The sequence below is a fragment of the Myotis myotis genome, unplaced genomic scaffold (assembly GCF_014108235.1).
Source record: "Myotis myotis isolate mMyoMyo1 unplaced genomic scaffold, mMyoMyo1.p scaffold_m19_p_14, whole genome shotgun sequence".
Taxonomy (NCBI): domain Eukaryota; kingdom Metazoa; phylum Chordata; class Mammalia; order Chiroptera; family Vespertilionidae; genus Myotis; species Myotis myotis.
In genome coordinates, this window is record NW_023416318.1 from 13,368,377 (window position 1) to 13,510,002 (window position 141,626).

Genomic DNA, 141,626 nt, shown 5'->3' on the forward strand with positions numbered 1-141,626 from the left:
TCAGAACCCAGACATGTGCCCTGACCGGATTGGGAATGGAACCGGCAACCTCTTGGTTCCTGGCTTGATGCTCAACCGCTCAGCCACACCAGCCCGACAGGCTAAAGAGTTTCAACAAACAGATCCATGAGACTCCAGCCCTCTCTGTGCCTGTGCCTTTGCCCGTGTGACTTTGCTGTTCCTTCCATCAGGAAGCAGAGTACACCTTCCAACCCCTTGATTCTCAGTATTTTAGAATCTGATTTGTTTTAGCCGATGGGATAAGAATGGATGTGATGCAAGAGGAGGCTTGACAATCTGGGCTTGCTCTGTTGTGCTTCTGCCATCACAACGAGGATGGGACCAGCTAGCCCACTGTCCCAGGAGGAGGAGGAGGGTCACCTAGAGAGAGCCCAGTCACCCGGCCAGCCCAGCCTAAACCAGCTGCCTCAAAGCCTAATCCCCAGGCATATGAGGAAGCCCAGTCAAGACCACATGTTGGCCAACCTAGCCGAAGCCTTCAGGCACCTGAGAAATAAATGTGCAGTGTTGTGTACCACACAGCAATTTTGTGACACTAGCCAACTGCCACAGTTCAGTAAAAATTTTTGAAGAAAAGAGTGAATTTGGCTTCTTGGAAAATGTTAATTCTCCTAGATATTAAGAGAGTTAGTTATTTATTGAACCGATAAATAATGGAAAGCTGCCTTACCCCCAATATATAAGCTACATATCCACTGGGACTCATTTTTTAACATGATAAAAGTGATATTGATGAAACGGAGTACTCCTAAAATGAATGAGAATCCTTCTTCACTACAGTGCTGCGTATCTGTTTGAAAGTATACATTTGTGCAACAAGGGGCAGGCAGAGAATAATTAGCCATCTGGCAGTGCTTCATCTGTGGGTTCCACACTGCATCAAAACCAGTCTTGCTTTTTTCATTTATTTAACTTGTAGCTCAAAGGACCAATATGCATATTACACACAGTTCCAGAGATGATACAGACATCAAACTTACTCACCTCTTTATCCACCGATCCTAATCACATATTCTTTCGCGTATTTTCAGGAAGCCTCGCTAACCATCTATTGTAGTTATCTAAGCATAGTTAGAAGCATGAATTGTGTAAAAAATGGTCTGATTGGTTCTCCAGTGTGAAAAGTGACAGAAAATAATAGGATTAACATTTTATTGTATCATATATTAACATAAGTCTGATTATAACTGCAGCACACTAATTCTTAGAATAAATCCGAACAGAATCAAATTTTGGTTGGGATTTTTGTTAACTATATTTTCTGACATAAAAGTCACAATTACAGTGTGGTATCCTAACTTGGATCCAGGAACATCAAAGTGCATTATAACAAAAAGTTGGTGAAATCTGAATAAAATTTGCAGCTTAGTTAATAATAATATGCAGACGTCTTAGTTTTAAAAAATGTTCCATGCTAATGGAACATTAGGGAAAACTGGTGAGGGGTAGAAAAGAATTCTCTGTCTTATAGTTGGAATGTTTCTATAAATCTAGCATTATTATACATATGTATGTGTATATATATATATGAATATATATATGTGTGTGTGTGTATATATATATATATATATACACTTACATACATATATATATGGATGAGTGACTAGAACAATGGGGGGAAGAAGCAAACTACAAGGCCATATTTTTATTTATTTTTCCATAGTAAGAATTTATTGTTAAGAAGACTTGAAGCAGCACGTGGGAAGCAGGGTGGCTCCGGGATGTCAGGTGTGTGGTGACCTGACATGGATGTATGTGGACATGTCCTTTTCTTGAGGAAGCTCCGCCACATTGACTTCAAACCGACCCTGAACCTCATTGAGGATCTTGGCATCATTGTGATGAGACACAAAAGTGATAGCCAGGCCTTTGGTGCCAAAGCGGCCGGCTCGGGCCACCCGGTGGAGGTAGGTGTCCGAGTCCCCAGGCATGTCGTAATTGAAGACGACGTTGACTCGCTCAATGTCCATGCCTCGGCCAAACAGATCGGTGGCCACCAGGATCCGCCGCCGAAAGTCCTTGAACTGCTGGTAGCGTGCGAGGCGCTCCTCCTGCGCCATGGCCCTGTGGATGGCGACGGCTGGGAAGTTCTGTTGCACGAGTAGCTGGGCCAGGGCCATGCAGCGCTGCACCGACCTCACGAAGATCACCACCTGGTTAAAGTCTAGCACGTCCAGGAGGTCGACGAGTTTACGGTTCTTTTCTCTCTCTTTGAGCTTGACATAGTACTGCTGCAGCCCATGCAGCGTGAGCTTGGTGTCGTCGTCCACCGTGAGCTCCATGGGATCTTGCAGGAACTTCCGGCAGACGGGCCGGATCTCCTTGCTCAGCGTGGCACTGAACATCATGCACTGCTTCTCGCGTGGCGTCCGGCGAAAGATCTCCTGTACGTCCCGCCGCATGTCCAGCTGCTCCAGCATCTGGTCACACTCGTCCAGCACGAAGTGCTTCACGTTTCTCAGGCTGAGGCTGCTGTTCCGCACGAGTGCCAAGATGCGGCCTGGAGTGCCCACCACGACGTGGGGACAGCTCTTCTTCAGCACCTCTTCGTCCTTCTTGATGGAGAGACCCCCGAAGAACACGGACACCTTGACACTGGGCATGTACTTGGAGAAGCGCTCATACTCCTTCCTGATCTGAAAGGCCAGCTCCCGAGTGTGGCACATGACCAGGACGGCCACCTGTCCGTTGACGGGCTCGATCTGCTGTAGGGTGGCCAGCACGAAGACTGCAGTCTTGCCCATTCCAGACTGGGCCTGGCACAGGACATCCATGCCCAGGATGGCTTGGGGAATACACTGGTGCTGAACCTCAGATGGATGTTCAAAGCCACAGTCCCCTACGGCCCTCAGGAGCTCAGGCTTCAGCAGAAAGTCCCGGAAGCCAGAGCTGTGGATGGAAACGTAGGACCCCTTGACATTTTTCTTGGGGGGTGCTGGGGTGCTCTCTGTAGGAGCCTGGGGCTCTTCATCTTCCTCATAATCCAGAAGCTCGTTTTCCACATCCTGTTCCGCCATCATACTGGTTCCCCTTTCGCCTCCGCGCGCTCCGAGAGTCCACACGGGCTAGAGCGCCTCCTGCCTCCTAGCCGAAGCCCTCAGGCACCTGAGAAACAAACCTGCAGTGTTGTCTGCCACGCAGCAATTCTGTGACACCAGCCAACTGCCCTCTTCCAATTGCAGACTTCTGACCTCTTGTATTCTCAGCTGGGGAATGTGGCAGAAAGCTCGCTCAGGCCTCCTTTATAAGGACACAAATCTCATCATGAGGGCTCCGCCCCCGGACCTAATCCAATCCCAAAGCTCCAGCTCCTAATCCCATTAGCTGGGCCAATAGGATTTCAATTTATGAATTTGGGGGATGGTGGGGAGGAGTCACAAGCATTCAGACCATAGCACTCATCTTCACTTCACTGTGCTATATTGTCCTAAATGATTTACATTTGTTAGAAAAATGGGCTCTAGCCAGTTTGGCTCAGTGGATAGAGCATCAGCCTTCGGACCAAAGCATCCCGAGTTTGATTCCGGTCAAGGGCGTGTACTTTGGTTGCAGGCCCAGGCCTGGTCACCGCTCCTGCAGAAGGCAACCAATCCATGTGTTTCTCACACATCGATGTTTCTCTCTGTATTTTCCTCTCTCTTCCACTCTTTATGAAAGTCAATGGAAAAATATCCTTGGTGAGGATTAACCAAAAAAAAAAATTTAAAAAATGGAATAAAGATAGAATTTGAAAACTTTCCTAGAATTAGCCATTTGGAAAAAAAAATAATTGTGATAAAGCAATGGTTACTTAAGAAATTAAATCCTGTCATATTCCTTTCAAATCCCCTAAAACCTTGCCACCTAATAATTTCCCACCCCCGAAAGATCAATGTTTATAGGCGTAATTAAAATACATTTATTTATTACTCAGAATAAAACCTTCCTATGAACTGCATGTAGCTCTGTGCTGTGACTTTAAAACTGCTTCCCGCCATTCCCAAGAATCACCTGAGTTTCCTGGGCTAATGCTCAAGGTGGAAAGGGAAGAGACGTTGGTCCGAGACTCAGAGATGAGTCCACATCAAAGGAATGGACGTATATGAGTCAGTTCAGTGCACTGAACCTTTCCTGTAGAATCTGTAAAATTATGATTCCCAGACTATTAATTATTTTTCTAAATCTAATGATAGAAATCGGGGGTTACAATTTGCATTTTAAGGCTTTGAGATTGTTCCTATATGTAATCCTTAAAAGGCCAGGCCCTACTGAATTTTCAGCACTGTCAGACAGGCTGCTGTTATGAGAAGGCTAAATCGTTTGGGGGTTGTTGTTTGTATGTTTTTTAATATGCTTTTATTGATTTTTAGAGAGAGAGGAAGGGAGAGGGCTAGAGAGATAGAAACATGGAAAAGAGAGGAATAACCTCTCTGCCCACTGCCTCTTGCATGCCCCCTACTGGGGATCTTCAGAACCCAGACATGTGCCCTGACCGGATTGGGAATGGAACCGGCAACCTCTTGGTTCCTGGCTTGATGCTCAACCGCTCAGCCACACCAGCCCGACAGGCTAAAGAGTTTCAACAAACAGATCCATGAGACTCCAGCCCTCTCTGTGCCTGTGCCTTTGCCCGTGTGACTTTGCTGTTCCTTCCATCAGGAAGCAGAGTACACCTTCCAACCCCTTGATTCTCAGTATTTTAGAATCTGATTTGTTTTAGCCGATGGGATAAGAATGGATGTGATGCAAGAGGAGGCTTGACAATCTGGGCTTGCTCTGTTGTGCTTCTGCCGTCACAACGAGGATGGGACCAGCTAGCCCACTGTCCCAGGAGGAGGAGGAGGGTCACCCAGAGCAGAGCCCAGTCACCCGGCCAGCCCAGCCTAAACCAGCGGCCTCAAAGCCTAATCCCCAGGCATATGAGGAAGCCCAGTCAAGACCACATGTTGGCCAACCTAGCCGAAGCCTTCAGGCACCTGAGAAATAAATGTGCAGTGTTGTGTGCCACACAGCAATTTTGTGACACTAGCCAACTGCCACAGTTCAGTAAAAATTTTTGAAGAAAAGAGTGAATTTGGCTTCTTGGAAAATGTTAATTCTCCTAGATATTAAGAGAGTTATTTATTGAACCGATAAATAATGGAAAGGTGCCTTACCCCAAATGTATAAGCTACATATCCACTGGGGCTCATTTTTTAACATGATAAAAGTGATATTGGTGAAACGGAATACTCCTAAAATGAATGAAAATCTTTCTTCACTACAGTGCTGCGTATCTGTTTGAAAGTATACATTTGTGCAACAAGGGGCAGGCAGAGAATAATTAGCATCTGGCAGTGCTTCATCTGTGGGTTCCACACTGCATCAAAACCAGTCTTGCTTTTTTCATTTATTTAACTTGTAGCTCAAAGGACCAATATGCATATTACACACAGTTCCAGTGATGATACAGACATCAAACTTACTCACCTCTTTATCCACCGATCCTAATCACATATTCTTTCGCGTATTTTCAGGAAGCCTCGCTAACCATCTATTGTAGTTATCTAAGCATAGTTAGAAGCATAAATTGTGTAAGAAATGGTCTGATTGGTTCTCCAGTGTGAAAAGTGACAGAAAATAATAGGATTAACATTTTATTGTATCATATATTAACATAAGTCTGATTATAACTGCAGCACACTAATTCTTAGAATAAATCCGAACAGAATCAAATTTTGGTTGGGATTTTTGTTAACTATATTTTCTGACATAAAAGTCACAATTACAGTGTGGTATCCTAACTTGGATCCAGGAACATCAAAGTGCATTATAACAAAAAGTTGGTGAAATCTGAATAAAATTTGCAGCTTAGTTAATAATAATATGCAGACGTCTTAGTTTTAACAAATGTTCCATGCTAATGGAACATTAGGGAAAACTGGTGAGGGGTAGAAAAGAATTCTCTGTCTTATAGTTGGAATGTTTCTATAAATCTAGCATTATTATATATATATGTATGTGTATATATATATATATGAATATATATATGTGTGTGTGTGTATATATATATGTATATATACATACATATATATATGGATGAGTGACTTGAACAATGGGGGGAAGAAGCAAACTACAAGGCCATATTTTTATTTATTTTTCCATAGTAAGAATTTATTGTTAAGAAGACTTGAAGCAGCACGTGGGAAGCAGGGTGGCTCCGGGATGTCAGGTGTGTGGTGACCTGACATGGATGTATGTGGACATGTCCTTTTCTTGAGGAAGCTCCGCCACATTGACTTCAAACCGACCCTGAACCTCATTGAGGATCTTGGCATCATTGTGATGAGACACAAAAGTGATAGCCAGGCCTTTGGTGCCAAAGCGACCGGCTCGGGCCACCCGGTGGAGGTAGGTGTCCGAGTCCCCAGGCGTGTCATAATTGAAGACGACGTTGACTCGCTCAATGTCCATGCCTCGGCCAAACAGATCGGTGGCCACCAGGATCCGCCGCCGAAAGTCCTTGAACTGCTGGTAGCGTGCGAGGCGCTCCTCCTGCGCCATGGCCCTGTGGATGGCGACGGCTGGGAAGTTCTGTTGCACGAGTAGCTGGGCCAGGGCCATGCAGCGCTGCACCGACCTCACGAAGATCACCACCTGGTTAAAGTCTAGCACGTCCAGGAGGTCGACGAGTTTACGGTTCTTTTCTCTCTCTTTGAGCTTGACGTAGTACTGCTGCAGCCCATGCAGCGTGAGCTTGGTGTCGTCGTCCACCGTCAGCTCCACGGGGTCTTGCAGGAACTTCCGGCAGACGGGCCGGATCTCCTTGCTCAGCGTGGCACTGAACATCATGCACTGCTTCTCGCGTGGCGTCCGGCGAAAGATCTCCTGTACGTCCCGCCGCATGTCCAGCTGCCCCAGCATCTGGTCACACTCGTCCAGCACAAAGTGCTTCACGTTTCTCAGGCTGAGGCTGCTGTTCCGCACGAGTGCCAAGATGCGGCCTGGAGTGCCCACCACGACGTGGGGACAGCTCTTCTTCAGCACCTCTTCGTCCTTCTTGATGGAGAGACCCCCGAAGAACACGGACACCTTGACACTGGGCATGTACTTGGAGAAGCGCTCATACTCCTTCCTGATCTGAAAGGCCAGCTCCCGAGTGTGGCACATGACCAGGACGGCCACCTGTCCATTGACGGGCTCGATCTGCTGTAGGGTGGCCAGCACGAAGACTGCAGTCTTGCCCATTCCAGACTGGGCCTGGCACAGGACATCCATGCCCAGGACGGCTTGGGGAAGACACTGGTGCTGAACCTCAGATGGATGCTCAAAGCCACAGTCCCCTATGGCCCTCAGGAGCTCAGGCTTCAGCAGAAAGTCCCGGAAGCCAGAGCTGTGGATGGAAACGTGGGCCCCCTTGACATCTTTCTGGCGGGGTCCTGGGGTGCTCTCTGTAGGAGCCTGGGGCTCTTCATCTTCCTCATAATCCAGAAGCTCGTTTTCCATGTCCTGTTCCGCCATCATACTGGCTCCCCCTTCGCCTCCAGGCGCTCCGAGAGTCGACAAGGGCTAGAGCGCCTCCTGCCTCCTAGCCGAAGCCCTCAGGCACCTGAGAAACAAACCTGCAGTGTTGGGTGCCACGCAGCAATTTTGTGACACCAGCCAACTGCCCTCTTCCAATTGCAGACTTCTGACCTCTTGTATTCTCAGCTGGGGAATGTGGCAGGCAGCTCGCTCAGGCCTCCTTTATAAGGACACAAATCTCATCGTTAGGGCTCCACCCCCGGACCTAATCCAATCCCAAAGCTCCAGCTCCTAATCCCATTAGCTGGGCCAATAGGATTTCAATTTATGAATTTGGGGGATGGTGGGGAGGAGTCACAAGCATTCAGACCATAGCACTCATCTTCACTTCACTGTGCTATACTGTCCTAAATGATTTACATTTGTTAGAAAAATGGGCTCTAGCCAGTTTGGCTCAGTGGATAGAGCATCAGCCTTCGGACCAAAGCGTCCCGAGTTTGATTCCGGTCAAGGGCGTGTACCTTGGTTGCAGGCCCAGACCTGGTCACCGCTCCTGCAGAAGGGAACCAATCCATGTGTTTCTCACACATCGATGTTTCTCTCTGTATTTTCCTCTCTCTTCCACTCTTTATGAAAGTCAATGGAAAAATATCCTTGGTGAGGATTAACCAAAAAAAAACAAAAAAACAAAAAAAATGGAATAAAGATAGAATTTGAAAACTTTCCTAGAATTAGCCATTTGGAAAAAAAATAATTGTGATAAAGCAGTGCTTATTTAAGAAATTAAATCCTGTCATATTCCTTTCAAATCCCCTAAAACCTTGCCACCTAATAATTTCCCACCCCCGAAAGATCAATGTTTATAGGCCTAATTAAAATAAATACATTTATTTATTACTCAGAATAAAACCTTCCTATGAACTGCATGTAGCTCTGTGCTGTGACTTTAAAACTGCTTCCCGCCATTCCCAAGAATCACCTGAGTTTCCTGGGCTAATGCTCAAGGTGGAAAGGGAAGAGACGTTGGTCCGAGACTCAGAGATGAGTCCTCATCAAAGGAATGGTCGTATGTGAGTCAGTTCAGTGCACTGAACCTTTCCTGTAGAATCTGTAAAATTATGATTCCCAGACTATTAATTATTTTTCTAAATCTAATGATAGAAATCGGGCGTTACAATTTGCATTTTAAGGCTTTGAGATTGTTCCTATATGTAATCCTTAAAAGGCCAGGCCCTGCTGAATTTTCAGCACTGTCAGACAGGCTGCTGTTATGAGAAGGCTAAATCGTTTGGGGGTTGTTGTTTGTATGTTTTTTAATATGCTTTTAGTGATTTTTAGAGAGAGAGGAAGGGAGAGGGCTAGAGAGATAGAAACATGGGAAAGAGAGGAACATCCTCTCTCGGCCCACTGCCTCTCGCATGGCCCCTACTGGGGATCTTCAGAATCCAGACACGTGCCCTGACCGGGCCGGCAATGGAACCGGCAACCTCTTGGTTCCTGGCTTGATGCTCAACCGCTCAGCCACACCAGCCCGACAGGCTAAAGAGTTTCAACAAACAGATCCATGAGACTCCAGCCCTCTCTGTGCCTGTGCCTTTGCCCGTGTGACTTTGCTGTTCCTTCCATCAGGAAGCAGAGTACACCTTCCAACCCCTTGATTCTCAGTAATTTACAATCTGATTTGTTTTAGCCGATGGGATAAGAATGGATGTGATGCAAGAGGAGGCTTGACAATCTGGGCTTGCTCTGTTGTGCTTCTGCCATCACAAGGAGGATGGGACCAGCTAGCCCACTGTCCCAGGAGGAGGAGGAGGGTCACCCAGAGAGAGCCCAGTCACCCAGCCAGCCCAGCCTAAACCAGCTGCCTCAAAGCCTAATCCCCAGGCATATGAGGAAGCCCAGTCAAGACCACATGTTGGCCAACCTAGCCGAAGCCTTCAGGCACCTGAGAAATAAATGTTCAGTGTTGTGTGCCACACAGCAATTTTGTGACACTAGCCAACTGCCACAGTTCAATAATAATTTCTGAAGAACTGACATCCTGGGCTGAGGAAGCCCTGTCCCGGGCCTCCTCCTCCTCCCCGGTATCATCCATATCGGCCGACGCAGAGCGCACAGCTGACTCCTCCCCGGACACCAACACCGCCATCAAGCATGGCCCTGATGGACCCTTTGACGCAGCCCTTCAACTCGCTGACGCTCCGGGAAGCCCATCGCCAATGACGCCGCCCGCTAGCCAGATCAACAAGGACAACCAGGCCTGCCTCCCTCGTGGCCGACCCGCCGACATGGCGCACTACAACTTCAAGAAGATCACGGTGGTGCCGTCCGCCAAGGACTTTATTGGCCTGACATTATCGAAGACGCAACGGAAGACTCCAACGGTCATTCATAAACATTACCAAATTCTTCGCATTAGACATTTTTACATGAGAAAAGTCAAATTTACTCAACAGAATTACCATGACAGACTGTCACAGATTTTAATGGACTTCCCCAAATTGGATGATATCCATCCATTTTATGCTGATTTGATGAACATTCTCTATGATAAAGATCATTACAAGTTGGCTCTGGGACAAATAAATATTGCCAAGAATTTAGTGGACAATGTTGCTAAAGATTATGTGCGGCTTATGAAATATGGAGACTCCCTCTACCGTTGCGAGCAGCTGAAGCGTGCCGCCCTGGGGCGAATGTGCACTATTATCAAAAGACAGAAACAGAGTTTGCAGTATTTGGAACAAGTGCGTCAGCACCTGTCTCGTCTGCCAACTATTGATCCGAACACGAGGACCCTGCTTCTATGTGGGTACCCGAATGTCGGCAAGTCCAGCTTCATCAATAAGGTGACAAGAGCAGATGTGGATGCCAGCCTTACGCATTTACCACCAAATCTCTGTTTGTTGGACACATGGATTATAAGTATCTGCGCTGGCAGGTTGTAGATACCCCGGGGATTTTGGACCACCCTTTGGAGGATCGGAACACAATTGAAATGCAGGCCATCACGGCCCTGGCCCATCTGCGTGCTGCGGTGCTGTATGTGATAGACTTGTCTGAGCAGTGTGGGCACGGGCTGCAGGCGCAGCTGGAGCTCTTCCAGAACACCAGACCTCTCTTTGTCAACAAGCCTCTTATAGTTGTAGCAAACAAATGTGATGTGAAGGGAATCGCTGAGCTTCCAGAAGAGGACCAGAAAATATTGACAGATTGGCAGGCTGAAGGATTTCCTGTGACAGAGACCAGCACCCTGACGGAGGAAGGGGTTATCAAAGTGAAAACAGAGGCTTGTGACAGGCTCTTGGCTCATCGAGTTGAAACCAAAATGAAAGGAAATAAAGTCAATGAGGTGCTGAACAGATTGCATTTGGCTATGCCAAACGAAAGAGAGGATAAGGAGAGACCCCCTTCATCCCAGAAGGAGTGGTGGCACGCCGGAAGAGAATGGAGATTGGGGAGGCTCAAAGGAAGAGGGAACGAGATATTGAACTGGAACTGGGAGATGATTATATTTTGGATCTTCAAAAGTATTGGGACATAATGAATTCATCTGAAAAGTATGAGAAGATACCTGAGATCTGGGAAGGCCATAATGTAGCTGATTACATTGATCCTGACATCATGCAGAAATTGGAAGAATTAGAAAAAGAAGAAGAGCTAAGAACAGCTGCTGGAGAGTACGACAGTGAATCAGAAAGTGAAGATGAAGAAATGGTGGAAATCCGACAGCTGGCAAAAGAAATCAGAGAAAAAAGGAAGTTGAAAATTCTGCAATCCAAAGAGAAGGACATACAGGGACCCAGAATGCCACGAACTGCTAAGAAGATTCAGCGGAAAGTCTTGGAGAATGAGATGCGCAGTCTTGGTGTTGACATGGATGATAATGACAACGCCCATTATGCAGCCCAAGCCAGAAGGTCTCAGAGTGTCACTAGGAAAAGGAAGCGGGAAGACTGTCCCGCCCACATCTCTTGCCCGGAGTCGCAGTTGCTCTCAAACTCCACATGATGTGTCTGGTCTTCGGGATGTCAAGATGGTGAAGAAAGCCAAGACTATGATGAAGAATGCTCAGAAGAAGATGGATCGCTTGGGGAAGAAAGGGGAGGCAGACAGGCATGTGTTTGATATGAAGCCCAAGCACTTACTCTCTTGAAAGAGGAAAGCTGGTAAAAAGGACAGGAGACAGTGTCCTTCTCAGCTGAGCCGTTTGGCGGGACTGTTGTTTGTTTCTGGTTTGATACGGTATGGTCTCACAGAATTGGAGTCATGATCTGTAAACTGGAAATAACAATGAAATAACTAAAGCACCTGTTTTCCTCAAAATTATGGTTAACCCTTAACAATACAGGTGTGAGAAACTTTTATCACTGCCTAATATTGCGAATACTTTGAGTAGACTGGTCTCTGCTTTTAATGGACTTTTGATTGCATCAGATTTGCAGAACTGGGAAGATTTATTGGTGTGACTGTTGTTTTTGATGAAGAAAAGTCTTATTCTCTTCAGCAAGATGGAACTTTGGTTTGGCTCCCTGCATATAAATAGTCCTTCCTTGCTAAGGAAACCTCTCCACTTGTGGCAATGGGCAGAAGGCTGCCAGTCCTGCTTTGCAGATACAGGTTGAGGGTTTGTCAGATGCCAGCACTAAATTATTTTCTAGTCTTTTTGTACAATGTACCATTGTAATCTGTCTTCATTATTTTATCCAAAATAAACTTTTTAGTTTTGAAAAAAAAAAAACAAGGACAACCAAACCCCCAACTTGAGGACAGCTGAAACCCCTTGACTGAAGAGGCCAGCAACCTTCTACAGGAACAAAGCTCCTTGTGCACTCCATCCACTATGTTTATAGCCATGGTCACTATCATTGCTTGTCAGTCTTCTTCCAAGTCTTAAACAACCCAATCCGAGAGGTGGCCACTGATTTACATGCGCTACATTTAAAAAATGAAAAGGGGGAAATTTGCCAGAAGCTGGTCCATCCTTGCTGCTTGACACAGTCACTGCAGGGAAGAAACATCTGCACAGCATATGTTTCAAGGGACCTGGCGTATATGGCATACTGTTCTTAATATGTTTGCTCACCTTCTTGGCGCTATGTGTTTTAACCAAGGTCAACTCTCTGAGAAAGGTTGTTTCCCCAAGTAGGGATTTTTCCCTGAAGTTAGGGAGGGAATAAAACCCCTTAACTAAATGCCAGGCGGGTAGTTAATCACTTTAACTACGAACAATCACGCTTAAGCTACATAATCTTTACTCCCTGGAATGGAGATAAGAAACGCCCTAACCTTTGGAATAGAGATTGACAGGATTAAAATCAACTGGTATAAATACAGATGTAACAAGACAATAAAACTCAGAACCTGGCTAGAGATCCTGGCTAGGCTGCTGATCAACTGAACGCTGTCTCTGTGTCATTCCTTCTTCACTGACTCCATCCACACCTATGGGAACCCCTGGACCTGCTGGGGCTAGACGCCAACAGATGGCACCCAAACAGGGACCCTTAGATGAAGTCATACGGAAGCGCCTCCTAATTGATGGAAATGATGCTGGAGATGATCGCAGAATTAATCTACTAGTGAAAAGTTTCATTAAATGGTGCAACTCTGGATCCCAGGAAGAGGGTTACAGCCAGTACCAACGTATGCTGAGTACACTGTCCCAGTGTGAATTTTCCATGGGAAAAACTTTGCTGATATATGATATGAATCTAAGAGAAATGGAAAATTATGAAAAAATTTACAAAGAAATAGAATGTAGCATTGCTGGAGCACATGAAAAAATTGCTGAGTGCAAAAAGCAGATTCTTCAAGCAAAACGAATACAAAAAAATCACGAAGAATATGGTGTTTTGGCAAAAGTGATTCAGCATCATCCAGACAGGCATGAGACATTAAAGAAACTAGACGCTATGGGCAAAGAATTGGAGCATCTTTCACATATTAAAGAAAGTGTTGAATATAAGCTGGAATTGAGACAGAAACAGTTTCATGTTCTTCTTAGTACCATCCACGAACTTCAGCAAATACTGGAAAATGATAAGAAGCTCTCAGAGTTGGAGGAGGCTCAGGAAACAAGCATGGACACAGATCCTAAGCCATAGGCCAGCGCTCGCCACTCCCCAGCTATTGAAGTAGCAACACGATCTTAGCATGTTTAGCATTTGCAGTGCTCTTGAGACATTTAAAGTTTTGACAGTGAACTAATTTGCTTTTAAATGTTTATGTACAGTTCATTCATATTTCTTCACACAAAGGAAAAAAAATATTTAAAAAAATTTAATAAAATAAAATAAAAAATTTTTTGAAGAAAAGAGTGAATTTGGCTTCTTGGAAAATGTTAATTCTCCTAGATATTAAGAGAGTTATTTATTGAACCAATAAATAATGGAAAGCTGCCTTACCCCCAATATAGAAGCTACATATCCATGGGGGCTCATTTTTTAACATGATAAAAGTGATATTGGTGAAATGGAATACTCCTAAAATGAATGAAAATCTTTTTTCACTACAGTGCTGCGTATCTGTTTGAAAGTATACATTTGTGCAACAAGAGGCAGGCAGAGAATAATTAGCATCTGGCAGTGCTTCATCTGTGGGTTCCACACTGCATCAAAATAGTCTTGCTTTATTCATTTATTTAACTCATAGCTTAAAGGACCAATATGCATATTACACACCGTTCCACTGATTATAGAGCCATCAAATTTACTTACTTTTTTAATCCACAGATACTAATCACATCTTCTTTTGCTTATTTTAAGGGAAGCCTCACTAACCATCTATTGTAGTTATCTAAGCATAGTTAGAAGCATAAAAAAAACAAACTGGTTAAATTACTACAAATGGGAAGTAAATTTGGTAGTAAATTGTGTAAGAAATGGTCTGATTGGTTCTCCAGTTTGAAACTTGAAAGAAAGTAATAGGATTAAAATTTTACTTTATCAAAATTAACATAATTCTGATTATAACTGCAGCACACTAATTCTTAGAATGAATCCGAACAGAATCCAGTTTTGGTTGGGATTTTTGTTGAACTATATTTTCTGACAAAATTCCTAGATGTTAAATGCAGTGTGGTATCCTAAATTGGATCCAGGAACATCAAAGTGCGTTATAACAAAAAATTGGTGAAATCTGAATAAAATTTGCAGCTTAGTTAATAATAATACGCAGACGTCTTAGTTTTAACAAATGTTCCATGTTAATGGAACATTAGGGAAAACTGGCGAGGGGTAGACCAGAATTCTCGGTATAATAGTTGGAATGTTTCTATAAATCTAGTATTATATACTATATATATATATATATATATATATATATATATATATATATATATATATATAATGAGCAGCTGTGACCAGGGAGTTTTACCAGCACTTAGGGCTAGAGAGAGCCTGTGCTTGAAGGAAGCAGCTTTCTTTCTTTACCTATTTTTTCAATCAATTTGCATTCCATGTTGTTTTGTATTAGTCTTAGGTGTACAGCATGGTGGTTAGTGTTCCCCTGATATATCCAGTGCCCACCTGTCACCATACATAGTTCTTAGAATATTATTGACTATATTGTCTACGCTGTACTTTATGACCCTATGACTACTAGTATTTTGAAACTGGCAATCTGTACTTCTCAATCCCTTTACCTTTTTCAACCAGTCTCCCAACCCCCACCCCCTGGAAACCATCAATCTGTTCTCTTGTATCTATGAGTCGTTTTCTGTTTCCTTTGTTCATTTATATTATTCGTTAGACTTCACAAATGAGTGAAATTATATGATATGTGTCTTTCTCTGACTGATTTATTTCACTTACCATAATACCCTCTAGGTCCGTGGTCCGCAAACTGTGGATCTCGAGCCACAGGCGGCTTTTTGGCCCCTTGAGTGTGGACACTCTTCCTAAGCCTTAGAAGTACCCTAATTAAGTTAATAACAATGTACCTACATATATAGTTTAAGTTTAAAAAAATTGGCTCTCAAGAAATTTCATCATTGTACTGTTGATATTTGGCTCTGTTGACTAATGAGTTTGCCGACCACCTCCTAGAGCAGGGGTGGGCAAACTTTTTGACTCGAGGGCCACAATGGGTTCTTAAACTGGACCGGAGGGCCGGAACAAAAGCATGGATGGAGTGTTTGTGTGAACTAATATAAATTCAAAGTAAACATCATTACATAAAAGGGTACGGTCTTTTTTTTTGTTTGTTTTATTCATTTCAAATGGGCTGGATCCGGCCCGCGGACCGTAGTTTGCCCACGGCTGTCCTAGAGTCTACCTAGGTCTACCCAGAAAGCAGCTTTCTTTTTTTTTCTTTTTTTAATATGGAATGCTTCACGAATTTGCGTGTCATCCTTGCACAGGGGCCATGCTAATCTTCTCTGTATCGTTCCAATTTTAGTATATGTGCTGCCGAAGCGAGCACTGGAAAGCAGCTTTCTTGAAAGGACATAGGTTGACCCAAGCCTCCCCCTACCCTCACACCAGAGTTCTCCTGCCATCTAGCGCCCAATGGCAGCAAATGCCTAAATTCCAATGTCAGGGCCCCTTTCCTTGTGTCCCCCCACTCATCAGTTTCCTTTTCTACTCCAGGATCCAAGACAGCAGAATCACTTGGTGTCCCCAAAGCTTCAAGCTATTTCACATTCTGTGTTGTTCACAGCAGTCCCCTGTGCCTGGCATGGCATTCTCTTCACCTCTTGTGTGCCAGGCAAACAGCTCTAAGAAAACTTTCCTGAGGCATCTGAACCCCTCACCTCCTTCTTGCCAGCCTGGACCATCCCCTAGAGCACATCTCTTCCATTGCCTTTGTCTGCCGCCTTCGCCTTCACTGATGCTCCCCTGTGGACCCTTACCCCTACCTAGCACGGTGCCTGGCATCTAGCAAGGACCCAATATGTGTTGAATAAGTGAATGCATAGGAAGGGAAGTTGGAGGTGGAAGGTGGGGCATTCCAGATAGAACTGTTCCAGGAGCTCAGAAACGGCTTGCTGTTGCTGGCATGTAAATGTTCCATCATCAATTGAATATCTGTAGCCTCTGCATTGGCTTTGAAGCTAATATAGATTCTATATACATAAAAGGCTAATATGCTAAGTGTCCCTCCTACCATCCAACCAGTCGCTATGACGCACACTGACCACCAGGAGCTGCTGAGCTGCAGTGACTTGGCAGCAGCAATTCTCGCATGACGCACCCCGAAACCAGAGAGGAGGGAGCCCGATTCCTTGCGAGGCCACGCAATTCCACCTTGGGCCGTGGGTTATGTTGTTGCTGGGGCACTGTCCACCCCAAATCTGGTTTACTGCACACTTGCATTTCACACCCTGTACAACAGCAACTTTGCAGAGTGCCCTCTCGTACTCTGGGACCCCTCGGGGGATGTCAGAGAGCCAGTTTCGGCCAATCCCCACGGGCCTGGTGGAGGGACCCTGCTCAATCCACAGGCACCAAGGAGGGACTGTGGGAGGATGGCTCCAGGGTGTGTCGGGCCCTTCTCGCCCAGTCCCACCCCACCGGCACCTTCTAATTAATTTCCTTTCAATGTGCACGAATCCGTGCACCGAGTCACTAGTGGTTTTTTTTTTTAATTTCTTTATTGGTTAAGGTATTACAAATGTGTCCTCATCCCCCCATTAACCCCCAACCTCCCCCCCCTCGTGCTCTCATCCCCCACTAGTATTTTATAAATGCATAAACATACATCTACCAACAATCTAACAAATCCACTTCCAGATATTTACCCAACAGTAATAGAAATCTATGTCTACAAAAGACTTACTCAAGAATGTTCAGTCACCGCTTTATTCATAACAGCTAATAACTGGAAACGACCCAAATGTCAACAGGGGAATGAAAAAATAAATTGTGCTATGTCTGTTTAATGGGCTACCATTTGGCAAGGAACAGGAGTCAATGCCAGCGCTGGATCTCAAAAGCTTATGCTAGGTGAAGAAGTCAGACAGAAAAAAGAGTAATATGGGGTAGGCAAAAGTAGGATTACAGTTATGAGAGTTTATTCTTATATTATGTATTCACTATTGTGTTATTTTCCATACCAAACAACTATAATCCTACTCTTGCCCACCCTATATATATAAAATTTCAGAAAGGGAAAATGTAACCTTGTAGCGACGGAAAGCAGATCAATTGTTACCTGGGGTAAGGGAGTGAGGGAATAGGGGAGAAAGGGCAGAGACTGGGAAAGAGCAGGTTTGTTAAAATTCATCAAGCTGTACACCTAAGATCTGAGCATATTTCTGTACGTTAATTGTACGTATTGAATGAACATGTGTTAAGAGTTGGAAGAGAAGGGAGGAAGAGGAGAAGGGAAGGGAGTAAGGCAGTTGCGGTGCCCGGTGCAGGATCAAGCGAATAAGCCGTCGGTTCCCGGAGGCGGCTAGGGCGGGGTGTCCACGCCGAGAGCCGGCGGGGAAGGAGGGAGAGGGCGGGGCAGGAGGGAGCGGGCGGGGCAGGAGGGAGCGCGCGGGGGCGGGGGAGTGCGCGGTAAAGAAGGAGCGGGCGGGGCAGGAGGGAGCGCGCGGGGGCGGGGGAGCGCGCGCGGCGTGCAGTTGCTCCTCTCGGCCGCCAGGCGGCGGCGTGGGCAGGGAAGGACGGCCGCGGTGACCCGGGAAGCGGCGGCGAGGGGGCGGGTCCGGGCGCGGAGTCCATGTGGGCGCCGTCGCGGCGCGGTGCAGCGCGGGGTCGCCATGGCGGACGTGCAGCAGCTTCGGGTGCAGGAGGCGGTGGACACCATGGTGAAGAGTCTGGAGAGAGAGAATATCCGGAAGATGCAGGTAGCGGGCGGGAGCCGATTCGAGGGAAACCCGGCGGTGCGGTCCGGCATGCCCGGCCCCTTCCCGCGACTCCCGGCCCCTTCCCGCAGCCGCCCCCTCCCCGCAGAGCCCAGTCGGGGCCCCTGGGGTCGCTGTGGCGCCCCCGGAAGCAGGCCTGGCCCTCCGGCAGAAACTCTAGCGCTTCGGCCGAGCCGATGAAATGTGTGCGTCCTCGCCAGGCTCAAGGCCGTTTATCGCCCCGACCAGCACGGGGGTGAAGGGGGCCGGACCCGGGTTAGCGAGCCCCGCGGTGAGGTGTTGCCCCCGCCACCTTCCCCTCTGGCCCGGCCCCTGTGCACGGGCGCTGCCCGCGGGGAAAGCCCAGCCCAGGTGAGAGACGGGAAGGCGAGAGCGCTCCGCCCCTCAGTGGCCAGGTCATGCCCAGGTCTCGGGGCACCGAGCGCTGGTTTATGTGTTGTTCCGCCTTGATCCCCTGATGTTTTGTGGTGTTGGTCCTGCCTTCCTGAAAGGATTGTGAGTTTCCCTTGCCATTAATTAATGGATGGGTTGCCCCCTGGTGCAACTTAGATTACTAGGTTGCTGGCCTCTGAACTCTGTGGTTTGGGCACCTGGTTCTCAGAATTTGGCTTCCTCTGACCCACCGCCACCTCCGTGTCCACCCAGCCCTGGAGGCAACAGTTGCCACTGAGATAGAAGCAAGAAGGCTATGAAACACTCTGCCAGGCACTGAGGATAGTTTTCCCGTTTGTGGTCTTAACGTCCCGATGGCTGGTCTGAGGAGAGGTGCAAATATATAGACCTTCCCCCAACCCCTGTTGCACTTCATTGGTCATCTCTGTCCCTACCTGACCGCTCTCTGCCCTCCCTTCCCAGGGCCTCATGTTCCGGTGCAGCGCTGACTGTTGTGAGGACAGCCAGGCGTCCATGCAGCAGGTGCACCAGTGCATTGAGCGCTGCCACGCACCTCTGGCTCAAGCCCAGGCCCTGGTTACCAGCGAGTTGGAGAAGTTCCAGGTGAGCAATATCCCAGTGCTATGGTCAACCAGTCTTCACAGAGTTTGAAATTTTGGACACAATACTGGAGATCGAGCGCTATATTTTCCATAGAAACAATGAGTTACGGAGGGAGTTCATAACCAACCAAGAGCCCTATGCTTTTTTTTTTTTTCTGTAGTTGCCAAATATAATATGTATGTGTACTGTATAGTACAGATCTTTCTAAAACATATATTCATTCATTCATATAATAGCACAATCCCCAGGAAAGTGGAATAGACTAGTCTTAAAGCGTACAGATTAGAGGAAGATCCTACCATCATCTTATGGATTTACACACTCTGGGTGTAGCCCCTACTTGCTACACACAGAAGGTAGACCCATGTCACTAAAGAGCAGTCATTTATATGAGGTGTTATTATTGTTGACTCCCTGCCTCACAAGCCCCTCTGAGGTCACTAGGAGTCCCCCAAATCCCTGTCTAGAGCAAAGGGTAGCCACAACTTCATTTTACTCCCCTCCTCTGAGTATATTTTTCTGGAACTTGGGGGAAGCAGGGCCCATTTTTATTCAGTTCTTCATAGTCTGGGATTCTGTTCACATGGATATATCTAATGTGATACATTTTTATCTTCTGCTACATAAATTATTTAAAATTGCTGATAAGAATAATGTCTCTAGCCAAAGCCGGTTTGGCTCAGCGGATAGAGCGTCGGCCTGCGGACTGAGGGGTCCCGGGTTCGATTCCGGTCAAGGGCATGTACCTAGGTTGCGGGCACTTCCCCAGTGGGGGATGTGCAGGAGGCAGCTGATCGATGTTTCTCTCTCATCGATGTTTCTAACTCTCTATCTCTCTCCCTTCCTCTCTGTAAAAAATCAATAAAATATATTAAAAAAAAAAAAAGAATAATGTCTCCAAAATCATGAAACCCCAAAAGATTTTTGTGTTTATTTTGACACCTCATTTTATAAATAGGGTCTTTGAAATTTTGACTCCAGAACTGCTGTATAACATTTCAGCCCTCTCCACTCAGACTTACTCTTCTCCTGTGCCAGAACTGCTCTTGCCACTCCTCTCCATTGAGCTAAATCCAGTGGTCATTTCTCATTCCTCATCTCACTCACCCTATCTGCGTCATTTACACAGTGCATCACTTTTGCCCTCCTTGAAACGCTTTAGTTGGCTACCAGGACACCTCACTTTCCTGGTTTTCTGCCTCTCTCCTTAGCCATACTTTTACGACCTCCTTTGCCGGCTTTTCCCCTTTCCAGCCTCTGAACATGGGAATCCCCAGGGCTGTTCTTGAACCTTTTTTCTATCTAGTTCTCTGGTCTCATGGTTATAATTATCATTTATTTGCTGACAACTACATGTCTTTAGACCAACTCTACTCCTGATCTCCAAATTCATATATCCAGCGGTTTCCTCAACATCTCCCCTTATTTATTTTGTTGGTCTATCTACCCTTAGTGGAATATAAGTTCTATAAGGGCAAGGACTTTATCTGTTTTATTCATTGCTGTATCCCCCATTAGGAGAGTACCTGACACATAGAAGATAGTCAATAAGTAACTGTTGAGTGTTTTTCTATAGCAAGGACAGACATTAAATAATCAAGATGTGTATAAGTCTTTCTGTAATTGAGTAACTGGTCTCTAGTTACTTCTCACTTCCTGGAAAGGGCTTCTGTACAATTTATTCTGTCATTTACCTGCTTTCTAGTAATGCTTTGTCTGGGCCCTTCTGGTGCCACCCTCTGTTTCAGTCAGGATAATCCTGGTTAATTTCACCATAGGGTCTCTTTAATTCATCAGGATAATACATGTCAAGCCAACACACAGCAGGTCTTCAAACAACATCATTTGTTATAACATGGATAAGAAACCAGAGGAACTTGACTCCTGTATACAAATTAGCCTATGGTAAACTTGGTATCGTTATACATCGTTTCACCGCAGTTCCATGACAACGTTAAGTGAAGACTTACCTGTATGTAGCACAAGGCCTGGCACGTGATAAGCACTCGGTAAATAGAGGCCAACTTTTCAGCCTTCTCTGTTCTCTTCCTTCTTGCCGCAGGACCGCCTGGCCCGGTGCACCATGCATTGCAACGACAAAGCCAAAGACTCCATAGATGCAGGGAGTAAAGAGCGTCAGGTGAAGCGGCAACTGGAGAGTTGTGTGACCAAGTGCGTGGATGACCATATGAACCTCATTCCCACCATGACCAAGAAGATGAAGGAGTCTCTCTCATCCATTCAGAAATAGCAGTCTTTGCCATTGGCCATGGAGGCTGAGGGCAGGAACCTGTTTAAAATGAAGAGCGCGAATGTTGGTCTTTTAAGCAGTGTAGGGATGAAGAAATTAAGGATGGCAGCAAGTTTAAGGCATGTGTCACTTGCCTCTGGACAGGGTTCTTTTATGTTTATTCCTAGAAAGTGAAATGGGGGGAAAAAACTGGTGCTAAAGTTTGGGTCAGAGAGTTTTTGAGGGCCTAAATTTTATGTGGCAAATGCTTATCCTGGCAGCAAGCATTTCCCTCAAATGAAGCCAGAGCCCTCTGAGGTACCGACAAGCTGGCTGATAATGTCCTCTAACCTGCCAGTGGTCTGGTGGGAGGGGAGGAGAGGTGTTTCTGTTTGTTGCCATCCTCCTGTTTACCAGAAGCATTACCACACCATTGTCCATAAGCTGTGAAACAAAACCCATGAGGTTACTAATTGAGAAGCGGAAAAACGGTTTCTGAGTATTTGTTTGGTTTGGTTTGGTTTTAGGTACAAGGGCATAAAGTTCATTTAAGATGTGGAGTTGAGGGAGGTAGTTTGGATAAGAACTTGAAAAGGTTCCTTTGGATAGATATCGTTTCTGTCCCAGATGCGGACATGCATTTAAATGCTCACACATTACACCTTTCAGCTCGGAAACCCTACAGAAACATGAGAGGCAATGTCACCCTGGACATGGAAGCAGACCTTCCTTCTCACTGGCTGCCATGATGGGTCCTAAGCCTGTCTACAGCAGAGTGACGGGACCATCTTGCCGTGGTACTCCACCTTGAAGGGCAAGAGGGTTTTGATTGTGCTGTATACCAATATCCAGGAATAAACAGTGAGAGAGGAACTGTTGCTGCTTCATGAAGAGTTACGAAGTACTGGATTTGGGAAAAAAACCTGGTTTTCAGGAATGAAACCTGAATCCAGTATCGCTTACGTAGCCCCCTCAAATAACAGAGCCCTACTGAGACAATCTTTTGGCAATAGGAAGATCAAGGGAGAAAAAAGAGGGGCAGCCCCCCATTACCAAATACCACTTTTGCCGGGCCCTTTGCAACATAGAGTGTTCCTACCCCAGCTCTGGCACCTTACTGTTTTGATAAGGAGCTGCTGTCTTTTGACCAACTTATTACTTGAAATGATAAAATAGCTTGTCTGTTTGCTGTTTCAAGACTGTGATATATTTTCCTAATGGTCTGGTTTTAAAAAATAAATAAGGTTTAATTTTCCTCTACTATTGTGTTTTTTATATCTGGGCAGTGAATATATAACTTTCTAAGAATGCTTTTCATTGTAATGTGTGAAATAAGTTTCTCATGACGTCCAGAAGAGTGAAAATTATGTGTTACGGTTTGGATGCAGGACCTGGTTGTTGTAAATGGGAAAAATTTCAAGGGCAGACTAGGGCACTTTTACTTGAAGTTCATTAATGTACTAGTAAAAAGATAGAAACTATAAAACTAAAAAAAAAGATTCATTATCTACTAATATATCAGGTTTCTAAACACTAACAGCAGGAGGTAGAAAAGATACTGTTATGACCCCTGGAGAGAAGATGCAGTGTCTAGGATTTTGAGTACCAAGAGAATACAAAATATATTCGTTTAACTAAGTCTTTACTATCATTGGCATTTCAATACAGGGGTGGGAAAAAGTAGGTTTACAGTTCATATGGAAAATACAATAATTAATTAATAATATAAGAATAAAGACTGTGTTTCGTGTACTAACAACTATAAATCTATTTTTGCCCACCCCTGTGGAGCCATTCCTGAATATTAGGAATGAATTCAATTTTAAGAGAACCAGCCGGTACTTAGAATCACCAAGGCTTTTCTATTTTGGTCCAAGTCTTCTCTAATCCCTGTTGTATTTCATTCATTAATGTGGATTCCCCTATTTTGGGTAACTTAACTGAGAACAAGTCAGAGACTACTTTTTACACTTAACACTTTTGACTTGAAAATCAATACCTCGGAGAGTTTGTGTGCTGTGCTTCATGTTTTATGTATGGGATCAAGGTACATTTCACATTTAAGTAGGGATCCGTAGGCAGTGTTGCAAGAATAGCAAGACCATCCCATGGGGAATCTACTTCCAGGCTCTGGATTCAAATTATTGGGAACTGAGGCATGTCACCCTATCCTGGTGCAGAGGCCACTAATTGCGATGTTAAACCCTAAGCTTAGCAAGCAACATGCTGTGGGAATACATTCCAAAAACTTATCAGGGGCCCACCTATCTAGAGCTTATTTTCATTTGCTAGATGTTAATAAAATAAACGACGCAATCCACTAAAATTAGGGATTAACGAGTGTTATTTAAGAGTCGGGACCTGCCCTAGCCGGTTTGTCTCAGTGGATAGAGCATCGGCCTGCTGACTGAAGGGTCTCGGGTTCGATTCTGGTCAGGGGCATGTGCCTTGGTTGCGGGCACATCCCCAGTGGGGGGTGTGCAGGAGGCAGCTGGTCGCTGTTTCTCTCTCATCGATGTTTCTAACTCTCTGTCCCTCTCCCTTCCTCTCTGTAAAAAATCAATAAAATATATTAAAAAAAAAAAAGAGTCGGGACCTGTATCTCAATCTTACAGAAGAGAAAACGAAATCAAGGACTTCGCGAGGCCACACCCCTCTGCCCTGGCCAATCGCTGGCGACGCAACCGGAAGCTCGGGACTTGTCTACACGCTCAGGCTTCCCCTTAGTATCGCGAGGTGAAATGTGAAAGTTGCCGGCAACCGATTGGCTAACGGATAGGTGACGTCAGACGCAAAACGCCGGGCCTACCGCGGGAGCGCCAGAGCGGCCCGAATTCCGTTTGGAAGTATCTTTGAGCTCGCTTGGCCACCATGAGCAAAGCTCACCCTCCCGAGTTAAAAAAGTAAGTATCTGCGGGGGCCGCGGGTGATTGGCGGCTTCTTTGTATGCCCCTCCATTTCCCGTCAGTGCGCCTGGCGTGCGCATTCGGGTCCTCGGCCGCGCGGGTCCCAGCCAGGGTCCCACGCTTCCGGGCCTGAACCCGCGCAGAAATCGCGTTTTTGCTGGGTCGGCATGGTTACCCAAGGCAGCTTAGGCCCCTGGCTTTCCCCGATTTGGCCTAGGCCCTAGCCGAGGTCCCGGCCCCATGTCCCCCCACGCTCTCCCCCGTGACTTGAAGATCTCGAACCCTTTGTTAACCATCCTGTACTAGATCCGGTATAGTACTCTGCTAAGATGGGATTTTCTTGTTTAAATTGTTTAAATCTTCAAAATATGCAATTATCTTGCTAAGCTATCATTATGTATTGAAGAATAAAACCTTAATATTAAATAAAACACCACTTATTGTCTCAAATATAGCTATTGAATTGGATGTGGTTTGATTACAACTTCTAATTTCTTCAAAATTTTGTTTGGTTTTCGAAATAACCAAAGTAAAATATTTGTTATTCTATTATGGCTATAAAATCCAGCCATAGGAAATTAGGTCAGTATTGAACAACGAGAATGTTTTTGTAATTCACGTCAGTATAAAGACTCAATTTAATGTACATTAATTTATTATAAACCTATTCCATTTTATTTATCTTGCTTCTTCCCAAAATACATTGCTTTGTATAAGTACTAAATTTCGTTATTCCTCTTGTGTAAATATAGTTTTGGCAGTTATATAATCTTTATCTCTTTGCTGTTTCAGATTTATGGACAAGAAGTTGTCGTGTAAGTTTTCTTTTTTGTTTTTAATTATTCAGTTGCTCTTTACAAATGTCTTGGCAGTATACAGTGTTTGGAGCAACTTTATAAAGATTCAAAGCACACAGAGCCTCTGATGAATGAAGCAGGACTAGCAAAATTCTAACTAGACAATTTTATTTGCCTAATTTTTGCAATTTAATAAATTGCACAGAACTTCAGACTTTTCAAAAGTTTATATAAGCCCTCCCTCACTGTCACAAAATTAACAGGATTTTTCTATTTTGTGATATTTGAAATTTTACCTTTTTTTTAAAAAACAAAGGACATAGACAAGAACTAAAAATCTGACCTGCATAGTATTTGAAGTTTATAAGGGTTAGGATCATGGCTTTAGAGATAGGTAAGCAACTTTCCGTTTGAATCCAAGCCCTACCACACAATAGCTGTATAACCTTGAATCAGTTACTTTTAAAAGCCTTATACTACAGTTCCCTCGTAAAAAGTTGGGATAATTCTACAGGATTCTTGTAAGTTTAAATGTGGAAGTAAATGTAAAATGTTTAGCCCAGTGCTTAGCATATAGTAAGGATAGTGGATTGCACATCTCATGTACGTGGGTTTTACTCCACCTAATTTTTTTTTTTTTTTTTTAGGAGAGGGAGAGAGATAGAAACATTAATGATGAGAGAGAATTATTGGTCTGCTGCCTCCTGCACAGTGGGGAGCAAGCCGGAAACTGGGCACACACCCTGACCCGGAATCAAACCGGGACCTCCTGGTTCATTGGCGGACGCTCAGTCATTGCGCCACATCTGCTGGGCTCCACCTAATTTTTAATGAATACTTGATAGTTAATGGACAGTTTTATTAAAACTTCATTTTCCTTTTTTTATAGTGAAATTAAATGGTGGCAGACATGTCCAAGGAATATTACGGGGATTTGATCCCTTTATGAATCTTGTGATAGATGAATGTGTGGAGATGGCAACTGGTGGGCAACAGAACAATATTGGGATGGTGGTAAGTAAAGATGTGACATTTCTCTTAAGAGACTTATTTTTCATTTGGAATAAGCATCAATTTCCCTCTATCAAAGTCTTGAACTAAACTGAAGTTAGGCAAATTACAGGCAACATTAGACTTTCCATCTTCCTTTGAGTTTAACACTTGGCAGTCATTCAACTGTGGTTAATATCCCAGTTACCTTTAAGTTAGATCTGCACTTAACTGGCAAGTTAGATTTGCATCTTACATAGAACCCTCAGAGGTCCGTGGACTTGAAATTGCTGTTGGAAGTCTTTTTTTTTTTTTTTTTTAGCTTTATTCTATAATAGAAGCCCATAGTCAATCTTTATTAGAGAGCAGTAGGTCTGCATCTTAATTGCATCTTAGAATCATATTAGTTTGAGATGTAGCTTAGAGGGGTTTGTTTTTTGTTTGTTTGTTTTTTAAGTTCCGCAGATGATTGGAATGTAAAGTGAAGATTAGCCACTGGTACAGAGCATTTACAATCACCTGAGTTTTCCCAAAAAAACAAAAACTAGATTCTACCCCAAAACAATTGAAGCTATCCCTAGTGGTGCTTTTTGTTTTTTGTTTTGTTTTGTTTTATTAAAATAGTAATGTGTAGTAAAGGTTAAGAACATGCTTATGGCCTGGCCTGCGTGTTTCAGTGGTTGAGCATCGATCAAGGAACCAAAGATCACCATTTGGATTCCTGGTTAGGGTACATGCCTGGGTTGCAGGCTTTATCCCCAGTAGGGAGCATGCAGGAGGCAGCCGATTGATGATTTTTCTCCCTGATTGGTGTTCTATCTCTATGCCTCTCCCTTCCTCTCTCTAAAAAATAAATAAATATAGAAATAAAATATCTAAAAAAAAATCTTTATGAATTCTCAGATAATCTTGTAAAAATACAGATCCTAACTCATAAGATGGGAGGGTGGAACCTGAGATTTTACATTTTTAACAAGTGCCCATTTGATGCATATCTGCCAGTCCGCAGATCACAATTTTATTTTTAATTGTGTATATAATTAACCTGGATTTCTAGTTTATCACACCCAAATTTTAAAATAGTCAAGGTAAGCCCTGGCTGGGTAGCTCAGTTAGAGTATCGACCCAATATGTCAAGGTTGTGGGTTCAATTTTTGATGTTTCTCAGCAAGACCCAGACTTTGAATCCCTCTCTTTGCCCAGCACAGGACAATATACCCACTAAGTGGTAAGTCCAAGTTTCTTGGGAAAGTTGAATCAAAAAGGACAATTTAGCTTTAGCAAATCATAGAGCGTAGAGACCTCTATGAGGTGATAAGAGTTTCTAGTTGTTAGACTTGATTTTTTTCCCCTTACCCCCTTTTTTAGTTTGAGCAATCGAGGGGTGTAATTTTTTTTTAATGACTTGTTCCAATATTTGTTACCGTTTGTTTCAAATATATTTTCATTACTGCATTTTGAAAAGTCCATCATCAGGGCTGGAAAAACAGCTTAGAGTCTCTAGGTATAAGACTTTCCCCCAGCCCTAACCGGTTTGGCTCAGTGGATAGAGCGTCGGCCTGCGGACTGAAAGGTCCCAGGTTCGATTCCAGTCAAGGGCATGTACCTTGGTTGCAGGCACATCCCCAGTGGGAGTTGTGCAGGAGGCAGCTGATCGATGTTTCTCTCTGATAAATGTTTCTAGTTCTCTATTCCTCTCCCTTCCTCTCTGTGAAAAATCAATAAAATATATTTAAAAAAAGACTTTCCCCCAAGTTTCCTGTAAATCGACCTTTTCGGGTACATTCTCCTTGAGCTTCTATTTGACCTGATCTGGGTGTGACCTGATCTAGGTTATACAAGAATAAACTCTGTTTTGCGTGCTCACAACTGTAAACCTACTTTTGCCAAACTATTCACAGAAGCCTTGCCCTGGAGTTTGACTTATTTTTCTATCGCTCTTGAACTCAGTTACTAGCCATTTCATCTGAGCTCTCGTAAGTGTCTGGCTATGTCAGGCACTATGCTAGTCCTAGGGCCTTTTCTGTATAATTTCTCTTCTTGCCTCTAAACTCTCTCCCATTCTCTTATACAGTTAACACTTGAACAACATGGGTTTAAACTATGCAGGCCCACCTATACGCTGATTTTTTTCAGTAGCTACAGTGTCCCTGGGTTTCACATCCACTGATTCAACCAACTATGGATTGAAAATACTGTTTTCGTGGTTGGGAATCCATGGATGTGGAGAGCCTTCTGTATGCTTTATTATATAAGGGACTTGAGCATCTGTCGATTTTGGTATCTGCAGAGGGTCCTGGAAACAATCCCCTTCGAAGTACGACTGGGGAGTCAAAAGCTGTACACAGATTTTCAACTGTGAGAGCATTTGGCCCCCTAAGTCCAATGGTGTTCAAAGGTTGTCTTGTCTATGCTGTTGCCAGAACTGGTCATTCCAACTGTGAAATTTTCAGTAGCACATTGTTGGTTTCTTGGTCCCCTCCAAACACTTTTAAGATTGGCGTTTGAGGCCTTCTAAGATTGGGTGCAAACTACCTTTGTTTCCACTTCCCTTCATAATCTTTTACTGCCATTTAGATTCTTTCCTTATCCCCCAGATAAGATACAGAATTTCCTATTTTCTTATAAAAAATCTACCCAATTTTCAAAACTCAGCTAAAATGTCATTTCTTAGAGAGTCTGCTTTGCACAACTTTCATTCTGGTTTGTTTCCTAATTGATCTTCACCCAAAACTAATAACATGCATATTCTATTGCACTTATTTTCCCATTAATTTATGGATCCCTTAGGGCAGTGGTCAACAAACCGCAGCTCGAGAGCCACATGCAGCTCTTTGGCCCCTTGAGTGTGGCTCTTCCACAAAATACCACGTGCGGGCGCACACGTACAGTGCGATTGAAACTTCGTGGCCCATGCACAGAAGTCGATTTTCAGCCTGGGCGAGTCTTTTGAAAAAGTGGCATTAGAAGAAGTGGGGGGTGTCGGTCGGTCAGGCGACGGGATACACAGCGGGGGGGAGGTATATTGTTTTGAGGTACTTTCGCTGAGGTCGACTCCTTCCAACTCTCCCATCCACACTCGTCTATCTGAAACAAGTATACAAGACGAATGTGGATGGGAAAATTGGAAGGGGTCAACCTCAGCGAATGTACCTCAATCAGATTGAGGACGTTTTTAGCAAAGGCCAGCTTAGGAGTACCCTAGTTAACAATGTACCTACCTATATAGTTTAAGTTTAAAAAATATGGCTCTCAAAAGAAATTTCAATCGTTGTACTGTTGATACTTGGCTCTGTTGACTAATGAGTTTGCCGACCACTGCCTTAGGGGCAGTGATGGGTATATTATTTGCATCCTGCTTATTTGTTAACTGTTTATTTCAAATGTATTTTCATTACTGCATTTTGAAAAGCAAATCCATCAGGAGGTGAAATGAGTCACTGGAGACTTGATATCTCAAAGGGGTAGTTGTTAGCCTTTGATCTAGATAACGTGCATCTCATTAAAAAGAGCTTATATGACTTCACGAGTGATTAAAAGACAAGTTATTTGGTATTCCTGTGGCTTGAAAAAAGCCTCAAACTGATATTTAATACTGCAAAACCATTAATGATTTGGTGAAAATTCTTTAATCATGGTATGTCTGTTAAATGACTTGTGGTCTTTTTAAATTTACTTTTCTCTTAGGTAATACGAGGAAATAGTATCATCATGTTAGAAGCCTTGGAACGAGTATGAAGAATGGCTATAGTTACCAGAGAAATCAACTGCTCCCACATGTCCCCTCTCCGTAGCACCTGTTTTACTACAATATAAAAATAGAGTCCAGCCCATTTTCACATTGAACTTTTGTTAAATAAACTTTTGTATTGGTCAAAGAATGCTTTCTCAGATGTTCTGAACTTAATAATTAGATTAGCTCTTTCTTATATGAACTATACCTAGTTAACACTGATGTTTTTTTCCCAAAGGTTTTTATGCATTAATATAAAAGGATGCCTTTTTCCCATCTTTTAACATTGACTAGAGATAAAAGAACCTGCAAACTGAGTAGGTTTCTTCTAAAACATTAATTGTAATTTTCAAAATTCTTGTAGTAACTTTTTCCAAGCACATCTACATTCCGAGTAGAGGACAATAGAAAACAGGAAGTAATTATGTTGCTGTTTATTTTGGACATAAATGGGAAAATATTTTGAATATAAGAGCTGAAATAGAACCCAGAGAAAAATATTCCAGTGTATTGTTCTTTGTGGAATAGTGATAATACTGCCCATAATACATTCATCTAGTTCAAGTAGAGAGTGCACAAACCGATGAAGGCTATATTACACATAGCTGTATGTCATAAACCTAACCTTAAGAAGCCAAATAAATGCTTAGGCCTGCTCTTTTTGTGATTTGGTAAAAAGCCTACAAATCTTGAGTCACTTTAAAACTGTAGAAAATGGAGTACATACAAGTGAGTACATAAGGTATTTGGAAAACAACAGTGGATGGCTTATATGTATCTAAAATGGTATTCCTACTTATAGGAAATGTGTTTTGCCAAAAAACAGCTAGAGGGATCAAACCAACTTAAGAGTTGGTGTGATGTCCAATTTTTTCCATTTTTATTCCAATACATTTTAAATCTTCACTGAAGTTGATAGGTTTGATTTTTTACAACCACATAGAGCTGAATTTTAGAATGGGTTTTCAATGGGGTTCCTAGACCAGCAACATCACCTTGTAACTTAGAAATGCAAATTTTTATATGCCACTCCAAACCTATTGAAAAATTCAGGTGAGTCCGATGCGTACTCAAGTTGCAGAACTGTCTCTTCCTGCCTCTGCATCATTTTTACCAGTCTCTTCCGTAAAAAGATGAGTAAATGAGCTGATATTTTTCAACCAATTAAAAAATTCTTTAATGCTGTAACTATTAAAACTAATATGCTTGATATACAGATAACCTGTTTTGCTCTTTGAGGAAGCAATTTCCAACAGATTTCCTGTTGGAAAAAATTATAAGTAAAAATATATCCCATTGCAAAATAAGTCTACAGATGATAAATTAGTATGTACCAGTGTAGCATATACATTCTCTACATATTGTCTTCATTAAAACAATGTGGAAAAAAATTAACATTTTAAAAATAAAATTAGAAAACTGACCCTTTGACAAACTAAATATTTTTTTAACAGTATATGTTAACTTTTTTGCAGTTTCTTGAATTCACAAGCTTTTACTTGTTCTATCTCTACCTTGACAGTCATTCATGATCTTTGTATTATACAGTAGATGTAGAACTGGTTCTCAAGTTTGGCTGCATGTTAGAATCCCTTGGGAAGCTTTCAAGTCCTACAGGTGATTTCAAAGTGCAGTCAAGGTTGAGACTACCATCTTAAGGTTTCAGCAACCAGTTTCTCAAAATGGTACAGTAGCTTAAGAAGTTGAAACATAAGCTGGATTTGATCAAGTATGGTGTCATTCTGAATGTCCTACTCTTGTCAATTGCTCTAGAATAATTAATCTCGGTTGTCTGCTGTTAAACTGTCAATGCTTTCTCATTGAGAACTCATTCTTCACAAAATGAATCTGCTTTGATTATGGATTGAATTTCTTGTGACAATTTTAAGGCACTACAAACCCTTTGGAGACATTTCAGTTGCCCAAATCAGTGATTCTCAACACAGGTTGCACATTAGAAACTTTAAAAAGCTACAATGGTGAGGTCCTATCCTCAATCTATTAAATTAGAATCTCTAATTGGGCGGGGGGAGGGGGGATCTATCTGTATTTTTTTTAAGTTCCATAGGTGAGCCCTGGCCTGTATGGCTCAGTTCATTGAGTGTTGTCCCTGCACCAGGTCACTGCTTTGATTCCTGGTCAGGGCATGTGGCCCAGTTGAGTCCAATCCCCAGTAGGAAGCATGCTGGAGGCAGCCAATCAACGTTACTCTTTCACATCAATATTTCTCCCCCTCTCCCTCCCTCTCTATAAAATCAATAAAACATATTTTTAAAAGGTAAAATATATAAAAGCTCCATTGGTGAGGTTTTGATAATAGAATGCCAATTTGTTCACATCAATAGCCTATATTTGCTTTTCATTTTACTGGAGTTTTTGTATGACATCTTAAAGTTATACTACTCAGACTTACAAATTTCATTCCTAAAAAAAAAAAAAAAGGCAGAAGCAATCAAGCATCATTCTAAAAGTCAAGGCTTCAGTAATGGGCACATTCACTTTGAAAAAGGTATAAATTACTAAAACCAGGCATAAGATACCAGCTCCCATAGCAGATTTCACTATGTGACTAAACATCACACCAGCTGTAAGCACAAATGAACTAGTCCCCAACTAAAAGATACGTCTTTAAGTTCTTCCTCAAGTGTTCAGCTTAAAATGCTCTGAAGTTTTGTTCAAAATCCGAGGCCTCACCTCTAGACCTATGGAATCAGACTCTCCAGAGGAACTAGGGAATTCCATATGTTCAACAAATTCCAGATGATTCTTATGATCAGACAAGTTTGGAAAACACTGTTGTTGTTTTTGTTTTGTTTTGTTTTGTTTTCCCCCACTACCACAAATTATGCAGTCGAGTTTCCCACATTTGGGAAATCACAGGGGTCAGCACATCCGGAGTGCAATGGATAAGCCTCGCCCTGGGAAAACCACCTTCGTGATCATGGTATCTCCCCTGCCAGGTAAGTATGGAAAACACTGTTGATAGACCTTAAGAGTTACAAAATTTTGGAGCAGGCTCTCTCTGGAACACGCCCATGCCTTTTTTTCCGTCTCAGGCGTGCGTCTTTACTTTTCCCTCCTAAACTCTAAGGGTCCCCACAAGACTTGCAACCAGGGGAGCAATGGGCAGCAGCAGTTCATCCAGGACTAACACCCTGAACCCGTCTCCCAGGCCCTTTTTCTGACTTTTCGATTAGCTAATAGCAGCTCTGCCTTGGCTCACTTCTATAACATTTCTAGGGAACCAAAGCAGAGTGCAGCTAGGCTCTCTCCTTTTGCTTCTTCTACCCTAAGTCCTTCCTTTGTTTCACAGTAGCCAGCTTTAATAAATGTACTCTGAAAATCACACACACATTTTGGAGATGGCATAAATACAATAGTTACACCTGCACACTTAGACCTTTGTATTTCCCATGACTCACTGGGATTACTCTTGTTAAACAATGATAATGGCAAAATATCTGATTCAAAATCATCTCTGCTCAGATTGTGTTCTTTTTTGCCAGTGATATTCCATTTGGAACCGGGGGGGCGGGGGGATGAAAGTGTTATCTCATAGTTCAGTTTTCAGTTTCTCATACAAATCCTCTTGGTCAATCATATCTGTGTGCCCATTCCAGCGATGATAGGCAAGGAGGGCGGCATTGTGGGCTGCAATGGCACTCATTTCCATGGCACTTGCTGCACACTCTATGCCATTGAGGTAATAAAGTCGGTCATGGAGTATGATGGGGGGGCATTTATCTGGAGGCTTATAGTAAGGATATGCATGCCACTGCTGCTTCACAGCATATTCATAGGACAAAAAGAGCTTTAGAAGTTGCTCGTTAGTGAGCGTTTCCGGGGAAAAGGTCTTCCAAACAAAAGCTCCATCTGTAGATGGTTGAGGATTATTATTTTCTTTTACAGAGGACACAATCCCAATGCTATTAATAAACAAATGTGAATTATCAGTGGTTAAGATTGTACTGAGACCAAATTCATCTAAGGCTCTGGAGCTAAAAGAAGTTGAATTCAACTTCCCCTTAATAAAAGTTGCCACTATTTGTTTGTAGTATTGATGGAATTCTTCAATTGGAGGATCAAAGTTGAGAAAAGTTATATTGGACATTTTTCGATTCAATGGAGTGGCCACCAAAACGATGTCATAAAAGCCTGAACGGGTCTCAGATCCAGTTTGGTAGACCACTTCATACATCTTTGTGGGGTTTCCTAGAAGAAATAAGGAAGCATACATTTCTTTAGTGTTTCTAACATACTATACTTTATGCCTCCTAAAAATAATTCTATAAAAAAAAATTCTATATCTTCTTAATCATTTATAGTCCTAAGGAATTAAAAACTTTATCCAATGAATGCATAAATAAGAACAACAAATTGATGTTTCTATCTCTCTCTCTCTCTAAAAAAAAAAAAAAAGACTTTACCTATTAGGATAACTGTCCCAAACTGAGGCCAATTTCCTACTCAGAATAAAAATAATACAAGTACAAAATAAGGAAAATTTACTTTTGAGAATAAAATTTTTTAAATCCAAGGAATCATGCCACTATACTTGAGTACATTTAAGAATATTTCCACATGGCACAACACTTACAATTTAAAATTCCATCATTTGGAACTGAGTGAGAAATGGAGGAAGAGAGTTTTTTCTCCCTGAACAATTATTTTCTACAGGGGAAATCAGGAACAATAAAATAGAAATTCAAGCTCACCTGTCTGCTTGGTTCTTGTTTTCTCCTCTATGTACATTACTGAGCCAGATATAAGGTTGCTTTTGGAAGCCTGAAGGAGCTTTGAACAAACAAGTTTATTGCCACCTTCTACTGCCCAAAGGCCAGAATCAGCACCAGCTAGTGACACTGCCCCTGTCAGCAGTAGGAAAAAAAAGTGTTTTAATTCTAGCTCAGTAAGGAGCCCTCCACCCACTCTCCCTTCCCAATTAGGTGAGTTCTACTCCCAATGTCTCCACACATTGCCAAATGGCCCCTGGGGGCAAAATCTCCTCCAGTTGAGAACCATTCAACTAATGAAAACTAAGGACACTCTCCCCATAAAAATGCACATCTACATTTACACAATTTTGCCAATAATGTCTGAGGTTTCACAGAGAAAGGTAGTCTTCTCCAACTCACTGCTTAGGTCAGAAGTAACCATAACATCAGGTATGCCCTTCTGTGAACCAATTCTATAACCTTTCCAAGCCTTGGCTTACCTACAAAGCCATTGATGTCCATGCTTTGGCCGTAATTGAGCCTGTTGACAGGAGCAATCATTTCATCAAGGAATTTCTTAGAGAAACCTGCTTTCTGTAAGGTTTCAAGAAATGTCCGGTTAAGCATTCCAAGGAAGTCGTCCCCTCCTAGAGAATGTAGTAAGTTTTCTACACTACTGAAGGCATAGTCATGAGACTGGTAGCGGTAGATCCTTTAAAAAGAGAGAGAGAAATGGCCATTAAACATCAAACAAGATGTGCATAAATAAGGGAAATAGCACCATAAGAATCACTGACTTCCATGTTTCTCTTTGATGGGTTCCTACTTATCATGTGAGACGCACCTCAGCCACCATCTTCTCCAGGTATCCCAGAAGCTCTCAGCCCTCCCTCTCCCTCTGCCTCCTCTGAAAGTCCACTGTCCTTTGTATAGACTCTTCTGCATTAATATAGTCACCGGGAGCACCTTTAAAGAAGTGGGTACGGGCCCTAACTGGTTTGGCTCAGTGGATAGAGCGTCGGCCTGCGGACTGAAGGGTCCCAGGTTCGATTCTGGTCAAGGACACGTACCTTGGTTGCAGGCTCCTGGCCTTGGTCAGGGGCATGTGGGAGGCAGCCAATCGATGTGTCTCTCTCACATCAGTATTTCTATCTCTCACTCTCCCTAAAAATCAATGGAAAAATATCCTCGGGTGAGGATTTAAAAATAAAAATAAAAAAGTGGGTACATCTTATTCTCATTCATCATTGTATCCTCCAGTAAGATTTAGACATGTCTAAAATTATAATTTATAAAATTATAATTTATCTTTCCACCAGGCTTAATCCTCTCCACCCAATCCCTACCCCAAACAAAAATAACAGGACACACCTAACATCCTACATGTCATCCTCAGTTCATTCAGTTTCAAACTTAAACATTTTTACTTCTCCCTTCTGCTTCTCCCACCCAAGAAGGAAACCTTATCAATCTCATTTTCCTGTTCTTGAGTCAGGATTTATACTCAAACTACTAAAATTAGTAACTGATCTACCTGCTTCTAGTTTCTTCCAATAATCTCTCAGAAGCCCTAAAATACCTCTTTTATTTTATAATCCACCCACTTAAATTCAAAAAACATCTTGCTTAATGCTGCTTACTAACTAAAAGTCCTGACTTTTTTTCTTAAATCACAAATTTTTTTTAAAAATATATTTTATTGATTTTTTACAGAGAGGAAGGGAGAGAGATAGTTAGAAACATCGATGAGAGAGAAACATCGATCAGCTGCCTTCTGCACATCACCTACTGGGGATGTGCCCACAACCCAGGTACATGCCCTTGACCGGAATCGAACCTGGGACCTTTCAGTCCACAGGCCGACGCTCTATCCACTGAGCCAAACCGGTTTTGGCTAAATCACAGATTTTAAAGCCAAACTCAAGCAAGTCTAATTCCTTTGCTCTAATTACAGGTAAAGAAACAAAGAAATTTTAAAAGAACTTGTTGAGCCCTGGCCAGTATGGTCAGTTGGTTGGGCGTCTTCCTGTGCACTGAAAGGTTGCCGGTTCGATTTCCAGTCAGGGCACTTGCCTGGGTTGTGGGCTCGATCCCCAGTAGGGGGCTTGCAGGAGGCATCCAATAGATGTTTTGCTCTCACATCAATGTTTTTCTCTCCCCCTCTCCCTTCTTCTCTCTCTAAAAGTCAATTTAAAAAAAAATTTTTAAATAAAATAAAAAACCACACGTCAAGTAGAAGGCTCAAGCACAACTTGCCCCCTTTGCCCTCAACCCCCCCACATATACACACATATTCATCCCCTCAACTTGAGCACACCTGACCCATTCACCAGTCTCTAAATATCTATATATATAAAAACCTAATATGCAAATAGACTGAACAGCGGAACAACCAAACAACTGGTCGCTATGACGTGCACTGACCACCAGGGGGCGCACGCGGAACATGGCAGGTGTCGGCCTCAGCAGGATGGTGTAGCTGGTGAGCGGGGACGCCAGACTAAGGCAGGGCGCTAGTTGCTGTCATCGGGGCAAGCCTCTGGTGGTCACTGAAAATTCTTTGCTCCCGTGCACCGCGGTCCCACCCAGTGCTCACACCTGTTGCTGGCGCCGGCGCCGGCACCGGCCCTGCTTGCACCCGCTGCCAGTGCCAGAACCACTGCTCACACCCACTGCCAGCACCGGCCCCGATTGCTCGGTGCCGTCAGTAGGTGCAAGCGGCAGCTGCCAGCCCCGATCACTCCTCAGGGTTTCTCCACCACCCCCTGCTCCTGAGGGGTGATCAGGGCTGGCAGCTGCCTTTCGCAACTGCTGCCGGCGTTCACACCTGCTGCCGGCGCCAGAGCCACCGCTGGCACTTGCTGCCAGTACCCAGCGCTGGTCCTGATTGCTTGGCACCATCAGCAAGTGGCAGCTGCCAGCCCTGATCGCCTCTGAGGGTTTCTCCACCTCCCCCTGCTCCTGAGGGGTGATCAGGGCAGCAGCCGCCACTTGCACTGCTGACAGCGCCGGCCCTGCTCACACCCACTGCTGGCGCTGGCCCCAATCACTCCGCACCATCAGCAGGTGCGAGCGGGGCCAGCGCAGTCAGTGCATGGGAGTGGCAGCAGGAGCAAGGGCTGCCAGCAGAGAGTGGACCAGGGGCCGCAGTGGGAGGGGCCGGGCGGGGGTGCAGAGGATGGGCCAAGACCTGCCCCTGTGCCCACTGCAGCCTCGCAGCCCATAGTTCCTTTCAAGGTGCATGATTTCGTGCACTGGGACCCTAGTGCTCTACATATTACTCCCTAATATTGTACTACCTCTTTCCTCCAATTGGAATACAGTTCCCAATCCTAAACAGAGAACAGCTACACTTCCTTCAGAGCTTGAATCACACCTCCTCTGCAAAGTCTTGCCCAACCTCTCAGTCCACAGTGATATCATCTCCCCAAATCCCATAAAATTTAGCCAAAAGTGGTAAGGAATTATAAATTTATTAGGTCATCTGGAAAACCAGATGGGCTGAGCCCCAAAATGACACCAGCACCCAAGGATGAGGAGTCAGAGGTTTTTAAGGGACTCTAGGCGGGCTTTTTCGGCAGGGAACTCTCTGGGCAGGTCTGGATCCTGGGAAAGATAATGGTCTTAGCAAGTGGAATGTGATCTAAGTGAAAGGGAAGGTCAGTTGTGAAGTGATCTGAAGGTCAGTTCCCAGGGGAGGGGGTATCAGTTCAATTATCTGATCAGTCCTAACAGCACCCCGGCCACTATGCCTCTCATTCAGCACTTCGACACTACATTGTATGATTTAATATTTAGAAAATACCACCTGACATATCTCTGTACTTTATGGACTTAAAAGAATGTCCATATAAATTAGTTCATACAGTAATTCAATACATAATTTTTCAGATTCCCAGTGATACAAAAATGAGAAAGACATGGTTCCTTTCCCTCAAGGAGCTTACAGTTAGAAACAGGTAATAAGGTATGCACAAATATATGAAAAAAAGGGAAGAAATAAGTGCCAAAGAAATATCTTTATCAGTGATCAAGAGAAGAGTTTTACATCAACTTTCTTCTCCAAAATAAACTGTATATTTTTAGAGAGCAGGGGACAATGTCATACCCATTTTAATATTACCTACTGTCTACCAGTGTACTGAAAAAAATGTTGAATACATTTTTGTGGGGAAAAATAATATAAGTGCCAAAACTGAGCACCTAAATAACTCCTTCCCGACGTATCATTTGGCCTCTAGGTCCTAGGAACTTGGAAAAAGTAGGATGAACTGAGTTCTTTTAGAAAAATAATAGAATGAATATCTCATAAAATGAAGAGTGGCTAATGTAAAGTGACCAGTGGCTAATGGTCAGCATAACAAAAATAACATATAATGTTATAAAAAATTATTCCCCACCCGGTGGCATGGCTAAGTGGTTGAGCACTGACCTATGAACCAGGAGGTCACAGTTTGATTCCGGGTCAGGACACATGCCCAGGTTGCAGGCTCAATCCCCAGTGTGGGACATGCAAGGAGGCAGCCGATGAGTGATTCTCTCTCGTCACTGATCTTTCTATCTCTCTGTCCCTCTCCCTTCTTCTCTCTCTAAAAATCAATAAAAACATATTTTTTAAAAAGTTAGACATGTAACTGGCAGTTTCTGCTAATCAGATTGCTTACACAGCTCTTTTCAAACTACATTTGTATAACTCTTAACATTTATTCATTCATTTATTCACTCAACTATTTATGGAGCATCAACTTTGATTCAGGCAATGTTCTAGGTGTCAAAGATGCAGAGGTCAGTCAACACGACAGAGAAAGAAAAAAAGAAACCTGCCCTAATTGGACCTTGTGTTCTAGTTAGGGAAACAGGTAATAAAAACATAAATAAATGTGAGGAAATTACATAATTTAGAAGCTGATAAATATTGAGGAAAGTAAATAAAAAAGAAAACTTAGGCCCTTGGCCAATGTGGCTCAGTTCACTGGGCACTGTCCCGTGCACCAAAGGTTGCCAGTTCGATTCCCAGTCAGGGAATCAACCAATGAATAATACATAAATGAACTGAACAATGCAATGTATGTATCTATCTACCTATCTTCTCTCTCTCTCCCTCTCTCTCTCTCATCAATAAATAAAAATTTTTTAAAAAATCAACTAGTGAGCCCTAGCTGGTTCGGCTCAGCGGATACAACGTCAACCTGCGGACTGAAGGGTCCCAGTTTCGATTCCAGTCAAGGGCACATGCCCTGGTTTCGGGCTCAATCCCAGGGGGCATGCAGGAGGCAGCCAATCAATGATTCTCTCTCATCATTGATGTTTCTATATCTCTCTTGCCATCTCCCTTCCTCTCTGAAATCAATAAAAATGTATTTTTTTTTTAAATCAACTAGTGAATGCATGAATGGGTGAAGCAACAAATCAATGTTTTTTTTTTCTCTCCCACCCTTCCTCTCGTCTCTAAAATCAATAAATTTTAAAAAGAAAAGAATTAGCCGAAACCGGTTTGGCTCGGTGGATAGAGCGTCGGCCTGCGGACTGAAGGGTCCCGGGTTCGATTCTGGTCAAGGGCATGTACCTGGGTTGCACGCATATCCCCAGTGGGAGATGTGCAGGAGGCAGCTGATCGATGTTTCTAACTCTCTATCTCTCTCCCTTCCTCTCGGTAAAAAAATCAATAAAATATATTTAAGAAAAAAAAAAAAAAGAAAAGAAAAGAATTATACATACAGGTGGCACCGCATCTGATGACATTGGAACTGGATTTTCCTGCTGAGTGTGTAGCACCATGCCACCTACCTTCTTTAAAGAGTGACTGCCTATCTCTACACAAATTCTACTTATTTTCTTTCTTTTTAAGTATTAGAAATTTTATTAAAGTTAACACTCCACAAGGTCATACAAATCAAACTGAAAAAAATTCCAGGCATGCAAACTATCATCTCTGTTAATGTGCCATCTTTTCATCTTCAAATGTCAAAAATGAACTTGTTTTAATGATACAAAAAGTCTTTAGAAAGTCAAATCCACTGTCCATTTGTGTTGGGTAAGAAACCTATTGTCTTCATTCATTTCATAAAATCCATGTTAAAAGAACCCTGTCTTGTATATTATCACAGCACTCTTGTATTTCCCACTGTGGACTGCCAAGTTGAGTTCTCAGTGGTAGGATCCATTTGGAACGCTTCAATCTGCCTAGATGTAAATGCTTCCACCAATATCTATCCCTTATACTGGCCTTTTAGAGATTTCATCTCAGGATTCACATTTTAGCTATATAAATTACAGACTTTCCCAAAGATTTACTATATCCTCAAAGATAGAACTCCAGTCTCAGTCTTCAACATGGTTTGTCTCAAATAAAAAAGCTGCATTTGTTCAGAACTAAATTTAATTTTAAGCTCATAAGTTACCGGGTCTGAACACGACTGATGGGACCTTGAGGTCACCCAGAGGATTCCCCGGTTGAGCAGCAGGCCTGGCAGCTCATGGTGCCTCTGCCACGGGACCCAGGCCCTCCCAGCACAGCTTTCCACTGGTGGCCCTGCAACCAACTGCAGCGAAATGCTCATCCCCTACTCTACCCTCCCTCCTTCCCCTTGACCACCCCAAGCCCCAGGTCCCCATGCCTCTATATATCTTCTTAGTTATGGATTTATTGCTTGTCGCTCTACTAAAATGTATATTCTTTGAGGGCAGGGACATGTTCTAGGTTATACATCCTGGGGACCTAGAATAGTGCAGGCACTTAGCAGGCACATATGACATGTAATTTTTACCTTTTTAATAATTATTTTATTATATTTGAATAGCCATAGTAATCAAATGTTAATAGCATTTATAAGTTCAATATCTCTAGCATCTAGTAAACCAACCCGGGGTGGGAGGTGGGGGTGGGCTAGAAGGGGTCAATGGGGGGGAAGAGGACATATGTAATACTTTCAACAATAAAGATTTAATAAATAAATAAATAAATAAATAAAATAAAAATAGTAAACCAGCCCTGGCGGTTAACTCAGTTGGTTAGAGCATCATTCCCATTGCCAAGGTTGTGGTTCCATCCCTGGTTAGGGCATATGCAAGAGTCAACCAATGAATGTATTAATAAGTGCAACAACAAACTGATCTTTCTTGCTCTCTCTCTCAAATCAGTAAGTAAATAAAAATTTTAAGTAAACCAGCATAAAAATTAGCACATGCCAACAGCCTTAAAAGAAATGTTACATTTTTCAAAATTACACTGGTTATTTTATGTTATTTTTTCTCAATTACCAAAGGATGTGCGTTCATACACACAGACAATTCTGAAAATACAGAATATTAAAAAAAAAGAAAAGAAAAAAGAGGCACTCCCAGGACAGTGCTGGAATTTATTATCTTAATTTAAATTCTTAGGGCACAGCCCTAACTGGTTTGGCTCAGAGGATAGAGCGTCAGCCTGTGGACTCAAGGGTCCCAGGTTCGATTCCGGTCAAGGGCATGTACCTTGGTTGCGGGCACGTCCCCAGTAGGGAGTGTGCAGGAGGCAGCTGATCGATGTTTCTAACTCTCTATCCCTTTCCCTTCCTCTCTGTAAAAAATCAATAAAATATATTTTAAAAAAATAAAAATAAAAATAAATAAATAAATTCTTAGGGCACAGAACTGATACCCTACCTCAGGTTGCTGGCTCACTAAAACATCATGTCACAATTAAAGTCCACTTTTCTGATCCTTTCTACAAGCTCTTGCACATATGACCGCATTCATCCGATACGTAACACCAGCACAGTGAAGTGAACAAGAGTGAGGACTAGAGTCAGCCTGCCCGGGTAGAATCTCTGGCTCTACCACTCACAGGGGGGTATACTTGCACACTTGAAACTTCTCCATGCTCCACCTTCCATAGCTGCAAAAAGAAGCTAATAAATAGTACCTACCTCGAGAGCTGTTATGAGAATTCAGGTTAACATTTGTAGAGCGTTTAAGAGTGTCTAGCAATAATAAACAAGCATTTGCAAAGTACATGTTCAGAAGCAAAAATAAGCTGCCCTTTTAATTTCCAAGTGGATCGTAGTTTATACAAAACATTTTGCCTAACAAATAAGCCTTCCAGTTAGGTAGAGAACTGTTCCAAGAAACCATAATTCCTAATGATCATCTAACCAAAAGGTCTTAGGGTTAAATGGAAAGGGAAAACATTACCTCATAAACTTGTCTAATACATCCTCTACCCACATGTGCATTCGAAGGGGCTGAAATCCATACTGCCAAATTAGCTTAATTATGTTAATTATAAACCAGCTGCTCTCCTCAAACACCAGAGTGTCTCCGTTAGAGACCCCTATGAGGCCACCAGAACTCTGAATAGTAGAAAGACCTGCAAAAACAGAGAAAGGGTAGCCAAGTCAGTAGTGTCTATGCTGATCACATGAAAGGTAATCTGAACTTACTGGGGACACTCTGAAGTGAATTCCGGGTTTCCCCTTGTTCTCAGGAGATATACCAAAGGAGCACTATCTTTAGAATAAGTGATATGATACACTCACTACACTGTCCAAAAGCAAATTCTCTTAAAGATGGGTCATGCAGATATATCAAAATTAGGCTGGCTATCTTTAGTCTGAAGAGACTAAAAAGTGAAAGGAAAAAGGTAGAGTAGCAACCGAATTCAACTTAAAAACAGAAATAGCAGGCATGAATCTTTGCAGCATAAATTGCTCCTGGCATAAATTTCTCCAAATCGCCCTCATGGAGAAAAGAGGCTCAGGAAGCATCCACAGGAGATACGGAAGGCAGCTAAGGGAAAGGAGGAACCCTAGAACTGTGAAAATAGTGCTTTGCATAACTGGCTATTTCAGATAACTGGGAGGAGGCCGGTATTACCCAATATTCCTTAAGAAAAGAGCCTGCAGAGGCTTGCCAGATTTCCCTCACAACCTGTCCAGCTTCTATGCTGGTAGGAAAGTAGTCAAATTTCTGGTTTCTAAGCGCATGTCTGTACCCATAGCTGTGTGAGTGACGTTAAGCCAGACACAAGCCTCTGAGTCTAATTTCCCACTATGAGCTCACTAGGTTTCTGCTAACCCAAACCATTCTTTGATTCAACAGAAACCTGCAGGTTGAAGAACTGACAACAGCAACCATCCCCATCCCCGCCAACACCATGGCTGTAATTCCAGATAACTTAAGATACTGATAGCTAGCATCCCATTACAGGGGAGTGCCTCCTAACCAAGGCAGTACCAACTGCTAGGAGGAAAGTGAGGGAATAGTTTCACCAACTTGTCTGTAAAAGACAATGAACAAGGTGGAAAAGTTTCAGTTCCCTATCTGATCAAAATATCCGTGGATGGTCACACAGAAAACTCTAAGACCAAATTACATACCCAGGTCCTTGACAAAACGCTTCATGTGCAGATTTAGAGGATGGATGACAGAACCTCCTGCTTCATATTCTTGCCCCTGTAAAGTAATGGTGGCCAGGCGGCCCCCCACCTCTCCTCTTTCAAACAGGTCAATCTTCACATCTTTCCCAAATTTCTGCCGCAGATAATAGGCTGCTGAGGTGCCACCAATTCCGGCTCCAATGACGGCTATGGAGGGAAAAAAGGAACAGTGTATTTCACTCTTACCAGCTTTGTGGGTTTTGTTGTTTTTGAAAGACCATTAAGCAATAACAGATGTTACTTAAGGCTATTATGAACAATTTAGGGAAGCCTGGATAGGGGAAGGCCAGTACGAGTTGCAGTGAAGATAGAATTCTGAATCTGGACACAAACACTGACCTCCGACAACAGTGGCAGTAAATTAACTTGCCAGCTGACATTCATTTGCCAGATGCCCAAAGATTCTCACAGTTCTTTGTGGAGGCACCAATGGGCCTGCACAACCTTTTTTGTGCCCAACTCATGGGAACAGAGGAGATGGGTCTGTCCAGCATACATTTTTAAATAAAGGGGCAGCCATTTTTGCCTAGATTTGTTGTTTCCTTAGTGTAGACAGGACAATGATCCCAAAGAGCAGTTTTAAAGGGAGTAAGAAACAAAGCAAAGCAAAACGAACAGGAAGCAAACGCACATAAAGCCTGAAAGTAGAGAGAGTGCAATATTTCAGCTGTGCAGCAACCCTCGGCAGGGAAATTGTGCAAGCCAGGGGCCTGAGCGCAGGCCTACTGCAACAAAGCGGAGCGGGGACGGGGGTTTCGCCCCCGTGAGGGAAACAGACGGGGTCAGCTAGTTCACGGCTCCATGTGCTGAGTCGGCGGGCGCCTGTCATCTGCAGAGCGAAAGCGGCCTGTGGCTCTAAGACAAACCAGGGGACCGGCCCCCCAAAGGAGCAGCAGGGAAGGCGGCGGGAGGGCGGGAGGGCTCCTCTACCACCAGGCTTCCGAGACAGGGGCTGCAGGGACGCTTGGAAGGTGCTTGCCCGCGCGCGTGGGTCCATTCCTCGGCCCATTCCTCAAGTGGGCCCATCTCCGGGGCACCGAAAGCGACACTGAGACGCGAACCGGCCAGATCACAACAAGCGCAGAGGGCTCGGCCCGCGCGACCCAGTGCGGGGCCTGGTGCACCGGGCAGCCGCCGCCCGGCGCAGGGCGCACTCCCGCACCGCCTTCCGCGCCCCCCACGGTCGCCTACCGATCTTGTCCGGCGGGGCCTGCAGCTCGGTGCTCCCGGGACACACCCAGCTGCACAGCAGCAGCCACAGCCCCAGAAGAGAAGGGACGAGTTCCCCCGCTGCACGATTCATGTCTCCCGGATCGCTGCACTCGGGAGACCCGGAGCGCCACACTGAGCTTCAGCTCGCCGCTGCGCGGCTGCGTACTCCGCCCGCCCCGCCCTCCCCCCGCCGGCCCCGCCCCCCGCCGGCTCCCCGCCCAGGTTCCCCCCGCTTTGCCAGCACCCTGACACCTCCGTTCCACCCATCCCTCCAGGAGCTCCAAAAAGTCTACCCTACTTCAAGGAGACACCAAAGGCGCCGGAGGAAGCTCGCCCAGCTCTCCTTCCTTCCCATCTGTTTGGATGAAACACCTTATTTCTTCACTAAGGTCCTCTTTTGTCCCTTTAATCACTCCCTCTCAAACAATGCACACGGCTAATCCCTGTCTAAAACAGACCAGTGAAGCTCCAAATACTTATTGAGTGATCGCTACTAGGCTGTTCCGGGGATTGTTGGGTAAGAGATGAATGGGTACATGATGTTATGTGAAAGGGAAAATGAGGGCGACCTGGGATGGGCTCCAAGGTGAAGGAAGTGAAAAGAGTGTGCCCATATATATGGTGGAACATTATGCAAAGCATTAAAAAGAATGTAGGACCTGTAACTATTGTCCTGGTATTGTTAGGTGAGAAAATTGGTGGCTGAGTGAAGGGTACTATACGATCCCATTTCCGTAATTAAAATACCCCACCCATCCAGCCCCCCAAAAAGAAAATAAAAATCAGTATATGAATATGAAGAACAGTACAGGTAGAAGGAAAACAAGTATAAAAGAAAGGTTGGAGCTTTTTCGCAATGGGTTGGCCACCAGAACACAGATGTGGTGAAAACCATCACTAAATCCAAGCCAAAATGGGAAAGGAAAAGACTCATTTCAACTTCGTCATGAGTGAACAGGTAGATTCTGGTAAGTCTACCGCTACTGGCCGTCTGATCTACAAATGTGGTGGGAATGACAAAAGAACGATTGAAAATTTTGAGAAGGAGATGGTTGAGATAGAAAGGGGCTCCTTCAAGTATGCCTGGGTCTTGGATAAATTGAAAACTGAACATGAGGGTGGTATCACCATTGATATCTCCCTGTGGAAATTTGAGACCAGCAACTATTATATGACCATCATGGATGCCCCAGGACACAGAGACTTCATCAAAAACATGATTATCAGCACATCTCAGATTGACTGTGCTGTCCTGATTGTTGCTATTGGTGTTGGTGAATTTGAAGCAGGTATCTCCAAGAATGGGCAGACCGGTGAGCATGCCCTTCTGACTTACACACTGGGTACGAAACAACTGATTGTTGCTGTTAGCAAAATGGATTCCACTGAGCTGCCCTACAGCCTGAAAGATATGAGGAAATTGTTAAAGAAGTCAGCATCTACATTAAGAAAATTGGCTACCACCCTGACACAGTCGCATTTGTGCCAATTTCTAGTTGGAATGTTGACAACATGCTGGAGCCAAGTGCTAATGTTGAAGGGATGAAAAATCACCCGTAAACATGGCAATGCCAGTGAAACCACAATGCTGGAAGCTGTGGATCGCATCCTACCACCAGCTCATCCAACTGACAAGCCCCTGTGCATGTCCCCCTAGGATGTCTATAAAATCGGTGGCATTGGTACTGTCCCTGCGGGCCTATTGGAGAATGGTGTTCTTAAATCCAGCATAGTGGTCATCTTTGCTCCAGTCAACGTTACACTGAAATAAAGCCTGTTGAAATGCACCATGAAACTTTTAGTGAAGCTCTTTTTGGGGACAATGTGGGCTTCAATGTCAAGAACGTGTCTATCAAAGAACTTGGTTGTGGCACTCACCATTGGAAGCCGCTGGCTGCTCAGTTCAGGTGATTATCCTGAACCATCCAGGCCAGATTAGTGCTGGATATGCGCCTGTGCTGGATTGTCACAGCTCACATTGCTTGCAGATTTGCTGAGCTGAAGGAGATCAACTGTCATTCTGGAAAAGAGCTGGAGTATGTCCCAACATTTTTTAAATCTGGTGATGCTGCCATCACCGATATGGTTCCTAGCAAGCCCAGAGGGCTTCTCTATCTTTCTCTGGGCCGTTTTGCTGTGGGTGTCATCAAAGCAGTGGATGAGAAGGCAACTGGAGGTGGCAAAGACAGCAAGTCTCCCCAGAAAGCTCAGAAGGCTAAATGAGTATTATCCCTAATATCTGCCACCCCAGTCTTAGTGGTGGAAGAGCGGTCTCAGAACGGTTTATCTCAATTGGCCATTTAAGTGTAATAGTAAAAGACTGGTTAATGATTATAATGCATCATAAAACCTTCAGAAGGAAAGGAGAATGTTTTGTGGACCATTTGGGGTGTGTATGGGGGGGCAGTTTTAAAGTTATTAGTTTTGTTTTTTTTAATATATTTTATTGATTTTTTACAGAGAGGAAGGGAGAGAGATAGAGAGTTAGAAACATCGAAGAGAGAGAAACATCGATCAGCTGCCTCCCGCACATCCCCCACTGGGGAAGTGCCTGCAACCCAGTTACATGACCCTGACCGGAATCGAACCTGGGACCCTTCAATCCACAGGCCGACGCTCTATCCACTGAGCCAAACCGGCCTTGGCAAGTTATTAGTTTTTTTAATTAGTACTTTTTAATGGAAACAACTTGAGTAAAAATCTGTTGCAGATTTTTTTTGAGAGAGAGAGAGAGAGAGAGAAGCATCAATGTGAGAGCGAAACACCTGATTGGCTGCCTCCTTCTGCTTGGCCCCTACCGGGGATGGAACCCACAACTGGGGTATGTGCCTTGCCCAGGAATCCAACAGGCCAATTTTCTGTGCACAGGATGATGCTCAACCAACTGAGCCAGCACACGGGCCAGGTCTGTCACAGAATTTTGAGACCCATTAAGACAATGAGAAACGTGTATGTGTATGTGTGTGTGTGTGTGTGTGTGTGTGTGTGTGTGTGTGTTTGTGTATGTGTGTATTTAATTTATTGATTTGAGAGTGAGAGAGAAAGGGAGAAAACATTGATTGGTTGTTCCACTTATTTATGCATTCATTGGTTGATCAAACCCACAATGTTGAAACTGGGTGGGATTTTTTTTTTTTTTTTGGTCAACACTGTAACTTTCTATGTACTACTTAAGTAAAAGACTTAAGAGTTGCCCATAATCTATTTCTGATGTTATATCTGCTGATACTTTAGAATTGGATAATTCTGTTAATGTTTTTTTTCTGTTAATGTTTTTTCTGGGTGGGAACTTTGCTTCTTTTCCACTTTGTCTTAAGGGGCGGAATCTGGTTACATAGCAAAAGTTATAGAAGGGGTTCTGTTGGTGCAACACTAAATAAGGTTAGGACAAATAAGCAAAAAGTAACTAGTTTATAAAGGTCAAATTCTGTTATATTAAAGTCCACAGGTTGCATATAAAATGTTGTAGTTACATCAATATTGAATAAATTTGTTGGTATGTCAAATTTTAGTTAATTGTGAATTCGTATTTACAAATACTGAGGTAGTTTAAAGAACCTAAAATGAGGTTTAAATAGTATTGAGCGCTGTCTTGCTACAGTTAATTGTATCCAGATTCTAAGGAAAATCAATTATACTGAAAAAAAAGAAAGAAAAGTTGAACTTGGAGAAAGGAAGTAGAAAATTCAGTTCAAATAAACACTCATTTACTGGACAAATATTTATTGAGCTCCTTCTAAGTGGCAGGAAATATTCTAGGTGAATGAGAAAAATCAATGAATAAAACCGATTTTAAAAAATATTTATTCTAATGAAGCTGACATTCTAGTGAAGGGAGACAGATGATAATTAGAGTATATAAGTAAATTATGTAATATATAGAATGGGGTATGAGGAATGGGAATGGGTTGCAATTTTAAATATGATGATCAGGGTAGTAGGCCTTATTAAGTCAGATGCCATTTGAACAAAGCTTAGATCAAGTGAGGGGAGTGGAGCAGGCAAATATCTGGGGAAAGAACTTTCCAGGCAAGAAGAACATCTGGTGTGTTTAAGGAACAACAAGGAGGCCAGTGGAGCAGAGTAAGGAAAAGAAAGTGGAAGTGTTAATGGAACAAGATGCAAGTCATACAAGAAAGAAACACTTCTACTTAAGAACATGAACATACAAAGATGAAGTCCTCTTTTGCACTACATCTAGAATTATAAAGAAAGAACTATGTGTGTCTTTTACTTTCCTATTTTCAAATTACATTATGTCCACAACATCTCAATGCATTAAGCCTACTAGGCCCTCAATTTCTGTTGGTTGATTAGAATTAGCCATGTAAATCACCTTAACAAGTATTATATTTGGAAAATTTCATTTCTGCTACTGAAACCTTGGAAAAGAATTTACTGAAAGGACACAGTGAAGAAATAATGTAAAAGACTTGCAAAGTGACAAAAAGGCTGTTGTATTCTGCACTCCTGGCCTTTTAAAATAATACTGCCGCCATAACCAGTTTGGCTCAGTGGATAGAGCATCAGCCTGCGGACTGAAGGGTCCCGGGTTCGATTCCGGTCAAGGGCATGTACTTTGGTTGCGGGCACATCCCCAGTGGGAGGTGTGCAGGAGGCAGCTGGTCAATGTTTCTGACTCTCTATCTCTCTCCCTTCCTCTCTGTAAAAAATCAATAAAATATATTTTAAAATAAATAAATAAAATAAAATAATACTGCCACTGAAATTCAAAAAGATGTTTTTATACGTATTTATTTATTTATTTTTATTGTTTAAAGTATTACATATGTCTCCTTTTTAAAAAGATTTTTTTTAATCATGGGGAAAATATTACCTCATATCTGACGGGTAATAATCAGGTCATATAACAAACATTTATTTAAGAGCGTTGCTTAAAAAAGCAGTCTCCCTAAGGAAGCAAAACACTGAGATTCTCTCCCTCAGCAAACTCTAGCCCAGCTTCTCTCCGAGTCCTCCTCTTGACTAGGCCTCAACTTTGGCCTATAAAGATGAAAAAAACACTGACAGTTTCTAACAGCTCAAAGCGGCCTCCTTGGGATAACCTTAGCACCCCTTAAAGTGCCTGTCTGAGAAAACTCAAGGTTCCCCAAATTATTGACTTTTTGTCCCACCTGACACATGAAGATAGAGCCCTGTGCTACAATCCCCAACACCCCACCCCCATCCCTTCTTGATGTTTGTGATCTTTCACTTCCCTGACTTTACTGGCCCCTGCTCATCCCCCGCCCTATTTCTTCATTCTCCCTTTAAAGGGCCCAGTCACTTCTGTGCAAATCAAAGTTTAGTTCACACTGTGCGTACTCTTTTCCCCATTGTAAGAGTGGCTTATGATTAAAATTTAAATTTTCGTGTCTGGCTTTGTTTATCTTGGACAACACTCAAATCTATAATTCTGTCTCTGCTCCGTGTCTGTTTTCTTCTTTGAAACTGCCTTGAAGAAATTCATTTTTATAGCGTCTTACTTCTTCACATCTCATTTCTTTCGTATTCTAAGTAGTCTACGTATTAATTCTGTCTTAGACAAGACAGGAAATTCAAAAGTGATATAAGAAAATGTAAACATATTTGACTACATAAAAAACATTTTAAGATGGCTAAAGAGAGAATTTTAATTATACAGAAATAGAATAATCAGTTATAAAAATATACATACCAGCCCTAACTGGTTTGGCTCCGTGCAGAGAGCATCAGCCTGCGGATTGAAGGGTCCTGGGTTCGATTCTGGTCAGGGGCACATGCCCGGGTTGTGGACTTGACCCCTTGGGGGGTACGCAGAAGGCAGCAGATCAGTGATTCTCTCTCATCATTGATGTTTCTATCTCTCTCTCCCTCTCTCCTCCTTTCTGAAATCAATAAAAATAAAAAATTAAAAAATATATATATACGTACCAGAATGATTATTGCAACATTGTTTGTAGTATAAAAAAAAGGAATAACCTGAATGTTCATCAATACTATTTATGATTATTTACACAATTTAGCATTGAATAAACTGTGGCACATTCATTCTATGGAATATTTTGCAATTATTTAAAAATTAATTAGATCTGTATAAGTTGAATTGAAAACATCTATAATGTACGTTTAAGTTAAAAAAGAAACTTGCAAAGTAATATCCATAGCATAACCACATTCTTTTAAATAACAAAAAATAAACAAGTACTTATATACATGTGCATCTAAAGTAAGATGCATATAAAGTAAGATGCAGAAGCTTATAGACTAATCTGTTAACATTAATGACCTCAAGAGAGGGAAAATGAGGAAATTATTAACCTTTTCTTGTTTTCTTATTTTGTTTCACTTGTCACAGTGAGCATGCATTACTTTGGCAACTTTAAAACTTTAATCAAGTTTTCAGCCCTGACCGGTTTGGCTCAGTGGATAGAGCAACGGCCTTCGGACTGAAAGGTCCTAGGTTTGATTCCGGTCAAGGGCATGTACCTTGGTTGCGGGCACATCCCCAGTGGGGGTGTGCAGGAGGCAGCTGATTGATGTTTCTCTCTCATTGATGTTTCTAACTCTCTGTCCCTCTCCCTTCCTCTCTGTAAAAAATCAATAAAATATATTTAAAAAAAATAAAACTTTAATCAAATTTTCAACAAAACTTTATTAATAAATATAATATCCTATATAATAAAAGGCTAATATGCAATTGACCAAACGGTGGAATGACCAGTCACTATGATGTACACTGACCACGACGGGACAGACGATCAATGCAGGAGCTGCCACCTGGTGGTCAGTGCGTTCCCACAGGGGGAGTGCTGCTCAGCTAGAAGCTGGGCTTGCCAGTGGGCTCACAGCTGGTGAGCACAGCAGCGGTGGCAGGAGCCTCTCCCACTCCGCTACGGGCAAACGGTAAGGAGCAAGGGCTCCCTGCCTGCAAGAGCCTCGGACTGGGAAAGGGATGTCTGACTGCCAGCTCAGGCCCGATCCCCTGGGGGAATCCGGTCTGAGACTGCAGATGGACATCACCCCAGGAGTCCCGACTGCAAGAGGGCGCAGGCCGGGCGAGGGACCCCCCCCTCCCACCCCTGCACGAATTTCATGCATCAGGCCTCTAGTATAATAAATAAAACAATATTTAACAGAGTTTTTAAAGCTCTATTAAATACTTTTGCTATATCCATACAATGGAATTTTATTTTACTTGGCTAAAAAAAAGGAATGAAGTATTGATGCATGCTCCAACATGGATGAACAAAAAAGCATAATGCTAAGTTAAAGAAACCAGTACCAAGAAACCAAGTAACAAATGACTACATACATTACTGTATGATTCCATTTACTTGAAATGTCTAAAATAGGCAAATCTATACAGTCAGAAGATTAGTGGGCTGGAGAGTGGGGTGGGATGGGGAATAGGGAGTGACTGCTAATTGATAAAGGTTTCCTGTTTGGGGTGATGAAAATATTCTAAAATTGATTATAATGATGGTTGCAAATCTCTGTGAATACACTAAAACCACTAAACTGTACTTTAAATGGACAAATTGTAAATTATGTGAATTGCTGTTAGCTTGGCTGGTGTGGCTCAGTGGGTGAGCGAGACCCATGAACGAGGATGTCCCGGTTGGATTCCCAGTCAGGGCACAAGCCCAGGGTAGCAGGCTCAATCCTTACTAGAGTCGTGCAGGAGGCAGCCAATCAACGATTCTCTCTCATCATTGATGTTTCTATCCCTCTCTCCCTTTCCCTTCCTATCTTTGAAATCAATAAAAACATATATATTTTTAAAAAGCTGTTAGAAAATATTATCCACCATTAACATTTGTTTTATTCATCCTCAAAAAACTATTTTGCCGAAACCGGTTTGGCTCAGTGGATAGAGCGTCGGCCTGCGGACTGAAAGGTCCCGGGTTCGATTGCGGTCAAGGGCATGTACCTGGGTTGCAGGCACATCCCCAGTAGGGGCTGTGCAGGAGGCAGCTGATCGATGTTTCCCTCTCATCGATGTTTCTAGCTCTCTATCTCTCTCCCTTCCTCTCTGTAAAAAATCAATAAAATATATTAAAAAAAAATAATAAATAAAATAATATCTTAAAAAAAAACTATTTTATATCTTTAAATAAAATCCAAATGATGTGCCACAGATTCCAAAGACAAATTCAAAAATGGAAATCCAAAAGTATCATAGTCTAAAGGAACTACTTCAAAGAAGACATCACATTTTTGGATGTGCACAATTGCCTATGTTTAATAAATATTTCACATAACTTATTAAATGCAATACAAAAATGCCTAATTAGTCACTAAACCACATTTCAGAGCCCTTATTTTTCTGCCTCCCCTCAAAAAGGACTGAAATTTATGTATCCTCTGACTCATTTGGTTTTAGAGTTCTTATGATCAATTTGCATTAAATAATTATTGGAAAATATTTTCCAATGTACATTGAGTATGCCACAAAAATGCAAATAAAAAGAAAAATTCAGCAATGATCTACAAATATTTTCCTGACTCTCAAAAATCTAGTTAACACAAGACAAATTTTTCTAATGAAATTCTTTTTAAAAAATAGGTATACATTATAGCTTTTTATTTTTTTTTAATTAAAATTATTGGAGTGACACTGGTTAGTAAAATTGTGTCCACCACCCAAAGTCAAATATTCTCTCACCATATATTTGACCCCCTTTACTCTTCACCTCCTCCCCCTTCCCTTTGGTAACCACCATACTATTGTCTATGAGTTTTTGTTTGGAAACTCTTACTTTTTTATTTATTTATTTTTAAAATATATTTTTATTGATTTTTTTACAGAGAAGAAGGGAGAGGGATAGAGAGTTAGAAACATCAATGAGCCGAAACCGGTTTGGCTCAGTGGACAGAGCGTCGGCCTGCGGACTGAGAGGTCCCAGGTTCGATTCCGGTCAAGGGCATGTACCTGGGTTGCAGGCATATCCCCAGTGGGAGATGTGCAGGAGGCGGCTGATCGGTGATTCTCTCTCATCGATGTTTCTAACTATCTCTCTCCCTTCCTCTCTGTAAAAAATCAATAAAATATATTTTAAAAAAAAAAAAAAGAAACATCAATGAGAGAGAATCATCAGCTGCCTCCTGCACAACCAAGGTACATGCCCTTGACCGGAATCGAACCTGGGACCTTTCAGTCCTCAGGCCGACGCTCTATCCAATGAGCTAAACCGGTTAGGGCACTCTTACTTTTTTAAATAAAAAAATATTTTTAATTGAATCTGTAATACTATTAACAATAAAAAAAATACTTAAAAATATGAGACTTTTCTATACAGAAAAAAATAGAAACAGCCATTCAATTGTACTTGGGAAGATAAGTTTCTTATATCAACGAAAAATAGCAGGTTATAAACTCTTAGACTTTTGTTTTTAAATAAATAAATCATCCTCTGGGATCGACTGTTTGCTTTCATTTAGTCCTAAGACATTTCAGCAAGCTTAGCTTCCAGTGGCGCCGCTGGTGTAGTGGTATCATGCAAGATTCCCATTCTTGCGACCCGGGTTCGATTCCCGGGCGGCGCAGCCCTTTTTACTCTCGCTATGAGATAACTTGAGTTTATTAAACCTTTCTTTTTCCCGAAATATTTTTAATTTCTAGAAAAATGCTTATGTCATAATTCACTGTTGAAACATTCGAAACTGGAGAGGGAAGACAAAAAAGTTTCAAAAGGCAAAAAGCAAGTCCTGAAATAGTTAAGCCTTACGCCTGCGCAGTCGCAGAAACTCCTAATACCGGGTGGAGGAGCGTCTGCGCAACAAGTGAACCTATGGGTTGAGGTGCCGCTGGCGGCCGGAAGGTTGAAAGTGCAAGATTGTTCTGCGCATGCGCGGTCCGGGTCACTTCGCTGGCTGCTCTGAGGCTCCCGGCTCGCCGCCATCTTGTATTGGGGCTTCATTGTTCGTGCTGGGCCGGGCGGTTTAGTGTAATTGCCGCCGGAGAAGGAGGCAGGATAACCTCCGGTCCGCCGAGAAATCCCGCTATTCTGCAGCCAGAGCCACTCAAACGTTTTGGGAGGTAGTAAAGGGTAGGGAGCTGGACCCAGAGGCGCCGCCGCGACAGCAGCAGCCATGGAGGACGAGATGCCCAAGACTCTGTGAGTCTGAGGCAACCATGAGGGGGGGCGGGATGGTGGTCGCCCCGGAGGGAGGCCTCGGTCCTTCGCTGCTCCCTCGCCTATGGTCCTCGGTGTCCGCCGCGATCCCACGCCTCCCTCCCCTTAGCGCACACCTGAAGGCTTAGGGACCGACGCCCGGGCTGTGAGAGGACGAGGCAGAGGCAGCGGGAGGGTCGACCCTCGGCACGAAGCCCTTCCCTGGACGCCGCAGGGTGGCCTTTGGCCTCGGCGCGCTCGGGCCCGCAGACTGGAGTTTTCATTCAAACCTCGGTAGTCTCGGCGAGCCTGCCTTTTGTCCCAGGCCTGCCTCCTCCTCTTTCCCGCCCCCGCCGCTTCAGTAACCCGTTTTGATCTTTCACAGCCAACTCCCCTTCATTTGACTTTGATTTCCTCCTGAAACTCTTCCATTCCCCCCCACCCCCATTAATTTTCTCGAGGCTGCTTGTACTCGTTTTCAGCGAGTTAAACTTTATTCTCGCAGTTGCCTACGGGGGGCAGGGGGCGGGGGGGAAGAAAAGCCAAATGCTTTTTCTTTGACCTCTCTTTGGATTCGCTTCGATAACACTTCCTCCCCCAACCAAAGAGCCGAAACCCGGACACCCTAAGGATTCGGAAACTGCTTTTGAAACTTGGAAATCTCACCCGGAGGTGTATGCCGACCGAGGGGAAGTGGATCTGATGCGTTTTTGATCATCGTTTGCTGCTGTTAGGATTGACATGTTGCAGAAGGAGCAGGCAGCCCTTTATGAAACAACGGTTGATAAATACCTTTAGCATTTATTCAGCCCCCTCACAGTCCCCTCAGAATTTTTACAGCTCGTGTTCAGTGATCTCAGCGTGGGTATTTTCTTTGTTGTGTGGTTCCCGCCCCCCACAGCATCCTCCTATGTGTTTCAAAGTATGTTGGGAGAGTTGGTTCTGTCATTGTTACTTCTCTGGAAAAGAAGAAAAAGTCTTGAGTACTTTTTTACAGACCTTTTTGTTTGAATTCTTGAAATACCGACAGTTTGAGAACTCTAAGCGTTAAAGACACAATTTTAGGTTTCTTTCTGCAACTCTGTAGACATTGGAGTTGTTATGAAGTACAAGGCAGTTATTGTTTTCGCCACCAAAAGTTTCTGTTTTGTTATCTGTATGAGAAATAATAGTCACACTTGTTTTAATAGATTAAACTTTTTCATAGTTTACCTGGTAATGTTAGTTACCTTAAGAATCTTTTTAATAGGTTGCAGCAATTATTGCATGACCTTTGTTTCTTGTTTTTTTTTGTTTGTTTGTTTTTTTGAAAGATTGTATCTGTAGGTGAATACTCCCTAGAAAACTATTGGCCCATAGAGTTTATGGAAATCTTTTTTTCCTCTGGCCTCTTTGCCAGAAGTTTGATATAGCCAACAGCACACACAATGCTCATCTTTTATAATGTCTTCAAATTTAAGATTCTTAAATTATTTCAGATTTTTTAATTTCAGAAACTGCCAGAAATATCTGGGATCTTAACCTTTTTAGCATGTTGATTTGGGAATGTCAAATAATGAAGACAACTTCACCTTTTTCAGGCCATTCTACAAAAGCAGTGCAGGAAACCAACCATTGCAGGAGGAATAATGAAGGAAGCTTTATTCAAACAAATACTTAGAGTGCTTATGATTTGCTAGGTTCTGTGTAAAGTGTTTTACCTGTTTGCTTAACCCCCATCAGAACTCTGCAGTAAATGGGTCCATTTTGCAGCTGGGGAAAAGCTAAAGTCACCCAAGGTCATAAACTTTTTGTTCATTTTTCTGCAACTCTTACATCTTCAGCTCTTTTTTTAAAAAAATATATTGTATTGATTTTCCACAGAGAGGAAGGGAGAGGGACAGAGAGCCAGAAACATCGATGAGAGAGAAATACCGATCAGCATTACCTTAAGTTAGAAATTGCCAATATTCAATTTCTTGTCAGCAATACTTTGGAAATATATTGTGAGAAGTGGGTGGATTCTGGAGATAGTTTGAAAGTAGAGCAACAGCAATTACCAGTGGTTTGGATGTGGGATGTGAGAATGAAGTCAACAATAAGTAGATTTACCAATGTGTAATTACAGTCATTTAAAATGATAGCTTGTTGCAAAATATAAGTAAAAATGAGAACAGTTTTGAGATGAATATCTAGGATGTCTTCAGGCATAGTATTAGATACATTTGTTCAAGCTGGTTTATATATAGTCTCATCTCCAAGTGAAGGTGGTCATAGCTGATAACATAAAAGGGTTTCAGCTATCATACAGACGATCCTTTGTGAAGAGTAGACAGTTGTTTAATAGTAAAGTTAGGATGCTGGTGTAGAATGTGTGTGTGTGTGTGTGTGTGTGTAGGCAAAGGTAGGTTTACAATCCATGTGGGAATAATACAATAATTAATAAGTATTAGCATACTCACAACTGTACACCTACTTTTGCCTATATAAATGCTTATATATAGATATAAGCATTTACTCTTCTACGTAATTTCATAATTAGTAAAAGATGCACCTTTTCCCCCAAACTAAAGTAATTCAGGCAAAATGGGATAATTTCCTAGCAAACTGCAAATATCCAAAAGTAATTCTGTGAGTACAGTTATCTCTTTAAAGATATTTATAGAGCATTAACAGTGTTCCAGGAAGGGTTCTAGACTGTAGATTATAGTATAAATAAAAATTTCTTTATCAGATTTATCATTAGCTAAAAACCTATTTATGTTTCTTATTAAAATTTTCACAGAGGCTTCGTATCGAATTCTGCACTTCTTAATAAATTTATCTTTATTGTTTAAAGTGTTACAGATGTCCCCTTATTTTCCCCCATTGACCTTTTCCACCTACATTTTTATCCAATAACTAGAGGTCTGATGCATGAAATTTGTGCAAGAGTTAGGCCTTCCTTCCCCCGGCTGCCAGCACTGGCTTCCCTCTGGCACCCGGGACCCGGGCTTCCTTTGCAGCCCCAGCTTCGTCCAGAAGGTCGTCTGGAAGGACGTCCGGTCTAATTAGTATATGACGCTTTTATTATTATAGATTGTGGCTCAGAACAGCCCATCACAGCTTTCTGTTTTGTAAATGTTTTCTTCAGGTTAAATTTTCTAGAGCTGTAGTAATATAAATTAATATATGTTTTAGAATCCAGTTTTATAACTCTCTGAACTTAGTTATCAGCTTCAAAAATATATGTTAAATTGATATAAAATTCTATCCCTGGCAGAATGGCAAGTTTTCATTAATAACTTTTTTTTTAAAATATATTTTATTGATTTTTTATAGAGAGGAAGGGAGAGAGATAGAGAGTTAGAAACATCGATGAGAGAGAAACATCGATCAGCTGCCTCCTGCACATCTCCCACTGGGGATGTGCCCGCAACCCAGGTACATGTCCTTGACCGAAATCGAACCCGGGACCCTTGAGTCCGCAGGCCGACGCTCTATCCACTGAGCCAAACCGGTTTCGGCAACTTTTTATTCTGAAAAATTTAAAACAGAAAAGTAACAAAAAATAGTACATTGAAGAGTTAAGTAATTTTTGTGTGGATTTATCCATTGCTAATAGCCAAATATTCAAAAGTAGTTATGTGAGAATGCAGTTACCTTTTTTTCTGAACCACTTGAGAAAACATCATTACACTTTAGGCCTACTTTACCATATACTTTCTAAGAACAAGGGCATTCTCTTACATAGCCATGATATAATTTTCATATTAAGATGACTACATTGATAGAAATTTTCTTGTTAATCCTCACCTGAGGATATTTTTTCCATTGAATTTTTTTGGGGGGTTTTATTTGTTTGTTTTTTGTTGTTTTTTAGAGAGTAGAAGGGAGGGAGAGAGGGAAGTATTGATGTGAGAGAGACACATCTACTGGTTGCCTCCTGCAAGCACCTAGACCTGGGGCTGAGGATTGAACCTGCAACCCAGGTATGTTTCCTTGACCCTGGAATCCAACTTGAGGCCCTTTGGTGCTGATGCTCCAACCACTGAGCCACAGGGGCCACGGTGATACAATATTTTTAACTGATATACAGTTCATATTCATTTATCCAGTTGTCCAAGGAAGACATTTTTTATTTTATCTTTAAAATTTTTATTTATTGATTTTAGAGAGAGGGAGAAAAAGAAACATCAATTTGTCACTCATTCACACATTCATTGGTTGATTCCTGTATGTGCTCTGACCAGGGATCTAATCTGAAACCTTAACCTGTCTGAGATGACGCTCTAACCAACTAAGCTATCCAGCCAGGGAGGAAGGCATTTCTTAGTTCATTGAAGTCTATATGCCTTAAATTTAATTCTCTTCTTGTCTTTACTTTCCATTCTGCACAAGGTTAGTATATGATCTCAGAGGTGATATAATGTGGGATACTTCAATCCATGCTGCTAACAAGAATTCCACATAACAGCTAAAAAGGGACATTTTAATGTTATTCCCCAAAAAATATTTTGAAAAATAAACACTAATAAATGTAAGAAAATTACAATTTTGTTTAGTAGACCAGTAGACATAATAGGGAACCTTGGTTTGCAACTGCTTTGAGTATGTTTGTATCAGTCAGGATTTTCTTAAATGCAAGCAGCAAAAAATTTTAACCATAAAAGGAATTAAAAAGATAAAGGACACCCCCTGGCCAGTGTTTCTCAGTGGTTTGAGTGTCAGCTGAAGACCAATTTCTGGCTAAGGGCACATACCTGGGTTGCATGTTCAACCCCCAGTCCCAGTGTGAAAGAGGCAACTAGTCAATGTTTCTCTCACTTTGATGTTTCTCTTTCTCTCTCTTTTCCCACCACCTCCCCCACCCTGCCTCCCACTCTCTAAAATTCAGTGGAAAAAATATCCTTGGGTGAAGATTAGCAAAACAAAAACAAAGATAAAGGACACTACCAAAATTTGTAGGAAGGTTATGGAACCTGTCTTGGAAAATGTTCAGGAAAGGAAACTGTCAGGCCATAGTCCTAATCAAGCCACAGGCCATCCCAGAAAAGATACTAGTACTGAATCCACTGAGGATCAAATTCACTGACATGGGACTCCATTGCTATTTGCCACCAAAATGGATTCTCTTCATGCTCTGCTTCTTTAAGCCCTATAGGTTGAGGACTGGTATCTCTAATTGACTTAGTCTAGATCAAATACAAAAAAAGATTATAAAACCATATCTAGGCTTTTCAGCTTCTATAGAGAAGTCAGGCTCTGCCTTAGGATGAGGATTTTTCTAAAAATAGGAAGATGTTTGGTGGTCAAAAAATGAATCCTCTAAACATGTTAACTTAAATTCATACTGTTTATGGGAAATCTTTTGGTAAGTTGTTTAGTATGAAACAACTAAATATTTATATATGAAATTGAGAATTGCCGGGCCAGAGTGCCTCAGTGGTTGAGCATCGACCAACCTATATACCAGGAAGTCAGGGTTTGATTCCCAGGCAGGGCACATGCCCAAGTTATGGGCTTGATCCCCAGTAAAGGGGGATGCAGGAGGCAGTAGAACAATGATTCTCTCTTATCATTGATGTTTCTATCTCTCTTCCTTCTCTGAAATCAATAAAAATATATTTAAAAATAAATAAAATTGAGAATTAACTTTGTAAAATATAGAGCATTCTACAAACTAAAAAACTTGTGTATTTTCTGTTGAAAGTATCCTATATAATAAAAGGCTAATATGCAAATCGACCAAACGGCAGAACGACCAGTTGCTATGACATGCACTGACCACCAGGGGGCAGACGCTTAACGCAGGAGCTGCTCCTTAGTGGTCAGTGCGCTCCCACGGAAGCTGGGTTCACTGCTGGTGAGTGCAGCGGCGGTGTTAGGAGCCTCTCCCGCCTCCAAAGCAGCACTAAGGGCACTAAGGATGTCTGACTGACAGCTTAGGCCCGCTCCCTAAGCCATCAGTTGGACATCCCCTGAGGACTCCTGGACTGCAAGAGAGCACAGGCCTGGCTGAGGGACACACACACACACACACACACACACACACTCACACTCACACACACACACACTCACACACACTCATGCACTGGGTCTCTAGTTTTGTCTATAAAAAGGTTCTGCAGATTTCAGATTTGGGCTTTCTGTCTCAAACTCCTATTTAGCAAATAGACATAGAAAGTTATAACATCATTAAGTTTTTAAAATTTTGAGGTAGGTATTAGTGATTAACTTATTTGTAAAAAGAAAAAAGTAATGTAATGCAGTATTTTTATTAGTACAAGAAAAACAGATTTTGTCCTTTGATGTCTTTGATATGAAAATGTTATATATGTTACTTGTACTTTATTGTAATGGTGCCTAAGGCTGAGAGCAAGTTGTTTCTGTAACTTCCTCCTAAGAGCATTTCTCTAAACGGCTGTGTGTAGAGTTAATTCATAGAGGCTCCTGGAACTTACATCAAATAAACAAATGAAAGGCAATACAAACCACAGTGATTGATTGATTGATTGATTATCAGTTTGTTGTTTCACTTATTTATTGGTTGACTTTTGTATGTGCCCTGACTGGGATTCGAACCAGAAACCTTGGCATATCGGGGTGACACTCTAACCAACTGATATACCCAGGCAAGGCCCCCCTAGTGCTTTTTTTTTTCTTCATATCTTCAGATTAGTTAATGTCACTCAGAAAATGTTTCTCAGATGTTAAAATCCAGGTTCCCTAAATATTATGCACTTCTCACTAGGTTATCTAGCTTTTTAAAAATACGTAGATGTGCCTTAACCGGTTTGGCTCAGTGGATAGAGCGTTGGCCTGCAGACTGAAGGGTCCCAGGTTCGATTCTGGTCAAGGGCATGTACCTTGGTTGCGGGCACATCCCCAGCAGGAGGTGTGCAGGAGGCAGCTGATCGATGTTTCTCATCGATGTTTCTAACTCTCTATCTCTCTCCCTTCCTCTCTGTAAAAAATCAATAAAATATATTTTTTAAAAAAATACGTAGATGTTAGAATTAAATTTTCAGAAGAGCCATTTTTAAAATATATATATATTTTTATTGTTGACAGCATTACAGATGTTCCCGTTCCCCACACACACTTTACCCCCCTCCACCTATCTCCCACCACACCCTGGAAGAACCTTTTTTTTTTTTTTTTCATTTAGTCATTGCAATCCTGAGAATTTCTTATGGGTACAAGAGTCAAGTGAGACACAGAAGAGTTACAGAGAAAGTACAGTTCTCATATAATCTTCACCCATAACTCCCTTAATGTTAACAACTTACATAACCATGGTATACTTATCAAAACTAAGAAATTAGCATGGTACAATGCAAGGTTTATTCTAGTTTCCCCAGTTTTTCCACTAATGTCTTTTTTCTATTCCAGGATCCATTCCAAGATACCACTGTATTTAGTTTTGTCTCTTTATTCTCCTTTAATATGAGAAGATAACTTTAATGATCATGGCACTTTTGAAGGGTACTGTTTCTTCACTGTACAGTGACTACTTTTCTCAGTATACTCTGTTAATTCGAATTGAGTCACTAAGACTAACCCAGACTGAAGGAGAGAGAAAATAAGCTCCACTTCATAGAGGAAGGCATATCAAAGAATTTGTGAATATACGTTAAAACAATCATTTCATTGGTTGAAACCAGTAATTAATAAGTATTTTATGGGAGATAATTTAAGGCTCTACACACCCTATTTCTCCTTAAAATTATATCAACTATAAAATATCCATGGGTGGATTTTGCCATTCGCAGTTACTGTGGTTTTTTAATGATCATTTTCCTCATTCCTTCTACATTTATTAGAGTTCTGCAAGAAAAAGATATCTCCTCCCCCATCCAGGATTCAGTCAAGTATTACTTATTATATTTAGTTGTAGGTGTCTTTTTAAGTCATTTAAATGAAGAACAGTCCTTCCCCCCTTTTTTAAATATATTATTGATTTCAGAGAGGAAGGGAGAGGGAGAGAGAGAGAGACATCAATAATGAGAATCATTTATCGGCTGCCTCCTGCATGGCCCACACTAGGGATCAAGCCCACAACCCAGGCATGTTCCCTGACTGGGAATTGAACCGTGACCTCCTGGTTCATATGTCCATGCTCAACCTTTGAGCCACGCTAGCCGGGCTTCCCTTTTATTACTTTGTTTTAGAACAATAATATTTTGAAGAGATCAAGTAAGTTGCCTTATACAGTATCCCATATCTAAATATATGTAATTGTTTTTATATGTCCAATATTTGGTAAGCTTTAGTCTAAATTTAAGCTTGACTAGATTCAAGTTAGACCTTTTTGAGTTGACTACTTCACAGGTGATGTATAATTCATATTGAACACACAATGTCTCATCTATAAAGCGATTTGAAGTTTGATCACTGGGTCAAAATGGTAAAACAGCCAAAGCTCTCACTTTTTTTTTTTTTCAATCCTCACTTGAGGATATTTTTCCATTGATTTTTAGAGAGAATGGAAGAGAGAAGGAGAGACAGAAAGAAACATCGATGTGAGAGAAACACATCAGTTGATTGCCTCCTGTAGGAGCCCTGACCAGGGCCCCAAGCCAGGGAAGAGCCTGCAACCTAGGTACATGCCCTTGACTGGAATCGAACTTGGACCCTTTGGTCCGCAGGCTGATGGTCTATCCACTGAGCCAAACTGGCTAGGGATCTCACTTTTTTTTTTTTTTTTTTTAATATTTTTATTGAGTTGAGAGAGGAATGAAAAATATACCCTTGGGTGAGGATTAATAACAAAAAAAGATACGGACTCTTTTCCCAGAAAAATAAACATTTATACATTTCAGAAACATGGATTCATTTCCTTCCTTCCATTTACCCATTCAGCAAACATATTGAGTGGTGAAGGCACTGGAATAGGTTAAAATTGTAAAGGGAGAAGTACTGAATCTATCAGATAGAATAATGATACTCAAAAAAGCAAAGCCAACATCTACCCAATAACAGTTTTTCCAGGATCAAAGGTTAGTATTATACCAAGTCCTTGTTCTGAAACTCAGTAATTAGAGGGAAAGAAGCATTATCTCCTATAAGCATTTACCTTGCCTTTTGATTAGAAACTCCAGTGTAGTATAATCTAATAGCTCTAGTTGATGAGGGAAAAGTTCTTTACAGAAAAATGCTAATCAATAAATTTAGGCAGACCACATTAAATTAACTATGTGTAAGTCCTATGGGTATTATACCATGAGTATTTTCAGGCTGCCAAAGTTATCACATAGATCACTTAACAACTGGGAAGGGAAAACCCTATTTTAAAAGTGAGAACTTTGGTCCCAGCCGGTGTTGCTCAGTGGTTGAGCATTGACCTATGAGCCAGGAGTTGATGGTTCTATTCCCAGCGAGGGCACATGCACGGGCTGCGGGCTTGATCCCTAGTAGGGCATGTGCAGGAGGCAGCCTCTCTCACATTGATACTTCTCTCTTTCTCACTTTAAACAAAATCTTTTTTTTTTTATTGATTTCAGAGAGGAGAGGGAGAGAGGTAGAAACATCAATGATGAGAGAGAATCATCAATTGGCTGCCTCCTACACACCCTGAAATGGAGGTCGAGCCCACAACCAGGGCATATGCCCTGACCTGGAATCAAACCCCGATTTCCTGATTCATAGGTTGATACTAACCCACTGAGCAACACTGGCCAGGCTCCATTGATTTTTAGAGAGTGGAAGGGAGGGAAGGGGGAAGAGAGAGAGAGAGAGAGAGAGAGAGAGAGAGAGAGAGAGAGAGAGAAACATCGATTGGTTGCCTCCTGGATCAAGCCTGAAACCCTCTAACCACTGAGCCAAACCAATCAGGGCAAGTCTGGATCTTTCAACCTGTTTCTAAAGGATTCTTGGCAGAAGAATAAGAAACACAGTTGTTGAGAGTCTACATTCTCTATTTCAGAAGTGATAACCCTCTAACTCTAACATGTCCAGAGGTAATCTGGTTTCAAAGTCCTATTTTGAAAATTTACTTATAAACTCTTTTTTTTTTTTTTTTTTAAATATATTTTATTGATTTTTTACAGAGAGGAAGGGAGAGAGACAGAGAGTTAGAAACATCGATGAGAGAGAATCATCGATCAGCTGCCTCCTGCACATCTCCCACCGGGGATATGCCCGCAACCCAGGTACATGCCCTTGACCGGAATCGAACCCGGGACCTCTCAGTCCGCAGGCCGACGCTCTATCCACTGAGCCAAACCGGTTTCGGCTACTTATAAACTCTTTAAATAAAGATTATCCCAGTCATGTGGTCTTCTAATACACTATACTAGCTAAGTTTGCTAGTCACAAAAGCATATTATCTGTCCATATCCACTGATCAGTGATACCCACTGGAAGGTTTTTCCATCCCTTTGTGAGCATTTACAACACCTGATAAATTATTTACCTGTGATTTTTCAAAAAATACGTTTATTGTGTAAACCAAAGTAAACCTAAATTGGAAAGTATTAGGAGAATTGTGAATTAAAAATTGAGGAAATTTTATTGTTCTTAGGAATACTGTAGTAGAAAGAATTGCAAAGGTTTCCACTATTGTTTGTATAAAATGTTCTGTATATCTAATGATTCATTTGAGAGATTTTTTAAAGCAATATCTTTCTAAGGTAAGCCTAGGAACTTGGAAATAACAGGTTTAATTTGCAACACCTTGACTAAAAACACACATTAGCTTTCCCTCTACTAGCAGTGTCTAATATACTTGCAGGTTGCACATATTACATCCATTTTGAAAAAGATTTTAAAGTTTCAGCAAACTTTTATAAGCTATTCCCAAATAGTGTAGTTTAGGGTAAAGATCTACCTACTCCTAAACTCATTTTTCAATAAGCAACTGTAGAAACTGATCAAAAGAAGCAAATTTAAATGGTAAATATTTTTCTTTGTGTTTCAGATATGTCGGTAACCTTTCCAGAGATGTGACAGAAGCTCTAATTCTTCAGCTCTTTAGCCAGATTGGACCTTGTAAAAACTGCAAAATGATTATGGATGTAAGGGTATTTTACTTTAGTTAACTTTTTTCTTTTTTATGTATATTATTTAAATCCATTATTTCCAGGAACTCTCATATTAGTTTATATAGTCTGAATGCATAGGGATTTTAGTCAACTTGTAGTGAATTAGTTTTGGACACTGAGTTTAATTTGTTTTATTAAATAAAGGAAGAGCAGAACTAATCATTTCTAGAGTAGATGAGAAATATACACCTTTTTAAGGTGCATTGACATATCAGAATTATTTTATATGTGGTATTAGTTGATAGCCTAATTAAGAAATTCAGTTATTACAATTAGATTAGGACATTGGGTCAAAAAATAGACATGTGATACTGGGAAATGTTTGTAACTTTATTTTTAAAGGCTGTGATTCAAGTTTTTCTTGCATTATGGCAATCACCATCCCTCAGACCTTAATGTATAGAAAAAATTAATTCATCTAATTGGTGTTAACCCTGAATCATAACATGCATAAAAATACATTTAAAAATTTTTTGATGGGAAAGACAGTGCTAATGAGAATCCATTTATCCACAGTCTTTCCTTTTAGTTTTCTTTTCTCCAGGAAAAAAAATCATATACCAGTATGTGTATCTGCTACTTTTTTTTTCTATTGTTTTCCAGTTTATCTCTCTTTTTACTTCGTATTTAGAAAGTAGTTGTTTAGCCTGACAGGTATGGTTCAGTTGGTTGGGCATCATCCAGTGCATTTAAAGTTTGCCTGTTTGATTCCAAGTCAGGGCACATGCCTGGATTTCAGGCTCAGTCCCCAGTAGGGAGCGTGCGGGATGCAGCTGATCAGTGTTTCCCACTCTCTCAAAAAATGAATAAAAATATATTTTTAAAAGTAATTGTTTAGCCAATTGGCCTTTTTTTTTGTTGTCTAAGATTTTAAAAGGTCAAACCTTCTAAGTAGCAGGGTCTTCTGCATTTAATATAGATGGCTTCAATTAATGTTTTTGTTCTTTATTTTCTTAAGTGTTTTCTTTATATTTAATATCTATATGCCCTTGGATAAAGAAGAAAAGATCCCTGTATCCATAAAGAAAGATAAAGTAGAGACTGTAAAATGATGGAAAACTTAAAACCAATTTTCCTTGATGTGGGTCTACTTCCTTGTCCCAGTAATAGCATTTTTTAAATGCTTACCTGTTATTTTAACCCTGATGCATATCACAAATGTTAAACAGAAACTTTGTAAAGGACATTATTCCCATTTAATATATGCAGAATTAAGGCAAAGCATCCCTGGCTGGTGGGCTCAGTGCTTAGTGGTTAGAGTTCACAGAATGGTCTCAGGTTCAATTCCCATTCAAGAGCATGTATCTGGGTTGCAGTTTGATCCCCTGCTCCAGTCAAGAGTGTGTGGGAGGCAACCAATCGATGTGTCTCTTTCACATCAATATTTCTCTACCCTCCCCCCACCCTTCCACACTCTCTCTCTCAAAAAAAAAAAAAAATGGGAAAAAATATCCTCGATGAGGATTTACAACAACCCCCCCCCCCAAAAAAATACACAAAACAACCAAACAAAAAAAAACAGAAATAAGGCAAAGCAAGCATGTATATTCAGATTGAACTATCTGAATATAAAGCCTCTTCATTGGTTTATAAGCTGCCATTCTCTCCTTGTCTGGTTCATTCTTGATATTTGTCTGGTAAAGATCACTAGGCAAAATATTAATGACTGCTTGACGTTCAGAAAGACTAGCTGTGTTAGCCTTTGCCACTTTGTATAAATTTTGGTTTTTTATCACTCAAAGGCTTAGATTAACATTTTGTTTTTATTATTATTAAAGTCTGTATTTCAGTCTCTTCATATTGTAGGACTGGTGTTCATATTTCTGCATTTTACACTTCCTGGAGTATTGAGACTGATAATGTGTATGCTTACATTCTTCTTATTTAAAAATAGTTTTTTGGGGGTACAAATCAATTAACTAAAGTGATACTCTTTTTCAGTTTATTGCTCTACTCTTAAATATATTACTTTTTCTATGCCTCTCAACATTGATCTTTGTAGTAGAATTCTCATTAAGTGTAGTGTTAGTTTGAGTTATACAATTTTTAAAACATTTTTATATTCCCTAATGTTTTTTAAATAAAATAATGGGTAATGTCAATATCAATTTGTGATTACCTCTAAAATTCTTTTTTTTCAATCTGCATCCGAGGATATTTTTTCCATTGATTTTTAGAGAGACTGGAAGGGAAGGAGGGAGAGGGAAAGAGAGACATTGATTGGTTGCCTCTCGCACGAACTCTGACTGGGGCTAGGAATCAAACCTATAACCTTCTGTGCATGGGCCAACACTCTAACCACCGGGCAGCACTGGCCAGAGCCTCTAAATTTCTTAAAGATCATTACCAATGAATTTTTTAAACTATTGTGCTTGAAACAAAATGCTACTTTTATTTTGGTATCATTCTAGTCTTTTTTTAAAATATATTTTTATTTTAAAGAGAGGAAGGAGGAGGGAGAGACATCATCATCAGCTGCCTTCTGCACACCCCTACGTAGGATCTAGCCAGCAACCCAGGCATGTGCCCTGACTGAGAATCAAACCAGACACCTCTTGGTGCATGGGACATGCTCAGTCCACTAAGCGACACTGGCCGGGCTCATTCTAGTCGTTTACTTATTTTAGGAGAGTATAGAAAGAATTTTTAAATACTCTATGAAGTCATTTGATATTTTGCACTGATAGGTATAAGATATTGGGTATTTTTTCTGCCTTAATTTACAATAAAACATCCATGCTTCACATATTATCAAATGTCAACTACCTGGAACACCAGCAAAAAAGAGAATTTTTAAAAGACTACTAAGCAGCTGAAAAATGATGTCAGAAAGTCCAAATTCTAAAACCTACTCTAAAACTTTACTTAGCAAAGGACCTCTTCAGTTTTCAGAGCCTATTTATATTTTATAAACAAGCTTGAGATAGTTGGTTGATATTTTCTGCTACTCACTAAGTTAGAGGTAGCAAGTCTTTATGTACATTTATGTACATAAAAGGTAACATCACAGGGAAGAAGCAGAAAAACCAATACCAACACTTGAGAATATAGGATTCTAGTCAGACTTAACCTCTGTAGCTTAAAAAAAGATTGTATTGTATGATGATGGGGAGAATGTAGCTATATATTCATCTGTCCATAATTAGGACATTTAATTATTAATAAAAGATTAAATTATATATAGTAGAATAGTATAACTTGTTAATAAAGATAGCTTTCTATAAAAATAGGTCAGTTTTAAAAAATAATATATTTTTATTGATTTCAGGGAGGAAGGAGAGGGAGAGAGAGAGAGAGAAACATCAATGATGAGAGAGAATCATTAACTGGCTGCCTTTTGTATGCTCCACACTGGGAATTGAGCCCACAACACGGGCCCCTATCGGGAATCAAACCACCGGGAATCGAATCGTGACCTCTTGGTTTATAGGTCAGTGCTCAACCACTGAGTGACACCGTCCTGGCAAAAATAGCTCATTTTTAACTGTTTATTTCCTTATCTAAAGATTTACTTGTGGAATGGACCCTCTATTTTCCATTGGCCTGGTAAATGAGATGTTATAATTTTAAGGTAATGGGAGTATACAACTTAAAATTGGCTATTGTGTTTTTTTCTTCAACAGACAGCTGGAAATGATCCATATTGTTTTGTGGAGTTTTATGAGCATCGTCATGCAGCTGCAGCACTGGCTGCTATGAATGGGCGGAAGATAATGGGTAAGGTAAGCTGTCATAATTAAAGGTGACTTGAACTAGAAATTTATTGTTGTTGTTGTTGTTGTTAATCCTCAACTTGAGGATATTTTTGTTCATTGATTTTTTTTTTAGAGAGAGTGGAAGGGAGGGAGGCGGGAGGGAGGGACGGAGGGAGAGAGACACACACACCACATATATGTGAGACACATCAATTGGTTGCCTCCCGCCTGCACCCTAACTGGGGTGGGGGTCAAATCTGAAACTGGTCACTTAGCTACACTGGCCAGGCCAAACTAGAAATTTCAGTTGCACAGCTTTGTTTACTTTTTAGAAACATTATATTTACTTTATCGCAAAAAATCACATTATTAAAAAGGTGGGCTAAAGCTTTTAGAGGACATGTTTATATTGCACATGATAAATACTAAAATATTTATTGAATTACTCAAGCTTGGATGAAACATCTAGGAACATTGGATACTAATGGGAAAGACTAGAAGGCAAAAGTTTATTGGTACTTTAGATAAAAAAGGTTGATTCAACATTAACAGATAAGTATATAAGATTAGGATTTGACAACATTATTTGCATAGGTGTAGGTTTAATGATAAGAAACTTTGACCAAAACTGATACCTATTTCATCTCAAAGATATACATTCCTATGTGTATACAGATGCAAATCTTATAATATCTGATTTTGAGCTTTATTATTATGGAATATAAATGTAGAAAAAAATTTTTTTAGGAAGTCAAAGTGAATTGGGCAACAACCCCCAGCAGTCAAAAGAAAGATACAAGCAGTAAGTATATATTATACTCTTTGAACATTTGTTTTTATTGTACACAGTAGTTTTATTGTAAAGCATAAAAACATCATACGTGTTTGCAGTAATGTTTTGATCTTTATCCTAAGATATGATTGAATGTGTTTGTGTTAATAAATTTAAGAACAAATCTAATCTTTGTCATCAGGTAGTACCGTTGTCAGCACACAGCGTTCACAAGGTAATTGTATCTTCTTAAACATAAAATGAAATCTCTTGAAAGGGTATTCACTAACCACCTGAAGTTGTTTTTTTTTGTTTGTTTGTTTGATATTGGGGGGAGTGGGGAGGGAGGTGGTTGTATTTCTATTTGTCTCTGGCAATATTTTTCCCCCTTCTTCCCAGTGTTGACCAAGTGTGGCTTGTCCACTACTTTGGTGCTATTTCAAGCTCTCTGACCCTCTTGGAGGCAGCTGATGCCTTAGAAATACTTTCACCAACTAAAGGGCAAGATACCCTGCTTCCTTGAGGTCACGATCTGTGCTCCATATCCAGATCTTCTGATTGCTTGAGTTGCTCCTGAAACTGTTTCCCAAATGGCAACACAATATGTTGCTTAAGGCCTGCCAAGTAGGGGTAACTTTTCTTTCCAAATATATTTTGTCAAAATTAATATATATGTCTATTTAAAAATGTTGATACAACTATTTTGTATTTTTTAAGTGTTTCTTTTCTTGAGCATTGTCTTTTTTTTTTTAAACTTCACATGAGATCGTTATTTCTCTCCAATGCTTTTTTAATGGCTCTAATATAAAATGAAGGGATTACTGTTTTCATTTTGTTGCCTTCAGTCTTAGTTCACATGCACATGGATTCACATAAACTGAATGGTGTAATGTCTGGGCAACCAAAACTGTTGGCTTTTGAGAAAACTGTCAAATACTTTAACATCAAACTGTTGCAATGCAAGGTATTTCTTTGCTTGTTCTTCACAAAATATGGTTAAACCACGTATATCATGTCTAGCTTCAGTGAATTGTCTTAACTGAGGCAAATATAGTCTACATAACTCACAATACCACTATTTTATTTTAAATTGTAAAGCTTTATTATAGTGGTAAACTGATTAAATGTAAATAATTGCTATTAAAACAGTAATGAAGTCATTAATTTTTTTATGCAAAACTTATATATTATTAGTTTATTTTCTTAGGCCAGAATAACAATTGGCTGTAAGCAGAATATCTGTCAGATATATCAGTCTTTAGGAGGTATTGTCACCTTGATTCATTATGTTTAAAATTGATAGAATTTGTATAGATATAGAGTAGTGTTTTATTTGTATGTTACTATAATCCATAAATTATTTTAAGAATAATTTATTGAATAAATTTCAGTATTTTTAAATTCTAAAATTTTATTTTTCTTTTCACTTCCCCTTACCTTCCCCTTATAAGATCATTTCCATGTCTTTGTTGGTGATCTCAGTCCAGAAATAACAACTGAAGATATAAAAGCTGCATTTGCGCCATTTGGAAGAATATCGTAAGTAACAGAAGATACTTTTAATTAGAAACAATCTTATTTAGAAGTACTTTGAAAATATACTGTGAATTTTGTTTATTAATTTTCACACTTGAATATAAGGGATTACATTGTTTAGAGGCTATTTAAGCAGTTAAGAGCCAAAGATTTTTTTTCCATTAAATAAATCTTTGGTCTTCAATTACCTTAAAGTCTTTTTTTCAATTAGCATTAGCTTTTGAGACAAATTTACTATTCTACATATTTCTTCATGTATAAGTGTCTTGCTAGCTTGGTCATAGTCTTTAGTAAACTTGTGCTGTGACTAAGGAATTTAGACCTTTTGGGCACTTCTATGATACCATGCATTTTGTGTTAAAATATATTTTAACAAAAAGAAACCTCATTTTAACTCCCAAAATAGTTACTAAGTGTTAATTTCAAGGCAACCAAACCTTTTGTTGTTGTTACTAACAACAGTAATAATGCCTTTTAGTTTTTTGTGAAGCTCTGTCCTGCTCGCATTTGTTATTAAATATACAGTTTAAGCTCTTTGTAAATAACTCACTCAAGGTAGTATTCATCAGAAAAAAATTCTAATATTTTGAAAAACATGCCATAATAGAGTAAGAATAATAATTTGATAATAGTACTTTTTTGCATGTAATCACTGAATTTAGAAAACAGAATTTTTTTAGGGTTTCTGGTTACTTTATTGTTGTTCCAGCTAGAAGAGTAGTACATTATCTTAACTGAAGCACAAAGGAAACACTAGCTTTGGTTTGGTTTCATGAGCAGACCAACAGCAAAGATGAGGTGAGGAGAAAGTTAAGTGCCAATAGAATAGGTGATGAATTTTGGGAGTTTTCGTTTGAAGGGTTGTAGTTCATTGGTAGGATGATGAACATGCATAGTTAGAGGCAATTGCAAAATTATGGTTTACAAACAGACTCTTTTGTTAGGTGACATTTTCCTTTATGAGAACTGATTGGGAAAATAAGTTCTAATTTATTGTTCCCTTTAATCTGTCATAGGGTTTTGATGATGGTTAACTTGCTTTCAAGTATACTGGAAGGTATTAACCCTTGGCCTCTCAAAGGCTCTATAAGTCTCTGTATGCAAAAGTGTTGTGTTTGTTTTCCTTTTGGTGTGGAGTATCTTTTGTAAGTTTTATTCTATTTTCAGAGTAGTCATAGGACCATAAAAGGATTAAAGAAGGATTAAAGAACCCTGGTCTAGATATTTGTTGCTTCTTCCTTAGAGAATCCTTTCAGAAATAAGTAAGAATTAAATGTATTTCAAGGCTAACATTTCCTGAAACTTAACTCTAGAAAGAAAATTTTCTAACATTTTAACAGGTTATATAACTATTTTATTAAATGCTTTAATTTTGATTGAAGTAAATTCTGAAAACATGGGAATTTTAGTTTGGGATTAGATAAAGATTATTTAACAGTGAGCTCAAGTTAAATGATATTCAAATTTTAGTAATTTCATGACTTTTTAATCATGGATCAATAATTTCTTTTTGTTAAATATGTTGGTATCATAATTATAGTCTAGATTTTATTAAGGCCAACCATGGTTAATATATATATATATATTAGTTTTTCTTGGGTAAGGCCGTCCCTTAAATTTTATAATTTTCAGTTGAGGTAATATATAAATAATATTTAAACTTTATGCTACTCAAGCAGTGTGTTCCTAAATTCAAAAGAACCATTTTCAGTAGGGTAGCATCATTTTCTGATTTTTTTTTTGTTAAAGGAGATAAGTTGATAACTATATATATTGAAAGGTTCTTATGATAGTCTGAGTAGAGACCCTACAACAGTGAGTTATAGAAGACATGCAGTAAATGGTGACCTATTAAAATATTAGTATAAAAAATATAGTACTTTCTTTCTCTAATTAATATAGTAAACTTTCTATTCCTTGAGTTGGGTAATCTAACAAATTTTGATATAGAAGTGAATCAGCTACCAAATTAATGCATGTGTACCTTACAGATAATAAGTATTTTTACATATTAAGAAGTGACTTGCATTAGTTTTCCTTTTTTACCACTACCTCTTTGTCATTTTGACCTTAAAAATTTCATAAATCACTTTGAAGTTGATCAGAATATGCTTATGTATACTTTAATATAAAATTATATTGCATGGCTTTCTGACTTGGGTTTTTGTTGTGAAAGTGCCTGTTTTGTTCATGTGTCCTGAGAGAACAAGCATTGTAACATACCTGGCTAACTTAAAAGCAGATTTGCCTGTGAAGCACAATTTGAGTCCAATTTTTTGAGGTATGGAGTTTTAGCTATCATGGTTGGGTTTTTTACTCAATCTCAAATAATAGGGGTCTGGTTATTTTGCAGAGTATCTCTGAAGAATGGACAGAATTGCCCTGGCTAACTACAAGCTACGGTTCACAGTGGATAAATGTTGGCGTGCTTTTTTACTTTCTGACTTTTTAAGATTTTGCTCTTATATCTTATAGTTTCCAATCAATCTTACATGATTGCTATTTTAAAATTCAGTATAAAATCCTTTCATATATAATTTAAAACTAAAATGTGTGTCTAGTTTTTTCCTTCAATTATTTAGCATTTCTGAAAATGTCAAGTTTTCAAAGTTTACCAATAGTCCAAAAGGGGGCGGGGGTATGAATTAATCTGAGAAAATAATGTACTTAATTTAGGGAATATACAAGTTTTTTATTCTCTTAGTTTCCAGTTTTCTATTTTAATGATTAGGTAGTATGTGGTATCAAATAGCAAGTTATAAATTGCATGGTTAAAGAAAGCCATTCATCTAATGTGCCTGTGAACCCTGTAAGTGGTTAAATAATTCATCTGAATAGCTGTCTTCACCATGCTTAATATTTAAAAGTTTAAACTTTTTGAAATGGGAAGCAGTTTTTGTACAATGTATATATACATATTTAAGACGTTATTGATTTGCATGTTTATAAAATTAAGCCTCATTTGCTAATACATGATAAATTTTATAGAATAAAAGGTGAATTTGCATTAAAGGTTCATTTTAATGAAGATGAAACATGAAAATAAGTTGTGTGTGAAATTCTCACTTGATATACACAGGAGAGTTTGCAAACCTAAACTTCTGATTGTTCTAATTTCAGAGATGCCCGAGTGGTAAAAGACATGGCAACAGGAAAATCTAAGGGCTATGGCTTTGTCTCCTTTTTCAACAAATGGGTGAGCTCAATAAAAAGTGCATGTGAAAAAAAAGAAAAAGTGCATGTACAGTGCTTCAAGAGTAAAGAATTAAAATACTCATTTTGTTTTAATAGTTTTTTCTTTCACTGGGCATTTGTTCATCTCACTGATAATTAACCACCCTCACTAAAGGATATGTTCATTATCTCCCTGTTTTATAGTTCTGTGATAATTTAAGAGTAGCTAATAAAATGCTCCAGGAGGGGACTTTTTTTGTTGTTAATAAGTTTTCATTGATTTTCAGAAAGAGAGGAAGGGAGAGAATATAATAGGGCCCCCCCCCACACACACACCTTATCTGTAGTTTCACTTTCCTTGGTTTCAGTTACCCATGGTCAACCACAGCCTAAAATATTAAATGGAAAATTCATGAAAATATTAAAGGGAAAATTCCAGAAATAAACAATTCATTAATTTTAAATTGCACACCATTCTGAGTAGCATAATGAAATCTCACTCCATCCCAGCTAGGACATGAATCATTCCTTTGTCCAGTGTATCCACACTGTATACACTTAACCTGCCCACTAGTCATTTAGCTGTCTCAGTTATCAACAATAGCAGTATCACAGTGCTTGTGCTCAAGTATCCCTATTTTACTCAGTTATGGCCCCACAAGAGTAGTGATGCTAGTAAGAAGCCATAAAGTGCTTTTTTTTTTTTTTAAGTATTTTTATTGATTTCAGAAAGAAAGGGGGAGAGAGAGAGAGAAAGAGAGAGAGAAACATCAGTGATTTGTGAGAATCATTGATTGGCTGCCTCCTGCATGCTCCCTACTGGAGATTGAGCCTGCAGTCTAGGCATATTCCCTGATCGGGAATTCAACTGTGACCTCCTAGTATTATTTGCATTTTTAGGCATAAACTGGGGGTCCTGGAATATATTTCCCACAGATAAGGGGAGGCTACAGTATGTATTTACTGTTTGTGTGTCTCAAAAATGACATTTAGCCTTGAATTTGCCAATTCTTTTTCTAGTTGAAGCCCACATTTGACACATGCAGACCAAAGCTACATCCCATTTACTTATTTTCTTAAATTGATTTTTAGAGAGAGGAAAAGAGAGGGATAGAGAGGGAAATATCGATGAGAGAGAAACATCACTGATTGGCTGCCTCAGGCATGCCCCCTACTGGGGATTGAGCCTGCACCTGCGCATGTGCCCTGCGTGGGAATCAAACCGGTGATCTCTTGGTTCATGGGTTGGTGCTCAACCACTGAGCAACATTGGCCAGGTTACCCCATTTACTTTTCAGTTCATTCTAAGCTGGCTTTCGTTCTCTACCACTCTCTACCAACACTAGTTTTCTGGTTCACCTTTGACTTTTGCTTCCTTGGCTCTGTGACAATACAATTTTGTAGATTTCTTCATCACTAGCTACTCCTCCTCTGTCACCTTAGCTGGCAACTTTTTCTTTACTCAATTTTCAGATTTTGCTGTTTTTCAGGGCTTTATCCCAGGATGCTTTTTTTTCTCTTTCCCTAGTCTTTCTTCATGACTCTAATTTTATATTCCCAGTTAAGTTTACTTAATTTGTCTTCAATGGAGCTCTTTTTTTCTTCCTCAAACTTGTTCTGCTCCTCCTTCCCAGGCTTCTTATTTCAGTAAATGTTAACACTGTCCTTCCTACTGCCCAAGCAGGAATATAGTAGTTATCTTTGATTCCTCTCCTTTTATTCATTGTGCACCCCCATCCCAGTTCTATTGACTTCCTTTAGGTTACATTCACTACTACTGTACTAGTCCTGACCACCAACATTTTAAAAATCTGGATATTAGCCCTAGCTGGTTTGGCTCAGTGGATAGAGTGTCGTCGGCCTACGGACTGAAGAGTCCCGGGTTCGATTCTGGCCGAGGGTACATGCCCAGGTTGCAGGCTCAATCCCCAGTAGAGGGTGTGCAGGAGGCAGCCAATCAGTGAGTCTCTCTCATCATTGATGATTTTATCTCTCCCTCTCCCTTCTTCTCTAAAATTAAAGAAATATTTTAAAAATAATAAAATAAAATCTGGATATTATATTAGTCTTATAAAATGTTTTTCTTCTTCTAGCACTAAGAATGGCCTTTGTAAAAAATATATATTTTTATTGATATAGAGGGAGAAGGAGGGAAAGATAAAAACATCAATGAGGGAGAAACATCGACCAGCTGCCTCCTGCATGCCCCATACTGGGGAATAAGCCCGCAACCCAGGTATGTGCCCTGACTGGGAATCGAACTGGCAACCTCTTGGCGCATGGGTCAACACTCAACCACTGAGCCACACCAGCTAGGCATGTCCCGGGTTTGATTCTGGTCAAGGACATGTATCTTGGTTGCATGCTCCATCCCCAGTAGGGGCGTACAGGAAGCAGCTGATTGATGTTTCTCTCTCATCGATATTTCTAACTCTATCCCTCTCTGCTCTGTAAAATCAATAAGATATATTAAAAACATAAATCAGATCATGCTCATCTCTTAAAATCTTTCAGTTTTTTCTTCTGGCACCCTTTTTGTTCACTAGATTCCACTGAACTTAGGCATCTTTCACATTCTTTCAGATGCAGTCCAGTCTCTTTGCTGCCTTTACACAGTTTACAATGCTTTCCCCTTTTCCAGGACTTTCTTCCCAGGTGTTTTGCCTTGGCTAGCTCCTTTTCCTCTCAATTTCAGCTCAAATATCATTTCAAAGAGACCTTCCCTAATCATGCTGCTAAAGTAGATCCCCAGGTCCATAATCTCTATCTCTGCATTTTGTTTCTTTCATAGCATATACAATTTGTAATTACTTTGTCACCTCCATGGCAGTAGAGACTACATCTGCCTTATTCACCAACATATCTCTAGCATTTAACCTGCTGTCCAGAACATGATATCTGTTCAATATTTATTTACTTGTTGGATTGTATAAAGCGAGATTTTCATCCATAATAGTCTTAAGTTGTTGCATGAACTTTATAATAGCTACCTCAGAAGGGCTTTTGGGCTTTGGACTTTTTCGGGTGATTAACATAACCAAAGTCTGATATCCAAATGAGAAAAAGATAATTTAAAAGCGCCGTTGCATTTTAGGTGAGCTATCACATATTGTGTATCTCGTAAAGCATTTTCACTCAAAAAACATTTTTGAAAAGCAAACTTGAGTTTTCTCTACTGCTAACAGTTTAACATCAACTAATAATGTCTTCTTTGTCATTTCTAATGTGTGGAACAGGATGCGGAAAACGCCATTCAACAGATGGGTGGCCAGTGGCTCGGAGGAAGACAAATCAGAACTAACTGGGCAACCCGAAAGCCTCCAGCTCCAAAGAGTACATATGAGTGTAGGTGTATTGGAGAAGAAAAGGAAATGTGGAATTTTGAAGGAAAATACATTAGATTTTAAATGTTAGAGCTGTTCCTGGAGACTTATTGCAGAAATAGATGAGAAGCAAACCAAGACTACTGTTCTAAAATGTACTTAGTTTTCATTTTTGTAATTACAAATAGTAAATATTATCTCTAATGTGAAGTCTCCTATTAAATAGAGAATATTGAGTAATTTTAAAGACATTCTTGGGGGAGGTTTAATCATCAATCAAATATAACGTGTATTATATAAGTATTTTGTTCAAGGTAGATAACTACTATTATAGTAGTGAGTTACTAGTAATACTGCATTTCTCTTTCTGAACATTTTATTTAATTAAAAATATAAATCTTTCCATCCCCAGCAAACACCAAACAGCTGTCATATGATGAGGTCGTAAATCAGTCTAGTCCAAGCAACTGTACTGTATACTGTGGAGGTGTCACTTCTGGGCTAACAGGTATGGGGGCTTTACCTGTATGGTATCTTGAGGTTAATTTTTAAACCAAAAAGCTTAATATTTGTGGATTTTAATATCATTTAATGGGTGCGTTTTTGTGTTTTGTTTTTGTCTAACAGAACAATTAATGCGTCAGACTTTTTCGCCATTTGGACAAATAATGGAAATTCGAGTCTTTCCAGATAAAGGATATTCATTTGTTCGGTAGGGGTGGCTTTATAAAAAATTTCTCCAAAATTATTTTTATATATTTAACTTAGTGTTTTTCTTAAAAATTTACTTCGGTTGTAAAGAAATAAAAATTTCTCTAGCATTTAGCATATCTGCCACTGTTTTTTAATAGTTCCCATCTTTCAACACAAAGCCAGTAAAACATCCTCTGTTAAAAGAAGTTTCTCCAGAATTACAGGATCTGAGGGGGGTGTGGGGAAGAATATGCCATTTTATTGATTCTTTTATGTAAATTGCCTGGCTCAACTTGATTTTTTTAAAATATGTTTTTATTAATTTTAGAGAGTAAGGGACAGGGATAGAGAGATAGAAACATCAGTGAGAGAGAAACTTTGATCGGCTGCCTCCTGTATATCCCCTACTAGGGATCAAACCTGCAACCTGGCATGTGCCTGACCAGGAATTGAACTGGTGACCTCTTGGTTCATGGGTCACTACTCAACCACTGAGCCCCACCAGCTGGGCTCAACTTGATTTTAAAAAATACGTTTTATTCTTAAGTTTTTAAACAATTTATATTGGTGATTCTTAATATTGTTTTCAATAGATTCAACTCCCATGAAAGTGCAGCACATGCAATTGTTTCTGTTAATGGAACTACTATTGAAGGTCATGTTGTGAAATGCTATTGGGGCAAAGAAACTCTTGATATGATAAATCCCGTGCAACAGGTGAGAGGGTTCTTGACTTTGCAAAGTAATTACTGGGCTAATACTAATAATATTGTTTTAAAAAATATATATATTGTTTTAGAATGAAATTGTTTATAATCCATGTTAATAAGTTTCTAGTGCATATTAAAATGATAGTATATAAGGGCTCATCCTACGTGTATTATAGTTCCAGAGTGGTGGCTCATGGATTGCAGTGGTGACATGATGAATGTGACCGCCTCAATTGACTCATACACAGTGGATTTTAAAATGCTCCGACAAACCTAACAGGGTATTAAATTTTTTCTTAATACTTGGTAGATTTATTCACATATTATATGGAGAATTCCCAAGCATTGTTGACTTGATTGAAATAAAAATGTAGTTATATTTATGTTTAGGGCCTTGGCATTTTGCTGCTTTTGTTTTTCCAGGCAGCTTTAGTGGTTAACTTGATCCCACAACGATTTCTATGAGGGAATTGTAAATGGAGCATTAAGATAGGAGTAAGAAAACTGAATGTAGAAATAATCTTTGTATCTTCCTTATCTAAAGGAAACAGTCATGTGAATAGTTCATAAAGCACTAAACATTATACTTAATTTAATATTTATTACCAGAACATTATCCACTGCCTTACAAAGAATATGCTATTCAGAGTATTGTGTCAAGTTATAGTAATATAACCTCACTTTTTTTTTTTTTAGCAGTCACTTTCTAAACTCTTGTTTATCCTTTCATTTTAATTGTAATGATGGCCCTATTTGGTATGGCTATGTATATTAGTTATTTGTAGTATATTAGGACATATAACTTCAAATAATACTAAATTATCTGTTATAATTTTACTTAATAGCAGAATCAAATTGGATATCCACAACCTTATGGCCAGTGGGGCCAGTGGTATGGAAATGCGCAACAAATTGGCCAGTATATGCCTAATGGTTGGCAAGTACCTGCATATGGAATGTATGGCCAGCCCTGGAACCAGCCAGGATTTAAGTAAGAATATTAGCTCTTTTATTTATTATTAGCCTTTGAAAATGTCAAGAACTTTAAGAGATTTTAAGTAATTAGTAGGAAGCATGGCCCTCTTTCCAAAGCATAGTTTTAACCTTTGAAGGACTTAGTTTAGAATAGTTTTTAATTTATAGTTTTAGGTATATCTCTTTAAATTTTTGCCTAGAAATTTGTTGCCTTGAGGTATAACCAACATTATAAGTAATGTGACTAATGGTCTCTTGGCCATTCTTGAATTCAGTTATTTTGTTGCTAGTTGTTTTATTCGTTCTTCATTTTTTCTGTGTAAAAGGGTTTATTAACATGGAAGCTTCTTTATACACCCTGAATTATGCAATTTTACTTAAATTTCTAAAACACAATCTGAGAAAGTAAAGATTAAAATACAGTTTTTCTCTTTTTTATTAATTTTAATTAATTAAATCTTTATTGCTCAGATTATTACATTTGTTCCTCTTTTTTCCCCCCATAACTCCCCTCCACCCAGTTCCCACCCCACCCTCCTCCCTCGCTCCCCATCCACTGTCCTCATCCATAGGTGCACGATTTTTGTCCAGTCTCTTCCCGCATCCCCCTCACCCCTCACCCCTTTACCCCCCTACAGTTTTTTTTTTTAAAAGAAACTTGTATTTATAATATTGAAAAAATTTATGTGCTTACATATGCTAATAATTGTTTTACTTTTTTCTTTGAGTAATTAAGTGCTAGTCTTATCATATCAAATGGTCAGGTTTATTTCAGGAAGTGGCTTGTTCACCATATGTCCAACCCAGTTGTATGGTATTTCTTCCTGAGATGAAAGATGAATTTTTTCCTGAGGTCAAAGGGGATAAATGTTTACAGGTTAAAGGTATTTTCTTAGCTGTAATTAAACTAACAAGATTAAGCTATACAAATTAAACCTGTGAGGATGCTTGTACCTTTGCTTTCCTTGGCATAATAATTCTTTTTTTGAGCTAAAGAAAAAGTATATTTCCTCTCTATATGTTATTTGTTCTTGGTGTTACCTTTCATTTTAATCAGTGGATTTCCCTCCCCTCTGCTTCTTTCACATGCTCTCCCAGTCAGACACAGACTTCTGCGCCATGGATGGGACCAAATTTTGGAATGCAGCCACCTCCAGGACAGAATGGCAGCATGTTGCCTAATCAGCCTGCAGGGTATCGAGTGGCAGGGTATGAAACCCAGTGAAAAAGGACTCCAGAATCTAAAGCCAGTGGCTTGAGGCTACAGAGAGTGTAGTAAAGCCGTTGTTTACTTAAAGATTTAATCAAATCAGTCAGTGCAAATGTCAGATACAATGTATTTATTTAAAACGTTCATTTTTTAATCATGAAATTACTTAACCATCCATATTGTTTTAAAAAGAAACAAGATGCTGGATGTCTGCCAATTTTTGCCTTCATTACCTTTTTAATAAAGTTTCTCAGATCCTTGTTTCAAACACAAATGCAGGGATTGCTGCCACTTTTTAAAAATTAGGAGGCAGAAAATTGCACAACGTTGAACTTTTTTCCACTAAAGTAGTGTGCAGTTCTAGTTTGCATTCCTGATATGATTTAAAACATGTAATATAAAGATATAAAAACAAAACACGAAAAACCAAAACTGTGCAGAGTCTAGAAGTTCTTTATAATCTTCAGCTTGTGCACAATTCTGTTTTAGGTCTTTTTACAAAGGTTTGTTTGAACTATCCCATCTCCACTGTTTTCCCTTTGGGGTTTTTTAATATAAATTATTAGTTTACATCATTTTTGTATCTACATTTTTTTCACGAATTTGTCTTGCCTTATTAAAGTTCTGTATAATATACTTAAATGGAAAAACAAATGTTCAATTAGATTGAAAACTTTTCTCAGATGGATTGTTAATTGCATTCATCTTGTGTTTTATATGAGAAGGTGCCTCAAGAACTCCCTGTTGACTTTGTTTAAAAGAATTTTTATCTTCTGTGATAAACTTTGTTGTGTACCAGAAAATATAAAAACAAAAAACTTGTTACTAAAAAAAAAATCTCTGAAATGTGATAAGTTCTTATGAACTGTGCTAATTTCATGTGTCAACTTTTACATTTACGTGTATTATTTCATTATGTAAAATGTTTTAGCAGTTTAATATTTTGCACAGTTAGCAAACTTTGTATGTCATTTCCTTCTTAAAGGTATCATGCAGAGTTGACAGGAGATTTGTAAGGTTTTAAGTTGTTTGCATGTGATTATCAAATACACACTTTGGTAGTCTTTGAATACAAAGTCATCTGCTCTTGTTTTTCGAGAATTTTTAGCAAAGTTGTATGTAAAGGAATATATTAATTTGCCATTTTCTAGTTTGTATTTACTCAAAAAGAGTAAATCAACTTAATTTTAATATGTACAGATAATAGCTGTGAAACTGTAGAATATCCTTAGGTCAGGCTTGGGGTTCGTTGTGAACACCAAAATTAGCCTGAAGGACCAGCCGGGCAAAGCATTTTTTAAATATTCAGAGGCCAAAAGATAAACAAAAAAAACCTTTAAAATCCTACCTCCTTAAACAGCCTTCAAAGAGGAGAATCCTCAGTGCAATCATTATTTTGATTCTTTTGGTACCTGTTTTCCTGGAGTTCCCAATTTTATTATATTTTGGGGTGGCTCCGAGCATTAAGAGATTTAATCTTTGATAGCATTGTTCTAGTTTTTGAAATTTCTAGTACATTTCAGAGTCTCTTAGAATAGTTTTGTTTTGTTTTCAGTGCAAGTCACAAACTCCCTTCCTTGACTCACAAAGGGAAAGGGCCCCAGTATACATATTTGGATGGTCAGTTGTTTTTAAGAGCTTCAGATAGCTCCTAGTACGTTATTTAGGAACAGAAAAGGCCTGTTTCTTCTAAAGGGGAACAAGTGACTCTAAGCTGGTCTCTAAGCCAATACTCTTGTAAACCAGAGCCCAGGAAAGACAACTCACTAGTATATTATTCTCTGGAGCTCAATTCTATGCAGTTGTACTAATGTTTCATTAAGTCACTGTGTATTTTTAAGTGTTGCTACATTAAAAGTTGCTTTATGAAAGATGAGTAAATTTTTTAAATACTTGGAAATTTTATTTCCTTGTTAACTTCTACAGATCAGGGCATGCAACCAAAAGCAGTGTAAGTGAAATAACTCAAAAAATAAAATATCAGGAAGCTATTTTTAAATTATTCTGGCTTATGTTTCTATTTTAGGACCTTTATTTTTCACTGTTTCAGAAATATTTACTACACATCTGTGGAGTTCAGGGTAAATTATTTGGGCATAAGCAAAAGTATAGTTTTTCTTTCATTTTGACGATCTCAAGTAGTAACACTTTTTATTAGCCAGTATATTTTTTTATTGCACAAATCTTAAAATGTACATTGACTACTTTCTGGAAAAAAAAGTGATATTATTCATGATGAAAAGGTTACTACTGAACAAATTCGTATTTAGGAACGTTGCTATTTTTGGTTTAAATCTTACTCTGAATGTTAAATCACTTAAAGATTTTTTTTCAGTCTAAACTTACTGGCATTAGTATCAGGAAAAGAAATTAAAAGTTTAAAAAATGGCTTTAATCTTTACAATATGCATTCAAATTTTATTTTTAAATACATCTGGTACTGTAAAGAACCTGATGTGACTCACACTTAATGGGTCATTAATCCAGTATTTTTTGCCCTGACTGTTTGGATATTAAAGTTCCTTTATGTTTTCTATAACTTGTGGGATCTTCAGTGATTATTGTGTGATAGATTTTTCTTCTTTTTGTTCTAGCCATATTGTTATATTCATTCAGATTTTTGTTAGATTTTTAAAAATCTTATTGCAGAATCCATGGTTTGCATTGTGTTTCTGTTTAATACAACAAAGAACTGGAATTATTTAGATTCAACTCATTATAAATCAAGATCTCATTTTCCTTGTTGATATTCTCTTTGTTGAAAATGAAATTCACATTATAGTTTTATTCTCCTGTTTTCTCCCTGTGTTTTCTCCCCTCCTTTTGTATTCCTCTTCCTTTTGTGTTAGAGTTCTATTACATTTGAGAAGGCAGTTGTTAGGATTAGATTGCATATACAAATGAGTTAGGTTTACTAAGTGCTATAGGTGCTCTTGAGGTGACAGTCAGTTTGAAAAATAAAATGTGTTTATAGGAAATGAAAAGCACACCCTTTCATTGAAAGAGTGATTTCTAAAAATCATTTTTTGGAGGGGGTTATTACATTTTTTTCAGTCACTGCATTTTGTTGTGTTTAGAACTTGAAGAATAATCCTCTAAAACAAGAAATTTTAATTTAAGGGCCTTAATAAAATTTATGTGAGTGTGTCTCAATTGAATAGGACTTTACATTACAGCCTCTCAAATTGGAGGCTGAAGTTATTCTGATAGTAATTTAACTATAAAAGGAAAAAGTAGACGTCTGACTCAAGGTTACTAGACTAGGATGAAATACCTTACAGAAAATAGGGATTAAGTACAATTTTACATAATGGATAAATGAGATCCCTACCTCCTCCTTGTTCAGCTAACACATGAATGGCCACACTTGCACACACAAAGAAGGATTTGGAGGATCCTTCTGTGGAAAAACTAAACTTTTAAATATATATATTTTTACTGATTTTGGATAAGGGAGAGAAACATCAATGATGAGAATCATTGATTGGCTGCCTCCTGCACCCCCCACACTGGGGATTGAGCCCGAAACCCAGACACATGCCCTGATCAGGTATTGAACTGTGACCTGATTCATAGGTCGACACTCAACCACTGTGCCACACTGACCATGCTAAACTCTTGATAGGAAAAAAGCCAAATGGCCACCAATCCCCCTATAGTGAGTACGAGTATGCCAGTCATTAAGCCCTTCCATGTACACAGATCTTCCGAACAGGTTTTTAGCTCTTCACTTTTCAATAAGGACAGCCAAAGATAACCAGAAGTTGAAGGAAACTTGGATTGTGAAAAGTAGATCTAAACAAAAAGCAACTATCCATCAGAAAACTTCAAAGAACTGTAATATCCTGAGGAAAGAAGGATGTATTCAAGAAATTAGAACAGTGATAATAGAAAATTTCAGAACAAATTAAAATAGGAATAAATTCACTGACAATATTAAAAGACTCTCCTCTCCTCTCTCTTTCTCTCTCTTTCTCTCCAGTCCACTGACTCTCTCATCATTGGTGTTTCTATCGCTCTCTCCCTCTCCCTTCTCTGAAATCAATAAAAATATATTAAAAATGAATGAACGAATAAATAAATAAATACTTGAGTTTTATAAAGACAGAAAACAATTTGTGATGGTCAGTATTCAAAAAGATAATGATTGAGAATTTTCCAGAATTGTTGAAAGGTAGGAATTCTCAGATTCAAGATGCACATTGAATTCCAAAAAGGATAAAGTGAAATCCATATTCACATACATAGTCAAATGACAAATTATCAAAAACAGAGATCTTAGCCCTAGCCAGTTTGGCTCAGTGGATAGAGCATCGGTCTGCAGACTGAAGGGTCCCAGGTTCAATTCTGGTCAAGGGCACATGCCAGCATTGTGAGCTTGACCCCCAGTGGAGGGTGTGCAGGAGGCAGTCGATCAATGATTCTCTCTCATCATTAATGTTTCCATCTCTCCCTCTCCCTTCCTCTCTGAAATCAATAAAAATATATTTTTAAAAAACAGAGATCTTAAAAGCAGCAGAGGGAGGGAAAAAAGAATACTAGAATGATATGACAATTAGATTGACATCAAATATGTCAACAGCAAGTTGATAACCAGAATTCAGAGGGATAATATCTTCAATGTGTTGAAAGAAAAAAACCAACCTAAAACAACCATACAACAAGAGGATGAAACCCTATATAATAAAGGGTAATATGCAAATAGACTGAACAGCAGAACAACCAATCAAAGCATAATATGCTAATGATATGCTAAGGATGCTCAACTGCTTGCACTGACATGCACTGACCACCAAGGGGCAGTCAACTGGTCAACCAGTTGCTATGACGTGCACTGACCACCAGGGCGCAAATGCTCTAACCGGTAGGTTAGCTTGCTGCTGGGGTCTGGCAGATCAGGACCGAGTGAGATGGGCTGGACATGCCCTGGGCCCCTCCCATGGACCTTCCCCAGCCCAATCGATCGTGTACTGGTGGGGTCCCTCAGCCTGGCCTGCGCCCTCTCGCAATCTGGGACCTCTCTGGGGATATCGGAGAACTGGTTTCAGCCCAATCCCGCAGGCAACTCCCCTTGGGAGGGCACCAGAGGCAGGGCTCACGGCTGGTGAGCACTGCTGCGGCAGTGCAAGCCTCTCCCAAAGGGGACTGATTGGGCACAAGACCATGGCAGGCACAGTGGGCCTGGAATGAGCGGGAGCTGCAGGTGGCATTGGACTGCGGGTTTTGGCCCTATCCCTGCAAGCCACCCAGAGGGACCCCACCTGTGCACAAATTTGTGTACCAGGCCTCTAGTAAAAAAATAAAGCCAAGAGAATTTACCAATGATTAATCAAATACTAAATAAACTTTTAAAGCATATATTTCAGGAACCTCGCAGGGTGGCTCAGTTGGTTGGAGTGTCATCCCATACACCAAAAGGTTGTGGGTTTGATCCCTGATCAGGGTGCATACAGGAGGCAACTGATTGATGGTTCTCTGATTGATGGTTCTCTCTCACATCAGTGTTTCTCATTCTCTCCCTCCCTTCTTTCTAAAAAAAAAAAAAAAAAAATCAACCTATGAATGCATGAATACTAATAAATGGAACAAAAAAATCAATGTTTCTCTATTTCTAAAATCAATTTTTAAATTCAATAACAAAAATTTGTAGAAATTCCAAAACACATGTATAAGCTTATGAGCCAAAGAAGACCACAGTAAAAATGTTTAAATATTTAAAACTGTTAATGAATGAAAATAATACATATCAAAATTTTTGGTAAAATGGCACTTTGAAAATAATGCATAACCTTAATGCTAATAGAAAAGAAGGGATAAAATTAATGAGCTATGTTTCCTGCTTAGGAAGTTAGAAAAAGAATAATAAGGAAAGAAATAATGAAATGGGAGCAAATATTAATGTAATTGAAAACAAATATATAATAAACTAGCTCAAACAAGCCAAAAAGTTTGTTCTTTTGAAAAGATTAATAAAATATATAACATCATGATGAAACTGATCAGGAAAAAGAAAGCACACGTAAAATTAGGAACAAAAAGAGGGTTTTCACTATAGATACAGCCAAGATTTAAAAAGAAGTTGGAAATTTAAATGCATATTACTAAATGAAAGAAGCCAATCTGAAAGACTACATACTCTATAATACCAATAATATAACCTTCTGGAAATGGTAAAATTATGGATACAGTAAAAGTACCAATGGTTTCAGGGGGTTAGGAGGAAGTGAGGAATGAATAGGCAGAGTACAGAGGACTTTTTTTTTTTAATATATTTTATTGATTTTTTACAGAGAGGAAGGGAGAGGGATAGAGAGCTAGAAACATCAATGAGAGACATCGACCAGCTGCCTCCTGCACACTCCCTACTGGGATGTGCTCGCAACCAAGGTACATGCCCTTGACCGGAATCGAACCTGGGACCTTTCAGTCCGCAGGCCAACGCTCTATCCACTGAGCCAAAACAGTTAGTGCAGTACAGAGGACTTTTAAGGCAGTGAAACTATTCTGTATACTACAATGGTCAATACCTGTTATTTACATTTGTCAAAACCTATAGAATATACACCACCAAGAGTGAACCCTAGTGTAAATTATGGATTTTAGGTGTTAATGATGTTTCAATGTAAGTTCACCGATTGTTAACAAATTTACCACTGCAGTGCAGGATGTCAATAGTGTGTAGGGACAGGGAGTGAGTAGATGGGCACTGTCTGTACTTTCTGTTCAATTTTATTTTATTACTTTTTTCATCTCCATTTATTCCCCCCATACCCTCTTCTACCTCCCTCCCTCCCACCCTGCTCAATTTTTTTTTAAAATATATTTTATTGATTTTTTACAGAGAGGAAGGGAGAGGGATAGAAAGTCAGAAACATCGATGAGAGAGACACATCGACCAGCTGCCTCCTGCACACCCCACACTGGGGATATGCCTGCAACCAAGGTACATACCCTTGACCGGAATCGAACCTGGGACCTTTCAGTCCGGAATCGAACCTGGGCCGACGCTCTATCCACTGAGCCAAACCGGTTACGGCCACCCTGCTCAATTTTTATGTGAACCTACAACTGCTCTAAAAAAGTTTATTAATTTAAACAAAGAAGAAAAAAATGTTAATACCAGTACCAATATGCTTATACTTGAAAATGTAAACAAAATAAATTATTTCCTAGCGTGGGGGAATAACTAAAAAAATATGATCTCAAGAAGAAAATGTGCCTTTCTCCCTTTACCTCCTGGAAAGGGCCATTTTCCCAGGCAACCTGCCCACAGCGCCAGCACTAGAAAGTAGCCAGACCAAGGCCAAAGTTTCAGGAAATCAACACACACTGGCCTCACCCTTAACACACTGCACTCAGGATTTATCTTCACTCACGAACAAAAAGCATTTATACTTATTCTTTGTGACCCCAAGGACCAGAACTAGGACGTAGGAAGCCGATTTCAAACTCATGATAAGGGGAAAACGTTAAAATAATATGTCAGACTATAGTTAAGGGAGAGAAAAAAGATAGCTTACTATAAACACAGAAGTGATAGAACGCATTAATTTGTTGAACAAGACCTCCTTTGATAAAACGGTAAGACGCAACCGATATCTGCTAATAACGTAGAAAATCTAAGGCGATTTTTTTCCATCATTACCAATGGAACTCTACTCAGAAACAGGACTCTCCAGACCAGCCCTAGAGCTGACAGTGCCTTTCGAACTCGGAGGGTCGGCCAGAAACACTGCAGGCCCAGTGAAGAATCTCAGGAAACTACGGCGTATTCTGCAGCAATTCTCAGCAGCCGGCAGGAGGAGGAAACTTCAACTCCCATCAGACAATGCGAACCGAGGCGGGCGGGCACTCACCGCGCATGCGCGGCTCTGACCAATAACGACTGTCGTTACAGCGAACAGTTTGGCCGCGTTTGTAAAAGACCGCGGCAGGCGAAGAGAGAGGAGGTGAGGGCGGTCATCAGCTGGGGGCCTTGGGGCCGCGAGGTGGGGGGTGGGGGCACAGGGCAGGTAAGGGGGCCGCGTGGACAGAAGGCGGGGGCGGCGGTGGAACGGGTGTAGAGCCCAGAATCCCAACGGAGAGCGTGTCCAAGGAGCAGGGCGCGAGCCCGGTGTTGCTTCTGCTTGGGCCGACTTAGAACCGGAAGTGAGCCCTCGCGGGGGGAGGATGCCGGGAAACTGGCTCTGGGTGGTCCCGTAGGGGGCGGGCTGGGTCCCGGAATCCAGGAGGGAGGTAGAGTCTAGGCCGCCCCTTTCCCAGACACGACTCTGCGTTTCTCCCTGGGCCTTTCTGCGGCCTTCCACGCCGCGAGGGCTCATAGAAGCCCCTCGGACCCTGAGTCGGAGTTCTGGCTTCTGGGCCTGCCCCTTCCTCTCATTTGTGTTTTTTCAAGGAATCCACCAGATTCCAGAATCACGTTAGGCTATGATGGCTGACTGTGAGACCTTCATCACAGCGTTACTGTCTCCGAGTCAGTGTCTTCCTCTCTCAAGATGAGTGCGTTAGTACCTGCTTCACAGGATTATGGTGTTGATGAAAGAAACATCCACATCTGGAAGGATTTGTATGGGTTTATTGGAGCCAGTTTCCAGGAAGCAGAACCTCAACGGGTTGAGAAAATGCTCCGGAGAAGGGCAGTTTCGCACTTTATTTTATTATACATGAACGTCAAAGGGGAAGATGTAAGGGATACATGAAATTCATTGTTGATAGATTAGCGAGGTGGAAGAAAGCAAAGTTGGGAAATCTCTGGGATTGGATAAATAGACAACCTACTACTTTTACACACGTTTGTACCGGATAGTTAACAGTTAACATGATAATTGTAACGAGAGGCTCTGGGGTCTCCTGCTCTGGTGGGAGAATTATGCCCCGAGGGGTTTTGTGAAAAGGAAATTGCCCTGACATTTTAAAAGTATGTTATTGGTAGATGCAAAAAAAACAAAAACAAAAAAACACACAAAAACTCACAATATGCTCAGTTAAGGTAAAGATTGACCTTTTGTCAAGGAAGATACTGGCCCTAGCTGGTTTGGCTCAATGGATAGAGCATCCTCCTGGGGACTGAAGGGTCCAGGGTTTGATCCCCGTCAAGGGCACATGCTTGGGTTGTGGGTTCGATCCCCAGTAGGGGGCGTGCAAGAGGCAGCCGATCAGTGATTCTCATCATTGATGTCTCTCTGTCCCTCTCCCTTCCTCTCTGAAATCAATAAAAATATATATATATATATTTTTTTTTTTTAAAGGAAGATATTGGCCTAGGACATGATTACAGCCATGACTCACTTTTAGTTAGGAATTTCAAATTTCAGACCATCCTTTGTGGTTACTGTAGGTGTCTGAGTTTGTAAGGCCTGCGGCCTCCCCTGAGCCTGTCAGCTTTAGTGTGTGGCTCCTTTTTCATCCACAGTGGTGAGAAATACATGAGTAAAATGCATGGGAAGGGCTACTTGTATTTAGTAAACATTAGTAAGTTTTATGTTTTACTCACGGTGATCATTAGTTCTGTTCACTTAGTGTGCTTCACAAACATTAAATAGCATCCACCAAGAGGGATAGCTCTACAGCCAAATAGTAATTGAATGGCAACCCGCCTTCTAGGGAGCATTTATGGGTTAGCACTGCTCCCTTTACACCCGCTTGCTGAGACGCCCCTTTATAGGCAGGATTCAAAATGCAGGTTCTTTACAAGCTGTGTTCACTTGTTTGTATATGCTTTCAATATAGAATGTGCGCCCTAACCGGTTTGGCTCAGTGGATAGAGCATCAGCCTGCAGACTGAAGGGTCCCAGGTTCGATTCACGTCAAGGGCATGTACCTTTGTTGCGGGCACATCCCCAGTGGGGGGTGTGCAGGAGGCAGCTGATCGATGTTTCTAACTCTCTATTCTCTCTCCCTTCTCTGTAAAAAATCAATAAAATATTAAAAAAAAAAAAAAAGAATCTGAGCCCTAACCGGTTTGGCTCAGTGAATAGAGTGTCGGCCTGCGGACTCAAGGGTCCCACAGGTTCGATTCTGGCCAAGGGCATGTACCTTGCTTGCAGGCACATCCCCAGTAGGGAGTGTGCAGGAGGCAGCTGATCGATGTTTCTCTCTCATCGTTGTTTCTGACTCTCTATCCCTCTCCTTTCCTCTCTGTAAAAAATCAATAAAATATATTTAAAAATAAAAGAATCTGTAATAAGTGATACTAGTACATGTTTAAAATCCAAATATTAGAAAATGGTGAGATGTAACTCTCCCTTCTGTTACCGGAGAGGGGGCCTGGTCCTGAGCGTGTCTGCCAAGGCCAGCCAGTAGTGTGTATTCTTGACTTTGCGTAGGAAAGATTTCATAGGACGAGTCCCGGGGACAGTGAAACAAGGAAGGGCTTAGCATAGAAGAAGTAGCAGGAGAGTCTAGCTTGGGCCGCCTTAGCTCACTGGGAAGTCAGAGAAAAGGGGTCTTGGAGACAGGTTCAGGGGGTTAGCCCGGGCAAGCTGAGCTGTTGCTGCCCATTGCTCCCTTGGTTGCAAAACTTGTGGGGTCCCTTAGAGTTTAGGAGATGCACACCTGCGGGGGAAGCACAGGGGGAAGGGAATAGCACAGGCAAACTGATTACCTTCATCGCCTTAGCTAACAGCTCCATCACATCACATAATTGCCATTTCTTTTTTTGTGATGAGGACATTTAAGATCTCAGCAACTTTCAAGTATATAATACAGTCTTATTAACTAATCACCATGATATATATTAGATCTCCAGAACTTAATCATAACTGGAAGTTTTTACCCTTTGACCGATATTTCTCAATTTTTCCCACTCCTCAGCCCCTGGAAACCACCATTCCATTCTCTCTTTCTATGAGTTCGACATTTTTAGATTTTATATAGAAGTGATATACAGTATTTATCCTTCTCTGTCCACATTGTCTTAATTTGCTTTGTAGTAAGTTTTGAAATCAGGAAGTGTGAGTCCTACTTTATTCTTTCTCAAGATTATTCCGGCTCTTCCAGATCCCTTGTATTTTCATATGAATTTTAGGATCATCTTGTTAATTTCTGGGGGCAAGTGGGAGTATATGTGATTTTGACAGGGATTACATGGTATCTGTAGATCAATTTGGGGAGTAGTGTCATCTTAACAATATTAAGTCTTCTGGTCCATGAACCTGGGATGTTTTTCCATTTTTTTTAGGTCTTTAATTTCCTTCAATGGTGTTTTGTAGTTTTTAGTGTACAAGTCTCGCACTGCTTTTGTTGCTCATTTTGTTTTCATCTTTGGACTTTGTTTATAGTAATTTTTGACATGCAGAAAATTTTCATTTTTATGTAATCAAATATCAGTTTTAGTTTTAAAATGGATAAAATATTTGGGGTTTTCTTAAATAAAGTATTTGAATAGATTTCCCCCCAATGAGATAGACACATGGTTAAATGAGCATGTGAAACATTAGTGAGATGCCACTTCAACATACTATAATCAAATGGCTATGAGAAGACAGTAACATGTATTGATTGGCCAGGAAGTGGAGAAACAGGAACTCTAATATGTTGCCTGTGTAAATGTAAAATGATACAGCCAGTTTGGCAGTTTCTTACAACATTAAACAGAAACTTATCATATGATCCAGCAATTCCACTTCTAGGTATCTACCCAAGAGAAATGAAGTCATTTGTCTTCACAAAGACTTGCATGTTTATTTTCTCAGCAGCAGTGTTCATAATTGTAAAAAATTGGAAACAATCCAAATATCTGTCAGCTGGTGAATGGATAAACAAAATGATATATCTATACCATGGACTACTATTCAGCAATATAAAGGAATGAAGTATGGATGCATGCTACAATGTGGTGGAATCTTGAAAACATTATATTTAGTGAAAGAAGCCAGACTTTAAAAAGCCACATATTCTATGATTCCTTCTAAATGAAATGTTTAAAAAAGGTAAATCTATAGAGACAGCAGATTAGTGATTTCCTGGGGGTGGGAATCATTACTGCAAACAGCACAAGGGATCTTTTCGGGGAGTGTTCTAAGACTGGATTGTAGTGAAGGGTGTCCAATCTATAAATTTCATAAATATCACTGAATTCTACACTTAAATGGGTGAACTTTATGGTATGTAAAATATACCTCAATAAAGAGGTATTTTTGCCCTAGCTGGTTTGGCTCAGTGGATAGAGCTTCAGACTAAAGGGTTCTGGCTTTGATTCCAGTCAAAGGCACATGCCCTGGTTGTGGGCTTGATCCCCAGTGTCAGGCTGGCCATGGGCAGTTGGGGGGCTGAGGAGACTGGGCACCGCCATCTTGTGGCTGTGGGCGCCACCATCTTTGAGGGCGTGACAGTCAATTGGCATATTCCTGCCTTGTTGGCTGTGGGCGCTGCCATCTTTGAGGGCAGGGCCGTCAATTAGGATATTCCCTCCTTATTGGCTGTGGGTGCCGCCATCATTGCAATGGTGTGAGGGTCAATTAGCATATTCCCTCTTTATTAGATAAGATACCAATGCCATAACTACTATCCATTTCAAATTAAAATTCTCATTGGTAAATGCATATAGTGATAATTTAGATTAAAAGCTATTTCCTTTCTTATTTGTGCCAAAAGAAAGTGATGAAAATTTGTAGAAAACCTTCTACCTGATACAGTTGATCTGTTTATTTACTGACTTTCCAAAGACATTTGTTCCTGGGATGTGTGAGTTCTTAATTAGATTTGGTCTAGGTGTTCTTGACAACTCCCTGTGTAGTGCCATTCACACTCTTTTCTTGCAGTTGGAAGTACAAAGCAATCATTTCTATAACAATTTCTGTCAAATATTTTTCAAATATTTGTGAAAGACTTAGATTCCCATTCTGAAGGAAAAAATCATTCTGTCTTTGCATAACTTTAGTATTTTTTCTTGTTTTATTTATAGACTGCCAAGATCTCCACATAAGGCAGAGGGAATCTTTGTGAAACACCGGGCTGGAGGATGCCGAATGTCTGCATTGTTATACTCTGGAGTTCAAACTTCAGAAGACTTTGGGTTAAGCAGTAACATTTACTCTGTAAATGATTATGTCTTCGCTTGTCCTCTATGACTATCACAAACTAATGAAACACCTTTTTAGGTCTTTTGAATTTAGGTCACACTGTTTTCCGGATGCTCTGGCAGCTGAAACAGGTAAGATTGGACTGGGCGTTGTGTGGAACAGTGGAAGGGAAAGAACTAACCTTTTCCATTCTCCAGTCCTTGCTTAAGTTAAATATCTGTGCATGTACAGATTAGGTTAACTAATCTAGGTTGTTTTATAAAACAGGATTGAACCTAAAGAAATGCTTTAATTATTACATTTGGTTTTTAAAACTATATAGAGATCTCCACTTTTATTTCGTTTGAGGGTTTATTTATTTTAAATATATTTTTATTTCAGAGAGGAGTGAAGAGGGAGAGAGAGATAGAAACATCAATGATGAGAGAGAGTCATTGATCGGCTGCCTCCTGCATGCCCCCTACTGGGATCAAACCTGCAACCCACCCCTGTGCCCTGGACTGGAATCGAACCCAGAACTTTTCAGTCCGCAGGCCAGTGCTCTATCCACTCGGCCAAACCGGCTAGGGCTGTTTGAGGGTTTAAATTGATGTTGTGTTTGAGGGTACAATTTGAAAATAGTGGATAGCTTCTTTTTTTAGTAAGAGAACATTTACTTGGTAAATCACAGATGTAGAAGAAGTAATTCCTAGAAGAAATGAGCGTAGGAAGCAAGTTATAGAGGTAAAGGATGGGCCCTTGGAGCTTGAGAGTGAGGAGGCTAATGGTAACCTGTCTGGGGCAGGGAGGAAGTGGGGGAAAGGAAAGGGGGAGGGTAGAGGGAAAGAAAAAGGCCCTGGTGTATTCCAAGGAAGGAGAGCACCTGGTAGCTTCTTTATGTTTCACTTTCTGTATTAAATATCATAAGTGATTTTAACTCTGTGTGTGTGTATGTATACTCATGCTGATGGGCTTATTGCTTTTTCTAGGGGCCTATGAAAAATGGAACCAAACTCTCTGAGGACTAAAGTCCCATCTTTCTTATCTGATTTGGGGAAGGCCACATTGAGGGGAATAAGAAAGTGTCCCCGATGCGGCACATACAATGGAACCCGGGGACTGAGCTGTAAAAACAAGACATGTGGAACCATATTCCGCTATGGTGCACGGAAGCAGCCGAGTGTTGAAGCTGTCAAAATCATAACAGGCTCTGACCTGCAGGTCTACTCAGTGCGGCAAAGAGACCGGGGCCCCGACTACAGATGCTTTGTAGAGCTAGGTGTTTCAGAGACGACAATCCAAACGGTAGATGGGACGATCATCACTCAGCTGAGCTCTGGACGATGTTATGTCCCCTCCTGCCTGAAAGCCGCCACCCAGGGTGTTGTGGAAAACCAGTGCCAGCACATCAAGTTGGCAATAAACTGTCAGGCAGAGGCCACCCCTCTGACTCTAAAGAGCTCCGTCCTGAATGCAATGCAGGCCTCCTCAGAAACCAAGCAAACCATCTGGCAGTTGGCCACAGAGCCCACGGGTCCGCTCGTACAGAGAATTACTAAAAACATTTTGGTGGTGAAATGCAAGGCGAGCCAGAAGCATAGTTTGGGGTACTTGCATACGTCCTTTGTGCAGAAAATCAGTGCCAAAAGCTTGCCTGAACGCCGTTTCTTCTGTTCCTGCCAGACTCTGAAGTCGCACAAGTCGAATGCCTCCAAGGATGAGGCAGCACAGAGATGCATTCATTTCTTTGCTTGCATCTGTGCCTTTGCCAGTGATGAGACATTGGCTCAGGAATTCTCAGACTTCCTAAATTTTGATTCCAGCGGTAGGTGGTATGGTGACACACTCTGTTTTTCTGAAATGACAATGAAAGTGTTCCACTAATGGCATTTGGAGATTGTCCTAGCGACCTTCAGAAGCAGTTGCTAGATAATTCAAATGAAAAGCATTCCTTCTTTTAATCCCAGTCATCACTTGCATAAAGGTTGTTTGGTTGGTTGAAATTAATGATCAAGGGACTTGAACATTTTCATTGAGACAATGAATCTAGTAAAATCAGCTTTGCTTTGATTTTTTTTACTCTTCCACAGATACCCTATTTAATAAAAACATAGAACAAAAAAATCCCTTTTATTTTGGCTTGTTTGCTTTTTTAATGTCTTTGAAGATGGAGAAAACAAGTACCTGGTTTAAAAGAAAACCTTTAAAGTTTCTAAATCAAGTCTTTTGTTGTTGTTAACATATTTTTATTGATTATTTTTTTAAGAGAGGAAGTGAGAGAGAGAAACATTAATGGGAGAAGATACATCTATTGGTTGCCTCCTATGCTCCCTGACTAGGGATCAAACCAGCTACCTTCCTGTGCATGGGACGACCCTCCAACCAACTGAACCACCCCGGCCAGCGCTCTTCTTTTTTTTTTTTTTTTTAATATATTTTATTGATTTTTTTATAGAGAGGAAGGGAGAGGGATAGAGAGTTAGAAACATCGATGAGAGAGGAACATCAATCAGCTGCCTCCTGCACACCCCCAACTGGGGATGTGCCCGCAACCAAGGTACATGCCCTTGACTGGAATCGAACCTGGGACCCTTCAGTCCACAGAGAGACGCTCTATCCATTGAGCCAAACCAGTTAGGGCTCTTTTCATTTCTTAATAATCTTTAGTTGGTAGCAGCTCCCAACTTTTTAGGTTTATATTTCTCTGTAAAGCCTCCAATCAAGTTAATGTTCTATGAATAAAATCATGTTTTGGGCTGCCCTTTAAAAGAACTTGTTTTTTATCGCAGGTCCACAATCTGTTTTTTAAATATATCGGGGTGACATTGGTTAATAACATTGTATAAGTTTCAAATATACAATTTTATAATACATCATCTGTATTTTGCATTGTGTGCTCACCACCCTTAGAGTTGTCTCCCAAATATAGGGTGTTCACCCAAAATGTATACACCTTTAATGGCTGTTAGCTCAATTGATGTTTATTTCTTTTCAGATTTAACCTATTGGAATTAATAATTATTCAAAGTGTATACATTTTTTGGGACACCCTGTATTTGACTCCATTTACCCTCTTCATCCCCCTCTTACCCCTTTACCTTCTGTTAACCTTCAAACTGTTGTCTGTGTCTATGAATTTGTTTTTGTTTGTTTGTTGCTTTTTTATATTCCACATATGAGTGAAATCATATGCTTTTTGTCCTTTTCCATCTTACTTATTTTGTTAACACGATATTCTCAAGATCCGTCCATGTTGTTACAAATGTCAGTACTTTAATCGTTCTTATGGCTGAGTAGTATTCCGTTGTACATATGTACTGTATCATCTTTATCCAATCATCCATTGAAGGACACTTATGTTGTTTCATGTCTTGGCTACCATGAATAATGCTGCAATGAACATATGGGTACATATATCTTTATGAATAACTGTTTTTAAATTATTTGGGTAGGTACCCAGAAGAAGGCTTGATGGGTCAGATGGTAGCTCTATTAATTTCTTGAGGAATCTATATACTGTTTTCCACTGTGACTGTGTCAGTTTTCATTCTCACCAGCAGTGTATGAGGGTTCCTTTTTCTCCACATGCTCTCCAATACTTGTTATTTCTTGTCTTATTGATAACAGCCATTCGAACAGGTGTGAGGTGACATGTCATCATTTTGATTTGCACTTCAAAGGAACTTTTTTAATGTAGGCAATCACTCCATTGTTTGGGGATTTGGATTTTTATAAGTTAATTTTTCTCTAAGTAGAGACCCATACTTCCTCCTGGGTAGTATTAATAATTCAGAAATATGTTATATTTTAGGTCTTAAAGAGATTATTGTGCCCCAGTTGGACTGCCATTCAGAATCCACAGTATCAGCTTGTGAGTCTACTCCATCGAAGGCAAAGAAGAGGAAAAAGGATGAAGTATCTGGTAAGAAGCTATTTGGTTTGTTTATAGGATGGTTTTATCTTTAGAGATTGTTTTATGTGTTTCACTGGATTTCAGCAATGATAAGAATCAGTTTTTATGTGTTTCTTTTCCTGAAAAAATTATACCGTCCAGTGATAATTCTTTGTCCAGTCAAGCTAAGAGTTGGTTTTACTGATTAAATAAAAGATCAAACCAAACTCAGCTCTTATTATTGAATATGTTTGTTCATCCCTTAAACATTCAGACTAGTCTTAAACCTTAAACTGCCTTTGGACAGTGTTATAAGGTTTTCATCCATAGAATGTTTTTAAAAACTTGTGACAATAATTCATTATCTTTTCTACATTAACATAGGAATATAGTTTGTTACTTGCAAATAACAAGTAATAATACCACTGTCAGTTAAGGACCCTTACAAATCAATATGAAACTGCTGAAGTACCCTAGTAGATAAGTGTCAAAAGACATAGACTTTAAATAAAGAGAAAAATTTACCTGGTCCACAAATGTGGACAAAACTCCAAATGTGAACAGAGAAATGCAAAAATTTTAGAAATACAAAAGTTAAAATAAGATACTTTTTGCTACCAAATTAACTAAGATTTTTAAAATTATGAGACCACAGGTAAAAGAGGTGAAGTTCAGGCTCTCTGGCATGGCTAGTGCAGTGTAAATTGCCATGATTATCTGTTAAGAACCTGAAAAATACTACTACTCATAGGGATAATTGCTAAAGGTGGGTCAGGTGATTATGCACAGGAGTTTTAGTGCTGGGAAGTTGGAGAAAGGTAGAGAAACAAAGTGACATGATCACTTTCATGCTGTAAGGTAATTCTGGCAGCAGTGTGTAGCAGAGATTGTTGTTAAATATTTACTTATTGGTCTTTCCCAGGAAATCTTGAAATTCAAACAGTAAAGTTCTTTCCCTTTGATGCATAGCCCACTTCTAAATAATCATTTTTAAGGAAATAATCCTTGGTACAGGAAAAGCATTTTATCGAGAAATGTTCATTTTATCGTTATCTATATATATAAAAGCCTAAGTGACCTTTAGGAACGGGGTGACCGCTGGTTGCTATGACACCCACTGACCACCAGGGGGCAGACGCTCAACGCAGGAGCTTCCCCCTGGTGGTCAGTGTGCTCCCACAGCCAACCTCCCGCATCTGGCTAAACTCCTACGGTCCCTCCCTTCCGGCTGGCCTTGTCGAGACTGTGCGAGACTGCCCCGATCGGCCCGATTGCCGGCCAGGCCGAGGGACCCCACCCATGCAGGCCTCTAGTTTATAATATTAAAAAATTAGAAACAATTAAGCCCAATACTGGGGATCGTTAAACTAACCATGATAAAACCACTTGCTAGAATATCAGGCAACCACTAAAAATGATTACATAGAATTTGGAGACATTTTTAGGTCACTCAGGTAGCCAGACAAAGTACAGAATGCTCAAACTTGACTTTCAGATAAACAATGAAAAAATTTTTAATATAATTATCTCCCATGCAAAATTGGGGCATACTTATGTTAAAAATTCATTTATTTGAATTTTTTTTAAAAAAAATATTTTATTGATTTTTTTTACAGAGAGGAAGGGAGAGAGATAGAGAGTTAGAAACATCTATGAGAGAGAAACATCAATCAGCTGGCTCATGCACACTCACTACTGGGGATGTGCCCACAACCAAGGTATATGCCCTTGACCGGAATCGAACCTGGGACCCTTGAGTCTGCAGGCTGACGCTCTATCCACTGAGCCAAACCGGTTAGGGCTATTTGAAATTTTATTTATTTATTTTTTGGCTAAATCTAGCAGTCCTGGTAAAATCACAGCTACATAAAATCACAAAAACCAGCAAAATAATCTATTCATAGGGAAAAGAAAGGAAGATAGTTCACCAGAAAATCAATAGTAATTGTCTAAGAGGTAGAAACAATGGGTGAAATTTTTTTCTCTTTCACTTCTGGTTTTCCCCACTTTCCTAGATTTTCAGAAATTTAAAATATTATATATAAAGGCTAATCCTAAGTTAGAAATTATCAAAGCTAACTTAGAAATTATTGAAGACTTTTTATGTTTTACACTCTTTAGAAATGAATATAGAATCTATTTATATTCTATAGGCATGTTATTAAACACTGTAATGATTTATGGTTTAGGTGCACAGACGAACAGTTCACTGTTGCCTCAGGATGCACTGAGCAGTAATCTAAGGAAAAGTGGCCTGAAAAAGCCTGTGGTTGCTTCTTCATTAAAAAGGCAGGGTAAGTTTCCCTGTCCCAGAATAAGCTAAAAAGGTGGGAAAGCATCCGAAAGAAGGTAAAAGCAATAAATCCAAAGAAACATTGCATGGTGTCCCCAAAGGAATGTTAAGATAAACACTAGTAGGCACTAAGACTGAAGTCTGTCCTGTCCCACGGGTCTCAAATCTTGCTCAAAACCAAATTGTAGTCCAGCCAGTGCTGCTCAATGGTTAAGCATCGAACTATGAACCAAGATACAGATTGATTGTTGGTCAGGGCACATGCCTGGGTTGGGGGCTTCATCCCTAATAAGGGGCGTGCAGGAGGCAGCCAGTCATTGATTCTTTCTCATCATTGATGTTTCTGTCTCTCTCTCCCTCTCTGAAATCAATAAAAATAAATGAAAAAACAACAACAAATTGTATTGTTTAAGTAACAAATCCAACAAAAATTACTGACATGTTTTGGTAGAGGTATTTTGTAAGATTTTTCCCTCTTGCTTATTAGCCACATACACTTAGTATGGAGATTTAAAGTAGTTGTTGTTGGTTTTTTGTTTTTTTTTTTATGTTTATTGATTTCGGAGAGGAAGGGAGAGGGAGAGAGAGAGATAGAAACATCAATAATAAGAGAGAATCATTGATCGGCTGCCTCCTGCACGCCTCCTACTGGGGACTGAGCCCTCAACCTAGGCATTTGCCCCTGACCGGAATCAAACCTGGGGCCCTTCAGTCAGCAGGCTGATGCTCTATCCACTGAGCCAAACCAGCTAGGGCAGCCAAAGTTGAAAAAGAAACATGTTTATAGTTATTCAGTGATAAATATTTATTGAAAAAAAAATAATATAGTCTGTTCTCTACAGTTAGTGAAGTTTGAAAACATACCTAAAAACAATAGCATAGCTATTGTTCTGAATTTATGAAGACAGAATAACTAAATTTGAACATAACACATATTTATATATACACATATATATCTTTTCTAATGAGAATAATTAAGCACAGCTATTTGGGGAATCAACCGTTTATAAACTTCTACTTACACATTTTATAAAAATAGTTTAGTTCAATTTTGGTAGTATTTTTTGAATACTTGCTAAGATATTGTTGGCCATGTAATATGACTGGGTGATTAAAAACTAGATAACATCCCTGCCCTCATACTCTGATTTTGAAGACCAATACATAAAGATAATATAAGACCAATAATTAAGAACTTACACATCCCAGGAACAAATGTCTTTGGAAGGTCAGTAAATAAACAGATCAACTGTATGAGGTAGAAGGTTTTCTACAAATTTTCATCACTTCCTTTTGGCACAAAGAAGAAAGGAAATAGCTTTTAATCTAAATTATCACTATATGCATTTACCAGTGAGAATTTTAATTTCAAATGGATAGTAGTTATGGCATTGGTATATCTCTATAAAAGAAGCTATACTTTAGAAATGTGAAGACATTTCAGGAGAAGAAATAGAATAGAATAGAATATTTCTGTGCATATGGACATGTTAATCAGAAAAAGGACTAATTTATAGATCTCTAAAAGCCATTATACAAGGCCATTCTTCACTTTGCAGTTTAGTGTTGAAAGGCTGCAAACTTTCTGTGGTTACTAATCTTGACCCTATTAGTATCTCAGAGCTTTTCATTTCTTTTTTCCTAAATGGATTCTTTGGGGGGAAAAAATCTAGAATCTTCTATTTTAATTTCTTTGAATTTCAGCTTCTTGTTCTTTTTTTATCTGTGCAAACACTTTAACTTTTTCAAACTTCAATTAACTGTTTCTTTTGTAAGAAAAAATAAGTTACTAAGACATTGTTTTTTGTTTTTACCAGCCTGCAGTCAGCTGTTAGATGAGGCACAAGTGACCTTATCCTTCCAAGACTGGCTGGCCAGTGTCACAGAACGCATCCATCAAACCATGCACTATCAATTTGATGGTAAGTATTGGTCACCCAGCTGGGGCTGTTGCTGAAACTAGGATCAATTAAAGTAATTGTGCTAGAGTTCTCTGTTGTCTTTTTGTTTGTTTTGTTTTTTAAATATTTTTATTGATTTTAGAGAGAGGAAGGGAGAAGATATAGATAGAAAAATCAGTGATGAGAGAGAATCATTGATCAGCTGCCCCCTGCATGCCCCCTACTGGGGATCAAGCCTGCAACTGGGGCACATGCCCTAATCGGGAATCAAATCTTGACCTCATAGTTCAAGGGTCAACACTCAACCACTGAGCCACACTGGCTGGACTAGAGTTCCCTGTGTTGTTGTTTTTTGTTTGTTTGTTTGTTTGTTTTAATATATTTTTATTGATTTCAGAGAGAAAGGGAGAGGGAGAGAGAAATGTCAATGATGAGAGAGAATCATTGATCAACTGCCTCCTGCATGCCCCTTTCTTGGGATTGAGCCTGCAACCTGGGAATATGCCCTTGTCTGGAATCGAACCTGGGACCCTTCAGTCTGCAGGCCAATGCTCTATCCACTGAGCCAAACTGGCTAGGGTGAGTTCTCTGTTCTGATAGAAAAAATAACTGGGCTTGACTCCCAAATACACTGGGCCACAAAAAGTAGAAATCTAAGTGAAAGAAGGAAATACTTACATAATTTAAATGCAGTATCAGCAAAATGAATTTAGAAATGGAAGAGGAAAACAGCAAATAATAAGTAAAGGTGGATAGCTTTGATCTTGGGGGTATGATCTTTGATGGTGTTAGCTTGACCTTTGTTCCAAAAAGGCATCTGAACTGTCCTTAAGAGTCTTTCTGGCCCTAGCTGGTTTGGCTCAATGGATAAAGCATTGGCCTGTGGACTGAGGGTCCTGGGTTCAATTCCAGTCAAGGGTACATGCCTGGGTTGTGGGCTCGATCCCCAGTAGGGGGCGTGCAGGAGGCAGCTGATCAATGATTCTCTCTCATCATTGATGTTTCTATCTCTCCCTCTCCCTTCCTCTCTGAAATCAATAAACATATATTTTTTTAAAAAAGAGTCTTTCTGTAAGAGATATTCTTTAAGTTGTTTGTTTATCCACGTGGTTCTGGATGTTTTCCCTCTGCTGGGGCTAGGTAGCCCCTTGGACACAGTTTTTTAAGAAAGACTCAGAACTCTTTCAACCCCTCCTTTGAACACTCTATTGACTTTTGTTGACCTAGTGTCTTGTAAGCTTCTTTAAAGGTTTGTTAAGTATTTTCAAACATTTTTCCTGCCTTTAGATCATATTCAGAGAGCAAGACTGGTGTTTATTGGATAAATAGTCTCCTAATTTTGTGGTCTCTGGCATTCCGGGTCCTGAACATCTGAGAGAGGGCATGTAGTTACTCTGTTTAGACATGAATGCACATACAAGTGCTTGGAGAGAGCAGGAGTAAATCAAGTTTGCCTTCTCATCTCAGCCTCATTGTTCTCATCTCTTCTTATTTCATATACCTTTCAAGGAAAAGTTTGTGTTGTGGTGGTGGTTACAAAATTGGGGATTTGAAAAGTTATCCTTGGTGGTATTGATGACAAGGATCTGCTATATTTTTTTATGATTTCAAGGGATCAACAGTAGGGAAGGTGACAATGCTTGACTCATAAAGGCCAACCAAAGCCTTATTTTTGCCATTTTATAAAGAAATCTCTTTATAAAGTGAAATTTTTAATTATTACTGTCCTTCAATTCCATTTCTTCCACCTCTCTCTACACATCAGAAGGTCACTAAGTTTTTTTTTCCTTTGTTGCACTTTATATGAGTTTCTTCTTTTTTTTAACTTTTTTTTTTTAAATAATTTTTATTGCTTGAAGTATTACAAAGAGTATTACATATGTCTCCTTTTTCCCCCCCTTGACATTCCCCTGGCCCCTACCCCCTAGTGTCTTGTGTCCACCGGTTTATTTTTTAACTTTGAAATAGTTTTATTGGCTCATAAAGCCTGTGCATGTAAAAAAATATCCCAACACTATGTAGTATTTAAATCACAATTACATTTTTTTACCAATCAAAACTACCCAGAATATACATTAAAAAAAAAAAATCCTACAGAACTGCCTGGCCAGTGTGGCTCAGTGGTTGAGTGTCGACCCTGAACCAAAAGGTCCCCTGTTATATTCCTAGTCAGGGCACATGCCTGGATTGCAGGCTCAATCTCCAGTAGGGGGTGTGCAGGAGGCAGCCAATTGATGTCTCTCATCGATGGTTTTATCTCTATCCTTCTCCCTTCCTTTCTCTCTAAAGTCAATAAAAACATAGTTATAAAAAAAATCCTACAGAACTGACCTCTGAAGTGACATTATGATTTAAATACTGTGACAACATAGATAATTCCTTATAACATTAATTCATTGACCAAAGCTGCCACATACTTTCATAAGCCTAGCCATTGCAGAGTGCAAATGAACACAGTTTCAACATTACACTTTTTTTTAAGTCTTTTTTTTTATATATATATATTTTATTGATTTTTTTTTACATATAGGGAGAGGGATAGAGTTAGAAACATCATGAGAGAGAAACATCGATCAGCTGCCTCCCACACACTCCCCAATGGGTATGTGCCCCCAACCAAGGTACATGCCCTTGACCGGAATCGAACCTGGGATCCTTGAGTCCACCGGCCGACGCTCTATCCACTGAGCCAAACCAGTTAGGGCTTAACATTACACTTTTAGTTGAAGTAACTGTGCCTCCAACTAGGAGCTCTCAAATTTCTGGCATAAAAATTTGATCTATTTGAACTGAATGAGTTTCTTCTTATTTCCTAAAGGCAAACCAGAGCCACTGGTGTTCCACATTCCTCAGTCTTTTTTTGATGCCCTACAACAGAGAATATCTATTGGAAGTACAAAAAAACGGCTTCCCAACTCCACCACAGGTACGGGATTTTTTCTTCAACAATAGCCACAGATGTCTTGTCCTTAGGGAATTATGTTTGAAAAAATCGTGTGGAGTTTTCAGGATTAGGACTTCTAGCTGCATGCTGAGAGCATGAAGCCTTAGCCAGTCAGCTCTTGGAATAATGATCACACTTTTCAGTGCAACCCCATATTTATTCCAGTGCAAGTTAATGGAACAATTCAGAAAGCGGCAGACTTGGTAAAAGAACAATGAAGTGCAATAAATGTGCCCACCAAGAAGTTTGATATTATCTAGATATGAATCAATTTCAACAAAAGCATTGCAGGCTCCGATCACTATTGGGCTGGCTTCTTGGAAGCATATTACAGTATGTATCAAAACTAAAACTTGCCCAGCCAGTGTGGCTCTATGGTTGAGCGTTGACCTATGAACCAGGTCATGGTTTGATACCCAGTCAGGGCACATCCTTAGGTTGCAGGCTCAATCCCCAGTAGGGGGTGTGCAGGAGGTAGCAGATCAATGATTCTCTTATCATTGATGTTTTTTTTTCTCTCTCCCTTTCCCTTCTTCTCGGAAATAAAAATATATATTTAAAAACACACACACACAAAAACACCTAAAACTTATTTTTTTGTGACTCCTAATTTTTGATGAAGATTTTAGAGTTATTCTTAGGCTTGGAACACTATCATTACATTATTCTGGTACTTATTTCTTGGTTTTACATAACATCTTTCTATTAGATATCTCAACATACTTATTGGGTAGCAAAAGGAAATAAGGGAGAGAAGGGAGGAAGAAAGAATTACTCAGTAATGACAGCTAGAAATCAATGCTATTTCTTCAACAAGTTGTTATTTGATGAGCCTGGCCAGTGTTGTTCAGTGGTTGTGTCGACCTATGAACCAAGAGGTCATGGTTTGATCCCTGGTCAGGGCACATGCCTGGGTTGTTAGGCTTGATCCCTAGTAGGGGGCATGCAGGAAGCAGCTAATCAATTATTTGCTCTCATCATTGATGTTTCTATCTCTCTCTTCCTCTCCCTTCCTCTCTGAAATCAGTAAAAATATATATTTTTTAAAATTGTTACTTGATGATTTAATAGGGACTGTGGGACTGTTTGAAGTTTAATTCTGTATTTGAATAATGCAAGCTGTGAATCACTGTTTAGAGCCATGAAAATCTTTGTCTTCACGCTTGTCTTCCTGACTTTTCAAGCAAGGTTGATTCTTTCTTCCATTTTAAACTTTAGGCCTAATACATTAATTTTAACTCATCCCTTAGCTAGTTTTGCAGACTTTCAGTGGAACCCCTTTATATTCCTGCAGGTAGGGCAATGGATTGGCAATCATGTGAGCAGGCTTAGACTCCATGTAATTAAAATTTTAAGGACTGTAATTTGACCTCTGATGATATATCTAAATCTGTAAGAGGTGTAAGAAATTGTTTTATAATGGAGTTCTGTGCATGTAGCTTTACCAAACAAAAAAACAAGTTTCTAAGGTAACAGAAATAAGTAGCATCTCAAAGAAGCATCAGAAACTTCATATAGCAGAAATTTTTATCACTTGGTTTGTCACATTTATGTCAAACCCTATTATATATTTGCCTCTAGAACTTCTTTTTGGAATTTGCTGAGATTCCATAAGGAAAGAATAATACTGCACTGAAATCTCTAGAAACTGGGTAACAATAGGGAAAGAGAATGCTATGTTTGGATAGGCTAATTTTGTTCCCTTTTTACATTGAAGCTTTTGTTCGAAAAGATGCCCTGCCACTGGGAACCTTTTCCAAGTATACCTGGCATATCACTAATATCCTGCAAGTTAAACAAATCTTAGATACCCCTGAGGTAAGAGTTTATTTCTACAATAGTGGGAGGGCAGAGAGGAGAAGAGAGGGAAGCAAGTTTGGGAAGTATGTTTATACCAATTCCTTGAGTTACAGACACCAAAGAGAATTCTGTTTTTCATATTAAGAAATTATTCAATGTAACATAGAAACCCACAACAGAAACCTGTTCATGTTGACCAATGTCATCCCAATAAATTTAATAAATAAAAGATTAAAAAAAGAGATTATTCAGAAATATTCATGGCTTTATAGTGCTGACTCTTAATTTTAATGGGTATTCCCTAGAGCTTGAAAAGGTATCTTAAATTGGAGTATTCTTTTTCTTTGCCTTTGGGATCAGAAAGCAGGAATGATTTTTCCTATATATTAAATAACTATCTATGGTGAGCCCTAAATTAACTAAAAAATTTGTAAATAATTTGAGATGCTACACTATTTGTGAAATTAATGGGCCTAGCACAATTAATTGCTCCTCCCCAAATTGCAATTTAGTTCTCATTAGAGAAATGACCCTCAGTTTGTGTTCTTTTTCACAAGGGAAAGATGAGATATTTTAAAACATTTTTGTCCAGCAGACTCTGAAAATTTGAGGGTTTTCCCTTCTTACAATAATGGAATATTATAGAAAATTCAGGATAATGTGATTTGATGTGTTAAGAGAAGCTTAATTTCAAGACATTGTTACGTTCAGAAGAAGAATAAATTGCTTGGTAGCTGTTATGTTCAGAAGAATAAAGGCCTATGTTAGCACTAAAGACATTTGAGGAACTTCCTTAAATGCAAGATATTGCAGAGGCAGCTTCTATCTTGGAATAAGTGGTGTTTAGGGAGGCAGTGTGCAACCCAAAGCAAAGTCAAGTGAGGGAAAAGAGCTAATGATCATTGAGCTTCTATCTGTTGGGCGTTATTTACCTGTATCACCTCATTCATGTATTTTGCAGATGAGAAACAGGCTATGAGATGCTCACCCTGCTGTTTAGTGGCAAAGACAAAATTCAGTTCAAGTTCTGTCTGGCTCAGTCCCAAGGATGGTGTGAAGCACACAGGATGGTGAGGTCAGCTGTAGGTGCTATCAATAGAGTTTTTAGGAGAATGTTCTAGCAGATAAGTAGGGGAAGGGAAAAAAAAACAAATTTAGAGCAAGTCTATGCTAGTAGTGGTCATGTAGACATGAAGATGTTGGGGTTCAAATTAAAGTTACAGAGAAAAAAGGAAAGCCAAGATATGAATGGTATAAGGAAAACAAAGGCAGATTTGTTGACAGAATTTAGTTGAAAATACAAGGGGAAGTTTTAATTAATTTGGATGTGCTTAATGAGGAACAGTGAATACATAAACAATCTATTCTCATCCAAATATTTGTCTATTTTGAAAGTTTTTCTTTCTCACCTTTCTTGGTATTGTCTCCATGTCCAGATGCCCTTGGAAATTACCCGAAGTTTTATCCAGAACCGGGATGGGACGTATGAGCTGTTTAAATGCCCTAAAGTGGAAGTAGAGAGCATAGCAGAAACCTACGGTCGTATAGAAAAACAACCAGTGCTACGACCCTTGGAACTAAAAACTTTTCTCAAAGTTGGTAAGTGATTGGTGGTTTCAATAGTGCATCTTCCTGTGAAAGTCAACTATGTGCAACACATTGTCCTAGATTTTGGATCTTGACCTTAAATAAAGAAGGCACATTTATTCATCTTGTAAAGGTAATCATGAGATAGGGTATTTTGATTCATTTGAGCCAGGGCTCTAAAAATAAAATTATAGAAGTAATAAGTATTCATTATAGAGAAATCATAGATTTTATAAAGAAGAAAAATAACCACCTGTAATCGCACCCACCAAAAACAGCAACCTTTCCAGACTCTTTTTTATACATGAAGAGTTTCCAGACTCTTTTCTGTACATGAAGAGTTTCTAAAACATGGGATCATACCTCTTTTCCCTTAAAAATACAGTGTTCCCCCAAAAATGTATACACACTTGGAATAATTATTAATTCCAATCAGCTAAATCTGAAAAGAAAGAAACATAGAGCTATCAGCTGTTAAAGTGTGTATACATTTTTGGGACACCCTGTATATATGTAGGAATATAGTCACAAGAATTTGACAAAATAATTCTAATGTCTAAATTTCTCCTAAAAGAATAAGTACACAATTAGGTAAATGAATGAGGCCTGCTTGATAGATAGTAATACTAAGGTAATTTAAATTATGGCTGGCATTCATTCATTCATTCTTCATTCAACAAGTCTTTATTAAGTGCCTACTATGAACCAGGCACTATGCTGTCTTGGGGTACAGTGATGAACAAAAGTGACATAGTTTACTGTCCTGGAAAAGATGATAGTCTAATCAGTGGAAAGAGAGGTGAGTATTAGATGGCTAGAAGTGTAGGCTCTGAAGTCCAAAACTGCCTGGAGTTAAAGTCAGGTCCACCTACTTACTAGTTGTGTAACTAAGCAGAAAGACTTCATCTATCCTTACCTCAGTTTATTCATCTGTAAATAGGAATCACAGAATCTGTCTCTTAGTGAGTTGCTGAGCATTAAATTAATGCATTGTAAATCACTTAAGATAATACCTGGCACAGTAGGTGCTCATTAAGTGCTACTTGTTATAGTTGTTATTATTAAATTACTAGAGGCCCGATGCATGAAATTCGTGCAAGAGTAGGCCTTCCTCCCCCGGCTGCTGGCACCGGCTTCCCTCTGGCACCCAGAACCTGGGCTTCCCTCTGGCCGCCAGCAGGCACCTGGGACCCGGGCTTCACTCGCAGCCCCAGCTTCGTCCGGAAGGACGTCCAGTCTAATTAGCATATTATGCTTTATTATTATAGATTATACAAATATGATAGTATTTGTATAGTACTATAAAAACATTTTTTAAAATATATTTTTATTGATTTCAGAAAGAGAGGAAGAGGAAGAGAGAAAGAGAGATAGAAGCATGAATGATGAGAGAGAATCATTGATTGGCTGTGGAGATCGAGCCCACAACCCAGGCATGTGCCCTTGACCGGAATCGAACCCGGGATCCTTCAGTCCACAGGTTGACGCTCTATCCACTGGGCCAAACCGGTTAGGGCTATAAAAAAAATTTTTTTAATATATTTTATTGATTTTTTACAGAGAGGAAGGGAGAGGGACAGAGAACCAGAAACATCGATCAGCTGCCTCCTGCACACCCCCCACTGGGTATGTGCCTGCAACCAAGGTACATGTCCCTGACCAGAATCGAACCTGGGACCCTTGAGTCCACAGGCCGACGCTCCATCCACTGAGCCAAACCGGTCAGGGCTATAAAAATGTTTTTATTTAATATAATACAAAAATAAATTATTTTATTAAAAATAGACAACGAGCCCTAACCGGTTTGGCTCAATGGATAGAGCGTCGGCCTGTGGACTCAAGGGTCCCAGGTTCAATTCTGGTCAAGGGCATGTACCTTGGTTGCGGGCACATACCCAGTAGGGAGTGTGCAGGAGGCAGCTGATCGATGTTTCTCTCTCATCGATGTTTCTAATTCTCTCTGTAAAAAATCAATAAAATATATTTTTAAAAAATAGACAAAGAGCTTGGCTAGTGTGGCTCAGTGGTTGAGCGTCAGCCTGTGAACCAGTTCGATTCCCGGTCAGGGCACATGCCCAGTTTGCGGGCTTGATCCCCGGTGTGGGGCGTGCAGGAGGCAGCTAATCAATGATTCTTTTTCATCATTGATGTTTCTGTCTTTCTCTCGCTGTCTCTCCCTTCCTCTCTGAAATCAATAAAAATATATATTTTTAAAAATAGACAAAGAGCCCATAATTATCACTAATCGACTATATGAATTTGAGCTAGTAGAGATGTTACTTATTTAATATAAAGTCTTACATAGCTTTAAAATGAATCATGTAATTAAGTCTTTTTTAAAAATATTTTTTTATTTTCTTTTAAGGTATCAACCTTAAAGTCAGATATTTCTCCAGCAAAATGGGTTTATTTGGAAACAGCAAAGTATTGCAGTTCAGGACCTGCAAACCATGTGCAAGTCCAGAGAACAAAACGGAGGTTCTTTTATAGAGGAAAGGGGTCTGTTTAAAGGAGATTGTTATAAACAGTGAGTTCATTGGAGAAAATGGGAAGTTCAAAGTGTAATGGCTATATATATATATATATATATTTTTTTTTTTAATGTATTTTAATGATTTTCTACAGAGAGGAAGGAAGAGGGATAGAGAGTTAGAAACATCGATCAGCTGCCTCCTGCACGCCCCCCACTGGGGATGTGCCCGCAGCCACGGTACATGCCCTTAACCGGAATTGAACCTGGGACCCTTGATTCTGCAGGCCGATGCTCTACCCACTGAGCCAAACCGGTTAGGGCTATATATATATTTTTAATTGATTTTCAGAGAGGAAGGGAGAGGGAGAGATAGAAACATCAGTGATGAGAGAGAATTATTGATCGGCTGCCTCCTGCAGGCCCCACATGTGTTGAGCCCACCTGGATATATGCCCTGACCGGGAATCCAACTGTGACCTCCTGGTTCATAGGTTGACTCTCAACCACTGAGCTACGCTGGTTGGGCTTTTTTAAAATTTGATTTTAGAGAGAGTAAGGGAGAGAGTTGCCTCTTGTACACACCCCAACCAGGAATTGAACTCACCACCTTTTGGTGTATGGGACAATGCTCCAACTAAACCACCCTGCCAGGACTATTTTTTACTAGTCTCCCTTTTAATCTCATCCAGCTGTCCTTTCCTCTCAGTCTGGGCTCGCCTTATGATTCTTTTGGCCCTTTTTCTTACGTCTCGGTCTTATTTTATTCAAGGATGCCACACAGTTCCCTGAAATTTTCCTTTGAATAGATACAGTAATTCCTCTTACTTTCCCTTGATTCTTGTTGTTTTCCTTGTTATTTTTTCTCATATAGCTTTTTTTAAAGCTAATTTTTCTTTTCCTTTTTTATTCCCGAACAGAGTGAGATCTGTCTAGACCAGCCGTGGGCAAACTACGGCCCGCGGGCTGGATCCGGCCCGTTTGAAATGAATAAAACTAAAAAAAAAAGACCGTACCCTTTTATATAATGATGTTTACTTTTAATTTATATTAGTTCACACAAACACTCCATCCATGCTTTTGTTCCGGCCCCCCGGTCCAGTTTAAGAACCCATTGTGGCCCTTGAGTCAAAAAGTTTGCCCACCCCTGGTAGAGTTAAAATTTGGAATTGTACTAATCAGTGTTCCTTTCTTGGTCTTTCTTTGTCTTCAGGCAACACTTCCCCAGATCAAAAGGAGCCAACCCCTTTCATCATTGAGTGGATCCCAGATATCCTTCCCCAGTCCAAGATTGGCGAGCTGCGGATCAAGTTTGAGTATGGTCACCACCGAAATGGGCATGTGGCAGAGTACCAAGACCAACGTCCCCCCCTGGACCAGCCCTTGGAACTGGCCCCTCTGACCACCATCACTTTCCCTTGAGGCAAAACAATGGAGTCTTTTGCTGCTGAATTTGCACGTCCCCATGCCTTGACAAGTTTAAATACCAGTTAGGTCCTTCGTGAACTGCTTTTAACTAAGATGGAATTTCTTAATACATCCAAGTGGATTCTATTGAAGAAAAACTCTGTAAATGGCCTTTTTGGTGCTGCTGTGTATAGTCCTCATTATAGATGGGGTGGTATTTCTGGCTAGTGTGTTTAAAGGAACAAAAAGAAAACTAGCTCATTTTCCTTCTTAAAGGATTCACCTTTATAGTTTGTCTCAACCTTTGAAGTAGTTAGCAACACTCCACCTTACACTAACAATGTTGAAACGTTAATAACATCCTGGTTCGGAAGAATGTTAGGGACCATTCTGGCAGAGCTCCCGCCATGCCCTTTTATTCTGTTACCAAATAAAGCACAGTGTCATTAGTTTTTCTAAATTATACCTCATGTTGGCCTGATTTTAAAATTATGAACCTTTGGGATGAATTTAGATTACGGTGAAATAGGAAAAAGATGTCCAGATATCAAGGGAATATTGACAAGTCAAACTAATGCTTGTATTTATTTCCTTCTTTCTTCTTGAAAAAGTGTAACAACTGGTAAAATTCATTTCCTACTTCTGAGTTCATTGACCACAGAATGGAGACATGAAAGACACAGAGGTGGAAGCCTGTTTTCAAGGAGAAAAGGGAATGAACATTTCCTATATAACTACTATGTGCCAGGTACTTTTATTTGCATTCCTGCCGAAGTACTTTTCTCATTTAGTCTTCATTATCCTTTGAGTTTTAGGTATTTACCCCTTCTTTTATAAAATTAAAGGAACAGCCTCTCTGAGGTTAAGTATCTTGCTTGAAACGGCATTAAAAATAATGTTTCGTTTTACTCCAAAGTACATATTATTTCCACAATTTATCACATTCCTTTGTATCTATTCCTTATAATTCATTGACCTTGGGAAAACAAGAAAAATCCATATGAAGTAGTCTCTTGGTTTTCTTTTGATTTCAAATAACAAAAACCCAACTCTCATCAGTTTAGGCAAAAATAGGACTGACTGACTAGTTCATAGACACTAAAATAGGGCCAGACAACCAACTGGGGTATAGGTAGGCTTCTGAGCCAGGCTCCATCTGACCCATCTTTGTCCCTACTGGAGCTTCTGGTAGGATTCTGTCTCCTGACATGCCTGAAAGTATGGCTTTAATGTTAGAGCAGGACTGACTGCTCTACTCTCCCTGATCCAAAGGGCAAAACCACCCAAGAAATGGAGTTGGCCTGATTTTGAGGGGTGGTGGGAGGTAGCTTTTTTTTTTGTAATCCTCACCCTAGGATTTTTTTTTTCTATTGATTTTTAGAGAGAGTGGAAGGGATGGTGGGAGGGGGAGAGAGAGATAAAGAGAGAGAGAGAAGCATCAATGTGAGGGAGGCACATCACTTGGTTGCCTCTGGAACACAGGATCAAACCTGCAACCCAGGTACATGCCCTTGACCAGGAATTGAACCCATGACCCTTCGGTGCACAGGCCAGCACTCTAACCACTGACCCACCCTGGCCAGGGTGGGAGGTGAGAATTTTTGGTAAAGCGGGTAGCTGTGCCCCTAAAAGAGGGGGATAGGTAGGCAAATTAACTGTTGTCTAGCTTGTATGATTGAGGACCAGGCTTATGTGGAGAGCTCCCAAGTGTTTCAAACAGTAGGGTAAATCCTTGAGAATCCAGGGAAGTCCACAGAGAACTTAGAACTTGCACTGGGCTTTAAGGAGAGGAAAGGTGGATAGGTGTGTGGAGAAGAGGAGAAATTAAAAACTAGGTTAGGCAGAAAGGCTACCTGAAAAGCAAGAACACTCAAAGAAATATGGTGGTTGGCCCATTCTGAGAACTCTTTCAACATGATAACTTTGAGGACATTGATCACAGCCTTTTGACCAAGATTGCAAACTGTGTATATGATAGACTTGAATGACAGGCAAATGCCTGGGTCTAGCAATACTTGACTGACTCAGGAGAACCACAGAGGCCATAAAATACATGGCTGAGGCAAATTATCCACCCAAAGAGGCCCCCATTCAAGTGCTAAGGTCTTCACTCAAGATCACCTCAGCCCATCAATATCTGGAATAGGGTTCAGTTACATTGACCACTTTTTCTAACTTGACACCCTTTCCATCAGGAGTACCAGTAGGACCTCTGCACCCACTCTGTCTAGTACCTCTGGGACACTACCAGCATTGACCTTCCTTCAGACTCACCCCATACTCTATCAGAACAGTGCTCTTCAAACCTTGCAGCCAACTGCTTTCCCATCCATCCACACTCGCATCTATACCATCCATTTGCACACCTCTTTTTAAAAATATATATATATTATTGATTTTTTACAGAGAGGAAGGGGGAGGGATAGGGAGTTAGAAACATCAAGATGAGAAACATCAATCAGCTGCCTCCTGCACACCCCTCACTGGGAATACGCCCGCAACCAAGGTACATGCCCTTGACTGGAATCGAACCTGGGACCCTTCAGTTCACAGGCCGACGCTCTATCCACTGAGCCAAACCGGTTAGGGCTGCACACCTCTTTCATAGTCATTGGAATCTGCCATCTCTACAGACTGCCCATCTGCTGCCTTTCAACACTGCAGCCACCATTTATATTCTGGAGTGAATAGCTCAAAATCTTCCATGTCTGCACAGCCACCTGTCTATTGCACAGCCTGATCATACTCAGACTGAGTGTATTATTGGGTCTGAGAGGGATGCTGCCTTAACTGCTCCTCCAGACAACATTGGGCCTCTAACATTGTGGGCATAATGACAACAACTTGCTACTCCACCCAGAACGTTTTGGTTCTAACCTGTCATGTCCCTGTGTCTTATCAGAACTGCTTGCTAGTATTTAGAGGAATGATAGGCAGGAGACCTCCAGAAAATCTGACTCCAAGAACTACAGGCCTGCCACCTGGCTCTCTCAAGGTATCGGATGTCATTAGCCCTATAGCCTTCTGGGCCCAGCAATTCCCAGTCACATAAGTCCACTCCATCTTTCACTGATTTCTATGTCTGCCAATAACCTGCCCTTTCCTCTAGCCTACATGTACATACATACACATGCACACACATCACACACACAAGCCCCCTGCCCTGGCTATTTAACAGATTGCAAACTGTGTATATGATAGGAGAACCCAGCACTGTTCTGTCAGTGCCAGGTTCTATGTCAGAAAGAGCCCAGAACTTTCCTCCACTAGAACCCAAGGAAAGACCTCTCTTTCTGCTAAAAGTGAGGAAATGGGCAGGGGCTGTCCTCCTCTAGTCCTCTGAGTGAACTAGACCCTCTCAATCATAAGACACAGACACACACACACAGAACAGCTCTTGTGTTTGGTGAATTTTCCCAAAATGGACCTGCGTACTCCAACCTATTTCTCTTTTTTTCTCCCAGATTCTGATCTCCTGGTTTTCCTCCTTTGCATCTTGTGGTATTTTCTGATACTCCTAATTTGATATTCTTGTTAAATCTTCTTCCAGACTTTGTTTCCTGTCTGCCTGCCTTCCCATCCTCCAGATCTTATTACCATCCCACCTGCCTCACCAAGGGAATAGAATGACTTGTTTTACAACAATGCTTTAATGTGCATAGGAATCACCCAGGAATTTAGTGAGAATACATATTCTGATTCAGAAGTTCTAGAGTGGGGTCCAAGGTTCTCTATTTGTATCATCAAGCTGGATGCAGAAAGTACTGAACTGTAGAGATGCTGCTAGACTACAGACTGCACTTTGAGTAGAAAGACTTGCCCTAACTGGTTTGGCTCAGTAGATAGAGCGTCGGCCTTCGGACCGAAAGGTCCCAGGTTTGATTCCAGTCAAGGGCATGCACCTTGGTTGTGGGCACATCCCCAGTGGGAGGTGTGCAGGAGATCAGCTGATGGATGTTTCTCTCTCATCCTGATGTTTCTAGCTCTCTATCCCTCTCCCTTCCTCTCTGTAAAAACTCAATAAAATATATTTTTTAAAAAAAGACTTAATGCCTGACCACCTTTCATTGCCACTAATGGGGGCAGGGCTGGAGGTCAATGGCCCCAAATAGTTGCTGCTAGCTAGCACATGGCTATATGTTTCAAGGCAGTGTGTTAGTGTGAGCTGCTTTGTGGCATGCTCCCACAAAGTTGCCCCTCCTGATGGAGGCACTAGTCTTGCTCCTCCAATCTAGTTCTAACTCCACAGCCCCAGAGGTAGACAGTGGGTATATAACCATATTAACTTCCCTGTGGTTTTTCTGCCTTCTCCCCAGCACACGTTTTCCATTTGTCCTTCCTAGGAACTCACCATCCTAAAATTTCAGATTTGAAGCCCTGGGTTCAAACCCCCACTATGCCACCTGATTAACCCTCTGAGCCCTTTTTCTCACCTGGATCATGTGCATAGTAAACAGGACAATGATTGAAAAACGCTCATTAAATAAGTAACCATTACACTTCCGCCTATTATTTGCACTCCTTCCTCTCTATCGTGTTTTTCTAACTTAGCCTATAGGCTCTAATGGTGCTTTGTCCATCCTTGAGAATTATTTTAAAAAATATATTTTTATTGATTTCAGAGAGGAATGGAGAGGGAGATGGGAACATCAATGATAAGAATGAATCATTGATTGGCTGCCTCAACCCTTAACTGGAATCAAACTTCAGTCTGCAAGCCAGCTCTATCCATTGAGCCAAACCAGGTAGGGCAATCCTTGAGAATATTTTTGTACTTAATACCACTGTTATACAGTAAGATCACAATTTTGTTTAACGCAAAAGAAAAAAAGTAAATATGAAGGGAGAGGTGCTGGTATTCATTTTCTTCATCTCCCAAATTTCCTATAATGAACACTTACTTTTGTAAATTCGAAAAATGGCAGGGTTACAACCACAAAAGAAGGGGCATACAAACCGAGCTTCCCTACGCTACTGAAAGGAGGAAAAACGGACGGGACCGCCGCGGCTCGGAGGTGGTCACGCGGCTCTCGCCCCGCGCCTCCGCGAGATGACGTCAGTCACGTCCTCTCGCGTGCGCCGCCGCTCCCGGCCAGCGTGACCGCTCTTCCTCCACCAGGCGGCGCCGCTGGACGTTCTGTTGTCGAGGCTTCGGCGCAGCCGCACCGGTTCCCCCGACACGTCCCCACCTTCGCGTCTTTTCTGGAGAGCGCGGGAAGGCGAGTGCTAGAGTGGTGACGACACTGGGGTTCCCCGCACGGCTCGCGGGGCGGGGCCGGGTACGTGGCGCACGCGGGGAGGAGAAAGGAGGGGGCAGTGTGGCGCGCAGGACCCCGCTGGGCCTGGCCGGGCTGCGCCCGCTCCTCGGCCCGCCTCGTGACCCACCGTGGGGCCGAGCCCGGGCCCAGCTGCGGGAAGGTGCTGACGAGGCGGTTCTCGGCGGGGAGGGGCGCCGGCAGCGAGGCTATCGGCTCTCCCGAGGTCGTTTGCCGGCCGGGCCGCCCCCAGGCTCGCCTTTAGACCCGCTTTGGGGCTGGGCACCGACTTCTGGCGCCCTCGGCGACCGCGCCCTCACGCGGGTGGGACCAGCCCTGGAGTGTAACCCGCAGGCCCTCGGGGACAGCGGCGTGGCCTCGGCGCACGTGAGGCGGAGGCCACGCCGCGCCCGCCCCATTTTCCAGGCCGCGCGGCCCGCCGGGCGGAGTCGCCGCGCTCCGGGCCCAAGCCCCGCCCTGCCGCGGCTGACGTCATCCTCCCGCCGCCCTAGTGGTGGCCGGGCGCTCCGCCGGGCGCTGCCGAGTGGGGAAAAGCAAGCACGTGTCGCTGGGAGGAAGCCGGGTTTGACCCCCGGGCCCACCGCTTACTGGCCTCCTCGAGCGGCCAGCCAGTATTTCTGAGCTCCGGTTTTCTCCTTTAAAATACAGAGAGTAGCGTTCACTTCACGGGTTGATTAGTCCGTGCTTAGCACACGGTAGGGGGTCTGTCAAAAACACAAAAATTACTTTTCCACTTTTTCCTGCTAGGTCCTTAGAGCCGGTTTGCAGTAGCGTTCATCCCTGAGTAATCCTTAAAACAAATGACTTCGTGTGGCTCCAGGTAGTGGTTGTTAATCGAATTTTCCACCACCAGCTCAGTGGCTTTGGAAGAAAAGGTGGCAGATGGCTCATCCATAACCTGATGGACTGAACCTGAGCCTGCTCCGAGTTTAGGGAGGGGTTATGCCTGGAATTCTCTCTGGGCCCCCGCACCTGTGACACTAACGGTACATTTCTGGCTGGGAGCCCAGTCCAGGGCACACACTGCCGTGGGGCACCCTTCAGCTGCCTCTCCTCTTGCTGCCCTTTCCCAGAATCTTGCACCTCAGATTACATTGCTATGGCCAAGTCGTATTTCCTGGGGAGAAGCTAGCCGCCAGCTGCTAGATGAAGTTGTTCTAACAGAGTAAACAGAAGGCTATCTCCTGGTAGGAAAAACGTTCATGTATGCATTACAAAGTGCTTATTTAGAGGTGTCAAGGCCAGTATTAGGTGTTTCACTCAAGTTATCTCATTTGATTCCCACATCTAGTCCTGTGAGCTAGGTGGAATTATCTCTCTATACAGAGGAGGACATTGTGGTTCAGCAGGTAAAATAACAGCCTCAGCAAGGATATGGTAGTGCTCTTGGAGGCCATAGTAAAGTTCGAGTCCACCTAGTCAGCCCTTCCCAAGAGTATTAGATGCTGAGGACCATCCTAGAGGCTATAAGTGAAGGCTTCCCTCATGTTCCCATGCTTTTGGCCACTCCTGACATTTTTATCAAGGCAAAACTAGGTTAAGTGACACATCCAGGGCAGCATTTAAAGCTCAAGAAAGAGCTATCACCATAAGAAACATCCAAACCTGCAGAGAGTTTTTATGAGTTTGTTTGAGTCAAATTGATGACATGTGCTGGGGAGCAAGATCTCAGATGCTCCAAAGAATAATAGTTTTGCACCTCTTTTATGCATTTAAAATTAAAGAGGGCATATTAGCATAACCAATGGACACAGACACTGGGGCAGTGGGGGCTTGCCTGGGATGGGAATGGCTGGGGGTGGGGGTCAACTGGGGAAAAGACATGTAAAACTTTAGACAATAAAAAAATATATACATATACATATATTCATATATAAATATATATGAATAAAAATGACTATAAAAACAACAACAAATTAAAGAGAATGTAAGGAAGACTGTGAGCATGGGAGAAAGCAAAACGCATTGGATTAGGATATTATGTGCTTTCTTAAGGGTGGTTATGTCTTGAGGAGTATTACTTATGGCATCTCAAAGGTGTGTTAATCTAGATGTATAAGAACACTGGGCAAGGCTTGCTTAAAAAGCTTTCACTAAAGAAGCCATAGGCTGGGGCATGACTACCCACCATGACCTGCCCAGTTAGGAATTTATGGCTTATTACCACATCCGTTTTTCATCCACGGGTAGAAGAAGGGGGAGCAGAGGCAGGAACCCAGTTTTGCCAAGGTAATACTACCCTTGTATTAATGTTAACCTTCCTGTGAGATTACCAGGGAAAACTAAAGGATGGTGCCACAGGGAGGAAGGGTAAGATTTGCCAAATAGATACGATTTTAGTAGGTAGAGATGTCAGAGGTGGAGAAGAAATACCCCCTGCCACTACAGTGAAGTTCCCCTCTAGAGATGATGTAAAATATATGGTCATCTGATCTCTTAGCTGTTAAGCCAAAGGAAAAACGTTATAGCAAGAGAGAAGTGGTAGGCCCCAGAGAAAAGGAAGGAAAAATCAACTGTTCAGTCAACAATTTTTTTATTCAATATATATTGAGTATATACTATATGCCAGGCACTGAGCTGGGTCCTGAGGATACAGTAATGAACAAAACAAAAGCCCTATCTTCAAAAGTTTACATTTTAGTGAGGAGAGAAAGACTAAGAAAGGAAAGAAGGATAGAGGGAGGAAAAACTATATAGTATGTCAAATATGCTCTGGAGATAAGGTAAAACGAGGGGGTGGGAAGTAGAGAGGATATGCTCAGTGTTTTTTTCTCCCATTTTTTTTTTTTAATATATTTTATTGATCTTTTACAGAGAGGAAGGGAGAGAGATAGAGAGTTAGAAACATCGATGAGAGAGAAACATCGATCAGTTGCCTCCTGCACATCTCCCATTGGGGACATGCCCGCAACCCAGGTACATGCCCTTGACCGGAATCGAACCTGGGACCTTTCAGTCCGCAGGCCGACGCTCTATCCACTGAGCAAAACCGGTTTTGGCCACCAGGCCCATAGGTTCCAATGTTTCTCTTCACCTAGGAAAAAAAAGTGACCTGTCATTAATGGGAATGGGTAATTTTCATGCCATCTTTTGAACTCTCCTTTGCAAGCTGATGGATTCCTGAGATTTTCAAGGACATGCTCTGGCCGTTTCCCATCTGTCATTTATATTAGTGGCAGAACTGTGTTTCAAGCCAGGATGTCCTGAGAGGAAACCTGAGTAACATAACACCTTCTTCCTGCTGATGTGTTTTGTGTGGATATGTGGAAGCCACAGTGGTGCAATGGCTTCTTGCTGCTTTTTACAGTCTGTGATGTTCATTATCCTCATCCTGGTTGGGGTTTTCCTTTGAGAATAAGCCAGTACAGAATGAATCCTGTAGTATTATTCCTGGTGACACTGTACACATGTAATAGAGAATGGACATGCAGTCTCCATGCAGCCTTCTGCTCTGTGTTCCCAGCAAATTTAACAACACCTGATGGTTGTGTTCTAGCCCAGCATTCTCGGGGGAGGTATATGGCACAGTGTTAGACACCTGAATCCCTGCCAAGCTCATCAGTGCTGAGAGAGACTTGCTTTTAGACTCACATATGATTTGCACAAAACCTTTCATTGAACACACTTGGCATACATCTTAAATTTCCTGCACATTAGCCAAGGAGTTGTAACTAATGAGAGCTGAAAGCTATGACACTGTTATTAACACCCCGAAAGGTTAGTGAATCTTATGTGGATTACGTTATCTAGAGTTTGAACCATGGCTATAATGTTTGCAATATAAAAATTATTCCCGAAACCTTAAAAAAAGGGAGAAAGCCATTCCTATAAATCATATTTCTGACACAGCTAATCATGAAAATGTTCATAATTTAGTGAGTGATGTAGTTGATACCTTGCAAATGGATTTAAAGAACAAAACGAGTCCAGAGACATTTATGAGCTGAAGGTATCCTAATAGGATTGTTAGGGGTTGGGAGCAGGATCTGGGTCTCATGTTTGTTTCAGTACCCAGCACAGGGCCTCAGATGGCCATGGATACATAATAGGTGTCTATTAACAGTCACTGAATTACTAAATGGAAATTTACTGGGGCTTTCTGTGCTGCTAGACTTCACACATAAATAGACCTGCTTTGTGGAATTCTTAGCCAGAGCAGATATTTTATGAGAGCTGTCAGTCCCAAGTTGATTGGATGGACAAAGTGAAACCACGGGATTGTGTTTTAAAACCAAATACTCTGCTAAATTGTACAACTGGGATGTCCTACTTTGGGTAGGAAGTTGAAAAAAAAATTACCTCTACCTTGAGGTTTGTAGTCTTAGGAAAATACAGATTTTTTTTTTTTAAAGACACTCTAATGAACCCAGCAGGCGAGCTGGCAGGAAGTCAGACTGCGGTCCTTGCCTGAGAGGATGACACAGGCCAAAAGAGAAAAATAAATAGAAGGCAGCCAGAGCTAGTACAGCATTTTGCAAAGTTTTGCCGAGCTTTCCAGGTTTTTCTGAAAAAAGGAAGAAAAGAAAGAGGGGCAGGAAGAGGATAGGTTAACAGCTGGCTTCAGAAACGCTGACAAGTGGATTTGCCTATTGCCTTTGTTTTTCTAAGTCAAGGATAAGGGAAGAGGGTGTGCTTGGCCTGGAGCTGCTCCCTGGCAGAGCAGACTTCCTGGCCTGTGTGCTGCCTTGGTTAGAACCACCTAAGGCAGTGGTTCTCAACCTTCCTAATACCACGACCCTTTAATATAGTTCCTCATGTTGTGGTGACCCCCAACCATAAAATTATTTTGTTGCTACTTCATAACTGTAATTTTGCTACTGTTATGGATCGTAATGTAAATATCTGATATGCAGGATATATTTTCATTGTTACAAATTGAACATAATTAAAGCATAGTGATTAATCACAAAAACAATATGTACTTATATATGTGTTTTCCGATGGTCTTAGGCGACCCCTGTGAAAGGGTCGTTCGACCCCCAAAGGGGTCGAGACCCACAGGTTGAGAACTGCTGGCCTAAGGAGTCCAGAGGCCTGCTACCCTGTGTGACTTCTTGAAATGGGGACACAAACTGCCCTCCAGAGATGTCTTGGAAGAGTGGAAAGATCAGGAGTTTTGTTTCATTTTACTTTATTTTGCCTTTTAAATGTTTATGTGTATTTAAATAGGTAATTCATTTGCATGGCTTAAAACTAAAAAATGCATTAAAGATATATAGGGAAAAGTCTTTCTGCTTCTCCTGTGCCCCATCTGCCTATTTCCTCTACCCAAAATAGATAACCCTGTTATTAGGTTTTGGTTTATCCTTCTAAAACAAATATATACTCTTCCTTACTTCATTTTAACATAAACGGTATGATGCTATACATAACTTCTGAACCTTGTTGGGTTTTTTTTCCACTAACAATTTATCTTGGAAACAAAATAGAAAGCATTCTCATTTTATTTTTTTATTTTTTTTTTTTATTTTTTTTTATTTTTTTTATTTTTTTTGTTTTTTGTTTTTTTTTTAAATTAAATCTTTATTGTTCAGATTATTACATTTGTTCCTCTTTTTTTTCCCCCCATAACTCCCCTCCTCCCAGTTCCCGCCCCACCCTCCGCCCTCACTCCCCACCCACTGTCCTCATCCATAGGTGCACGATTTTTGTCCAGTCTCTTCCCGAATCTCCCACACCCCTTTCCCCCCCAGGAATAGTCAGTCCATTCCCTTTCTATGTCCCTGATTCTATTATAATCAACAGTTCATTCTGTTCATCAGATTATTTATTCACTTGATTCTTAGATTCACTTGTTGATTAGATGCATATTTGTTGTTCATAATTTGTATCTTTACCTTTTTCTTCCTCTTCCTCTTCTTAAAGGATACCTTTCAGCATTTCATATAATCCTGGTTTGGTGGTGATGAACTCCTTTAGCTTTTTCTTATCTGTGAAGCTCTTTATCTGACCTTCAATTCTGAATGATAGCTTTGCTGGATAAAGTAATCTTGGTTGTAGGTTCTTGGTATTCATCACTTTGAATATTTCTTGCCACTCCCTTCTGGCCTGCAAAGTTTCTCTTGAGAAATCAGCTGACAGTCGTATGGGTATTCCCTTGTAGGTAACTGAGTTTCTTTCTCTTGCTGTTTTTAAGATTCTCTCTTTATCTTTTGCTCTTGGCATTTTAATGATGATGTGTCTTGGTGTGGTCCTCTTTGGATTCCTTTTGTTTGGGGTTCTCCGCGCTTCTTGGACCTGTAAGTCCATTTCTTTCACCAGGTGGGGGAAGTTTTCTGTCATTATTTCTTCAAATAGGTTTTCAATATCTTGCTCTCTCTCATCTTCTGGCACCCCTATAATTCTGATGTTGGTACGCTTGAAGCTGTCCCAGAGGCTCCTTACACTATCCTCGCATTTTTGGATTCTTTTTTCATTTTGCTTTTCCGGTTGGGTGTTTTTTGCTTCCTCGCATTTCAAATCATTGACTTGATTCTTGCGCTCCTCTGGTCTGGTGTCGGAAGTCTGTATAGTATTCGTTATTTCAGTCCGTGTATGCTTAATTTCTAGTTGGTTCCCCAATATAAGATCGAGGGTCTTATTAGTTTTCTTGTAGATCTCATTAAGTTTATCGGCGGCTTCTAAACAGTTCTTGAGAGACCTTAAAAGTGTGGTTCTGAACTCTATATCTTCCATTGACAATTTTGTCCTGTTTCTTTGTCTCCGCATTTTGTTATGCTTCCTTGGTGCACCCCCTAGTGGTCTTTGTTCGCAGTCTTATAGTTAAATCTCAATTGTTGTAGCTAATTCCAGGGAGGGTTTGACCTCCAGGCCAAGTGGCTATGAGAGTCAGCTGTGTCAGCAGTGAGAGAACTTCTGTCCTCTAGGGAGGTGCTAATCTAGCCTTTGCCTGAGGCTATCCGGCAAATGCCTGTGTGCAGGGCTTGGGCGGGGCGGGTCGCACAGGATCAACAGGGTGGGCCGGAGAGAGCAGTTATGGCGGCTCTCAGTCCTGTCCCCAGGGGCTCTGCCTCTCTGAGTCCCAGCACCCGCTGCAAAGCTCAGAGAGAAAGCTGCACTCGCTCTGACCGAAGCCAGACAGTCCCGCTTCTCCCGTTTGAGTCTGGGTCGCTAGAGACTCGCCCGGACCTGGAGCTCAGAGTCTGCGACTCCCTCCCGATTGAAAACGCCAACCGTGCCCTCCGCCGCCAGCCCGCTCCGCGCACTCCGCACCTCAGAATTTGCCTTCAGCACTGCGCCTCCTCTGAGTGTCCGTATGCGTTTCTCTTTCCTCCTAGTTGTAGGACTTCCACTCAGCCAGCGTTCCTGTGGTTCTGGGTGATGTCCCTTCCGTTTTTTGGTTTCACTTTTGAAGTAGTTGTTCAAAGCAGCAAACTCCGGCGTTAACCTATGCCGCCATCTTGGTTCTCCTCTCATTTTTATTTTTAAGGTGCAGAGTTTTACAGTGTAGGTATGTACTGTAACTTAACTGGTTACCACTGAGGGACATTTAGGTTATTTCCAGTCTTTAGTATTACAAATAAGGGCATGGATTTTAAAGACAAATGTGCCGCCCTAACTGGTTTGGCTCAGTGGATAGAGCGTCAGCTCCAGACTGAAAGATCCCGGGTTCAATTCCAGTTGGGGGCACATGCCTGGGTTGCGGGCTCGGTCCCTAATAGGGGGTGTGAAGGAGGCAGCCGATCGATGATTCTCTCTCATAGTTGATGTTTCCATCTCTCTCTCCCACTCTCCCCTCCTTTCTGAAATCAATAAAAATATATTTTAAAAAAAGAAAGACAGATGTGCCTTCAAAACCTAGTCCTGATGCTTATTAGATGATTGACTTGGGGGCCTTCATTGCCTCATTAGAAAAACAGGGATTATTTTATGTTTTTATTACCTGTCCCATAACATTTCTATGAAAGATTATGTGGACGGAAGGGTCCATATGCTAACCTGACAAGGTCAGGGAAGGTCTGCATGGCGGTCTTGCAAACTCAGAGACCTAAAGTAACCACAAAGGATCGTCTGAAATTACACTAACTAAAAGCAGTTGTGGTGGGTAGTTACATCCTAGGCCAGTATCTTCACTGACAAGGTCAACCTTTACCTTAACTGAGCCTATCTGTCTTTTTGCATTAATGATAACATATCTTTGAAATGTCTGGGTAACTTGTAACTTCCCTTTTTTCATACCCTTTGTGGCACAACCTAATGTGCCTAAGCACCAGGACAGATACCACAAATTCCTTCATTGTTATTGTTAACATGTTAATTGTTGACTTAACTATCCCCCACCTATGTATGTGTCTCACATTTTACTTTTGATCCAGTCCCAGAGGTTTCCCCGCTTTGCTTTCTCCCACCTCTCTAATCTATCGCCAGTGGATTTCATGTAACCCACCTACGTCCCCTCCTTTGATTGCAATATATAAAAATAGATGGAGCCCTGACTGGTTTGGCTCAGTGGATAGAGCATCGGCCTGCAGACTGAAGGGTCCCAGGTTCGATTCTGGTCAAGGGCATGTACCTTGGTTGCGGGCACATCCCCAGTAGAGGGTGTGCAGGAGGCAGCTGGTCGATGTTTCTCTCTCATCGATGTTTCTAGCTCTCTACCCCTCTCCCTTCCTCTCTGTAAAAAATCAATAAAATATATTAAAAAAAAAATAGATGGAAAAAGACGCCATTCTCTGGAGCAGTGGTTCTCAACCTTCCTAATGCCACGATCCTTTAATACAGTTCCTCATGTTGTGGTGACCCCCAATTTCATTGTTACAAATTGAACCTAATTAAAGCATAGTGATTAATCACAAAAACAGTATGTAATTATATATGTGTTTTCTGATGGTCTTAGCTGACCCCTGTGAAAGGGTCTTTTGACCCCCAAAGAGGTCCCGACCCACAGGTTGAGAACCGCTGCTCTGGAGCATTACCCCAATCCATTGAGATACTGCTGTCCAGCAGCTTGGCTCAAATAAATTTACAAAAATTCTTTACAGGTTTGAATGTTTTTACGTTAACATTACAATAATGTAATATGTAAAATACTTAAGAAATACAAGGTCTCAGTGAAAACAATATACCTTGCAATTGGGCATAGTAGAATTTATCCTTTTAAAAATTTTTATGTATTGATTTTAGAGGAAGAGAAGGAGAGAAAAATATTGATTTGTTGTCCAACTTATTTATGCATTCATTGGTTAATTAAAAAAACCTTTTTTTTATTGATTTCAGAGAGGGAGAGAGCGATAGAAACATTAATGACGAGAGAGAGAATCATTGATTGGCTGCTTCCTGCATGCCCCTGCTGGGGATCGAGTCTGCGACCTGGGCATGTGCCCTAACCTGGAATTGAACTGTAACCTCCTGGTTCTTAGGTCGATGCTCAACCACTGAGCCATGCCAGCCAGGCAAATACATTTTATTTTTTAAGAAGAAATAAATGTTTAATATTTTTAAAAATTCAGATTAGCAAAAAAGTATAGATTGCCTATAGTTTTTACCACTCAAAAAAATTACTGCTGGGGGTAGAAGGATTGAGCAAAAAAAAAAAAGAAAAAAAGAACTAAAAAAAAAAAAAAAAATCCAAAAGCTACTGCTAACTTTTGACCTGTGTCTTTCTAGTTATTACTCTAACCAAATGTGCATTTAACATAAAATTCTTAGTAAAATGGTACTATACATGGTATTATGTAACCTGCTCTCTTTAGCTGACAGTGTATTGCGTTCATCTCTTCATGCCATAAAATATTTTTCTCGTTGTTTTAAATGACTTCATAGTATTTCATCTTACAGATATAAAATAATTTATCAAGAGTTCTCTCTGGGTAGACATTTTTATACATAAATATTTAATCTCTCTGGAATTAATTTTGATACATGGTATGAGGTAAGTAAATAACCTAAATCTTGTTACAAGTGGTTAGTTGTCCAACATCCATTATTGAATAAACCGTCCTTATCCCACCAATTAGAAATTTTACATTAACCATATTGTAAACCCTTATATATGCATAAATAGATTTGATTTTAAATTTTTATTCTGTGGACTAGCTTCTTTATTCTTTTTGTTAATTCTTACCTGTGGATATTTTTTCCATTGATTTTTAGAGAGAGTGGAAGGGAAGGGGGGCGGGGGAGAGAGAGGAGAGAGAAATCAATGTGAGACACATCAATCAGTTGCCTCCTGTGTACATGCCAACTGGTGCCAGTGATTGATCTGTAACCCAGAAATATACCCTTGATTGGGAATCGAACCCAAGACCTTCAGTGCACGGACTGATACTCTAACCACTTAGAAACACCAGCCAGGGCCTGGCTTCTCTATTTTTATACAGTGATCACAATTTGGTTTTCTATCCTCACCTGAGGATATGTTTTTTTAGAGAGACATCAATATAAGAGAAACATCGATCCTCGGGGTAGATAGTATTAGAATTAAGTTAAATTGTAGGACACCCAGTCAATGTCTACTGAGAATTAGAAAATTGCTCAGTGGTTTTGAGAACACACATACACACACACACACACACACACACACTGAAATAATATTTAGTTTTTCCAGGCAAATCAGAATGTTTTTCTACTTAATTCTTTTAGGTTTTTAGGTAAAGTTTGGTAGTTTTGTTCACAAAGGCTCTGCATGTTTCTCATATAAGAGTTTTAAAATTTATTTTACCATTATATATTTTAAATAAATTTTACCTTATTTATTTTATTTTTATTTTTAATCCTCACCTGAATATATCCTTTCCATTGATTTATTTTTATTTTATTTTTATTTTTTTAAATATATTTTATTGATTTTTCACAGAGAGGAAGGGAGAGAGATAGAGAGTTAGAAACATCGATGGGAGAGAAACATCGATCAGCCGCCTCCTGCACATCTCCCACTGGGGATGTGCCCGCAACCCAGGTACATGCCCTTGACCGGAATCGAACCTGGGACCCCTCAGTCTGCAGGCTGACGCTCTATCCACTGAGCCAAACCGGTTTCGGCTCCATTGATTTTTTTAGACAGGGAGAGAGAGAGAGAAACATTGATGTGAGAGAGACACATTGATTGGTTGCCTCCTGCATATGCCCTGCCCTGTCCAGGGCCAGGAATAGAGCCTGCATTTAAGGTATGTGCCCTTGAGTGGGAATCGAACCCGTAACCCTTCGGTCTTCTGGCTGATGCTCTAACCACTGAGCACCGGCCAGGGCTTAGAAAGAGAGAAATACATTGATGCGAGAAACATCCATCTGTTGCCTTCTGCACATGGCCTGACCAGGGATCAAACCCACCTGGAGGTAGGTACCCTGACCAGGAATTGAACCCATCATCTTTTGGTGTAGTGACAGTGCTCCAACCAACTGAGCCACACCCACCCCGGCTACCATATTTTTTAGCTATATATTATTGGCATATAGAAAAATCTTTTTCTTTTTTAATTTTTTTTTTTTTAAATATATTTTACTGATTTTTTACAGAGAGGAAGGGAGAGAGATAGAGAGTTAGAAACATCGATGAGAGAGAAACATCGATCAGCTGCCTCCTGCACATCCCCTACTGGGGATATGCCTGCAACCCAGGTACATGCCCTTGACCGGAATCGAACCTGGGACCTCTCAGTCCGCAGGCCGACGCTCTATCCACTGAGCCAAACCGGTTTTGGCCTTTTTTAATTTTTTAAATTGATTTCAGAGAGGAAGGGAGAGGTAGAGAGAGATAGAAACATCAATGATGAGGGAGAATCATTGATCAGTTGCCTCCTGCATGCCCCACACTGGGGATTGAGCCCGCAACCCAGGCATATGCCCTTGACTGGAATCAAACCCGGGACCCTTCAGTCCGCAGGTCAACGCTCTATCCATTGAGCCAAACCAGCTAGGGCAATCTTTTTATTTTCTAACTAGGGGCCCAGTGCACAAATTCGTGCACCTTGAAAGGAACTGTGTGCCAAGAGTCTGTGGTGAACACAGGGGTGGGTCTCAGCTCATCCTCCACGCCCTCACCCAGCCCCTCCTGCCACGACCCCCAGTCCCTTGTCCGCTGGCAGCCCCGCTCCCACCACTGCTGCTCCCACGCTGACGGTGCCGGCTCTGCTTCCACCCACTGCTGGTGTCAGCCCCAATTGCTTCACGCCGTCAGCCTGAGGGGCGATTAGGGCTGACAGCCGCTGCTCGCACCCGCTGACGGTGCCAAGTGATCAGGACTGGCTCCGGATGCCGGCTGTGGGTGCCAGCAGGGCCATTGCTGGCAGCGGGTGCGAGAGGCAGCTGCCAGCCCCGATCGCCCCTCAGGAGCAGGGGGAGGTAGAGAAGCCCTCAGGGACGATCAGGGCTGGCAGCCGCTGCTCACACCTGCTGATGGTGCTGAGCAATTGGGACCGGCGCTGGGCACCGGCAGTGGGTGTGAGCAGGACCGGCGCTGGCAGTAGGTGCAAGCGCTGGGCTGGACTGCGGCATGTGGGAGCAAAGAATTTTCAGCAACCACCAGAGGCTTGCCCCAATGACAGCGACCAGTGCCCCGCCTTGGTCTGGCGCCCCCACTCACCTGCTCCACTATCCTGCCGCTGCCGCTGCCTGCCATGTTCTATGCTCTGCTGCTGAAGCCTGCCATGTTCACGTACTCCCCTTGGTGGTCAGCACACATCTTAGCGACCGGTTGTTCGGTCTATTTGAATATTAGTCTTTTATTATATAAGACCATTTTATAATTGTGATATGCATAATTATGAATTTGCCTATACTAGTGGTTTTCAGAAAATTTTCTTGTGTTTTTAGGTGAAGTAGCATATCATCTACAAATAATGATACTTTTGTCTTTCAAATATCTAGAGCTCTTATTTCTATTTCTTGTCTTACTTTAGTGGCTAGAATTTCTAGAACAATGTTTAAAAATAGTGCCCATTCGTTCCTTGCTCTAGACTTGACTTTAAAGGAATAACTCTAGAATTACTCCATTAAGTATAATCAGGCTATTGGTTTGCAAACTTTTTTCTTCTTTTTCTCCATCACCATTTATTCCCTCTATGCCCTCTTCCACGCCCCCACCCCACCAATCACCACGCTGTTGTTCATGTCCATGAGTTCTTTCTCTCTTTTTTTCTTTTTTGCTTAATCCCCCCAATTCCTTAACACCCTCCCCCACCACTGGTTTGCAATTTTAAAAAAAAATGTTTTTGTTGGTTTCAGAGAGGAAGGGAGAGGGAGACAGAGAGACAGAGAGAGAGAGAGAGAAACATCCATGATGAGAGAGAATCATCAATTGACCACCTCCTGTACATTCCCTACTGGGGATCAAGCCTGCAACCCGGACATGTGCCCTGACCTGGAATCGAACCATGACCTCCTGGCTCATGGGTTGACGCTCAGCCATTTAGCAACACTGGCTGAACTTGTTTGCAAACTTTTCTAACAAGATTTTATCATTTTTCTAATCATAAAAAAGTTTCCTATGAATTGCTTTTGCTTCTAGATTTGAAATTAGACCAGTGCTACAAAAAAGAAAAAGTAGTCGCAGTGCACTCAGAGGTACCGGATCTGTCTCTTGCTTCAACAGTGTTTGGACAGAACAGACCCAGGGACTCCCCTTCTTCCAGCCTCCAGCCACTTTCCTGCGTCTCATTCAGTCACCGCCTTCAGAACCACCTCCAGGACACTGGTTTTTTTCTACCTTAATTCCTTATTGCTAAACAACCATGAGCTCCCAAATTCATCAGAATTATTCCACCGAAGTGGAGGCTGCGGTCAATCGCCTGGCCAACCTGCATCTGCAGGCCTCCTACACCTACCTCTCTCTGGGCTACTATTTCGACCGTGATGATGTGGCTCTGGAGGGTGTGGGCCACTTCTTCCTCGAGTTGGCAGAGAAGAAGCGTGAGGGCGCTGAGCATCTCTTTAAGTTGCAAAACAAGCGTGGCGGCCACATTCTCTTCCCGGATGTGAAGAAACCTTCCCAAGATGTCTGGGGCAAAACTCAGAATGCCATGGAAGCCGCCCTGGCCTTAGAGAAGAACCTGAACCAGGCCCTTTTGGAGCTGCATGCCCTGGGTTCTACCTGTGCAGACCCTCATTTCTGCGACTTCCTGGAGAACCACTTCCTGGATGAGGAGGTGAAACTGATCAAGAAGATGGGCGACCACCTGACTGACATCCGCAGGCTGGCTGCCCCCCAGGCTGGGCTGGGCGAGTATCTCTTCGAAAGGCTCACCCTCAAGCACGACTAGTAGCCTTTGGAGCCCAGAGGCCTTACAGAGGCCCCTCTGCATCCCCCTGTTGTCGTTGGCTTTTACTTGAGCCTCTTCCTGAAACTACTAGCCATTGTTTTAACCCAGGGGTCCTCAAACTGTGGCCCGTGGGCCACATGCAAATACAAATATTGTATTTGTTCCCGTTTTGTTTTTTTACTTCAAAATAAGATATGTTCAGTGTGCACAGGAATTTGTTCATAGTTTTTTTTTAAACTATAGTCTGGCCCTCCAACGGTCTGAGGGACAGTGAACTGGCCCGCTGTTTAAAAAGTTTGAGGACCGCTGTTTTAACCACTCTGGAGCCCTCTCCAATGCATTGGACCAAATGAAACAATAAAGTTTTTTGCAGCAAAAAAAAAAAAAGTAGTGAAATCTCTTTTTCCTGCTTTGTTTTGCCTTGCTTACTAGATTGTTACTTCTAATACTTAGACCCAAGCAAGAGAATCACCTACTCTGGAAGCTATACTTTAGAGGACCCCACATATCACAAACACATAAGATAATAAATTACTTAAAGAACTCATGAAGTCCTGACCGGTGTGGCTCAGGACTGGTTGGTTGGGCATCAAAATTTTGCTGGTTCAATTCCTGGTCAGGGCAAATGCCTGGGTTGTGGATTCAATGCCTGGTAGGGGCATGTAGGAGGTGGCTGATTGAGGTTTCACTCACACATTGATGTTTCTTCTCTCCTCCTCTCTCTCAAAATCAATAAAAATAATAAAAATATATATTTTAAAAAATGGAATTAAAAAAATACCTCATGGAAATCTTTGTCATTCAGGTCCTGATATTCAGTGCCCACTCAGTCCCACTCATAACATCTATTTTTTAAAAAATATATTTTTTATTGATTTCAGAGAGGAAGAGAGGGAGAGAGAGGGAAACGTCAATGATGAGAGAGAATCATCTGTTGGATACCTCCTGCACACCCCCTACTGGGGATCAAACCCGCAATCCCAGCATGTGCCCTTGACTGGAATCAAACCCGGGACCTTTCAGTCCTCAGACAGATACTCTATCCACTGAGCCAAACCAGCTAGGGCATAACATCTATTTTTATGACAAACTTTCTTCAGGTTCCAGTAACCAGGGCCTCTCATTCTAAGATCTTGCTCTTTCTACTCTTATTTTGTTGCTACTCTACATAAGATTCTCTCCTAGAGTATGGAAGATGCAGTGGGAAATCAGCTCTTGTCCTCAAGTTTACAATTGTGCATTTATGAGAGGTAAGACAAACCAGGATATGTCGGTCTCAGAGAGGTATATATTGAGGGCTGTGGTTCTTTAGAGAAGAAAAAATTCCCAACTATTGGGGAGAAGAGAAGGCTTCACAGAATAGGAAAGGTTTGGGTTGGGCTTTGATTTGGATCAGGGAAAATAGGAGTTAGAGAGGCATGTTAGGCAGAGCAAACAGCCTGAACAAAGAAGGAGAACATAGTGGTTCACTTTGACGCTCAGGGCCTCAGTTAGGAAAACTAGAAAATGTGGGAAAGGACAGGGCTGTTTTAATGAGGTCTTGGATGTCAGGTTTTGGATTCTGCATTTTATTCTGGTGAAAATGGTGAACCCCTGAAGACTTTTCAGCCAAGAAAAAGACATGCAGGGAGCTCTGGATTAAAAAGAGGGAAAGGCTGAATCATGGAAACCAGAGAGGGAACTAGTTAGTTCAGGAGATACTCAGCCAGGGTGGTGGTAGGGATGGAAATGACACATCTGTGGGACACAGCACGGCTGTAGAATTGATTGAAGTTGACCATTGATTGGCTGTGGAAGGGCAGAGGCATGAGTAAGGAGTCCAAAAAACCCCAAACATTTTTACCCTGGATACTTGGGAAAGGAGTGTTTCATCGGTATAAGCACTGAAGTCAGAAGGGTAAGGTGATGAGGAAGAGTGAGGCAGGTTGGGGTGGGGGTGATGGAAAGTTGGAAAATTTCTTTTTTGCGCCTTATGAATTGAGTTATTGCAACATCTAGGTAGAAATAACTGGTCAATTGGAAAATCAGTTTTGAAGGTTGGGAGAGAGTTTTAGGTTGGGGGTAGGATTTAAGGGACTGTTGTAACTGGTGATACTGGTATTATGGGAATGAAGACATGAAGGACAAAAGACCAAAAGAAAAAGCCTTAGGAGATGTCACCTTTGAGAACTGAGAGGGAGAAGTAGAAGTGGAGTAGCCAGGTAATGGGGAGATCCTTTGTGAGTGACAAACCTGAAGGCAGAGACCAGGTGTCTTACGCTCGTGTTCCCTGAATCCAATACTGTGCCTGTTGTACTACAGGCGCTCAGTGAATGTTTGCTGATTGAATAAACAAATGAATCATAAGAGAGAAAATATATCCAAAAAGGAAAAGGATTTTCAGAGGAAGGTGGTTAATAACATAAATGCTGCTGACAAGAAAAGGGCAATGTTGATAAATAAGAGGTCCTTAGCTTTCTCACTCGTCTTTTTCACAAAGCTCAAGAGATCACAGGAACATGGTCCAGGTCAGGCAGAGGGTGACTGCAGCTCTCAAGTAGAAGGGAACTCTCCAGGGAAGAGGTGGGCTCTAAAGACATTGGGCAGCTGCTGTTGGAGAGGACACCAAACGAGGCTGGTACTTTCTGGCCCCGCTCCAACCCTCCTTTTCTGTATTATGTAGTTGCCAGTGTGTGGGTACTGGGCCCCTCCCTCTGAGTCAGGAAAGAATCATTTCTAATTCTTTGACTAAAGTGAGGGACCTGTTTTGGTTTCTTTTAATGCTGGACTGCCAGCGAGTTGAGGAAGTAGGGAACACCCTCTTGTAAAATCTGGCCTTATATGGAGTGGGGCAGGTTGACCTCTGAACTTTAAATGAAGGCACCCTCAAGGCTGGCTTCATATGGTAAATATCCTTTTCTGAATGTACAGAAGGCTGGGGGTTTTCCCTCCTAAGGCAGTGGCCTGGAATTGACCCTGATGAAAGGCATTTTGTGATGCAATAAAATGGGGTGTGAAGGAAGCGAGGGGAAAAGGGTGAGGCCCAACCTCTCCTACCCTCCCTAACTAACCACACCATCACTCCCATTTGGGCCCCTGAACCGTTAAGGGTACATGACTTTCTAGAAGCGTATGCAGGAAGACAGAATGGAGTCACCATAGCAAGACAAACTGGCTACCCATGGAAATCCCCATGGTATCAACTCGCCTCAGAGCTTAGTCCGACTGGCACTTAGCCTTACCTCAAGACCCGATTTATTAACTCACCAAGAGTAGATCAACTCTCTGGGGTCTCAATCATTAATACAGTTCTCAGACACTGATGTGCATACAGGGATAATATTTTGATCTCCTAACCAATGTTTTTTTCTTCTCAGTTTCCTGTTACCCAGTAACCCTCCCTCCCCTTGAGATGGCTGCACCTTGAGGCATTTTTTTTTTTTTTTGTCTCAAGGCACTGCTGTAGAGCAGAATGCAGCCAATAGAAGACTGAGGACTAAGTTAGTTGAGTCTGATTTAGTCTGTTCTCCACCATTAGGTCACATTTTCCCAGACTAGGAAATGCATGCTGTCTCAGGGCACAGTCCTGGGCACTTGTGAGGGCTTGCACTTACCCCTTAAGTATTTCCATGCCTGAGAGCACAAAAACTAGCAAATAAAAACAACCACGACAGGTTGAGAGAGCAACTTCAGAAAAGAACAAACTTCTTTCCTTCTTTTATGAAAATGGGCCATACATTTTCATTTCACACTAGGCCACACAAATTATGTAGCTGACCCTACTGGCAGATAGAACATTCCAGAAGGAGCTAGCCAGAAGTCTTAAGAATATTCTACGGGTGCCCTAGCCAGTTTGGCTCAGTGGATGGAGCGTTTGGCTTGGCTCATAGGCTGAAGGGTCCTGGGTTCAATTCAGGTCAATGGCAGGTATCTGGGTTGCAGGCTTAATCCCCCACATTTGAGAGTCAACCAATCTATGTGTCTCTCACATCGATGTTTCCCTGTCTCTCCCCTTCTCTTCCACTCTCTAAAAATCAATGGAAAAATATCCTCAGGTAAGGATTTAAAAAAGAGCATTTGGGGGAATTGTGGCTTATGTGAGAATATAAGTTAGCTCTGCCTAAATTTGGAACAATTTGGGGCTATTTCAAGTCATGTGAAATGTCAACCCTAGTGGGAAAGAACTATTAGCATAGCAAATGTGAAATGACCACACATGTGACAAAGGAAAAAAATCAAACTTGTTAGAAAATGTTTATTGGCTGTTCACCTTCGTTTGAAAGAGGAAAAAGGTGGATAGAAAAGGCTGACTAGCCCAGCTGGCGTGGCTCAGTGGTTAAGCAGTGACCTGTGAACCAGAAGGTCACGGTTCGATTCCTTGGTTTCAGGCTTGATCCCCAGTTGGGGGTGTGCAGCCAATCAATGATTCTCCCATCAATTGACGTTTCTATCTCTCCCTCTCTCTTCTCTCTGAGATCAATATATATATTTAAAGAAGCCTGATAATTTAAAAAAGAAAGAAAAGGCTGACTAGTTTCTCCTTGAAGCAAGTACTCTTGTTTATCCTAATAATCTGGGATCAGATCTAACTATCAAATCAGAAAAATTTGATTTGAAAGGAGAGTTGATCTCACACCTTCTTCAATATTGGGTGCCACCAAATTCTGGTTGTTGCCAATTTGTTACTCAACAATGGTACTTATAAAATCCCAGGAGAGTAGAACTCATTTCAAAGGGACTTTTTTTTTTTTTAATCATTTCCGCCATGACTGGGTAGTTTGTTTAGTTGTTAGGGCATTCCTGATACATTAAGGTTGCAGTTCGATGCCTGGTCAGGGCACATACAAGAATCAACCAATGCCTGCAAGTGTGGTTCAGTGGTTGAGTATCATCAACCTATGAACCAGGAGGTCATGGTTCAATTCCCGGTCAGGGCACATACCTGGGTTGTGAGCTCGATCCCCAGTGGGGTGTGTGCAGGAGGCAGCCGATCCATCTCTCATCATTGATGTTTCTCTCTCTCTCCATCTACCTTCCTCTCTGAAATCAATAAAAATACAATTTTATTTTTTAAAAAATACATGTTTATTGATTTCAGAGAGGAAGAGAGAGGGAGAGATAGAAACATCAGTGAAGAGAGAGAATCATTGATTGGCTGCCCCCTGCATGCCCCCTACTGGAGTTCAAGCCCGAAACCCAGGCATGTGCCCTTGGCCAAAATCGAACCTGGGACCCTTCAGTCCACAGGCCAACAACGCTCTATCCACTGAGCCAAACCAGCTAGGGTTAAAAATACATTTTTTTTTTTTTTAAAAAAGAACCAACCAACGAATGCTCAAATGGAACAACAAAAATTGATGTTTCTCTCCCTCCCCCCATCTCTTTCCCTTCTTCCCTCTCTCCCCCTTCCTATCCCTCTCTCAAAACAATTAAATATTTTAAAAATGACTTCCGCCGAAACCGGTTTGGCTCAGTGGATAGAGCGTCGGCCTGCGGACTGAAAGGTCCCAGGTTCGATTCCGGTCAAGGGCATGTACCTGGGTTGCGGGCACATCCCCAGTGGGAGATGTGCAGGAGGCAGCTGATCGATGTTTCTCTCTCATCGATGTTTCTAGCTCTCTATCTCTCTCCCTTCCTCTCTGTAAAAAATCAATAAAATATATTTAAAAAAAAAAAAAATGACTTCCGATGTGTCTCCTGTTTTGAATTCCCCATTCATATTTCTCATTTGCAAGCACTTCCTACATATTGAAAATAACATTTTGTTTGTCAGATGTGTTCCAAACAGGTTTTTCCAGTTTGTCCATTCATTGTCTTTTAACTCCGTTCCTCTGGAATGTCTCCAAGCCACATCATCTGATGGTAATTCACTAAGTAATCACAATTTACCACTAATAATCAACATTTACTGAACATGTTCTAAGTGCTTCGTGTGCCATTAATCCTCACAATCACCCTATAGATTGAGTACTGTTCTGTTTTACAGATGAAACAGATAAAAGGGTAATTTGCCTAGTCACCCAACATAGTAAGGGATGCAATATGATCCCAGACCTGTCTGACACCCAAGCCCCAGGTTCCAAGTCTGTGCTGTCCAATACAGTGGAAAGGTAACTATTAAACACTTGAAATGTGTGGCCAGCCTAATTTAGAAGACCAAATATGAAAGAAAGACTAGGAGATATATAAAATTATTAATTTTAATTACATACTAAAATATTTTTAATACATTGACCTAAGTAAAATATTTTACTGTTTCTTTTTTTGAATGTGGCTACTAGAAAATTTAAAATAGTAATCAAGCCCTAGCTGGTTTGGGTCAGTGGATAGAGCGTCAGCCTGTGGACTGAAGCGTCCCGGGTTTGATTCTGATCAAGGGCATGTACCTTGGTTGCAGGCTCTGGCCCAGGCCCTGGTCCTGGCCCATGCAGGAGGCAACCAATGGAGGTTTTTCTCTTACATCGATATTTCTGTCTTTCCCTCTCTCTTTCACTATCTCAAAATCAATGGAAAAATATCCTCAGGTGAGGATTAAAAAAAATAGTAAATTATATTTCTATTGACAGGACAGTTCTAACCACTTTGCTACACTGCCATCCTTCACTTAGGCCAGTGATGGCGAACCTTTTGAGCTCGGCGTGTCAGCATTTTGAAAAACCCTAACTTAACTCTGGTGCTGTGCCACATATAGAAATTTTTTGATATTTGCAACCATAGTAAAACAAAGATTTATATTTTTGGTATTTATTTTATATATTTAAATGCCATTTAACAAAGAAAAATCAACCAAAAAAATGAGTGCGCATGTCACTCTGACACGCGTGTCATAGGTTTGCCATCACTGACTTAGGCGAAGACAGTCTTCATGGCCCCTTGAGTCTTTTCCAATTATATCACACTGTTGGCTTCTAAATTTGTTATGAAACTAAAACCTCCCAGGTTTTAAAAAATTTTTTTATTTTTAGGTGAATTAAAATCATCCTAGGACCTCACTTCTTTTTTTTTTTTGACCAATACAAAAGTTTAACAAAAGTTCAATGTGAAAATGGACAGGACTCGATTTTTATATTGTAGTAAAACAGGTGCTGTGGAGAGGGGACATGGTGAATGCAGCCATTCTTTATACTCATTCCAAGGCCTCTATCATGGTGATACTATTTCCTCCTATTACAACCACTAGATGCCTGATGCATGAAATTCATGCAAGAGTAGGCCTTCGCAGCCCCAGCTGCAATGGCCGGTCCTCACAGCTCCAGCTTCGTCGGTCATTCAGCTGTTTGGCTATTCCGTTGATTTGCATATCATGCTTTTATTATTATAGGTTCCAATATTCTATTGCCCACCAGTTGCTATCTCCACACTTCATCGATGTGTCACAAGATTCATAAAGGGATCAAATCTCCACAGTATTCCTTGGACATGTCTGCCACCATTTAATTTCAATGGTAACTTATTGTTCGTAAATTTTTTTAACTCGGCAGGGTGAGTTTAGCTCATGGTCTAAACGAGCTCAAAGATAGCTCCAAACGGAATTTGTGGCCTCTTATGCTCAGGACCTCACTTTCTTGAATATTCTCAGTCCCCTCCACTCTTTCTCATATATGACGAGGTTTTGTCACCTTGTCATTAACCCCATCTGGATATTCTCCAGTGTATGGCTTGTCCCCCTCAATCCCTCAGTGTGGGAACACAGCCATTGCAGATAACACAGAAAAGTGATGCCCCCAAATTCATTGAGCCAGAGCGTAGAACGATGGTTACCAGAAGTCCAGGCAGAATTATTATTTAATGGGTACAAAGTTTCAGTTTGGAATGATGGAAGAGTTCTGGAGCTGGACAGTGGCCATGGTTGAATGTACTTATGCCACTTTAACTGTACACTTAAAACTGATAAATTTTATGTACATTTAGCAACTTTGTGAAAAGGAGTGAAGTTATAAAACATATTGCAACATAGATGAACCTTGAAGACATTATGCCAAGCAAAATAAGCCTGACACAAAAGGACAAATATTATATGATTCCACTCACAGGAGATAACTAGAATGTGTAAATTCGTAGACGGGAAGTAGGTCACAGGTTACCAGGGCTGAGGGGAGGGGTAGTAAAGAAAAGGAGGGAGGGCAGAGAGCAATGGTTGGGTTGGATTAGAGCCTTTTAGCACCCGGGACACATAAGGGCAGTCGGTCTCCTGGAGGTGCGTGCTTGGCCCCAGTGCTCTCCGCCCAAGCGCAGGGGCTTTGTCCGGGCGGAATGCGACGCGGAACAACAGGGTCGGAGATGGTGGCGGGGCCCAGGATCCGGGCCAAGTCCCTCCGCCTCCTCGCTCTGGCCTGTCCCTCAGCTCCGCGCGCCCCGCGCCTGCCCTTTGAGGCGCGGGCG

At 41.0% G+C, this 141,626-nt stretch overlaps 10 protein-coding genes, 2 non-coding genes and 2 pseudogenes across 36 annotated transcripts; 8 read left to right on the forward strand and 6 right to left on the reverse strand.

The window, feature by feature from the left end:
• Nucleotides 1–1,745: 1,745 nt before the first annotated feature.
• On the reverse strand, nucleotides 1,746–3,042 carry LOC118669405 (ATP-dependent RNA helicase DDX39A-like). The gene has a single exon (XM_036335521.1). The coding sequence runs from the start codon at nucleotides 3,039–3,041 to the stop codon at nucleotides 1,746–1,748; it is 1,296 nt and encodes a 431-aa protein (XP_036191414.1). The 5' UTR covers nucleotide 3,042.
• A 3,147-nt stretch (nucleotides 3,043–6,189) lies between these two features.
• On the reverse strand, nucleotides 6,190–7,500 carry LOC118669406 (ATP-dependent RNA helicase DDX39A-like). The gene has a single exon (XM_036335522.1). It carries the CDS (start codon nucleotides 7,498–7,500, stop codon nucleotides 6,208–6,210), a length of 1,293 nt encoding a protein of 430 aa, XP_036191415.1. The 3' UTR covers nucleotides 6,190–6,207.
• A 2,267-nt stretch (nucleotides 7,501–9,767) lies between these two features.
• Nucleotides 9,768–11,776, forward strand: LOC118669407 (nucleolar GTP-binding protein 1-like). The gene is given in 4 exon segments (XM_036335523.1): nucleotides 9,768–10,371; nucleotides 10,374–10,913; nucleotides 10,916–11,459; nucleotides 11,461–11,776. Coding segments are annotated over 4 exon segments (1,980 nt in total). The 5' UTR covers nucleotides 9,768–9,791.
• A 1,213-nt stretch (nucleotides 11,777–12,989) lies between these two features.
• LOC118669408 (THO complex subunit 7 homolog) lies at nucleotides 12,990–13,610 on the forward strand. The gene has a single exon (XM_036335524.1). The coding sequence runs from the start codon at nucleotides 12,990–12,992 to the stop codon at nucleotides 13,608–13,610; it is 621 nt and encodes a 206-aa protein (XP_036191417.1).
• A 2,210-nt stretch (nucleotides 13,611–15,820) lies between these two features.
• Nucleotides 15,821–15,927, reverse strand: LOC118669591. The gene has a single exon (XR_004972043.1). It is a non-coding gene; the product is annotated as a U6 spliceosomal RNA (small nuclear RNA).
• A 2,147-nt stretch (nucleotides 15,928–18,074) lies between these two features.
• Nucleotides 18,075–22,802, forward strand: FAM136A (family with sequence similarity 136 member A). Its single transcript, XM_036334210.1, has 3 exons — nucleotides 18,075–18,298; nucleotides 19,172–19,312; nucleotides 21,375–22,802. The coding sequence occupies exons 1-3, from the start codon at nucleotides 18,212–18,214 to the stop codon at nucleotides 21,561–21,563; spliced, it is 417 nt and encodes a 138-aa protein (XP_036190103.1). The 5' UTR covers nucleotides 18,075–18,211; the 3' UTR covers nucleotides 21,564–22,802.
• Nucleotides 22,803–24,290: 1,488 nt separating this feature from the next.
• LOC118668889 (small nuclear ribonucleoprotein G) lies at nucleotides 24,291–30,116 on the forward strand. Its single transcript, XM_036334212.1, has 4 exons — nucleotides 24,291–24,445; nucleotides 25,241–25,263; nucleotides 26,135–26,259; nucleotides 29,923–30,116. The coding sequence occupies exons 1-4, from the start codon at nucleotides 24,414–24,416 to the stop codon at nucleotides 29,971–29,973; spliced, it is 231 nt and encodes a 76-aa protein (XP_036190105.1). The 5' UTR covers nucleotides 24,291–24,413; the 3' UTR covers nucleotides 29,974–30,116.
• Nucleotides 30,117–30,387: 271 nt separating this feature from the next.
• PCYOX1 (prenylcysteine oxidase 1) lies at nucleotides 30,388–45,477 on the reverse strand. Its single transcript, XM_036334211.1, has 6 exons — nucleotides 45,291–45,477; nucleotides 44,040–44,246; nucleotides 42,856–43,030; nucleotides 35,184–35,395; nucleotides 34,684–34,836; nucleotides 30,388–34,180 (listed from the first exon to the last, which is right to left on the reverse strand). The coding sequence occupies exons 1-6, from the start codon at nucleotides 45,400–45,402 to the stop codon at nucleotides 33,522–33,524; spliced, it is 1,518 nt and encodes a 505-aa protein (XP_036190104.1). The 5' UTR covers nucleotides 45,403–45,477; the 3' UTR covers nucleotides 30,388–33,521.
• LOC118669536 lies at nucleotides 32,752–32,936 on the reverse strand (annotated as a pseudogene).
• Nucleotides 45,478–54,768: 9,291 nt separating the features above from the next.
• On the forward strand, nucleotides 54,769–54,839 carry TRNAG-CCC. The gene has a single exon. It is a non-coding gene; the product is annotated as a tRNA-Gly (tRNA).
• Nucleotides 54,840–55,134: 295 nt separating this feature from the next.
• On the forward strand, nucleotides 55,135–85,652 carry TIA1 (TIA1 cytotoxic granule associated RNA binding protein). 21 transcript variants are annotated; one of them, XR_004971789.1, is made up of 13 exons: nucleotides 55,149–55,411; nucleotides 66,288–66,390; nucleotides 70,035–70,133; nucleotides 70,854–70,908; nucleotides 71,081–71,113; nucleotides 72,330–72,417; nucleotides 75,535–75,610; nucleotides 78,825–78,933; nucleotides 79,324–79,419; nucleotides 79,539–79,623; nucleotides 80,198–80,321; nucleotides 80,491–80,595; nucleotides 81,160–81,298. XR_004971789.1 is itself a non-coding variant. In XM_036334214.1 (13 exons), exons 1-13 carry the CDS (start codon nucleotides 55,386–55,388, stop codon nucleotides 82,512–82,514), a joined length of 1,164 nt encoding a protein of 387 aa, XP_036190107.1. In that variant the 5' UTR covers nucleotides 55,150–55,385; the 3' UTR covers nucleotides 82,515–85,652. The 21 variants fall into 21 exon arrangements, 17 of the variants coding, with proteins under 17 accessions (XP_036190123.1, XP_036190107.1, XP_036190113.1 ...); XR_004971790.1 differs by having other exon boundaries at nucleotides 81,163–81,294; XM_036334214.1 differs by lacking the exon at nucleotides 80,491–80,595 and adding an exon at nucleotides 82,388–85,652 and having other exon boundaries at nucleotides 55,150–55,411; nucleotides 81,163–81,305.
• A 4,720-nt stretch (nucleotides 85,653–90,372) lies between these two features.
• CUNH2orf42 (chromosome unknown C2orf42 homolog) lies at nucleotides 90,373–114,254 on the forward strand. Of its 4 annotated transcripts, XM_036334234.1 has the most exons (11): nucleotides 92,621–94,429; nucleotides 95,404–95,652; nucleotides 96,490–97,325; nucleotides 99,312–99,422; nucleotides 101,582–101,686; nucleotides 103,503–103,607; nucleotides 106,405–106,512; nucleotides 108,248–108,348; nucleotides 109,767–109,929; nucleotides 112,283–112,444; nucleotides 113,601–113,733. In XM_036334234.1, the coding sequence occupies exons 3-10, from the start codon at nucleotides 96,503–96,505 to the stop codon at nucleotides 112,405–112,407; spliced, it is 1,641 nt and encodes a 546-aa protein (XP_036190127.1). In that variant the 5' UTR covers nucleotides 92,621–94,429; nucleotides 95,404–95,652; nucleotides 96,490–96,502; the 3' UTR covers nucleotides 112,408–112,444; nucleotides 113,601–113,733. The 4 variants fall into 4 exon arrangements, with proteins under 4 accessions (XP_036190126.1, XP_036190127.1, XP_036190128.1 ...); XM_036334233.1 differs by lacking the exons at nucleotides 92,621–94,429; nucleotides 112,283–112,444 and adding an exon at nucleotides 90,373–90,448 and having other exon boundaries at nucleotides 113,601–114,254; XM_036334231.1 differs by lacking the exon at nucleotides 112,283–112,444 and having other exon boundaries at nucleotides 92,624–94,429; nucleotides 113,601–114,254.
• A 4,636-nt stretch (nucleotides 114,255–118,890) lies between these two features.
• On the forward strand, nucleotides 118,891–133,633 carry LOC118668893 (ferritin light chain-like). Of its 2 annotated transcripts, none has more exons than XM_036334236.1 (2): nucleotides 118,891–119,073; nucleotides 132,515–133,633. In XM_036334236.1, exon 2 carries the CDS (start codon nucleotides 132,738–132,740, stop codon nucleotides 133,263–133,265), a length of 528 nt encoding a protein of 175 aa, XP_036190129.1. In that variant the 5' UTR covers nucleotides 118,891–119,073; nucleotides 132,515–132,737; the 3' UTR covers nucleotides 133,266–133,633. The 2 variants fall into 2 exon arrangements, with proteins under 2 accessions (XP_036190129.1, XP_036190130.1); XM_036334237.1 differs by having other exon boundaries at nucleotides 132,599–133,633.
• A 6,737-nt stretch (nucleotides 133,634–140,370) lies between these two features.
• On the reverse strand, nucleotides 140,371–140,741 carry LOC118668762 (annotated as a pseudogene).
• Between the last annotated feature and the right edge of the window lie 885 nt (nucleotides 140,742–141,626).

Bases quoted from the DNA above. Each gene is read 5' to 3' on its own strand.
- LOC118669405 (XM_036335521.1), bottom strand. From the start codon at position 3,041: ATGATGGCGGAACAGGATGTGGAAAACGAGCTTCTGGATTATGAGGAA.
- LOC118669406 (XM_036335522.1), bottom strand. From the start codon at position 7,500: ATGGCGGAACAGGACATGGAAAACGAGCTTCTGGATTATGAGGAAGAT.
- LOC118669408 (XM_036335524.1), top strand. From the start codon at position 12,990: ATGGCACCCAAACAGGGACCCTTAGATGAAGTCATACGGAAGCGCCTC.
- FAM136A (XM_036334210.1), top strand. From the start codon at position 18,212: ATGGCGGACGTGCAGCAGCTTCGGGTGCAGGAGGCGGTGGACACCATG. The intron at 18,299-19,171 runs GTAGCGGGCGGG...CTCCCTTCCCAG, and splicing joins AGAATATCCGGAAGATGCAG to GGCCTCATGTTCCGGTGCAG. The intron at 19,313-21,374 runs GTGAGCAATATC...TTCTTGCCGCAG, and splicing joins GCGAGTTGGAGAAGTTCCAG to GACCGCCTGGCCCGGTGCAC.
- LOC118668889 (XM_036334212.1), top strand. From the start codon at position 24,414: ATGAGCAAAGCTCACCCTCCCGAGTTAAAAAA. The intron at 24,446-25,240 runs GTAAGTATCTGC...TTGCTGTTTCAG, and splicing joins CACCCTCCCGAGTTAAAAAA to ATTTATGGACAAGAAGTTGT. The intron at 25,264-26,134 runs GTAAGTTTTCTT...CTTTTTTTATAG, and splicing joins TATGGACAAGAAGTTGTCGT to TGAAATTAAATGGTGGCAGA.
- PCYOX1 (XM_036334211.1), bottom strand. From the start codon at position 45,402: ATGAATCGTGCAGCGGGGGAACTCGTCCCTTCTCTTCTGGGGCTGTGG. The intron at 44,247-45,290 runs GTAGGCGACCGT...TTCCCTCCATAG, and splicing joins GGCCCCGCCGGACAAGATCG to CCGTCATTGGAGCCGGAATT. The intron at 35,396-42,855 runs GTAATGTTTTCC...CTCTTTTTAAAG, and splicing joins GTATTAGACAAGTTTATGAG to GATCTACCGCTACCAGTCTC.
- TIA1 (XM_036334213.1), top strand. From the start codon at position 55,386: ATGGAGGACGAGATGCCCAAGACTCT. The intron at 80,322-81,159 runs GTGAGAGGGTTC...TTTACTTAATAG, and splicing joins TGATAAATCCCGTGCAACAG to CAGAATCAAATTGGATATCC. The intron at 81,306-82,387 runs GTAAGAATATTA...ATGCTCTCCCAG, and splicing joins TGGAACCAGCCAGGATTTAA to TCAGACACAGACTTCTGCGC.
- CUNH2orf42 (XM_036334233.1), top strand. From the start codon at position 96,503: ATGGAACCAAACTCTCTGAGGACTAAAGTCCCATCTTTCTTATCTGAT. The intron at 97,326-99,311 runs GTAGGTGGTATG...GTTATATTTTAG, and splicing joins CCTAAATTTTGATTCCAGCG to GTCTTAAAGAGATTATTGTG. The intron at 99,423-101,581 runs GTAAGAAGCTAT...TTTATGGTTTAG, and splicing joins GAAAAAGGATGAAGTATCTG to GTGCACAGACGAACAGTTCA.
- LOC118668893 (XM_036334236.1), top strand. From the start codon at position 132,738: ATGAGCTCCCAAATTCATCAGAATTATTCCACCGAAGTGGAGGCTGCG.